Source organism: Saccopteryx bilineata, chromosome 3, assembly GCF_036850765.1.
Source record: "Saccopteryx bilineata isolate mSacBil1 chromosome 3, mSacBil1_pri_phased_curated, whole genome shotgun sequence".
Classification (NCBI taxonomy): Eukaryota; Metazoa; Chordata; class Mammalia; order Chiroptera; family Emballonuridae; genus Saccopteryx; species Saccopteryx bilineata.
In genome coordinates this window covers 167,309,201-167,453,379 of record NC_089492.1, presented here as the reverse complement: position 1 = coordinate 167,453,379, position 144,179 = coordinate 167,309,201, and the positions used below count along the sequence as shown (strand labels likewise).

The window sequence follows — 144,179 nt, the reverse complement described above, 5'->3', positions numbered from 1 at the left end:
TGCCCCTCTGTGGGATAACATAGGCTCCCACTCCTGAGGTGCAGGGAGGAGTCTCTTGCCCACTCTCCATGTGCGCAGACCAGGATGTCAAGCTGGAAGTCTCGCCCTCTGAGTGAAACCCCCCGCCCGCACTGAAAAGTTCCAGCGTTGGAATTAGTTCTCGCTCCCTTCCCGTGCATGGCTCCCTCAGCGCGCTGGGGTGGCCCGAGATTCCGCTTTTGGCCCACACAAAGGCCTCTGACTCTGCTCCTCTGTGGGATAATACGGGCAGGCACTGCCGAGGCACTCGGAGGAATCTCTCGCTCACTATCTGCACGTGCAGACCAGGGTATCAGACCAGCGGCCTCACCCTCTGAGTGAAACCCCCACCCATATGGAAAAGTTCCAGCGTTGGAATTAGTTCTCGCTCCCTCCCCGTTTGCGGCTCTCCCAGGATGCTGGGGCAGCTCGGAGGCTTTCGGCCCACACAAAGGCCTCTGACTCTGCCTCTCTGTGGGGTAACACGGGAGCACCCTCCCGGGGCTTTGGAAGGAATATCTCGCCCACTATCTGCACGCGCCGACCAGGAGATTGGGTAAAATGGCTGCCCCGCTTGTCTTTCTTTGTCTGGGTTTGGCGCGAGTGATAGCTGTATTGCCCGGGTTGTCAGAGGAACAGTTTTTCCTCGGCTTGGATCTCTGAGCCACAGCCTGGTTCGGCCGTTTGTGCCACGGCCTGGATCTATTCACCCCCTTTGCCCGCCTTAGTTTCTATATTCTCAGTTTCCAGTGAAAGCCGCCCTGTTTAGGTTAGTGAGGAAGGCGGAGCATTTCTTACTCCCTATTTCCTTCAGGGTTTGGTTATATATTTAGCCAATTTTTCACTCAATCATACCTTTGGGTGTATTGCAAAACATCTGGAGGCTCCAAGGATAGGTTTTTCTGTTTCTGGCTGAAGATCTTGTTGAGTTTTGGGGGAGATTTATCGGTATTGCTTCCTACCCCGCCATTACTCTGACGTCATCCAACATTTTTTAATTTTAATATTTCGTCTGGCCTGTGAAAAAAGTTTTCTTTTTAATCTGGCCCCAGGGAGAAAAACCTGTTGGCCATGCCTGGCCTAGCACATGAGAGAGTTTCCCACACATGTGGAACTTTTCATAGAGCACTGAGGTCATTATCACAACTTCTGGATGTTCCACACCAACAACATATAGAGTTTTAAAAACTTGGCCTGATAATAGCACCTTGAGTCGAAGTCCCTGAGACTAGCAATATTGGGAAGGTCATTAGGCTTTCTGAACTGTCCCCTGGTGGAATCCTTTCTCTCCTAATCATAGCATAGATCTGAATCTTTGCTCCATCATTTATAGTTAAGTGATCCTAGCCTTCCTGATCTATAAGATGAGGAGGTTAATATCACCTACTTGTAGGGTTGCTGTGAGAATTCAAGTTTAATGACCACAGCTGCCCCAATACATGGCTCATAGTAGAATCTCAATTGGTAACAACTATTACAATCATTATCCAATCCTCCCCTTTTGAGGCAGATAATTTCTCTGCACTTGGCCATGGAATTCAGCTAGAAATGGTGCTGCTAACTGACATAGTAGAAACAAATGTATCATTTATCACTCAAGAGGTCTGGGACTGAGAACATACATAATCTCTCTAAAACCCAATCTCCTCATCTATATTACCTCCTTCACAGACTTCCTGGGAGGTCTGCAACAGCAATCATGAAAATGTTTCCACTTCAGAGCCCCAGCTGGTAGCTCCTGATCATCATCCCGATACAGCAAGGTTGTGGGTTTGATTCCTGGTCAGGGCACATGCAAGAATCAACCAATGAATGCATAAATAAGTGGAACAACAAATCGATGTTTCCCTCTTTTTTTAAAAAAAATCAATAAATGAAAATGTTTTCCACTTTAAATGTGAAACTTCCAGTATGACTGACTCAAATTTCTGCTGATAGATATGTTCCTTTAGCAAAGCCGCAGGAGTCCGAGGTGCAATCCCTGGGTCAGGAAGGAATTAGTGTTTGCAATTCTTTCTTATATAAATAGGAAAATGGAGACTTAGAAAAGTTGTGACATGCCCAAGATTGTGACAAAGCCAAAAAGAAACTTGGTTCTCTGAACTGGCATTTTGTCAGACAACTTTAAAAGCAGAAGGTAGACGCACATGATTGACGGAGTGCTTCTTGCCCTCTCCACTCCCAGTTTTCACGACAGAGTCTTTCTCTCCTGCTCCTTGAGCACTCAGCCCACAGCCCTGCTCTGGAGAGGTTGTCAGATGACTCCCCTGTCTTGGAAAGCTAATGGAAAATGGAGTTGCGAAAAACCACAGGGTTTGATTGTCCTGTAAAGATGATACTTTTAAGGCTCTTCTAAAAATAAAATTCTTCTGAGGAGATGTTTGGCCTGTGGCTAATGTGTTTGGAAACATGCTTTCTGTAAAACTCAACCCTATTAATCTTCTTGCAAATCCAGAAAGACAGCTTTCATTGCACATATCAGGGCTTGTCCCAAACTTTCCCTCTTCACAGTAGGAGATGCAGAGGCATGAACCACAGGTCCAGAGTGCCTCTATCTTGTTTCCCCCAGATGGTTCAGGAATTGAGGATTTTGTCTAGTGCCCTGCCCACACTCAGCTCCGGAAGCTGGCGCTGGGGCAGCGGCACCTCTGGGAGCCATTTTCTTCCCGTCGTTTTAGCACTTCCCCTCCCTTGTGCCGTAGGGGGGACTGGGAAAGGGCTAAAAGCTGTCACCCTTTGACAAATCACAGAGCCCGTCTTCTCCAAGAAAGGCTTTAGCCTCCCTCTGGGTCCTACCTGAAGAATCAGCCTCTGACGTTTCAACTGTTCATTCATCACAGGTCTTTATCTCTGCGCCTCTCTTCTCCTTTCCTCACTGGCTCACTAAATGCTCATCTTCAGCAGGTTTTACAATTACTGAAGAAAGGGAAAAATACAAAGAACTCAATTCCAGCCAGCCCGGTGATTAACTGCCGTGTAATTGGGGGAGTTGCCATTTAACAAATGGAAAGGACTGTCCCGGAAAGAAATGGAGTAGTCATGTGAACTCAAAGACCAGGACCCACACGCCTACAGCTGGCCATGTCTTCTCCACTCCTGATGAGACTACTGACCCAGGCAGGGAGGGCACAGTTTTTGCGGCATTCACAGGGTGCAGATGGATGCTGTGGACTCCAGCAGAGTCCCCTGTATCCTTGATGAACCCAAGGTTGAGTCCCACACTGGACAGATACAACCAGCTCTCAGCAGCTTGCCCAAGACACTCTCCTTCAATATCATGACTTGAACTGATGTAACTCAAGGAGGATTAAAATCTTTCCATTGTGACGTACATATCACACATGCACATTGTTAAGAGGTTATCTTAGGAGCAGCCTTTTTAATTTATTTTTTTTAGTGTGAGAGCCAAAGTCAGAGAGAGGGACAGCTAGGGACAGACAGACAGGAATGGAGAGAGATGAGAAGCATCAATTCTTCATTGCGGCACTTTAGTTGTTCATTGATTGCTTTCTCTTATGTGCCTTGACTGGGGGCCTCCAGTAGAGCCAGTGACCCCTTGCTCAAACCAACAACCTTGGGCTCACACCAGCGACCTTGGACTTCAAGCCAGCAACTATGGGGTCATGTCTATGATCCCAAGCTTAAGCCAGCGACCCCATGCTCAAGCAAGATGAATCTGCGCTCAAGCCAGCAACCTAGGGTTTTGAACATGGGTCCTCCACATCCCAGTCTAACTCTCTACCCACTGCACCACTTACTGGTCAGGCAGGAGCAGCCTTTTTATGTTGGGTGATCTGAGCCTGGATTGAGCATTGGGGGAGCTTTATGAGGCATTGCCAATGTCTATGTTTTAATTTTGCTTTTATTTCAATGTGACAAGACATGTTGGACTGAGATGCTGTTGGGCTCTGGCCCTGGAATTTATGAAGAGGGAATGCTGCAGGGTTGTGACATGGGTGAGACTGGAGGATGTCACCTACATACAAGGGTTCAGCACAGTAACATATATTAGAAGACTAACATTGGTAAAGTAAACACACACACTCACACTCACACTCACACCCACACGACATACAGCAAAGCCAGTGTCGAATCCTGGACACCCCTTTTTCCCTTATGGTGGGGGTGGGGAGCTGTCTCCCTGCTGTTCCCTTTTCTCCTCTCGTGCATAAGGGAGAACAGGTGTCAGAGGCCAAGTGTTGGGCCCCTCTTTGCTGGGCCTTCATTTCCACTTATTATGGAGGTGATTCATTCCTGCTCTGTTCCCTCTCTTAATCTCTTTCTTGAGCATTCTCCTGAGCTGCCTGCAAGGTGGCAGGTGACAGACTGGCCAGGCTAGGAATAGACAGTTATCCTTGACTGCCACCTGTCTCCCTGTGGGTGCCTGCCCTGTCTTGTTGCACTCCCTCTATGTGTCTAATTTACACAGCAAGCCCTCTGGGTAGGGGCTCTTTTTCAATTCTCTACTCTTTTCTGTGGTTAGATGGCTTATGTCTGATGTTTAACTTCTCTACCTCTACTCCTTTTCATTCTTAAAAAAAATGCCAACAGAAAATGTTTAAAATGAACACATTTGATTGCTGTTAGATTTGCAGAAAGTAGGGTAAAACGACATATGGGAGGAGCTGTGGTCTGAGTGTCTGTGTCCCTCCAAGGTTCATAAGTTGAAATCCTGACCCCCACGGTGATGGCGTTAGGAGGTAGGGTCTTTGGAAAATGATTAGATAATTGAGGGCAGAGCCTTCATGAATGAGATTAGGGCCCTTATAAGAGAGGCCCGAGACAGCTCTCTCACACCTTCCGCCATGTGAGGACATGTGAAAACAGCCATCTGTGAACTAGGAAGAGGGCTCTCACCAGAAACCGAATCTGCCAAGACCTTGATCTTGTATTAATAGTTCCCAGCCTCCAAAACTGTGAGAGCTAAATTTCTGTTGTTTATAAGCCACCTGGTTTATGGTATTTTGTTGTTGTAGCCTGAATGAAGTAAGACAGCAGATTATTGGTGGGAGCCTGGGAGCAGCTGGTGTTTGCCAGGGAGAAGAGCTGAGTTAGTCAAAGAGGGGTCTCTGGCCTTCTCGTGATGCTGACCAGAACACAGACCAAGACCTCTGATTGCTTTGATCAGAACAAAAAAGACTTTATGATTTGGATCTGGAGGTTGGGCAGTTTTTTAGGTAGAAAAATGACTGATGTCATGGCCAGAGAAAGGAACTTTTCTTGAGTACATTAAAAAAAATTAATTTATTGATTGATTATTTGATTTAAGAAAGGGGGGAGAGAGATAGAGAGAAACATCAGTTTGTTATTACACTTATTTATGCATTCATTGGTTGATTCCTGTTTGTGCTCTGATCAGGAATCGAACCTGCAACTTTGGCATATCAGGATGATGCCCTAACCAACTGAGCTACCCAGCCAGAACTCTAAAGTACATGTTTGAATACTGCTTGATATATTATTATTTTTATTTTTATTTTGACTGAGACAGAGAGAGAGAGGGACAGACAGACAGGAGGGGAGAGAGATGAGAAGCATCAATTCTTTACTGCAGCACCTTAATTGTTCATTGATTGCTTTCTCATATGTGCCTTGACCAGGGTTGGGGGGTAGGGACTACAGCAGAGTGAGCGACTCCTTGCTTAAGCCAGTGACCTTGGGCTCAAGCCAGTGACCCTGTGCTCAAGCCAGTGACCTTGCGCTCAAGCTGGTGAGCCCAGACTCAAGCCAGATGAGCCCGCACTCAAGCTAGTGACCTTGGGGTTTTGAATCTGGATCTTCTGCATCCCAGTCTGACACTCTATCCACTACACCACCGACTGGTCAGGCTGTGCTTAATATTCTTGTACTAATATAGAAATTTAGGGTTAGTCAATGTCCAGGGCCTGGTGGAAGTCACTATATCTTTAATTTATTCATTTAGCCACCCACTCAACCACCCACACTGAATAACTACAGTGAAACAGAAGAAATTTTTAGAAGTTAAACATGGTATGCCCAAAAAACTTTATTCACTCGCACATAAGTCACTCTACTGGGGCTAGAAGACTAGATGGCTAAATATGAAAGGAGAAAGACAAAGCTCTGGGCTGGGAGAGGTCAACCTAGGAAGGTTTCTTAGAACTGTACTTGGGGTAGAAGGGAAGGGGTACAAAGGAAATAAAACATAACAGGCTGGAAGAAAGACCTATAAGAATGCTTGAGGGTAGGGATAAGGGGACCTGTGGATGTGGTCCAGGGCATGGGACGGGCACTCATGAGAGCAGTAATGACAGCTGGGGGAGAGCTAGAAGAATGGATAAGGACCATGGGACCTATCAGCATGCAGTTGAGGTTCCGATGAAGAAGTGATGCGTCGTCAGCCTAGAGGCTCATTTAGGGAGTTTCAACGAGCAGAGAAATGGTCTTCAGTACAAGCAAGGATGAGCATTCCATATGAGGCTGTCTGCCCTACAGCCAAGGGCCCACGCCTGTAGCTCTGAGCCTATGGGGGAGGCAATGGTCTGGTTGAGATAGTGACAATATACAATGTGTTCATGCCCAAAGGGCCAGGGGCTGCTCCTGTGGCACAATGATGGCATTAAGAGTTGACAGTCCCTGAGAGCAGATCTAATAACATGCCAAGGCCTGGGGAGCAAGAGTTGGGCACTTACCATGGAGGGATAGAGAGCTGTGGCCTCAGCCTTTGGAAACATCATCAAAAGAAGCTGCTCAGAGCAAAATGCATTCCATGTGTTGACTCTGCCCCTGTGTTTTTTGTCAATGAGGCTGATATTCCTGGGTTCGGATGGGTTTCTGTTTGAAATTTTATGAGCCTTGGCTGGGAAGCAGCATTTACCCTGAGTTGTGGGAATTAATGGGCTTTTCTTGTGGCACTACTCTGGGGGCCCAGGGGAATTGCCCAATGCTACGCAAGGAAAAACCTATAGCCCATATTTCAAATAAAATTGCACTTTATTTATAGGCAGCCTGAGACCAAAGACTCCTTAGGGTCCTTCAGCATCTCCTTAGAATCTGATGCGGTCGATGTGGGCTCACAGGGCCTTCCTTTGGTCTGTATTTAGAGTCCATGCCAGCACTTGGACAGGGAAGGTGTCCAGGTCAGGGGTCCTTTTATCACACCCCCCCCATGCCAAGTGGGGACATCAGTCTACACTTAGAGCAAGAAGCTGCATTTGTTTCTTAGTCTTTCGTTTGGCTATTTAAATAGAGAAGTCAACACTAGTGCTCACCACACTATTGCTTACTTAATTTACACTTCAGCAAACATTATGGGGCAGAGACTGGATCACTGTGTAGAGCACTATGGAAGACACAAAGGGACAAGAATGGCACAGACAATCTAGAAGATCTTGGCTCAAGCCCTGCCCTGTCATAATCTATCAAGTTCTGTCATTGCCTCTTTCTGGGCCTCTGTCTCCTCATTTGTAAAATGAGCTTGAACCAATTAGTACAAGTGCTGAAGAAATTTGAAGTACTGGAAAGATTCTTAAAGTTTAGGAGGGTAATTGAAAGAGACTCGTGGCTTTATGCAAACATTGGTGTTTTGTACGTATGTCACATAACTGCTTATTATCTATGGCAGATTATCTCCTGGGATGGCTTCAAAAAGACTCCTTCCTGCTGCTGAGCTTGGCTGTCTGGGACCCCTTGCTATCTTGTTCTTTATGCCAGCTTGACACCGCATATGCTAATTTTCCACAAGTGGGCAGCTGTTCACAACAGCAATCCCAGACTAGGTTCTCCACCTGCACCCACCTCAGTGTTCTGTCTGCCTGGACCTGACTTTTGGCTCCACCCACCTCTTGTTACTGTCTCTTGCCCTTTGGATTGAGGTTGTTCTTTGTTCTTCCTGGCTTGCTTGTTAGCTTCCCCTCAAGGTCTTGGCTGAGACCCGCCCATGGACTCATCTCTTTTCAAGCAACCTCATCTAGGAGTTGAGTACCCTATTTGATCTCTTATGAATCAACCCCTCTTTCTTGGCAAAAAAAGAATGCAAAGCAAGGGAATCAGAAACTCTTGGATATAACACTCCCAGCTGGGTTTAGCCACCAGAGTTTTAGCCGAAAGGAGTATGTAAAAAGGAAACGGATATATGATAAGCTGAGATGTGACTCACAGAGAATTCCAGCCATGGGTCCTAGTTTTATCTTTTGAGGTTACATGTGAACAAGTCTAATTACTTTCTCATATGACAGCTCGTCACAGAATTGCAATTATCTAGACCTCAACTTTCTGTGATGGTCTCACACCCCTTCCTGCCAAGTGAGCCCTTCTTCAGGCAAAATGTGTCATTTTATCCACATTCTTTAGATATTCAAATTTTGAATATTTTGCCAACCTGACTACTCTTCCTAATCCTATCCAACTGATCTCTACTGCTCTTCCTTAGAGGTGCCCAGAGCTGCATGCCACATTGTAGAGAGGCTCTGATTGGCTGGGGGAAAGTAGTTCTTTTACTTTAAGTCCTGCTTCCCAAAGTGAGCTCTGTTCACCCCAGGTCCTGTGATGTGCTCTGGGGTCAGGGTGGGCAGTCAATTAATTTTACAGCCAAACATGTTTGAGAAATCCTACAGCCTGTCATCTCTCTTAAAGATTTCAGGATGCACATTAACATATTAAAGGATCTAAGTGGCCCTGTTTACCGGTACCTAACCTTGTATTTCCCAAATGTATTTGACCATAGAACTGTTGGTTTAAGTGTCACATGTTCATCTCCCTATTGTGTCACAAGGTTTGGAAAGCACTGTTTAACTTCCATTTATGCCACCTGAAATAATTTATTTTTGCTCTTTCCTTCTTTCTTTCTTTCTCTGTTCCTCTTATTTCTTTCCTTTCAGGGAGAGTGATGAGTTTAATCACAGGGAAGGGGATTCTGCTGATAAATGCCCTTGTTACCTGTGAGTGGACAAAAACCCTGGGATTAAATGTTCGGAGTGTTCAAAGTTGGTCTAGGGACACTATGATTTTTTTGTTTGTTTTGTTTCAAACATTTCTGAATGTGAGGAGATTAGCTCATGTCATGTAGATAAGCTGGTCTCAGAGAACAAGCACATTTTTTGTGTTTGTTGAACACAAAGTGGTGTAGGAAGTAATTCTGGTGTATGTTGCCCTGGAGCCAAATGGCTCAACAGAATCTTTTCTTTGGGGGCTTTCCACTGTGTGACATTCCAAATGTTCAAACCCTATGGCTCTCGGTTTCCCTGGGTCTAAGGCACGTCCATATCAATCCCTACGACCTCCACACTGGCTCCCTTGGCTCTTCTGCTTTGATGCCTCTGGCATCCGTCTGTTGAAGGGCCATCTGGAATAATTGCAATCCATTGATTGATTGCTGCATTTATTATTGGTCATGTGGGAAGAAATTAGCTGTTACTTTCTCCTTGTCATTCCTTGCTCCCGTCTTCCCGACCCTCATATCATACCTTTTTGACTATTTTTCCACCAGTTTCCATTTTCTAGATGAGGATCGTGGAAGAAGCAGCCTGTATGCTGAGCAGCAAGACAGTGGTGGTCATCCCCCATCACCCTTCTTTCCAGGCTGCTTTGTGCTCATTGACTCTGCACCCTCAAATATGCTTCAGGGTCTTGAGGGATCATGAAGGTTGGATAGGTGGCTAAGGAACAACAAGGAGCCCGTGTGACTCCCTATGATCCTCATCTCTTCCAAAGAGTGACTATCTGGCCATATCCAAACCAGTGTTCTAGTCAGTAGCAGCCTCAAGGGGCCAGGGGACACTGTGAGAGTGGCAGATCCTCACCCATGGTCACAGTGATTATTACTTAGCCAGGAAGGTGCTGTGGAACCAACGCTCTCTCTTCAGAAAATTGGTGTCTGTACACCAGCCTCTTCCGGAACCTGAACCCTTCTCCTCTTAAGGTCCTTGCTGCAGTCCTGCTCCCCAGACAGAGAAGCACAGTGGAAGTCTTGGAGGGACTGGAGGGTCTCGAGGTACCCATTTCTTTTATACCGTAATACAGATCCTCTCCTATATGCCTACAGCACCTATTTTAAAGAAAGCAAGTTTTCATCTGGTGGGAAATTTGGAGTCTCAAGATTTATTTAAGAAAACTTCAAATGAAATAATCTGAACTTATCAAAGACAAGAGTGTAGGCTCTGCCACAGAACTCACCACAAGTTCCCCAAACAGTGTTATAATTTAATAATGGTTACTAAGCAAAAAGGTCTTTGTACTCTCTCATTTAATTCTTACAAAACCCCTATGTGATGAGTAATTAGCCCCATGTCACACATCAGAAAATCTTGAAGAGATAGGAGAAGGTCGGATATCTTTTTGGTGGTCACACAGCGAGTAAGTGAAGAGGTGGGGATTACCCACCTCAGAACTGAGCCACTTTGGGGTCATATTTTTAGTTTGCACACTATGGGACAGCCCCGTGTAAACCTAAAACAGTCACATCTGTCTTTCTGGGAGCAGAGTCTGGGGATGAATCCCTCCTTTCTCATACTTTTCTCCTAGGGTTACTCATCATATTAGAATGGCTAACACCTCAGAGTTCTATTTCCCTGCCCATGTCTGGGATGCTGGTGGAAAGTTCGCAGATAATGAACTGTTAACAGTAAGCTGTGTGAGTCTCCCCAGACTCCTGACCCTTTGCTCCTCTGAGTGAAGCTGGGGCCCCAGGTTTTGAATTAGTTCAGAGCATCATGGAGAAAACTAGACGCTGTAGTTGCCTATGTGTGAGGTCATCGGGGTGAGTGTGGCTTGGAAGGGATTGCTCTGGCGTGGGTGTTGTGGAGTCCTTGGGCTCCTCCTGTGGCTGAGCAGATGGGGGTTGGCATGAAGACGGGGCAAGGGAAAGGCCACAGGTGCCTCTCAGTCAAATGCCAGAGTATGCCTTTCTTAGCCCGGGAATGTTTAAGGATTTGGGGATTCCTTGGGCTTTAAGATATGAGTTGTTAATAACTGAATCTCCAAGGAAATAGATAGCAATTAACCTGACTTAATGTTACCCTGGGGACACTATTAAATTCAGCATTGTATATTGTTGGATGTTGTTGAATGTATGGCTTAGAGCAGAGGGATGTGGGCATCTGCCCCAGCTGCCCTCCCCATGGGCTATAATGTCAATGGCATTGCCTTCTCCTCTCACACCTTCTCCTAGGGAGCCAGCCCTGGCTTCACCCTCTCAAGTCCAGTAGACAGTGGGTGCTGGAAGGTAGGAGGTTTTTCTCCCCTCCCCCACTGAAAAAATACATATAGAACAAAATAGGCACACTTTATCTGCTCTCCCCAGACTTGCCTTCCCTCACACCTCCCTACAAAAAGTCTCTCCTAATCACTCCAAAGAAGGAAAAAAAAAATCAGTATTCTGATTGGTTCATCTGAAGATCCTGGACCCAAACTCTCTCAGGTCTTTCCCTACATTCGGTTCTGACCAGTTCATTGACCTATTAAACCCTTAATAAAATTTGATAATAGTTGTTATAACAATAATAGCAATACTTAGCAATTATTGTTTGGGGCAAGGTTTTATGTTAAGTGCCCACATGATCTCATTCAATGGGAGGATGTAAGGATCATCACTGTCCTCACGTTACAGAAGAAGGAACTGTATTTTCCAAGTTTCCTGAGCCAAAGTTTGGGAGTCCTTTTACTGTGACTATTGAAGTTTTTAATAAAGGCTAGAGAGTTAATTGAGAAAGTTGTCATCAAATTATTTCAGCACTGGATGAGTCAGTCAGAAGAGTTAGATTCTGAGCCTTAGTTTTCTCACCTGTAAAGGGTGGATAACACCGATATTTTCTGTTGTACAGCAGGTCCTTGACAAATGTAGTCTCATTCAATGTCATTTTGTGCTGATGAGATGCCGTAAGAACTTAACTCTTGTTTATATCAATTAGCCTAAGGTAAAAGTGGTTTAATTATATGTTGCATTTTTTAAAGTCACAGAACTTATGGACAATGTTGAGAACTTACTTACTATACATGGATATTGTGAATATCAAATGAAATGCATATATTGTAAATGGGTGTTAGAAGCTTCTGGAGTCCTAAAACCATTTAAAATAAAGTGAACCTATATCATTAGCTTCATATTTATGCAATGTATAAATATTCATTTCTGAAATGTATCTATCTTTGTTTTTTATTGTGATAAATTAAACTTTTATTCATTTTTCAGTATATAAATTTTGTTAAATGACTACTTTTTTAGAGCAGTTTTAGATTTACAACAAAATCGAGTGGAAGGTACAGAGATTTCTCATGTGTCTTCTACCTCTCCACCCCACCCCACCCCATATATACAGAGCATTCTTCATTATTATTAACATCACTTACCAGAGTGGTGCATTTTTTTTTTTTTTTACCAAGGATAAATCTACATCGATTTATCATAGTCACCCAGAGTCCGTGCTTTACCTTTGGGTTCACTGTTGGTGTTCTACATTCTATGGCTTTGGACAAATGAATAATGACAAGTATCCATCATTATAATGTCATAGAGAATATTCTCATTGTCATAAAAATCCTCCACTCTCTGCCCTGTTATCTCTCCTTACCCTCCTGCACCTCTGTCAATCACTGATCTTTCACCATCTCCATGACTTTGCCTTTTCCAGAAAATCATATAGTTTGAATCATACAGTGTGCAACCTTTTCAGATTGACTTCTTTCATTTAGTAATGCACTGACGGTTCCCCTATATCTTTTTGTGGCTTGATAGCTCATTTCTTTTCAACACTGAATAATATACCACTGTCTGGATATACCAAGGTTTAGTTATCCATTCATGTACTCGGTTGCTTTTAATTTTTGCAATTATGAATAAAGCTACTATAAACTGCCGTGTGCAGGTTCTTTGTGGACATAAGTTTTCAACTCCTTTGGGTGAGTACCAAAGAGCATGATTGGCTGGATCACATAATAAAAGAATACTTAGTTTTAGAAAAAAATTGCCAAATTATCCTCCACAGTGACTGCGGCATTTTACATTCTTGGCGGCAATTTCATTGTTTCACATTCTCACCAGCATTTGGTGTTGTCAGTGTTTTGAAGTTTGGCCATTCTAATAGGGGTATAGTGCTATCTCACTGTTGTTTTAATTTGCATTTCTCTGATGACACATGATGTAGAACATCTTTCCATGTACTTATTTGCCATCTGTTCATCTTCTTTAATGAGGTGTCTGTTAAGGTGTTTGGCCTATATTTAAATCAACTTCTTTGTTTTCTTGCTGAGTTAAAGAATTTTTTGTGTATTTGGATAAGTCTTCTATTGATGTGCCTTTTGCAAATATTTTCTCCCTATCTGCTGCTTGTTTTGTCCTTGTCTTGATGCTGTCTTTTGCAGAACAAAAGTTTTACATTTTAATGAAGTCTAGCCTATCAATTATTTCTTTCATGGATTGTGTCTTTGGTGTTGTAGCTAAAAAGTTATCACCATAGCCAAAGCATCTGTTATCATCCAGAAGTTTTAGAGTTTTGTGTTTTACATTTAGGTCTATGAACTGTTATGAGTTCATTTTTGTGACGGGTATAAGGCCAGTGTCTGGATTCATCTTTTTGCATGTGGATGTCCAATTGTTCCAGTGCCATTTGCTGAAGAGACTATCTTTGCTCTATTGTATTGTTTTTTCTCTTTTATCAAAGATCAGTTGACTATTTATGTGTTTTTATTTTGGGGCTCTCTGTTCCGTTTCATTGATCTATTCTTTTGCTAATATCATATTGTTTTGATTACTGTAACTTTATTGAAGTTAGGTGGTATCAGCTCTCCAACTTTGTTCTTCAATATTGTGTTGGCTATTCTGGGTCTTTTGTCTCTCCACATAAACTTTAGAATAAGTTAATTGTAATTGTATTCACAAAATAACATGCTGGGATTTTGATTAAGATTGCATTGAATCTATAGATCAAGTTGGAACAAACTGACATCTTGACCATATTGTCTTTTTTTATCCACAAACATTGACTGTGTCTTCATATCTTTAGATCTTCTTTGATTTCTTTACCCCTTTTCTGATATCTTATAGCAACTATGATTAGTATTCATTTAGGAATAAATTATGTATTGTTTCATGATATCTCAACTATCCTTTGAGCTTTTATTATCATTTAACATTTTATGTAATAATAATTCCATTTTTTTATTGTCAATGCCATCCTGATAGAAAATGACTTTTAAAAGTTTTAATATCCTGTCCAGTGTCATGTGTGACTCATGTAGGGTGGCAGCTTTATGAGCTTTACTCTCCCAGCACTTCAGTTTTCTCTGCAAAGGTCAGTGGGTCCCTTTAAGGTATTTCTTAACATTTCCCCAAAATTTTTTATGCTGACTTTCAATAAAAGCTATAAGAAGAGGAGTTGAAGCTATAAGAAGAGGAGTTGATAGAAGCTGAACCCATATTATAAAAGAACACAGAATTTATTTATTTATTTATTTTAGAAAATTAAATTTAACAGGGTAACATTGATCAATAAGTGTGTATAGGTTTCAGGTAAACATTTCTACGTCATTTGAATAGTCAATGTTGTATATCCATCACCCAAAGTCAAATCATCCTCTATCACCTTAATATTTGTCCCTGTTTATACTCTTTCCCCAGCCCTTTTTCCCACACCCTCCCTTATATCTCCCTCTGCACGGTAACCACTGCAGTCTTAACTATGTCCACAAGTCTTTGTTTTGTATCCCACCTCTCACTCAGAATTTATTAAGCAGTTAATTTAAAAACATGGTGAGTAATTTAAGAACATATTGCGTTTCCCCATGTATAAGACCTCTTTCCAAAAAATTTGGGGTCTAAAAACTGGGTACGTCTTATATAGTAGTTATAGATTTTTTGCTTGCATTTCCCACTTTTTCATACTTGCTTTTGCACTCATTGCTGAACACAGTGATTCTTCATCAGACACAGATGAGGACAAGCTAATGTATAGAAGTTTTGACAGTGATGAGGAGTTGTATGAATTTTATAATGAATAAAATTTCAGCTCAATAACTTTATGTAATACATTTTTTTTCAAATTTTTGGCCCCAAAATTAAGGTGCATCTTATACATGCGTTTGTCTTTCTTATACATAGGGAGATATGGTATATGCTAAATTTAAAGAACCAGGGTAGTACACTTCTGGTGCTGGTGTTTCCTGTAAGAAACCAGGTTCTTTAGAGCCAGGGGTAATTAAGGAGCATTTTTCTGGTGGATTCTAGTTTTGGGCCTTTACCTCTATTGTTCTTTTCTGGTTGTCAAATTGATTCAGGACAGTATTTTTACACTGTCACTTTCTTTGACCAATCCCATGGGTTTATGCTAATTTAGAGAATGCTCTCTTAGGATTCTCTGCATGTGATTGGTTTAAGGTACAGAATTGCTATCCTCCTTTTAAAGCAGTTTTAATTCTTCTCCTGTTGTCTATTGTATGCATTTGTGCAATGATGGACCTAAAGAGAAAAGAAATTTGCTTCATTGTCTTTTCTGTGAATTTTCTTTGATGCATATTACAGAATACCTGCTCTCTATGGCTTGTGGCAGTTGAAGAAGATTGATAAAGAAGATTTGTAAAAAGAGAACACTTCAGGGCTGAATGAGGCTGCCTTCACCTTTTCTCATCACTATGGTTACTTTCTGCGCTTTATCAAAGCCTCTCTCCTCACTGGCTATTTGCTGTGAAACAAGTTCCTAAAGGTCTTGCGCAGACAACTTCCTGCATTAATTTTGTTAACATGAGTACAATTTGGTTTAGCAACTTCTATTTTATTGTGTGTCCTACATAGAATCAACATGGGAAAAATTATAAAGGCAGTTACTTTGGTTTTTGTGTCCCCTGGCCTTTTCTTTTTTCTGTCCTTTATGTCCCTGGGGTGGCAGGGACAGAGGTCCAGACATCCAGTTATCTGGTTTCGGATAGCTTTTCTGGTAAAATTTGTTCTCAGCTAGCTGTCACAGAGAAAAGGTGGCCACCACTGCTGTGGGCTCTAAGAAAAAGCATGTGACTTTCAGGAGGAAAAGGCAAAAGGACCTGAGTAATGCACAAATATGTCCCAACTTATTAGAAAGAACGAACGACTTCTGTACTCCTAGATAAGGTGGAAGAAATAGAGTGAGACCGAAGTCAGAAAGAAATGTGTTTCGAGAAGGAAGATGGGAATCAAACTGAGAGCCGAAGAGCTCAGGAATGAGGGAAGGATTGTGCAATGGGCAGGGTGGGGGAGGGGCTTGGAGCTAATCACGTACAGTAGGTGTTGGGGGGCATTTCTCAGAAAATGGAGGAGGCAGTGAGGTAAACTATCATTCTAATTTTTTTTTTTTTGTATTTTTCTGAAGCTGGAAACGGGGAGAGACAGTCAGACAGACTCCCGCATGCGCCCGACCGGGATCCACCCGGCACGCCCACCAGGGGCGACGCTCTGCCCACCAGGGGGCGATGCTCTGCCCCTCCGGAGCGTCGCCCCGCCGCGACCAGAGCCACTCCAGTGCCTGGGGCAGAGGCCAAGGAGCCATCCCCAGCGCCCGGGCCATCCCTGCTCCAATGGAGCCTTGGCTGCGGGAGGGGAAGAGAGAGACAGAGAGGAAGGAGGGGGTGGGGGGTGGAGAAGCAAATGGGCGCCTCTCCCATGTGCCCTGGCCGGGAATCAAACCCGGGTCCCCAGCACGCCAAGCCGACGCTCCACCGCTGAGCCAACGGCCAGGGCCTCATTCTAATTTTTAAAAATGTATTATTGTACTTTGACAAATGTGTGAAAAAAGATACCCAGAGTAACCTAACAAAAAAACATGTCCTGACTCACCCCTGGAACCAACAAATATTCCTGCTTTGAGACATTCACCTGAGATGGTTATGGGAGAAGGAAACATTCCTAAGTCAGCGAAGTCCCCTCTGTCCCCTCCTCAGCGGTGCGCCTCCCTCTCTCCCGATACTGCCATTGTTTTGAATTTGGGAGAGTCCTTCTCTGAACTCAAAGGTGAAAAATAAGAAACAAATCATTTTAGAGATAAAGAAATGACAAAAAATTTGGGGGAATTAGTCTTACATACAAGTAGCCAAGAATGGAACCCCTAGTACCTTCCCTAGATTTAGGGACACAAATGTTGAAAATCAGATGTAACTCTAGGGCTCTGAAAAGTAGAAGTAGATTTAAAAGTTTGGGAGAGTCTAAGAATGATAATTTTGACTATTTAAGCAAAAGGAGCCAGATAAAGAAAACAAAAGAGAAAAAACTTTACAAATAAGTAGACCCCCTTTTTATTGAATTTATTGAGGTGGTACTGGTTAACAAAATTTTATAGGTTTTAGGTGCACAGTTCCACAACAGATCATCTGTGCATTATATAATGTGTTCATCACCTCAAATCAAGTCTCCTTTCATCACCATTTATCTGCCCCATACCTTCCTCTACCTCCCTCTGCCCCTGCCCTGGGCAATCACCACACTGTGCCCATGTCCACGAGTGAATAAGTAGTTTCTTTAGGAGCTCTCCTTGAATTCAGCTTTCCAAGGGCACATTCATGGGACATGGAAAGAAGTGACTCATCCAAAGTTAGCAGAGACCTGTAAGAGGAGTTTGAATTCTGAAATTGCTTAAGGAGATAAAGTTTTCAAATAGTGATGAAAATAAGAATGAAAATAGTCTTCTTTTAAAACAATAATCAGAACAAAAGAAAGATCAAAGGAGTGACAGACCTACGTTTTGGGACAGCTGATGAAATGTTAATGAGTAATAGAACCCAGAACTGCTCAGATGATCTTATTTTTGAATTAATTTTGTCCATTAAAAAGGGTATTTTCTACATAGAAAAATGTGGACTGATCATAGTTACACAGGGTCTGAAGTCCAAGAAAGGTAAAGAGTTGGTCAGAGAATACACAGCACCTCCCAATGGGGCTGGTGAATCACATCCCAGGGACAATGTGACTTTGAAATCTTAAGTCCTTCAAACATGGGCAGATATCTTAACATTCAAAATGGTAGGAAAAGGGCCCTGACTGGTGGCTCAGTATTTAGAGCATTGGTCCAACATATGCACATTCCAGGTTTAATTCTTGGTCGGAGCACACAGGAAAAGCAACCATCTGCTTCTCCTCCAGGTCTCCTTCTCTCTCTCTTCTCCTACCACAGTCAGTGGCATGATTGGTTCATGTGTGGCCCTGGGTGTGGAGGATAGCTCTAGTGGAGTGCATCACCTTCAGGCACTAAAAGTAGCTCAATACTCAAACATTGGCTCAGGATGGGGTTGCTGGATGGATCCTGGTCAGGGCACATGCAGGAGTCTGCCTCACTCTCTCCCCTCTTCTCACCTAAAAAGAAAATAGGATTGCCTGGCCAGGTGGTGGCACAGTGGATACAGCGTTGGACTGGGATGCAGAGGACCCAGGTTTGAGACCCCGAGGTTGCCAGCTTGAGTGCGGGATCATCTGGTTTGAGCAGAGCTCACCAGCTTGGACCCAAGGTCGCGGGCTCAAGCAAGGGGTTATTCAGTCTGCTGAAGGCCCACGGTCAAGGCACATATGAGAAAGCAATCAATGTACAGCTAAGGTGTCGCAACGAAAAACTGATGATTGATGCTTCTCATCTCTCTCCATTTCTGTCTGTCTGACTCTCTCTCTGTCTCTGTAAAAAAAATAAAAATAATAATAAATAAATAAATAAATAAATAAATAAATAAATAAATGGAAGAAAAAAGTATATTCTGGAATTTAGAGACCAGAAAACTTGCTAAAGTTTTTTCTTAAGCAAGCTGTGCAAGGTGTGGCATGGAGAGAAGTCACAGGGGATCTTTGCTGAAAGATTTCCTCCAATTGAGGCCCTCCAATTCCTGGTGGCAAAGGAACCAGCAGACATCCTTACCTCCAAAGGGAGAAGTTCAGGGTGGGACCATTGAAAGGCAGTGAGTTCACACAGTACTTTGCTGCCTGTCTCTTAGAGAACCCACCCATCTCTGAACCTCTTTCTGGAAGAGTCTCCAGAAATCCTTTACTAGCACCTTAATTTGACAGACATGGGAGCTTAGGTGTCAAGGTTGGCAAGGCCCACGGGGAGGAAACAAGCTGTCCAAGTTTACATAGCTATTATTGGCAGAGCTGGGATTGGAGCCAGGGGTGCTGACTCACCACTTGGGGTTCTTCCCCTTGATGCTGCACTTTTACTGCCTAGTGTGCTCTTCTCATTTGTGCTGCATATCTCTCATCTCCCCAATAAGACGGCCTCATCTCACACTTATTAAGCATTTATTGTGTGGCAGGTTCTGTGCTAGCTGCTTTGTAGATATGGAGATGATTAAAATCTGGTTCTTGGATTTAACAAGCTCCTAGTGGAGAGACGGACATAAGCAGTGACCCATTTACAGTGTGAGACTCAATGGCAAGGGAACATATAGATCGCTGAAGGATCTGGTGGAAGGTGCAACTATGCCCTGGAGGATTCAAGAAGGCTTGACCAGGAGCCAGGAGCTTTCTATAGACAGGGGGATATCTTACACCCTTGGGCTTTTCCACAGAGCCTTGCACAGTGTGAGAGAAGAGAGGAAACTGCACTGCCCCATCATTGGAGACCTCCCAGAGCTTATAGAATTTAGAGGACTAGTCCCACCTACTCTTGATTCTTGCTCTGAAAAGTACCAGAGACCAATATATCTCTTTCTTCTTCCCCTCTTTTTTTTTTCTCTTAAGCCACTCAATTCTTATTGACTCCTCTTCAAAGATTTGATGAAGATTAAAATTTATTTTTTGAACCAGGATGTGTCACTAGCTGGAAAGCAAGAGGCCAGTGAGTCACATCAGGATGGTGAGAGGTTCTGTCCTTTGGACTGGCGTGGATGCTGCACCGCACCCAGGTCTGCCTGCTAGAGGGAGAGCGGGCTATGGGACAGACAGCACCGCATCTGGGAGTCTGTTCTCAGGGCAGTATGGTTGGGAACTTCCCACAGCCTGGTTGGGAAGTTCAGAGAAAGAAATGGAATTGGCGACATGAATGTTGAGAGTACTGCATTCTTTCCCATAGGGACTTGCTCCTTGGAGTGCAGGTATACAGGGTGCTGTGGAGCACACACAGCTCCCTGAGTGTCTGAACTAGACTGATAAGGCCTGAGATTTGGCCTGGGCCCCATCAGGCTCCAGAGGCCAATGATGATCATGAGGGTACTGTGAGAGTGGTCTGCTGGAGTCTCCGCTGCCAGGGCCCAGCACCCATTCAGGGTGTCTGCAGTAGGGACCTGGTCCAAACCAGTGGGAAGGAGTTGAAGAAGGCAGAAACATTAGAAAAATTTGGTTTGAAAGTCAGCTTTATTCTTGTCTTATTAGGTTGACCTTTAGTCCTAGTGCACATACCCAGTTCTCCAAGGACTTTGTATTGCTGATGAGTAGTTAGAATAGAGAACCTCTACTGCTCTTTTCAGCTCAGGGATCTGGAATCCATAAAAAGACTTTGAGAAAGCCCATTTGTCTTCTTTTCTATGTGTGACCTTTGGCTCTTCTCTAAGTGTCAGTACCTTCATTCATAAAATAGGTATAATGCTTTCTACTACCTTGGGTTGTCACAAGGACTCAATGAAACAACATGTGAATATGCATGGCTATGATTCAGTGGATAACATTTCCTCCTTTCCCCTTCTTTTCTCCCTCTCTCCAATATCTTGTGAAGATACTGATACAAAGCTATTCTTTTACAATGAAGATGCCTCAGTGAATCAACATTAAGAAGACCCTTCTTGCCCTACCTGAGACAAAAATTTTATCTCCTGTAAACCCAGTGATAATGACTGCGATAAGGTCTGGTGTGATGCCATTATTAGTCATTGTTTTTGTCATTTGGTATCATGTTGTGCATATTAGTCATTAAATCTCTAGTGGGAAAATGATTTTAAAGTCATAGCTTCTTAAAGTTGGAGGTCACGATCCAACTCCTTCTCCTTCCCCTAATTTTATTATTATTTTTTGATAACTTTTTGACAGATGGTCATACAGACTCTTCCTGAATAATTCTAATGACAGAGAGCTCACTACTTTATGGGGGAGCCCATGCCATGTGGTGTAGCTAAGTTGGTTAGACATCTTTTTTTTTCTTTTCCAAGTGAGAAGAGGAGAGATAGAGAGACAGACTCCCACATGCACCCTGTTTGGGATCCACTCAATGCCCATCTGAGGCCAATGCTCTGCCCATCTGGAGCCGTGTTTGCAACCGAGCTATTTTTAGCACCTGAGGTGAGGCCCCACAGAGCCATCCTTAGTGCCTAGGCTGATGCACTTGAACCAATTGAGCCACTGGCTATAGAAGGGGAAGAGAGAGAGAAAAGGGGAAGTGGAAAGGGTGGAGAAGCAGATGGTTGCTTCTCTTTTGTGCCCTGACTAGGAATTGAACTCGGGACATCCACATGCCAGGCTGACACTCTGCCACTGAGCAAACCAGCCAGGGCCTAGACATCCTTTTATAAGTTGAAATAAGTTCACTTGCCCAAAACTTTGCTTCATTGGCCCCAGTTCTAAGAAATAGAGCAAACAGAGATCAATTTGCTTCCTCTTTCATCTGAAAACACTTTAAATGTTTTAAGATAGAGACCTCTTTTCCATCCTCTATAATCTGGTTTATCTTATTGTTTCTCATGTGACAATTTATAGATCCTTTATAATCCTGTCTGTACACATTCTACAATGATAAAAACCTGTGGAGGAAATCAAGGACTTAGACCAGTGGTTCTCAAAATTTTGAAGTCGGGCACATTTAAAATCCTACAAATAATTGTAGGCACATTATATACAAACTTATGAGAAGTATGTTATAATAATTAAGTCAAATATTAAAGAAAAAATATATAAAGTCCAAGCGTGCTTTTATGGTAATTAAATGAAATAAATACGATAAAATTAAATTTATTCTGACATTAAAAAACATTTTTATGTTACATTTTTTGAGTTATGCTTTTTAGAATTTGTAAAAAAGAGGGGTTAAAAAATAAAAAAATGACAAAAAAGTTATCTTTTTATATATATAGATACATTCTTAGTAAGATTTAGTAAATTTGGCAGGTCCTCGTGCAAATGTGTTAAGTCTTTCATTCTGCATTTATGAGAAACATGAGCCTGATATATGCTAGCAATTTCTTCAATGTTTGGGCATATATTTGAAAGGCAAACTCTCATTTCCTCATTAATGCATTGAAGAATTCCTCTCTTTTTACTCTTAATTGTGTTGAGTGCAGAAAACTGCCACCATACATGTCATCTTAACTTTACACCAAACAAAGGATAGAAGAAACTTGTCTCCGGTCTTTCTGGGGAACATGGGGGGTAGTGTAAACAATCCAGCACCACAGCTTAACCGCCTTTTACAACTTAATCAGGCAAGAGAGGTGGGTTGGGCAGACTGTCAGTTTGCAGCCAATTCCCCACACCTCTGTCCCCCAAAATCTAAACTCCAAAAACCCTGTTGGTTTTTTGGTCCCCATCAGATACATATTTCTCTGGAATATCATAGGGCGCACCAGTGTGCACTGGCACACACTTTGAGAACCACTTACTTAGACACTAGGGGAATGAGGAGGCATGGTCATTGGGAGGAAACCTAAGACAACAGAAGCTTTAAACACTGGGCTCTATGTTGTGAGAAGTGGCCCAGGGGTTGAAGTCAGAGAAAGGAAAGAGTTGTGCTGTAAAACCATTTTTCTGAGATCATAGACTTAGCTCAGACACTTAGATTGATCCTCCAACCCCACCCCCATCAACTGGTATGCATTGTTGTAGGAGACCAGTGCAAAGAGTCACCATTCTCAACTCTGAACACAATAATTGGAATCTCTGTACTATTTATGAGGGTCCCAGCTCCTTTGAAAACATTTATCAACTTATCAAAAATGTGGAAGACAAGAACTCTGGGTGAAAGTATCATATTTTTGCCTATTTTGTGCAGGCCAAGAAAGGGGACTCTGGATTCTCAAAATATCCCAATGATATACATACCCCTGAAGAAGCAGGAGAAAAAAGACAAATACAAACTAAACTAAACTAAACATCATGGACCACCTAATGCTAGAATTGAAGAAGTATAAGGAGATGGAATACATTGGGAAATAAATTCTATGTAGCTTTCTCTCTATGGCACACTCTGGTTTCACTTAAAACTTCACAAAACAGAACACTTGGAGGGGAAGGTCACTTCAAAACCCTTGATAGCTGCTTCATTGAGCAGAGGCTGGGGTTTTCACAAACAAGAAAGTAAGGAAATATTCTTTTAGGACATGGAGTAGAGTACCTTGAATTTCCTGTAAATTGTTCTCCTATCACTCAGTCATTTTCTCTGTTCATAGAAACACAGATGTAGTCTCATCAGTTATGAAAATGATATCAATGAGTGTATTGAGAAAAGTGAACAAACTCATGGCAAAAATGAATAGGAATAGGGGAAGAGAATGGAGGGGAGAGTAGGAGAAACTGGTGGCGGGGCATTGCATTTTAATAGCTGTTCTCATGAGTAAAGTAGATGCAGTTAGAAAAATAATGTTGCTAACAGTACATACTGGAAACATTTGATTTTTCTAGAACCATATGTGTTCAAAGCATGAAAGCTTCGAACAATGAATATAGGAGAAAAATGCCACTGAGGCTAACCTAGATGAAAGCCTGTTACAAATTAAAGCAACCTGAGCTGTGAGTATCATCGTACTTTTAGCTATAGAACTGAGCAGAGGAGTCATCCACTAGCCTAGGAGTTAGAGTGGACCCAAGGACAATTCATACACCCTGCTGTCTGAAAAGATTCGGAGCATATGATCATGCCTTTTATGAAGGTGAGTGAAGAGGAAATTTGTCCATGGATAAAATCTAAAAAGTACCATAGAGCAAAGAAAATTAAGCATGATTGTGAAAACTGAGAACTTCTGGTTCTCATGACATGGCAGAGATCAGAGAACTCTCCAAGTTTAGAACACTTAAAGATGCTGAATAATTTATTTACATGCCTTGCTGAAATGGTGGGAAAGTAAAAGAAATCTTCAAAACCTGTAAATAACAAGAACGTTCTAGCCAGCATTTGCCACGGGGCATATGTAGATCTTTCATTTTCTAGAGCTTAGACTTTAACTGGGCAGAAAACAGAGCCCATGTAAGGTGGGAGGGTGGTCAGACCTAAGAGTCTTCCATAAAGCCAACATCACTGAAGGCAACCACAAGCTTACCATGACACATATCTGGGACCAAAATTCACAACCATAAAGATCTGAAAACCAACCTCCAAGCTGAATACTTTTTTGTGTGTGTGTGTATTTTTCTGAAGCTGGAAACTGGGAGAGACAGTCAGACTCCCGCATGCGCCCGACCAGGATCCACCCCGCACGCCCACCAGGGGTGACGCTCTGCCCACCAGGGGGCGATGCTCTGCCCCTCGGGGGCGGGGGTCGCTCTGCCGCGACCAGAGCCACTCTAGCGCCCCAGCGCCTGGGCCATCTTTTCTCCAATGGAGCCTTGGCTGCGGGAGGGGAAGAGAGAGACAGAGAGGAAGGAGTGTGTGGGGGGGGGTTGAGAAGCAAATGGGCGCTTCTCCTATGTGCCCTGGCCGGGAATCGAACCCGGGTCCCCTGCACGCCAGGCCGACACTCTACCGCTGAGCCAACCGGCCAGGGCCATGAATACTTATTTTAAAAAGGTCTTAGGATGGGTTGTCCACCCAGGTCCCTGGAAGAATCAAATGGAAATCCTCTCTCTGAGAATATTTTAAACATTTCAGGACTCAGAAATTCCTATCACTACATTTTCAAAGTCTATGAAATTATAAACACACACACACACACACACACACACACACACGTGCTAGAATCAGAAGACACAAATTGCAGAAACACAAGGACAAAGCTTGAATGTACTGGAATTGTCAAAAGTAGAATGCAAATTATGTTTAATAAGCTTAATAAAAAAGAAGGGATTTAAAAAGAGATTGTAAAGAGTGACTAAAAAGAATTAAAAAGGAACCAAATAAAATTTCAACTTGATTAGAGATCGTCAGAGCAGTGCTGCCACCTGGCCTCTGTTACATCAGGGTCCTGTCCTCTCTGTCATTCTCAGCAAACTAAGCTCGACAGCGGCCTCCTTTACTCTTGGCCCTGACCTACAGAGAGCCCCCACTGAGCTTCATGGTTATGTTGGTGCTTATTTCACTAGCCTGTTTCTTATGAATTTTGTAAACAATATGTGAATTATGTTCCAGGAGAATGTAATGGTCTAGCAGGTCTTCTGGTTGTATCTTGCATATCCATCTTAGCATTCCTGATTCCTTGAGAATTGTAATCTCTTTAATTGCCATCTGTCTGTCATGGTGAGTCTGGCATTTCAACTGTGCTTCGTGTGAGCCACCACCACTGTTTTTTTCAGTGCTTCTAAAAGAACCTCCTAGTAGGGAGTTTGGACCATGTCCTGAGCGTCTTGCCAGTACATTGAATCCTATGTCTCTAAGAATGCTCCCATGTTAGTGAACCCTTCCCTATCCAATTTTACCTTCTGGATTCTTGATCAGTCTCTCTCAGAATCCAGACCCAAACAAGCTCCTGCTGGAATACACTGGTTGGGTCTTAGAGCTCCCTTGGTCCATCCGTGTTTCCTTTGCCAGGCCCATCACATACCCTGCTGGGTTTTGAGGCAGCTCGATGCTAGTTCTAAGCCTAATGAGTGGCTAGGAAAGAAAGTGGGAGATTTCTGAGAGATATACATGTTACTTTGCAAAATAAGGACTCTGTACTCTTTTCTAGCAAGGGGATGAGGAGAAGGTAGTGGAGGCCCTGCTGACTTTCAATAAGGAGTGGGCAGCATCTGCAAGCTCAGAGGCTTCAAAGAAGTCTTGAAAGTTAAGATCTTCAGAACCAATGACCCAGATGTCTCTGTCCCATGTTTCAAGGCCCAGATTTCCTCACACAGGGCCCTGATTTTTGTCATAACAGACTTACATGGTGTGCATTTAACTGTCTTTGATATTCATCCACTCTCCTCACTGCCAGATGAGCAGCAAGTGATTCAGCTCCAACATAGCACCCTACTGCTGTGTTCTCAGATTGTTGCTGAGACTGACTGTTGTAACATGGGCTTTCTAGGAGCAGACACAGAGGTAGAGCTTGGGGCATAAAATGTTTATTAGAAATCGACACCCATAAAGGAAATGGGGATAAAGCAGAATTGGGCATAGGAAGAAGTTTAACAAAGCCTTGTTCAGTTTGGTAGGAAGGTCTGGAGCAAGTGTTAAACATCAGAGTATCTGCCATTAGGCCAAAAGGCAAGGTCTTTCTTTTTTTCTTTTCTTTTCTTTTTTTTATGACAGACAGAGAGGGGAACAGAGAGAGAGACAGACAGACAGGAAAGGAGAGAGATGAAAAGCATCAATTCTTTGTTGCGGCACCTTAGTTGTTCACTGATTGCTTTCTCATATGTGCCTTGACCGTAGGGCTATAGCAGACCAAGTAACCCCTTGCTTGAGCCAGTGACCTCGGGCTTAAGCTAGCAACCTTGGGCTTCAAGCCACTGACCATGGGATCATGTCTATGATTCCACGCTTAAGCCTGGGATCCTGTGCTCAAGCCAGATGAGCCCCTGATCAAGCCGGCGACCTTGGGGTTTCAAACCTGGGTCCTTGGTGTCTCAGTCCAAAGCTCTATCCACTGTGCCACCGCCTGGTCAGGCCAAAGAGGCAAATTTTTTATAATCTACTTCACTTGTTTGCAAGGTAAAGCTTGTACTAGGAAGGGCAAAATCTCAGGAAGGCAGCTCTCTGCAGCTGAGATAGACTCGATGTAGCTTCTAATTGTAGGTTGTCTATAATCTAACACCCTGCAGCTGGGTAACAGGTCCCTTATTGAAGGTGGATCTGGCCAACTCTACAAACATGTAATGGCTACAGTCATTGACAATGTATATTTAAGATGACCATCACAAAATTGGGTTAGAATGAGGATAGCATACACAAATATATTTTTAAATTGTAATTGGTGGTGGTGGTGGTAGTAGTAATATTGTTATGCTGAGAGGAGGGATGTGTGAAATGTTATCAAGATAGAACAAATGAATAAAAATGGGATGTTGTAATTTTGTTATACTCTGTGTCCTTGAAGGGAACAACAATTTGTATAAAAGGAGCATTGTTAGAACCTAGAATGTGATTTTGAATCACCATATTTCTTCTAAAAGAAACCAGTGCTTCTTGGAGAAATGGGTGATTCAAAGTGTGGGGGGAAAAATGTATTAGATTAACCTGGAATGTTGTATCATACAAAACAGCAAGGAAAGTAACAAAGATACTAAGGTCATATCAAAAAGATTCAGGAACTAACTTGAAGAGACTTCAATTATCCCTTCACAGAAGGGATAATTTAAACATTAATAAGGATTAGATAGAAAATATACTCAAAATCTTGAATTTATAATGATATTTAAAGAACAGATTGGTAATCTTTGGGTAATGAAAGAGAATCAAGTCATTATCTTAAAAATTAGTAAATAAGGTAAAAAAAAAAGTAGGCACTTATTCTGCCTTCCTTAATGAGCTATGCCACTGGCTATAACCAAATAGTAAATAAAGGAAACATCTCTTTATATAATTGTTTTAGCTAACAAACTAGATCAAAATTATATGATTAAAATATCACTATATTGCCCTGGCTGGATAGTTCAGTTGGTTAGAGCATTTTCCCAAAGTACAGAGGTTGCTGGTTCCATCCCTAGTTAGGGCACATATAAAAGATTGATGTTTCTATCTATCTCTCTCTCTCTCTCTCTCTCTCTCTCTCTCTCTCTCCCTTTTTCTCTCATTAAAATCAATAAATAAATGTTGAAAAAAATCTTTAAAAAAATATCACTATATTGCAATTGCCAGTGAACTAATGGATTTAAGCAATAAGCATCAAAGTTCATATCACAAAAAGAGAGAGAACAAGACCTCAAATGCCTCCTGATGAAAAAAACCCAATACCATCTATATTCTTGCCAGAGATCAAACCTGAACCTCATTGAGCTTCTGGATCTAGCTACTAATTTTTAAGAAATACAGAGGACAAAGAAACATGTTGAAGCCCACCGTAAGTATGCTATCAGCAAACTCCAACCTGTAAGAAATTCTACAGATCAAAAGTCTTGGGTTCTTCAAAAGGTAAATTATAAGGAAAAGAAAGAGATGGGAAACTGTAGAGTAAGAGAAAATTAAAAGATATAGCTAACCAAGTTTTTTAAATGGGCAAGACTAAATATTATAAAGATGATTACTTGGGTGAAAAAAACATTAAAAACATAAGACTTATTACCATAAAAGTCATGATATATGTAATTACTTTTGAAGGAGAAGTGGCTGCAATTGAGTCAGGAAACATGGAGGACTCCTGGGTAGCTGCAAAGTTCTATTTTTGTTCTTGGTAATGGGTGCAAGAATGTTGACTTTAAGAATATTTTATTAAACTATTCATTTTGTTTATGAAATTTTCTATATCTGTTTTATTTTATAACAAAATGTCTAAAAATTTGAAAGAATTAACGCAATTAAAAATTAAGATAGAAAAGTAACAAAGCCTAAGCTGAATCCTTGGAAATAATTATAAAAAATTTAAATCTCTGGCAAGATGACCTACATAAATGATGACATAGAAGTTAAGAGAATATAATGAAAAACTTATGCTAATCAAATTTGAAAACTTATGTGAGTGGGAAAAAATCCTGAACTCAACATTGTAAAATCTTACCAAAATTTATCCAAGAAAAAATAAAAAATATAAATGTTCCTATAACCATTTAAGGAATTAAGTATTTAAGGATTTTCTTAAAAGAAAACTCCACATTCAGACTTGTTTTATAGGCAAGTCTTCTAATGATGCATTCTGTCATCACTTCTATTCAATATTTTTCCAGAGAGCCTAGCCAACAAATAAGACAAGAATTATAAATGAAACTTAAAACACTTGGAAAGAAAAATGTGAAACATTTTTCAGATGATATTTTTATCAATATATATAGAAAGTGAAAAACAATCTATGGGAAAATTATTAATATTAATAAAATATTTATGAAGTTTATCAAATATAAGATCAATATATGAAAGTCTATGGTGTGTCTATACAATATTTAGATCTAGTTAGAAAACACATCCATATTGGAGTTCAAGGGAGCCCAATTAATATCACCTTTCTTCTCAGTCTGAACCAGACAAAAGAAAAAGCAGAGAGAGGCTGAAACACTATTATCAGTAACGCTGATTTTGAAGAATGTGGCTTATATTTGTGCTTAAGAGAAATTCATAATCCTGAATTCCAGATTTAGTCTTATTCAATGAGTCCTTAGAGGCATAGGAGCTCTAAAGGCCTCTTCTCTAGGGGAAGGGTCCTTTCTGTTAAGCTCTCTGCATGGCTTAGGGTAATCAAGACCACATGTTCTCGAAGACAGAGCAGCTCTCCCAAGAGGAAGAGAAAAAGGGGTCTGAGCTAGAAAGCCAACTTCATCCTTCCAAACCATTAATCAGATTATGTTGCTTCATTTCCTTCAGGGCCAGCATGAGTGAGGGGTGGGGACAGGCCAGGATTGTTTCACAGGTGAAGTTCTCTCCATGTGGAAGGAAGTGCTCAGAGTGGGGAAGTTTCTTCCTCCTCCTTCCCACCCAAAAATTCAGCCCCTAGGAGAATATTGAGTAAAAGATATGCAAGATCTTTATGAAGGTATGTATAAAAATTTATTGAAAGATTGAAGAAGACCTAAATAAGTGGAAGTAGATATCATGGTTACAGAGAGACAGACTTGACATATATAGAGTTATTCATTTTACCCAAATTAACCCACAGGTTCAATGTAATATAATTCTGATGAGAGGATTTGAAGAATGTAATTAGCTATTTTTAAAATTAATATGAATGAACCAAAAGTCCATATATAGCTAGTACACTCCTGAAGAAAAAGGTCAAGGTAAGAGGACCTGCCCTAATATATTCAGTCTTATTTTAAGCTATAGCAATTAAGGCAGTGTGGTTTGGGTGGAGGAATAAGGAAACAGCCCAATGGAACAGAATAGAGAGACCAGAGACAAATTTTTATATATCTGATAAAAACCCACCATATGGAAAGCTGGCAGTAATGATCAACTAGGAAAAGGTGAATCATTCAACAAATGATATAGAATAACCCAGTTATCCACATGGAAAGAAAACCCTGGATTCTATCACACATATACAAATTCTAAATGAGTATAGAGAAAACTTTAAAATTTTTAGAAAACAGTGTCTTTTGACTTTGGGAGTTGAAAAGGATTTCTTAAGTTTCAAAGAAGGAAAAGTTGGTAAAGATTCAGTTGATAAATTTGACTTATTACATTTACAGATGCTTCAAAAGAAAATAAAAAGACAAGCCACAAATTGTTAGTAAATAGTTGCCACATACTAATAAAGAATTAATATTGAGTTTATATAACAAACTTCTGTGAATTAATAAAAAAAAAGACAGCCTTAGGGGGAAAGTAGGCAAAAGATTTGAACAAACATTTCACAGAGAAGAAACAGGGTTGGTTTATAAATATGAGAAAATGTTTAAACTTATAAGTAATATCACAATTAGGTAGCACTTTATATCACCCAGGTTTGCAAAATTAACAGATCTTACAATACTAAGTATTATCAAGAATGTGCAACAATGGAAACATTCAGACACTACTGTTGGAGTATAATCTGATGCAACCACATTGGAAAACCATTTGGCATTCCTTGGTACAGTTGAATATGTGACTGTCCTGTGACATAGGAGTTCCTAGAGAACATCTAAAGGAGCATCAGGAACCATGGACAAGATTATGATTGTAGCATTATTTGTAACAGCAAAATCTGGAACCAATGCAAAAATTCATCAATACTAGAATGGACAAATAAATTGTAGTTAATTTATGTACTGAAATGCTATACCAAAGTAAAAATGCACTACAACTATATGCACCAGTGTGGAGGAATCTCATGTTGAGTCAAAAACAACAAGTCATGAAAGAATACATGTAGTATGATTTACTTTACATCAAAATCAAAGGCAGGGAGACCTGAAGATGGCAGCAGAGTAGGCAGATGCACAGACTCCCAGCTCACACCACCAAACTGGATTAAAAATTAATTTAGGAACAATAAATGTGAAAAACCAACTCTGGACCAGCTCTCAAAAACCAAGGAGCAAACAAGAAGCCACATTGATCCTGGCAGGGAGTGCTGAGGAGCAGTGAATCTCCCCTGCTAACAGGAACAAATAAGGGTATGAGGCTGAGAGCCCAGAGGGCTCTCATTCCAAGGAAAAGAGTAGTAAATATCACTCACAGCCAATTGCCTGGAAACCTGGGAATGAGGTGTGTTGAAAGGGCTGGCTTATCTTCCAAAAGGAAAGGGGGGAGAGAGAGACAGACAGTGACAAGGCAGAGGAATGCATGGGAGGACCTGAGAAGCTGACTCATCCAGTGCTGGAGGTGGCCATAGCTGGGGGAGGGGTTGATCCTTCCACATAACACAAGACTAAAGTGCTTCCAGATCATACATCTCCAGACATCTCTCCAGCTCCAATCAGCGCAACAAGACACAGCTGAAAACAAGAGGTGGGGAGGAGGGGCAGTAACTCAGATCTCCATGGAGATCTGAGATATATCTCCCCTTACTACAGCAGAAAAAGCACCCCACCGCCAGAGAGAGTAACTGGAAGATAAGGCCATCAGAGTCTCAGGTTACACACACTGCATTCCTGGATACAGTTTCAAATAAGCCCCCTGCTGAGATCAGTAAACAAGACTACAAGTGAGAAGAAAACAAACAAATCAAGACTTCAAAGTAGCCCAAATCCAAAAGTGGATTACTAATAACAGCTAACGCCAACCCAAGAAGACCTAGAAATAACACAACTGAAAATTGGAGGCAGACAACACCAAACCTAGACTCAACCAGCCCTACAAACAACACACCCAAACACACAGACATAATGAGAAGACAGAGAAGTGCAATCCAAATGAAACCACAAGAGAAATCTCCAGAAAAGAAACTGAGTGATATGAAAATAACCAAACTGCCGGATGCAGAGTTTAGAATAATGATTGTTAGAATGCTTAGGAATCTTAGAACAACAGTGGATGGTCTTTACAAACACCTAAATAAAGAGATAGCAAGAATAAAAAAGAACATTGAAATATTAAAAAAAAAAACCATCAGAGGTGACAAATACAATATCAGAAATGAAGACCACAATGGAAGAAATTAAAAGCAGGATGGATGAAGCTGAGCATCTCATCAGTGAGTTGGAGGACAAGATGAACAAAGACATGAAAGCAGAGCAGAAAAAAGAAAAGAGACTCAAAAAGTCTGAGAAAACTTTGAGAGAACTCTGTGACAACATGAAGAGAAATAATATTCGCATCATAGAGGTTCCTGAAGAAGAAAAAAAAGAACAAGGGATAGAAACTTTATGCAATCAAGTCATAGCTGAAAAATTCCCTAAATTGATGCAAAGAAGGGTCTCACAAGTTCAAGAAGCACAGAGAACTACATTAAAGAGAAACCCAAAAAGACCTATACCAAGACACATCATATTTAAAATACCAAAGCTAAGTGATAAAGAGAAAATATTAAAAGCTGCTAAAGAAAAGAAGGCTATCACCTACAAAGGAGCCCCCATAAGGATGACATCTGACTTCTCAACAGAAACACTTAAGGCCAAAAGGGAATGGCAAGAAATATTCAAAGTAATGCAGAACAAGAACCTACAACCAAGACTACTTTATCCAGCAAGGCTATCACTTAAAATTGAAGGAGAAATAAAAAGCTTCACAGACAAACCCCCCCCCCCAAAAAAAACTCAAGGTATTAATTACAACCAAACCAATGCTGCAGGAAATGTTAAGGGACCTGTTGTAAACAGATCAAAGTGGGAAAAGAATATAGCAAAAGAAGAATAGAGCTTTAAAGAATAAAATGGCAATAAATAACTATATATCAATAATAATCTTAAATGTAAATGGATTAAATGATCCAATCAAAAGACATAGGGTAGCTGCTCAGATAAGAAAACAGGACCTGTACATATGCTGTATACAACAGACACACCTTAAAACAAAAGATATACATACACTGAAGGTAAAAGGATGGAAAAAAATATTTTATGCAAATAGAAATGAAAAAAAGCTGAGGTAGCAATACTTATATCAGACAAAATGAACTTTAAGACAAAGGCTAAAGTAAGAGATAAAGAAGGTCACTATATGAACAGACACTTCTCCCAGGAAGAAATACAAATGGACAACAGATATATGAAAAGATGCTCATCTTCTTTAGTTATTAGAGAAATGCAAATCAAAACTGCAATGAGATACCACCTCACACCTGTTAGATTAGCTATTATTAACAAGACAGGTAATAGTAAATGTTGGAGAGGCTGTGGAGAAAAAGGAACCCTCATACACTGTTGGTGGGAATGTAAAGTAGTACAACCATTATGGAAGAAAGTATGGTGGTTCCTCAAAAAACTAAAAATAGAACTATCTTATGACCCAGCAATCCCTCTACTGGGTATATACCCCAAAACCTCAGAAACATTGATACGTGAAGACACATGCAGCCCCATGTTCATTGCAGCATGGTTCACAGTGGCCAGAATATGGAAACAACCAAAAAGCCCGTCAATAGATGACGGGATAAAGAAGATGTGGCACATATACACTATGGAATACTACTCAGCCATAAGAAATGATGACATCGGATCATTTACAGCAAAATGGTGGGATCTTGATAACATTATACGAAGTGAAATAAGTAAATCAGAAAAAAACCAGGAACTGCATTATTCCATACGTAGGTGGGACATAAAAGTGAGACTAAGAGATATTGATAAGAGTGTGGTGGTTACGGGTGGAGGGGGAAGAGGGAGAGGGAAAGGGGGAGAGGGAGGGGTACAAAGAATACTAGATAGAAGGTGACAGAGGACAATCTGACTTTGGGTGATGGGTATGCAACATAATTGAACAACAAGATAACCTGGACATCTTATCTTTGAATATATATATCCTGATTTATTGATGTCGCCCCATTAAAAAAATAAAATTATTAATAAAAAATAAAAATAAGCTACAAAAAAGAGAAGAAGGTTACTACATAATGATAAAGGGAGCAATTCAACAGGAAGATATAACCATCATAAATATCTATGCACCTAATATAGGAGCACCTAAATATATAAAGCAGACTTTGATGGATATAAAAGGTGAGATCAACAGCAAAACTATAATAGTAGGAGATTTCAATACCCCACTAACATCACTAGATAAGTCCTCAAGAAAGAAAATTAACAAAGAAACAGCAGACTTAAAGGACACACTAGATCAACTGGATATCTTTAGAACCTTTCACCCTAAGGCAGTAGAATATACATTCAAGTGCTCATGGTGCATTCTCTAAGATAGACCACATGTTAGGACACAAAAGCAGTCTCAACAAATTTAAGAAGATTGAAATCATATCAAGCATTTTCTCTAAACACAATGAAATGAAACTAGAAATCACCCACAACAGAAAAACTGAGAAATACTCAAACACATGGGAACTAAATAGCATGTTATTAAATAACAAATGGGTTAACAATGATATCAAAGAAGAAATTTTAAAATTCCTAGAAACAAATGATAATGAGCATACAACAACTCAAAATTTATGGGACATAGCAAAAAGCAGTCCTGAGAGGGAAGTTCATAGCCCTACAGGCATACCTTAAGAAGCTTGAAAAAGCTCAAATAAACAACCTAACCCTTCATCTAAAAGAACTAGAAAAAGAACAGCAAGTAAGGCCAAGAGGTGGTAGAAGGAAGGAAATAATAAAGATCAGAGCAGAAATAAATGACATAGAAGCTAACGAAACATTACAGAGGATCAATGAAACCAAGAGTTGGTCCTTTAAAAGAGTAAACAAGATTGATGAACCTTTAACAAGACTCACCAAGAAAAGAAGAGAGAGGATTCAAATAAATAAAATTAGAAATGAGAGTGGAGAAGTAACAACCAACACAACAGAAATACAAAATATTGTAAGAAAGTACTATGAAGAACTGTATGCCAAAAAATTAAACAACCTAGGTGAAATGGACAAATTCCTTGAAACATATCATCTTCCAAAAATCAATCTGGAAGAATCAGAAAACCTAAACAGACAGATTACAACAAAAGAGATCAAAACAGTTATGAAAAAGCTCCCAGGCCTGACCAGGCGGTGGTGCAGTGGATAGAGCGTTGGACTGGGATGCGGAAGGACCCAGGTTCGAGACCCTGAGGTCGCCAGCTTGATCCGGGAACATTTGGTTTGAGCAAAGTTCGCCAGCTTGGACCCAAGGTCGCTGGCTCAAGCAAGGGGTTACTCGGTCTGCTAAAGGCCCGCGGTCAAGGCACATATGAGAAAGCAATCAATGAACAACCAAGGTGTCGTAACAAAAAACTGATGATTGTTGCTTCTCATCTCTCTCCATTCCTGTCTGTCTGTCCCTATCTATCCCTCTCTCTGACTCTCTCTCTGTCTCTGAAAAAAAAAAAAAAAAAAAAGCTCCCAAAAAACAAAACTCCTGGGCCTGATGGCTTCACTGGTGAATTCTACCAAACATTTAAAGAAGAACTAACTCCTATCCTTCTCAAGCCATTTCAAAAAATTTAGGAGGAAGGAACACTTCCAAGTTCCTTTTATGAGGTGAGCATAATTCTGATTCCAAAACCAGGCAAAGACAACACAAAAAAGAAAACTATAGAATTTAGATGCTAAAATCCTCAACAAAATATTAGCAAACCGGATCCAGCAATATATGAAAAAAATCATACACCATGATCAAGTGAGATTTATTCTGGGGAGGCAAGGATGGTACAACATTCATAAATCAATTAATGTGATTCACCACATAAACAAAAAGAAGGAGAAACATCACATGATAATTTCAATAGATGCAGAAAAAGCATTTGATAAAATCCAGCACCCCTTTATGATCAAAACCCTTAGCAAAGTGGGAATTCAGGGAACATACCTCAACATGAAAAAGGCCATCTATGACAAACCCACAGCCAACATTATAATTAATGGACAAAAATTAAAAGCAATTTTCCTAAAATCAGGAACAAGGCAGGAGTGCCCACTTTCACCACTCTTATTCAACATAGTACTGGAAATCCTAGCCGCAGCAATCAGACAAGAAGAAGAAATAAAAGGCATCCAAATTGGAAAAAAAGAAGTAAAACTATCATTATTTGCAGATGATATGATACTGTATATAGAAAACCCTAAAGTCTCAGTCAAAAAACGACTGGACCTAATAAACGAATTCAGAAAGGTTGCAGGATATAAAATTAATAGTCATAAATCAGAGGCATTTTTATACAGGAATAATGAACTGTCAGAAAGAGAAATTGAGGAAACAATCCTCTTCACTATTGCAACAAAAAAATATAAAATACCTAGAAGTAAATTTAACCAAGGAGATTAAAGACTTGTACTCAGAAAATTATAAAACATTGATAAAAGAACTAAAAGAAGACACAAACAAGTGGAGGCATATACTGTGCTCATGGTTAGGAAGAATAAACATAATTAAAATGTCTATATCACCCAAAGCAATTTATAAATTCAATGCAATATTAATTAAAATACCAATGACTTACTTCAAAGATATAGATCACATATTCCAAAATTTCATATGGTACCAAAAAAGAACACGAATAGCCTCAGCAACCTTGAAAAGGAAGAATAAAGCAAGAGGTATCACACTTCCTGATATCAAGTTATAATACAAGGCCATTGTACTCAAAACAGCTTGGTACTGGCATATGAACAGGCATATAGATCAATGGAACAGAACAGAGATCCCAGAAATAAACCCACATCTTTATGGACAACTGATATTTGACAAAGGAGGTAAGAGCATACAGTGGAGTAAAGACAGTCTCTTTAACAAATGATTTTGGGAAAACTGGACAGTGACCTGCAAAAAAATGAAACTAGACCACCAACTTACACCATGCACAAAAATAAACTCAAAATGGATAAAGGACTTGAATGTAAATCGTGAAACCTTAAGTATCCTAGAAGAAAACTTAGGCAGTAAGCTCACCAACATCTATCGCAGCAATATCTTTGCTGAATTATCTCCACAGGCAAATGAAATAAAAGACAGGGTAAACAAATGAGACTATATCATACTAAAAAGCTTTTGCACAGCTAAAGCCAATATGAACAGAATAAAATGACAAACCACACAATGGGAGAACATATTCAACAATACATCTGATAAAAGATTAATAACTAAAATTTATAAAGAACTTGTAAAACTCAACATCAGCAAGACAAACAGTTCAATAAAAAAATGGGCACAAGAAATAAGTAAACACTTCTCCAAAGAAGACATACAGATGGCCAATAGTCATATGAAAAAATGTTCAACATCATTAATCATTAGAGAAATGCAAATTAAAACCACAATGAGATACCACCTCACACCAGTCAGAATGGCGCTCATTGACAAAACAACACATGATAGGTGCTGGCGAGGATGTGGAGAAAGGGGAACCCTCCTGCACTGCTGGTGGGAATGCAGACTGGTGCAGCCACTGTGGAAAACAGTATGGAGATTCCTCAAAAAATTAGAAATGGAACTGCCCTTTGACCCAGCCATCCCACTTACAGGAATATATCCCAAGGACACCATATCAGCAACTGAAAAAAGAAATGCACCCCCATGTTTATGGCAGCACTGCTTACAATAGCGAAGATCTGTAAACAGCCCAAGTGTCCGTAAGTGAATGAGTGGATTAAAAAGCAGTGGTACATATACACAATGGAATAGTATGGGGCTATGAAAACAAAAGAAATATTACCTTTTGCAACAATATGGAGGAACCCGGAAACTATTATGTTGAGTGAAATAAACCAGGCAGAGAAAGAAAAATATCATATGACGTCACTCATTTGGGGAATCCAATGAACAATGAGAACTGAGGAATGGAATTGAGACAGAGGAGAGATCAAAGGGACCAGAGGAAAAGAGGACAGAGGGAAAGGGGATGATAGGATGGGATAAACCTGAAGGGAAGGGGGGAGGGCTCTGTAGGGAGGAAGGCAAGGGAGATGTTGAAGGGAATGGGGGGGGAGGCATTCGGGGTGACCCTAGAATCTATGTAAACACAATTAATTAAATTTAAAAAATGTTTAAAAAATGAGGAATGTGGATCAAAAAAAAAAAAAGATCAAAGGCAAAACTGAACAACTAATTGTTAGGGATACATTGATAAGTGGTAAAAACCTAAAGTAGAAGAAGGGGATAATTAATAGCAAACTCAGGACAGTGGTCACCTCAGGGTCAGGGATAGGAGAAAGGCACACATAGAATTTCAAAGGCACTGATAATGTTCTATATTTAAAACAAAGTAGCAGATGTTTGATATTTGTACTTATTTAATAAATATTTCTTGTATGGTTTCCATAAATTACACACACTTACAATAGAATGTATTTTTTTAAAAGAATGAAATCAGGCTCTGAAAAGAAACACTAAAGGATTCACAATAAAATATCAGCATATTGCTTGACATCTCCAATAAAATTCAGGAAGACATGGCTTCTATAGCAAAGGAGCAGAAAATTCTAAGGAGATAACAGGCTGAAAAGACAGAATGCTGAGGTACAATGACAAGGGTATAGGGTAAATTTTAAAATTATAGTCTATAATATGCAATAGCTTAGTTAAAATCCATATCAGAAGCAATAAGATGATTTTATAATTTAGAAAACAGAATCAATAATGTGAAGGACAAACTTAAGAAGATGGATACAGGCCTTGGCCAGTTGGCTCAGCAGTAGACCATCGACCTGGCATGTGGAAGTCCTAGGTTTGATTTCTGGTCAGGACACATAAGAGAGGCAATCATTTGCTTCTCCTACCACCTCCTTCCCCCTTCTCCTTTTCTCTCTTCTTCTCCCACAGCAATGGCTTGATTGATTGGAGCACATCAGCCCTGGGCACTGTGGATTGCTCCCTAGAACTTCAGCTGCAAGTGCTAAAATTAGCTCAGTTGTGAGCATGGCCCCAGATGGGTAGAGCACTGGGGCCCGAAATGGAGGTTGCCAAGTGGATCCCGGCCAGGGCATGTGCAGGAGTCTGTCTCCCCTCCTCTCTCTTAAAAAAAAAAAAAAAAAGATGAATACAAAAGGGGGATACAAGAGACAAAGGGATGAAACTGATGTGAGGAGATGATAGGTGAGGTTTCCTCTTCTGAGCTGTGTTTACTGCTATGTGTTATTATATTGCTGGAGGTACAGCAGTATCTCCTTGTAGAGACCCAGCCAGAAAACAATGCAAGTATATCAATTATATACTACATTTGAAGGTGTTGAGGTCTATTGAGAAAAGTAATGCAGGAAAGGAGTGAGGGGTGTAAAGAGTATTGGGAAAGGGTTGGAATTTAAACTAAGGTGATCAACAATGGTTTTATTTTCTGGAGAATGTGGCATTTGAGCAAGACTTCAGGTGATATAGGAGCAAGAAAAAAATGTTCAATTTACAAAGATGAGCACAGAGATGGTTCAGGGCAAATTGAGGACAATTTAGGTAGAAAAGTAATTCCTTTCATTTCAAATTTCTGAGCCCAGAGATAATGCATCCTAGAGACTTAAAAGAATGCATATAAAATCACTCCCATTAAAATGGAGACATGAATATTTATACTGTGTATTGATATATATTTTAAATAGGAAAAGATAGATTCTGGCACTGACTGGCTGGTTAGATTTCTCTTTGTCCTGGATAGAATTCTAGATTGCATAACAGTGATTTGTGAGAATTCAGTTTAGAAAACAGTTATTGGTGCCCAAATATGCCTTATTTTGTAATATACCCCCAAATCTCACATGATTGTGTGTGTGTATACAGCACAGATTTTATGGTCAGACAATTTGAAATTCTATGTGAAATAGTCCTCTAACCAGAGCTTCCTAATACACATTAGCATATCGAAAGCTCCACAATAAATGAGTTAGTTTTATTTTAAAATTTTAAAAATTATTTTATTTTTATTTTTTATTAAATGAGAGACAGGGAGGCAGAGAGACAGATTTCCAAATGTGCTCTGACCAGGATTTACCTGGCAAACTCCCTATAAGGCGATGCTCTGCCCATCTGTGGCTGCTGTTCTGTTGCTTGGCAACCAAGCTATTTCAGTGCCTGAGAGGAGGCCATGGAGTCATCCTAAGAGCCCAGGGCCAAATTGTTTGAATCATTTGAGCCATGGCTGCAAGAAGGGAGGAGAGAGAGTGAGAGAGAGAGAAGGGGGAAGAGGAGGAGTGGAGAAGCAGATGGGTGCTTCCCTGTGTGCCCTGACTGAGAATTGAACCTGGCACTTCCACACGCTGGGCCAATGCTCTACTGCTGAGCCAACCAGCCAGGGCCTATTTTATTTTTTAACACAAGAACCACTCCTTAATAAAAACAAAACAAAACCTGTTACTGGCAGAAGAGACACACTTGTGGGCACTCAATATGAGAAGAAAGGATAGAAGATGGAATTAGAATGTAAAAGAATCTGACTAGGTAGTGGACGGTTTGGCAGCAAGGCTGGACTGGACTAGACTAGACTAGAATAAGCAAGAATGGCCCTCTGAGACATGCACAAGCAGTGGGGGGAAGTGGTAGGGAGAGCCAGGCTGGCTTAAAGGGCCAGAGGGAGAGCAAGCCCTTAAGCCAGCATAGATCCTCTAAAAACAAGTCATTCCAAACTAAATCATTTTCTTTGATGGGTTTATTGAATTTCCAGATTAAGGAAATGCTATAAACAGCACAATTTGACTTCAGAAAGGCATTTGACAGAGTTCCTTATAAATCTTTCTAGGGAAGGGATGGATGGAAATAGGTTAAGTGATAATACAAATGTTGGACTGGTAGCTGGTGAGCCCAGTTATACCTCAAGAGCACTGATTGTTGGACTAATGATGTTGAAGTGGAGGAAAGTCTCCAAGACTTCCAGCAGGAGTACAGAGCAGGGGAGAAATCTCTGCAGCCAGAATGCTGAGCCTCAAATCCTGCTTCTGACATTGGCTAGCTGAGTGACCTTGGGAAGTTACTCAGCTGTCTCATCAGTAAAGTGGGGATATTAGTTATCCCTCTCTACATCACAATTGATACAACAAATGTGCTGACTCATGAGAAGTTTAAAACAGTGCCTGGTTCTTATTCCTAAGCACTCAATTGCTGTTAACTGTTGAATGTTCTGTCCTGGGCCTTATTGTATACATCAGGGGTCGGGAACCTTTTTGGCTGAGAGAGTCATGAATGCCACATATTTTAAAATGTAATTCCATGACAGCCATACAACGACCTGTGTACGTTACGCATTATCCAATAAAAATTTGATGCTGTCCTGGAGGACAGCTGTGATTGGCTCCAGCCACCCGCAACCATCAACATGAGTGGTAGGAAATGAATGGATTGCAATACATGAGAATGTTTTATATTTTTAACATTTTTTTATTAAAGATTTGACTGTGAGCCAGATGCAGCCATCAAAAGAGCCACATCTGGCTCACGAGCCATAGGTTCTCAACCCCTGGTATACATAGCTTTTTTTTTAATCTTGGGCTTGGATTAAGACATAGAAGTCACTTTCCTCCTAAAGCTAAGAGGGATAGATGATATGCTGATGACATTATTAAGATTCAAACACATTTCAGTAAACTAAACGAAGCCACTGAGCTGTGGAGATAAAAATTTCAGAGACAAAGGTGAAGATCAGGTCTATGCTTCAAAAAACTCATCACCGTCCAAGATGAGGTGAAGGCACAGGAAAAACCCCAGACAGACCATAGGATGCTACAATTGTGTCATTTTTTTCTTAAAGAACAAAGAATAAGAAAAGTAATAGTTCTCTTACTCTATAGCATCTTCTGTATTCAGCAGAGCACCTCCAGAGGATTTTATTTCTATCTAGGAGCCCTCTGTCTGCAAGACATCTTCAAGCAGGAGCATGTCCAGTGGGGCTCTCCGAAGGGGAGACAGCCTGGCAACCCCATGACATGCAAGTAGTTTCAGGAAACTGGAAAGATTTAGCCCAAAGAAGAGAAGACTACGAGGAGGCCCTATAACTTACTTTAGCATATTTGAATATCTGCTGTGAAAAGACGAATTTGATTTATCTTTTGAGGTTTCACAGAATAGAATGGATCTGATGGTTTGAGTCACAGGGAAACAATTTGGGGTAGAATATGGAGAGGAGCAAATAGGTAAAAGGTCTGAGCTATACCTTGAGGTGGCAAGCTCCTGTCATCGAAGACCCCTGAACAGGGTGATGATCAGGAGGGCTGGTGATAGGAAAAATCCCTGCATGGGTAGGAATGTCCTCCTAGATGACCTCTAAGGGCCCTGTCAACTCTAAGATTCACAAACAGGTTCTAGTAGGTTTAGAGAACTTTCTTTGGGAAAAAAATAAAATGATTTCATGAGTTCATGTCTGGAGGGAAATGCGTGGGAGCACTTGGGAGCTGGTCCGTGGCTTTCTGGGAAGACAGAGGGTGACATAGGCCACTGCCTACCTTCACCTGAGCACATCTCTTCATCCTGGAGGAGGCCTTGGAGACAAAGCCTTTTTTGGAAAAAATAATAAAAGAGAAGTGAAGCAAATGTTGCTGTAGAAAGGGAGCACTTGCTTGGAGAGTTTGTTTTATTCTTTTGTTATTTTCTAAGCAGCTTGGCAGCAGACCTATTGGAAATAGCGTCTATGCTCCGGAGCATGTTTCCAAGTGATATAGGCACAGATGTTTTGGAAATCTAAACAGGCTGTCTGAAGCTGCTTTTTAAAGTGAAGAACTGTTTTCAAGTAATGTGGCAATTCATTTCAACTGGATATCTTAAAATACTCTGTGCTTGCACAAAGAACAGTTTCAACTGCAGGATCTGATTCTAACTTCTTCATGGAAATGATCAGAACCTCTGTGCTATAAAAATTTGGGGCCACAGAGAACTGATTCTACAACAGAGGGGGAGTGCCCCTCAATAACCCCTTGTTCCCACCGTGGAGGACTTCTCTCATGTCAGGGTGGGTTTAATGAGGCTTCTGCATCCCTGGTCCTGAGTGATAATAAAGTTACACAGAAAAAACAGGGCCCTAGGTCTCAAACTAGGTCTTCGTTTTATCTGCATGAAGTGAGTTGAGGATCACTGTAAGGCAATTAACAGATAAGCAGATCTGGCCGCAGCAAGGACGGAGATGATCGATGCTCAGTATCACACACCAATGCAACATATATTTATTTTTGAATAATTCATATGATGGCATCTTCTTAGGAAGTACAGTTACAGAGAGGGGGAGATCCAAAGTCTGTTACATAAATCTCAAAGTGCATGGCGAATGAACTGCTCCACTTGGCTTCACCTCCCCAGGAGCCATCTCAGAGGAAGTATCAAGGAGGAACTTGGTGCAAACTTGCTGGCAGCAGACCACGTGTAGCTAGCTTTCACTTGGCTTTGAGCAGGAATAGAAGCAAGAATAGTTTAGACAACTACATTTGGTAACCCTGCTTGTCTGATCAGTTGTATATATTGTCATTCAACATGTATTTTTTAGTCTCCATCTTTTATGGGCTAACATCTGCTAAGAGTGTCATACCTGGCTGCAAGAAATATCTTATTCCTCTGGAGGAAACAGCTTTGGGAATAAAAATGCCAATATACTAGATATAAAGAATTAACCAAGACACCTTGTTTTCTAGCCATAGGACAAAAGGAATTCTCCAGGCTGTTTTGCTTGTCAGGTGGCTCCAAATACATAGAACCTTACATCTGTCTTTATTTTTTTAAACTTCTAGTATATCATGGTAAAAATAAATAAATAAATAAAATAAGAAAGAAAGAAAGAGAGAAAGGAAAAGAAAAAGGAACAAAAAGAAGGAAGGAAAGTATCGACAGGAAATGATAAATACTGTTTTATTTAGGGTTGAAGAATGAGGGATGACTCTTCTTTTTCTAGTAATAATTATCCATCTGATGAGATTATGTCATTATTTTTCCAGTCCTCATGAACCTCACTAATGACAATTTTTCTTTTTTTTACAAGGACAGACAGAGAGAGTCAGAGAGAGGGATAGATAGGGACAGACAGGAACGGAGAGGGATGAGAAGCATCAATCATCAGTTTCTCGATTGATTGCTTTCTCATATGTGCCTTGACCGCGGGCCTTCAGCAGACCAAGTGACCCCTTGCTTGAGCCAGCAACCTTGGGTCCAAGCTGGTGAGCTTTTTGCTCAAACCAGATGAGCCCGTGCTCAAGCTGGCGACCTCGGGGTCTCGAACCTGGGTCCATGGCATCCCAGTCCGACACTATCCACTGCGCCACTGCCTGGTCAGGCAACAATGTTTTTACAGAACGAAAATTACATAAAGAGAGGATTGGACTTAGGACCATCCCTTTTAACTCTGAAGGCTTCCTGCTGTACCCCTTCCTTGAAAGACAGAGGTTGTAAGAAAGAGATTTGGTTCGGTTCACCAATAATTTGCAACGATTACATTCTGTTAAATAGGGCAACATTTTGTAGCCATTGCCCCTTTTCTGTCAGGACTTTTCCTCTCTTGTGACTTATTTATTTGTTTGTTTGTTTATTTATTTATTTAAGTGAGAGGAGGGGAGGCAGAAACGGATCCTGCATGATCCCTGACTGAGATCCACCCAGCAAGCCCAAAAGGAGGCAATGCTCTGCCCATTTGGGGCCCCTGCTTTGTTGCAACCAGAACCATTTTTTAGCGCTTGAAGTGGAGACCATGGAGCCATCCTCAGCACCCAGGGCCACTAGCTATAATCAAGCCATGGCTGCAAGAGGGAGGGAAGGAGAAGAGAGAGAGAGAGAGAGAGAGAGAAACAAGGGGGGGTGGAGAAGCAGATGGGCGCTTCTCCTGTGTGCCCTGACCAGGAATTGAACCTGGGACTTCCACATGCTGGGCCAATACTCTCCCACTGAGCAAACTGGCCAGGGTCTCATGACTTTTATTTGTGGAGATTGTAGTCCCTGGTGTAATGTTGCACACATGCCCTTCTCTTAGAACCTGAGGGTCTGTCTTTATTCTAGAGGAGACTGTCCAGTTGAATGCTGAATATGCATTAGCATCTTGTGCAGGCAGAGTCTTCAACAGGGAGTTCAAATTATTTGGTTTCTTCCCCCAGAACTTTTTTCCTTTAAGTTAATGAACTATATTTGCAACCTCAATTTCTTTGCTCTCAGGTGTCTTCTGCACAATGAGAATTGATTATCAAAAGTAAAAAGAGGGACTAGGTCAGTGGCTCAGTGGATAGAGCATTGTCCTGATGCACTGAAGTTGTGGGTTTGATCCCCAGTCAGTGCACATATGAGAAACAACCAATGAATGCACAACTAAGTGGAACAATGAGTTGATGCTTCTCTCTCTCCCTTCTTCTCCTTCTTCCTCCTTCTCCTCCTCCTCCTCTTCTTTTTCTTCTTTCTCTCTTTCTCTGTCAAATCAATGGAAACATCTCTTAAAAAGTGTGAGGAGGGCTTTGGAATGGACAATCCTTATTTGAGACCCTTTGAGTCTTAGTGTCTCATTTGTAAAATGGAAGGAATCTAATGGATATTGAGATTCTTTAGAAGTGGTAAAGGTTATACAAATATAGGGTATTACTAGAATATTGCAATGGCAAGACGTTTCTTTTATTCTTTTGTTTTTCTTTTTTGTATTTTTCTGAAGCTGGAAACCGGGAGAGACAGTCAGATAGACTCCCGCATGTGCCCGACCAGGATCCACCCGGCACGCCCACCAGGGCCGATGCTCTGCCCACCAGGGGGCGATGCTCTGCCCCTCTGGGGTGTCGCTCTGCTGCGACCAGAGCCACTCTAGCGCCTGGGGCAGAGGCCAAGGAGCCATTCCCAGCACCCAGGCCATCTTTGCTCCAATGGAGCCTTGGCTGCGGGAGGGAAGAGAGAGACAGAGAGGAAGGGGGGGAGGGTTGGAGAAGCAAATGGGCGCTTCTCCTATGTGCCCTGGCCGGGAATCGAACCCGGGTCCCCCTCACGCCAGGCCGATGCTCTACCGCTGAGCCAACCAGCCAGGGCCGCAAGACGTTTCTTGTATGGAAAACTTGGAGTCTTCCTTTATTACCTACATCTAACTGCTCCTCCAGGTTCACCTCTGCAGCACCTGGTATTTTTCTTCCCACTCTTGCCAGCCTAGTTCAGGTTCTCATTCCTCCACAGTATCTCCCACCATCTTCCCCTCTCACCTTTTTACAGGCAAATGGGTGGCGGTCCTATCTTGCTACTCAGAGAATTATTGTGCTGCTTACTACTGATCCAATAGTCCTGTTTTTTCTTTCTGGCCTCCAGTGCCTGCCATCAACATTCTTAGACCCTCTTCTCATCATCTCAGTTCTTCTGATTCATTAACATGCATTCCTTACCCTAAAAATGTATATATAACATATATTATTTGCAGCTACAAGAATGTAACATCTACAGTCTGACTGTTATCTTCTTTTAAACCTTTCAATAAACATCGATTTTTTTTTCCTGTGCCAAGCAGTGTGCTCCATGCTGATGAACCAAAGCTCTGTAGGATAGTCTTCAGTCTCATGGTGTGCTGTGGAGTATGAAAAATCTGAGCTCCAATCTTGGCTCTGACATTGACCAGGTGTGTGATCTTGGATAAGATGCATAACCTTTGAAACTCAGTTTTCTCATCTGGAGTTATAAGGAATAAATGAGATAATAAACCTAACTGACCAACATTGTTGGTCTTCTATAAATGTTTGGTGTTATTCTTCTTATTACTATTATTAATGAGCAAGGGAGCTAACTCCAGGAATTCACTCACTGTAAACAGCTTCCGTAGGAAAGAAGGAACTGGTGGGGCCCTGGCCGTGGTAGATGAGGAGACTGTGTTTGAAAAAACAGGTAAATTATTTCCTGGTGTTGTCATGAAATAACTGAGAAGAATTTGGTGGGAAATACCAGTTTGTTCTTGCACTGTGGCTGGTGTGGCTTGGGGAGGCACAGTTACCCTCAAGAATATGGCCATTTTCATAGTCACCTGCCTGAGAACATCAGGGCCACCTGTGTCCCATTCTTCCTTTGCCACCTACACCTGCATTTACAGTGTGTTTCCCATCTTTGCACTTTGTCCTTCTGTTTCTGCTATAAAACACAGCATATTCTGCCTTTACTACAATGTAACTCTTACTTCCCAAGGTTTTGCAAGCTTCTAGAAGGTGGAATATTTTACTAATATTTGTTTCTTACAATGTTACAGTACTAGGTGCTCCAAAAATTATGAGATATATATATACTTAAACTGAACTTTAGTGATTCCTCATTGATGATCTTATCAGTTTCAGACTCAGCCCACAGCCCAAATCCTCCACCAAACTTATCTTCCTCTCTTCCCCAGAGCTGCTTTAGACAGCCCAATCCAATCTCCCGGGAAACATGATGCATGTAGCTTTTCTGTGGTGGAGTAGAACACCTTGTGGAGCCAAGGACACCTACGTTAGAGTCCAGCTCTGTATTTACTAGAGGCATATTTGTGGGAGAATATGCTTTATGGTTAGTCTGAGACTCTGTCTCATCTATACAATGAGGATCATAAAATGTAAAACTTTTGACAAATTTCTTGGGACATCATTGGTGGTAAGTACATTTTAGTTCCCTTCCATTTGCTTCTATGCTTGCCTCTTCCAGAGATGCTATTTCTTTCTCTGCACTTTATACCAACTCACCTCCTTGACTTTAACCGTGTGGTCATGTCCTGCCTCTGCCAAGAAACCTTCCCTTATTATTGGATGTTCTTGAGTTTCTTATTTATTCATTAGTTCAGGAAACATCATTCAGCACTTAAAATTTTTATTTATTTTTAGAGAGAGGAAGGGAGAGAGAGAGAGAGAGAGAGAAGGAGAGAAAGATTAGATTGCTGCTCCACCTATTCATGCCACCACTGGTTGATTCTTGCACATGCCCTGACTGGGGATTGAACCTGCAGCTTCAGCATGTCAGGATGATGCTCTAACCAACTGAACTACTAGGCCAGGGTCTAACACTTTCTTGATTTAGTTCTTGATTACATACTGTCTTATATTGTCGCTCAGTTGTTGTAGGTATCTGTAATAGGATAGGTATTGGTCCTGCTCATCAGTATATTTGTTCTCTTCCTTGTTGGCACAGTAAGATTGCACTTCCCTACCTCTTGAAGTTAGTTATGTCATGTGACTTGCTTTAGCCAATCAGATTAAGCAAAAAATGACAACAGGTGTTACATTCAGGCAGTAGCTGAAGAGTGAGTGCATGTTTCTCTCTCTTCTCTTACTGTTGCAGTGACCTTTGACATTCCTCAGAGATGAGCCCTAGATCCCTGAGGGTGACATGGAGCAGAGTCCTGCCCCCTTCATAACTTATAAAAAACATGCCACCTAGATGAGAATTTAAGCACTGATTGTTTTAAGTTTCTGAAATTAGCATAACTAGGTGATCTTAACTGAGAGAAGTGTCTTGTTTCCTGAGTAAGACTAAGCACAAGGACTGAGTTTTCACTTATTTCTGCATGTCTCATGGTACCTCAAGGAGTCTAGTGCATACACCGGGCTCTTAGTGTCTATTGAATGAACATGTGTTAATCCTAGGTGTCATAGCACCTTGGGGTTGAAAAGTCATAAAATGTCAACATTTATTTGTTTGAGTCTCTTGTATAACATTTCTGCCTGGTGTTTAGTTTGTTTAAACAATTCCAATATGAGAGACACACTCCATTCAAAACAAAATGTCCATTTTTAAAGACAATTATGCTAGAAAGTTCAGCCTTATAGTAATTCAAAATTGATCTCAGCATGGTTCTGACCAGTTAGCTCAAATAGTTAGCCAAGGTAGTGTATTCGATTCCTAGTCAGAGCACATACGGGAAGAGACCAATAAATGCACAACTAAGTGGAACAACAAATGAATACTTCTCTTTCTCTTCCCTTTCCTCTCTCTGTCACTTTAAAGTCAATCAATTAAAAAATATTTATCTCTGTGTAGCATTCTGCCCTTGGTCTGATCTACCTCTCAGCTATAAGAAAAACATTGCCTGTGAGCCCCTCTTCTCACTGTGTTGCGTGGCTTCTAATTGGGAAGGTATCAGTGAATTGCGTGACCCAGGATAAATTTTTCTCTCTGTTCAAAAGCAGCCTCAAAAGGCCCAGGTCTCTCATGAAACAGGCTTTAAACATATTACTCTGGCATAGTAATCATGTGCAGGAAGGTCTTTCCTTTGGCCACCCCCAAGTCGCATGATGCATTGGTGAGTGTTTGAGGAAAAGTAGGAGTCCTCTATGATTGCAAATTATGAGGACAAATAGTCACGATGTGGGATTTCCACGGATTTTTTTCTCAGATGTCATAAAGCAACTGTAACTGTTGGCCACAGAACCATGCAGAGATGTTCCCCACACCAGCCTAACTTCAGCTGTGCCGTGTCTGGCCACAGACCCTACGCTTCCGCAGGGAACGTTCCATGAATAACTGATAGTGGAATACAAACAAGCTTTTGCAAAAAGACATGGAGGATGCACTTTGCAAGGATGCTGTCAACATGGATCCGAATGGAAGCTGGGGGACAGTGGTTTGTTTCTCTGTGCTGCATCTCTGAGCTGTGCAACCAGGGTGGGCTCTGCAGGGGAGCTGCGAGGTGCATGCTCAGAGCCCTCCTAGCCTGGGGCTATTCCTGCTTTAGAGGGGTCAGAAAGTTGAAAGCTCAGCAGAGGAAATAATATCACCAATGAAATGGTTTTGAACAATCACAAAATGAATTTTCCTTGGAAACAGTTTTGTTTCTTTAAATCAAAAACAAAAGCCCTCAGACTGCAGAAAAACACAATGCAGAGACTGGGGCAATTTGGGGAGCTTGCTCCTGCCTGCCCTCCCCTTCCCCCCATCGCTGAGCCCAGGAGGGGTGAAGGAGGCTCTGCCAGAAAATATGAGAGAGGTGACTTCTTTCACACCAGACAGTACCCAGAAGAGCCTGCGACTTTCTCAGGCCAAGAGATTGAGTCTTCCAGAAGATAGAAAAAAGACAATAGAAAATATGATCAATTTAAAAACAATTATTAACCTTTTTTCTTTCCAGGCACTGGTGCTGTGGAGAAGAATAAGACTTAGTTTTCACTTTCAAGGTGGGAGAAATAGCCACCCAATAAATATGTAATTACATATATATGTAATGTTTTAAGGATCATTAACAATTGTGAAGTGCCGCTATGTCTCAAGAATTCAGTATTTCTCATTAAAATGCAATGAAGGTAGGGGTGCCATTTCTATTCTCTCTGTAGATGGAGAAATTGAGGCATGAAGTGTCTAAGTAACATGCTCAGGGTTGTACAGCAAGGAAGAGGTGACAGACACCATGGCTAGAGCTAGATCCATCTGCTTTTATCACCAATGGATTCAACCAGAAAGTTGTATACACACACACTATTTTATTTAACACTCCCAACAGACCTGGTAGGTGGGATAATATCCTTGTTTTACTCACCGAAGTAATGGAGAAAGATAGATAAAATAACTTGCCCAAAGTGTCACAAGTAGTGAGTGGTAGAGCCAGCGCTTGACCCCAAGTTTGTTCCCAACAGTAAGCTCTGGAGGATTGTCTTGAGCAGCTGGTCAGGACAGACCCATTCTATCAGATGTAGGACGAACTTTCCATATCAACCAGCACCCAATATAGTGCCTGGCACTACCACACTCTTTGTAGGTGTTTGTTGAATAAAATTTAACTTAAACTCTACTGCAACTTCCTCGTAAATGAAATAAACAGACCCAGAGAATTAAGTGACTTTTTTGAGTTTGCATAGCTAGTAAATGCAATTAACTAAAACTGGAGCATAAAAAGGCTTTTTGCAAGAAGGAGACAAGAGCCTGGTGACTATAACTGAGATGAGACTATATATCTGTACTCATGAAGACAGGCTAAATTATATGGCATTTGTGTGTGTTTCGGTAGTATAACCAAATCTCGCTGGCTGAAAGGTGTGTAAAACAAAGGCTTATTTCTTGCTAATGCTTCCAGACCCTGTAGATTGATGGAGGGTTATCTCAACCTGGCCACTCAGGACCTAAGCTGACAAGGGCTTCCCAATTTTATGATTTCACCATCTCAACACCAAGCTCAGGGGTTCACAACCGGGGAAGAGAGCATAGAGACATGCACACTGATGCTTAAATGTTTCCACCAAAATGCAACCCAGAACACTTCCACTCACTTTGCAATTGACCAAAGCAAGTAAGGCAATCACTCCTAACTTGACTGTGGCTGGGCAGTGCAATCCACCCTTGTGTCTGGAGGGAGCAGAGAACTGGAGATACTGATGCTCCCCTCCCCCTGCCCTCATTCTGTTTCCTCAACAAAATTTTTTATTATGCTGAAACATATGCCACATACAATTCATTATTCAAACCATCTTAAATAGACAGTTCTGTGGCATTAAGTACATTCACACTATCGTACAACAAAATCAACTTACTTTAAACTTGAGTGCCGAGAACCCCAGTTTCTGTCTTTTTAATGTTCCTGCTTACAAAAATCTGCATCTAGCAGCTCCCTCCTCCTTCTGGGGAATGCAGGCCACAGGAAGGTCATCCCCTGCCCTGTATAAGGGGATACTATTGCATTGCCTCTGGAGCCTCTGGCATTTTGCCTGTTAATTCCAGTCCTTCTCTCCTTGGCACTCAGTGTGGGGATCAATCCCAACCATGTGGATCCAAGCACCATACAAGATGTGAGACCTCCCCCCTTCCCCTTTACTGGAGAGCACAGTCATGCCAAAACCATTTCCTAAGGCCTCTTGTTGGGAAGCCATCTGATGGGCTTGTGTTTCCTACTCACTCGGGTCCATAAGAGTTCAGCCTAAAGTGGGAATAAAGTAGAAAAAGGAAGAGGAGAGGTTAACACGTGTCACCTTTGGTGTTTCTCTATAGTGGCTTTGCTAACTGTGTCATTTCTCTATTGGGATTAGAAGTTGACATCTCAATGAACACAAGATCTTCATGTCTTTCCATTGGGATGTAATAAAAAAGGATCCCTCTACAGAGACATCCTGTTTCCAAATAGAAATTCCTTTGGATTCTAGAGGTCAAGAAAAATTCGGCCCTGGCTGGTTGCCTCAGCGGTAGATTGTCGCCTTGGTGTGTGAAAGTGTCGGGTTCGATTCCTGTGTGTCAGGGCACACAGGAGAAGGGCCCATCTGCTTCTCCACCCTTCCCCCTCTCCTTCCTCTCTCTCTCTCTGTACCCCTCCCACAGTCAAGGCTCCATTGGAGCAAAGTTGGCCCAGGCACTGAGGATGTCTCCATGGCCTTCGCCTCAGGCACTAGAATGGCTCCAGCCACAAAGGAGTAATGCCCCAGATGGGCAGAACATTGTACCCTAGTGGGCATGCCAGGTGGATCCCAGTCGGATGCATGTGGGAGTCTTTCTGACTACTTCCCTGCTTCTAACTTCGGAAAAATACAAAAAAAAAAAAGTTGGTAATGTGGAGATAAGCTTAATTTAGAATATCAACCATTCAGAAAAACCTTAACTAAGTACCTACTGTTGTGCTGCGTTCTGTGTGGGGAGGCTGGAGTAACCAAGATGAGTCGAATGATTTCTTCCCAGTAAGTGATTGTCTGGGGGGAGGATTTGATCTGTCTGTGTGTGAATGACCCTGCCACCCAAATGCTGTGACCTAATGCAGAGTGACCCCACCCCCTGGCACCACACAGCCACATCTCATGAGTAGCTGCTCTGAGATGACCATCTCTGTTCATGGAGAAAGGCCTAGACCTTTCTGTTTCATTCACATTTTGATCCATATTCATACTCTGTCTCTGCATTTACCTGGAACCTGACCTACTGTGTTTCCTCTTTAGGCCAAGAAGCCACGGTCTGATGTCAGACTCAGTCTCTTTTTATTTTAGTAAGAGGAAGGGAGATAGAGACAGACTCCTGCATGAAGCTCAACAGTATTCACCTGGTAACCCCCATCTGGGGCCAATGCTCAAATCAATTGAGCTATATTCATTGCCTGGTATCAATACTTGAACCACTCAAGCCACAGGCTGGGAGAGGGGAAGAGTGAGAGAAGGGGGAGAGGGAAAGAAAGAGAAGCAGATTGTTTCTTCCTATCTGTGCCCTGACCAAGAATTGAACCCAGGACACCCATATGCCAGGCCAATGCTCTATCCACTGAGCCAACCAGCAAGGGCACCCCTTTATTTTGATTCTCAAGCATCTATCTATGCCCATTGTTTCACACTCCTGTCCTGCAGCTTCCTGCTCTTCTCTGCTCGTGGTCACTCCTATCTCTGACTTACCTTGGCCTCTTGAATCTCCTCCTCATCTTGATCCTCCCGACTAGTCCCACCCACCCAGCCTGGCAACCCCTCCAAGGGAGGTTAGATAGCTGCATAGCCAATTTTGAATTATTATTAACTGATTTCTCTGCTGCCCAGCTGACGTTGAAACTGTTTCTTTCTACTATTAGTAGGTGTGTGCTCCAAAGCACCAATATCAACCCATTTTACTACTAGTCCACTGAAAACAATCGCAGGAAGAGAAGCAAGTGGCTCTCTGTAGCTGCCCGTTGTAGGTCTTCGCTAGTGCTTTTTGAAGAGACATGGAGCTCTCTCCTTGCTTTCCCCTTTGGTTTACCTGTAAGACCACTGTGCTCCCTGAGGATAATAACCCTAAGTATGTGAAACTAGACTTGGCAGATAGTTTCCCTATAACACCTATTAATACCCCATAGAACATGCTCTGGGGAAAACCAAGCCAATGCTGGCTGTCTCTGCACAGATTCTGTGATTGCCATGGGTTTAGATTCTCTGTCAAACAAATCAAAGTAACACCATATATAAAATGCCAAATGTATACGGGCCAACCTGTCACTGATGTCAGATGAGTTAAAATTCTCTTTGATTCTTCATGCTTACAAATTATCCTTCAGATGGCTGCCTGGGTGATCTTTCTAAAATACAAATTGGAGGTTCACAGGCTCGCCATTGCCTATGGAATGAAATCTAACTGCTAGAGAACAGTGTTCAAAGCTCATTGTGAGTGACTCCTACCTGCTTTCCAGCATCTTCTGTTTCTTGATACTTAAGGACATCTTGGACTCTGTCCAAACCACCTTTCTTCAGTTACCCACTACTCCACGCTTTCCTTCACCTCTATGCCTTTGAAAGTGCTGCTTTCTTTGCCTGGGACTTTCCTTCGCCCTTATAGTGTGGTTCTACTTATCCTCCAAGCCTCAGCTCGAATGTGCTTCTTGTAAAGGGCCTTCCCGGCCTTCATAGACTGAGTTTAGAACTTTCTCTCAACTCATGTTACCACGTATCACTTTCACATCCTTCCTATTATTCACTCACTGAATTGTATCTGGTTTCTCCACTGGAATGTGAACCCTCAGAGGGCAAATACTCTGTCTTATTCATATTATTGTCCCTAGTGTCTTGCACATAGTAAGAACTTCGTATGTGTTTGTTAGAAAAACAGATGATGAAGTGAAAGTAAAGGATATTCCTACTTGGTTACAGATATGTAGCTGCTGTTCAATAATCCTGGAATGGAGGAACATGGGCTTAATGGGTCACCAACTGATATTTTTTTACCAACAAGGAGAAATGTTGAAGAAATAAAAAGCACTGAATGATGTGATCCTTGAGGAATAGTGGAAGTGTTCAGAGAAATATGTCAGGGAGGCAACTAGTGTTTCCTTATGAAGGATCTTTTTTTTTAATGATTATTTTTATTGATTTGAGAGAGAGAGAGAGAGAGAGAGAGAGAGAGAGAGGAACAATCTGTTCCCATATGTGCCCTGACAGGGGATTGAACTGACAACCTCTATGCCTCGGAATGATGCTCTAACCAACAAAGCTATTTGGCCAGGGCATGAAGGGCCTTGTTTTTAACCTATACCAAACTTTCTCCAGCACCTATAGATTCTCCCTCTTTGGCTCCTTCCTTATGTTTTTAAGTATGTTCAAACATTCCATGTTAATCAAGAAAACCAAACAAAAAAACTCTACTCATGCTTGAAGTTTTATCTTTAAGATCCCTAGTAAAACCACTCAAGGTCATGATACACAGATAATGTATTTTGATTTCCTAAAAGCATTTGACAACGTAGCTCCTGAAATCCTTGCAAGTAAGATGGAAGGAGTGGATTGAGATTTATTTGAGTTGGTAATTACAAAATAGACACAGGGATGTAAAGTACAGCATAAGAAACTGGAAATCTCAGGGGGACACTTTGTAAAATATATGACTGTCTAACTAGTATGCGGTACATCTGAAATCAATATAAAAAATTGTTCTATGGAAGAAAATATTCTGTAATGGAGAAAAAAAGGGAAATCTTCTCTAGTAAGGCATCTTAACCTGAAGCTGATTATTAATATATAACCTATCCATGGTTGGGTCAAAGTTGCTGCACTGTTATAAATTATATTAAAAATTGTTGGATATGTTAAAAAAAAGTTATTTAACAATCACCTTTAAAGAACACTGGTTGTGGATCGGATAAGTTGGAGGCAGGCCTTGGAGATGAGCCAAGCAGCTTTCTTTTATGGTCTCATCTTCCTTCAGTTTCCTCTTCTGGGTTTTGTTGTAGCCTTGTTGGCTTCTTTTTGGTTTCCAGTGCTTTCTGGGCTCTCTTCTCCAGCAGACCTTTTGCAGAAGACCAGTGTCTCTGTCTGGAAACATCCTTGCTTTCCCCCTTTCCAGTTGGTCCCACTCATCCCTCACATCACCAATGCCTTTCTTCTCCCAGGTAGGTCACATGCTTCCACGGTGGAGCTCATGCCCCACTGCAGTCTATTTGTAGCATTCATCATGGTTGCAATTTCATTCATTTGTGGGTTATCTTTCTCTTTCACTAGACTGTGATCCCATGTCAGATTTTTCTTACCAGTGTATTCCCAGCTCCTATACAGCCCTTGGCTTCCATGAACAAATGATGGATGAGAAAGATCAACTCCAAGTTCAGCAAATGCAAGACATGGAAGTCTGTGGGAGGCAGCCTGGGGTTTAAAACTGACAGGAGCAAGCAAACCAACATGGCAAAGGAGTTTGTGCTCAGAACAAATGAGTTTGTAGTGATTTCCTTGGGCCAAGGGCACATGCATTGGTGATTCTTTCCAGAGGTCCCAGTTGGCCTGATTCTTCCTCAAGTCACCCTTCTCTGATAGTCGAGAGAATCAAAAAGTATATTGGATGACAAGATAAAGATTCAAATAGAAGACAAAGTCAATAGTCATTCAAGTTATTGAGCATCTCTTATTAGTCCCATTCTCTACCTCTAGGGGAAGCTCAAGGCTTCCCCCTCCTTTCAAAAGGTGACCAAAAAAGAAGGGATGGGGCTCTTAGTCTGAGAAACAATGCAGTTATAAATGAAGCTGAACTGGTCAAACACTCTTTTATTTATCCCATTTCACACAGTTTGCTTTTCTTTTTCTTCCCTGCTGTGTTTGCCATGAGATAGGTTGTTTGAATGAGTTCACAAAAGTCCTATAAAGTTTAGAGGCACTCTAGTCCAGGTTGTCAGGAAAGGGGACATCATAGGGATTTGGGGACAATGGTGTAATTGGGAGTAAAGATCTAGCTTTTTTCCTGGTGCTTTTATGGAACCTTTATTCCTTAAGATCCCATCATGGTTCGAAGCAACTGGCAGAAGGTCTGACTAACATGTCAGTGAGCCAGACACTGTGCTAGGCTCTGGGAAACCATGAAGGCTTCGACTTAGTTCCTGCCCACAGAGATTGTAAGTCTCCCCATTTAGTCAGCCACACGCCTATGTTTAGCCTAAATAACATGAGAGAGTCTGGACTTAATAATAGTAAGGAAATAAAACAAAATAAGACAAAACAAAAAAGACATTATAATTTACCATTGATTCAAAATAAAAATTTAGAGTGTTGTGGCAACTGAACAGCTTTTGTAATTTTAGGCTCCATTAATAGCAATATACTATGTGGATCAAAGGAGTTAATATTCCCAGTGTAATTAGTTCTGGTCAGTCCACATCTGGAGCATTGTGTTTCCTTCTGGACACCACATTTGAAGAAGAACATAGACAAATTAGAGTGCATCCAGAGAGGGCTGACCAATACAGCAAGTGACTGGAAACTCTATTACACAGCAATGATTGAAGGACCTGGAATGTTTAGTCTGGGAAATAAAAGACTTAGGACATAATAGCATATTTCTGAAGATTTGCCATGTTGAAAAGGGCATGGGCCAGCACACCTCATGTTGTAGCAGAGAACAAACTTCCTAGGGACAGTATTTGTGTGAATAGGTAGAAATGTTTGGGAAAGATTTTTTGTTCAACGTGAAGAGAAACTTTCTAGCATCCAGGCCATCCAACATGGACTGGGCATTCTCTTTCTTAGCACTTCACTTTCTGTCTCTTTCTGCCTCTCCCCCTCTGGATAAGAACTGGTTCACAAGGTCCCTTTTCCTCCCTTATAATCTCAAGTCTCTGGTCCTTCTTGGTAACCCTAATGGAATGAAACCCTAGATTTACTTCTCTGTGAGTAAAAGATAATACTGACAACTGACAGTCTGCTAAGCACTTGCAGAGGTGATAGTGAATGCCTAATGCAAAGGATGGGAGGATACAATTATCATCCCATTTTACAGATGCAAGCTTAGATAACTTCCTCAAAATCACATACTTAGTTTTATAGACTGAACAATATGCGTCTAAAATTCATGTGTTGAAGCCCTGTATTTGGAATATGGGGCCTCCAAGAAAGCAATTAAAGTTAAATGAGATCAGCCTGACCGGTGGTGGTGCAGTGGATAGAGTGTTGACATGCGATACTGAGGTCCCAGGTTTGAAACCCTGAGGTCATAAGCTTAAGTGCAGACTCATCTAGCTTGAGCACAGGCTTACCAGCTTGAACGTGGGCTGCTGACTTGAGTATGGGATCATAGACATAACCCCATTGTCACTGACTTGAGCCCAAGGTTGCTGGCTTGAGCAAGGGGTCACTGGCTTGACTGTAACCCCTGGTCAAGGGACATATGAGAAACAATCAATGAACAACTAAAAAGTGCTTCAACTACAAGTTGATGCTTCTCATTTCTCTCCCTTCCTGTCTGTCTCTCTGTCTTCATCAAATACCAAATTGGCTAGAATCTTGATCTTGGGATTCCCAGATTTTAAAACTGTGAGAAAATAAGTTTATGTGGTTTAATCCACCCAGTCTATGTTATTTTGTTATGACTGTTGGAGCTGACTAACACCGGTTGGAAATGAGGGAGCCAGATTGAACCCAGGAATTCTACTTCCATATCATACTCTATCTTAGCCACCTGCTAAAGTATAAATTCACAAATAAAACAAAACAAACCAGGCAGAATAAAAGTTTGGATGAAAGTAGACTAATGGAGTAGGGTTCCCCCTAACCCAGTGAATAAGGGATAGAAGTATAAGGCTTGTGTGAGTGTGTTGAAGGCAGTGGGGCTCAATGTGTTCTTTGGACTTGTTACTCCTTGCCACCTGAACTGTGCAGTGTCTTTATTAAAAGATCCACCCCTTGATCCAGATGGTCTGCATGTGTCACCAGGCTGAGTCTCTTTGTTCAGTGGCACAGTCAAGATTCTAATTTATTTATTTTTTTTAAGATTCTGATTTAAATAGTGCTTTCTTTTCTGACACTCTCCCATTATTCCACTAGGATCTGGTTATCCCATTTTAATTGTGTCTTTATTGCTTTAGGTAGGACAAAGACTTTTATAATGAATACAAAAATTGAAAAGCTTTTCCTTCTAAAAACCTCTATGACTCACTAAATGCACACAAACCACAACCCAATAACACCACGATTAAAGTCTATGTAGAATAAATCAATGAGTAGAGTGCTATATTCTCTTACCACAAAGCATCAAAACCCTTTGATGTATGTTGAGCCCTCTTGCTCATAGACCTCAGTCCTATCATCACTTTCCCCAGCCATGAATCTTCTGCCACTGTGACTTCTCAGTAGAGATGAAGTCCTGTCTAAGGAGACCAGAGGGAATGCTTCCTGGAACATGGAGGGAAAAAGCAGGAAAATGACCAGGTGAAAAGTAAGTCCAGAAGAAGAACAGCAGTGAGCAGACCAGCTAGAATTCTCGTCTATGCTGAATCCAGAGGCTGCGGCATAAGAGGGCAAGGCTGATTTAGAGGGAATTTTGCCCACATTGTGGTCTTTTGGCTCTCATTCTATGTAGAATCATGTAAAAAAAAAGTCTCTGAAACAAAATATTTTCCAGAAATAAATTTATATTTACCACCTGAGGCTGCAAGTCTGTGGCACCAAATACTTAAATGTAAACCAAAAAGCTTCTGAATAGGTGATGTTTGATATAAACACATACAACATTTTCTTTGACTTTATTGCTTCTAGCAACTATTAATTCAGAGATAACTAACTAGCCATCTATTCTGATAAACTTCAGGGGCTTGAATTCTTCATAATATTTTTTCCAGCAAAGCTTCTTTTAAGGCATTTGACAGCATTCACTTCTTTTTTCTTTTTCTTTCTTTTTTTTTTTTTTTTGATGTGTCTATGATATTTTACTCAAAATAGTAATTTTTTTTTACTTAAGGGATAAAAGACATTATAATTACAGCAGCAACCATTCTAGATCCAGAAAGAAGCCAACTAATGGGAAAAGGAATACAACCAGTTGCTATTTTTATTTATTTATTTATTTTATTAAATTTAATGCAGTGGCATTGATAAATCAGGGTACATATTTTGAGAGAAAACATCTCCAGATTATTTTGACATTTGATTGTGCTTACCCCTCCTCCAAAGTCAAATTGTCTTCTGTCACCTTCTATCTGGTTTTCTTTGTGCCCCTCCCCTCCCCCACCCCCTCTCTTCTTCCTCGCCCCCTCCCCCCTCCCCCCACCATTGCCATCCCACTCTTGTTCATGTCTCTGAGTCTCATTTTTATGTCCCATCTATGTATGGATTCATATAGTTCTTAGTTTTTTCTGATTTACTTATTTCACTCTGTATAATGTTATCAAGGTCCATCCATGTTATTGTAAATAATCCAATGTCATCATTTCTTATGGCTGAGTAGTATTCCATAGTATATATGTACCAAAGCTTTTTAATTCACTCTTCCTCTGACGGACACTTGGGCTGTTTCCAGATCTTCGCTATTGTGAACAATGCTGACACAAACATGGGGGTGCATTTCTCCTTTTGGAACCGTTCTATGGTGTTCTTGGGGTATATTCCTCAAAGTGGGATAGCTGGGTCAAAAGGCAGTTTGATTTTCAGTTTTTTGAGGAATCTCCATACTGTTTTCCACAGTGGCTGCACAAATCTGCATTCCCACCAGCAGTGCAGGAGGGTTCCCTTTTCTCCACATCCTCACCAGCACTTATTCTGTGTTGTTTTGTTGATGAGCGCCATTCTGGCTGGTGTGAGGAACCAGTTGCTATTTTTAAATGACATTCTTCCAATATGACAAACTGTAAATAAGCTGTATGTTGCTCTTTAAGGGTGAGAGCCAGAGGTAGAGGCTCCACTTATGGCCATCAAGGGATCTGTTTGGGGTTTTCAAATGCTCCACTGATGCCTGGCATGGTTAGGCTATGGAATTCATCTATTCAATACTTAGAGCTGAGGGAAGACAAACTCTCAGACTGATGGGTGCTACTCGTTTTACACAGTTAACTGTGACATTTTTTTTAATTTTACAGCCATTGCTAATAGTTATATCAAGTGTTATGTAAACTGCCCCAGGTGCCATGAAAACAGCCCCTCTGAGAAAGTTGAGGGCAGCCCAGAATGTCTGACGCTGATGAGAATGAATTTTCATCCCTCTATTATCAAGATGAACAAACGAGGGTGAACAGAGAAAAAGAACTTGCTCAGAAATATTTTGAAAGGAAAGATGGCATCAGACCTCTGTTGTGATGCTCTGCTTGTCACTGACCCTTCTTTTACCAAAAGTACAAAGCCTGGTGCCAAGTGGCAGATGCCTTTCTCTGTTACTGTTTTGCTGCCAAATACATCTTCGAGGCTAACTCTCATGATCTTGCCTCCACCTCTGGCTTCCCTTTGGGATGAACTTCTACATCCTCAGGACTTGGATGTAGCCCTTGTCACATTCTGCCCAATATTTATATAGGTCAGGACTGTCCCTTCTTTTTTTTTTTTTTTTTTTTTTTACAGAGGCAGAGATAGACAGGGACAGACAGACAGGAATGGAGAGAGATGAGAAGCATCAATCATCAGTTTCTCGTTGCGCGTTGCGACTTCTTAGTTATTCATTCATTGATTGCTTTCTCACATGTGCCTTGACCGTGGGCCTTCAGCAGACCGAGTAACCCCCTGCTGGAGCCAGGGACCTTGGGTCCAAGCTGGTGAGCTCTTCGCTCAAGCCAGATGAGGCCGGGCTCAAGCTGGCGAGCTCGGGGTCTCAAACCTGGGTCCTTCCGCATCCCAGTCCGACACTCTATCCACTGCGCCACCACCTGGTCAGGCAGGACTGTCCCTTCTTAATGCCTTCCCAACCAGGGAGGACAACAGCATTGACCATGTGGAATACTGGCCCAGGAACCTAAGGCAGAGGTTGAATTCCCAGTGGCTTGACCTAGAGCCAGGACTGTTGTACTCAAGACCAATTTGGACTTTGAGAACCAGAGAGATCAATCCAGTTAAAGTTCCAAAAAGAGAACTGGGGTCTAGATTTGGGAATGGCCTTGCTGCTCAAGAGTGTGTTCTCAAGGACAGCACTGTGGGCCTCACCAGGGTGCTTGTTAGGAATGCAGGATCTCTGCTTCCCATTGCCCTCCCCCCAATCCCCCACCCCCTTGCACTGAATCAGATCCTCAGATGATTCAAGAGGACATAAAGTTTGAGAAGCACTTCCCTGGAGAACTCAGGGCAGAATCACAGTCAGGGGCATGGCCAAGAGTTTGTGACTTAGTAGGACCAAAATGAGCATGAAAGACAATTAGGAACAAGCAGGTGGAGGCCATGGGGAGGGGATAGCGTGGTTATTGCCAATTCCAGGGGCTGTTAGAGCCTGCCTCTGTGTACTGGGGTGGGGGGCGGTTGTAGATATAACCAGACCAAAAGCTGAAAAAATGAAATCCTCTGATCAGCCTCCAACTCGAATTTTGGAAGACAGGAGGCCCATCTTGGCCTCTGTCTACTCAGGGCCTTGGTGGTGTTGAACATTAGAGATATATAGTTGGTCTCTGCTAAATTAAATAGATCCTTTCAGTCCTGCCCGTCTGTCACACAGTTTGGGGTGATTGTAGTGGAAAGTTACCATTGATTCTGCATTTCTTTCAAGAGTCTCCTGGTGAGATAAAGACATTCTAGTATCTTCTTTACCAGAAGCCACCCTGGTGGATTAGAGAAGCTCAGCCCTCTATTCATTAAAAGTCCAGGCCATGCCCCAGAAGGCCCAGGCTCCCACCTGGTGTTGACCCATCAACGTGCCATTTCAGCCAAAAGAAAAACAGAACCTGCTGATTCTTGCTATTATTGCTGAGAAGTTGGTGCCTAGATGTCAAGTTCAGAGCCTTGCTTTGCTCTTGGGAAACTGTTATGCCACCTCTGCAGAGAGTGGGTGTGAGCATGGCTTGCAGCAGCTCTCCCCCGGCAAGAGTTAACGTAGGTACAGCTGTAGGAATGTGCAGGCCGGAGAGCCAGTTCAGGGCATTGCTATTGCAATCAGAAGACAACCCAAGTCAGAGTTCCAAAGTCCTTTGAAGGAATGCCAGCTCAGACACATTTTTCTAATTATCATATGCAATTTCAAGACAGTGTGCAAGTTGTACTTTCTTATGTCAGAGTGAGAGGAATGGGGGGGCAAGGTAAAGGGGGGAGTCTGCCGGGCTGAGGACTGCACTTAGTGGAGGCACGAAATGTCAACGTGGTGTCTAGCTGGCCTCCAGCTCAGGTCCAGCCCTGGAACCGGGGCCCAGGGTGCCCACCCTTAGAGCCTCTTTTTTTCCTATTTTTTTAGGGGGGAGTCAAGGAAGCCCAGCTGATGAGACTGGATGGAGGAAACCCCATCTTCTGGGAGCTGTTTGACCAGCTCTTTGGCATTTGGTCTGAATACAAAGATTTTGTGGGTAGCATTCAGGACCTGTGTCCATCTTCAGGACTTCACAGGGCTATTCTATGAGTTTTCTCAAGGTCTGTGTTTGCAGGAGAAGCTGGTTCTTTTGCCAGTTTGTGGTTCACAATGAGGCGAGAGGATGCAGGGTGCTCTCTTTTTCCCATTCAGAGCTGGGCCACCTCTTGGTTGCATTTTACCTTGTGTATAAATCTGGAAGAAGTCCCAGCACAAACAATTATTTCACTTGTCCTCTTTTTCCAAACACAGTTCAGAAGCTGTTGCCTTTTGGAAGTGTTCCAGGTCTTACTCTTCCTACCTGATAGCTTCTTATCACTGTAGCCATCGTTCACACTATCTGTACTAATTTGCATATTGCTCTGTGTCTTTAAGTCAGTGTGTGGATACATGTGAGTGCAGAGGTACACTTCCTGGCTGCTTCTTAGCGCTCAGTGGCTCTGTGTGTGTATCTGCAAACTGTGTGTGGGGGCGTTTACATGAGCTTTATATACAATACTTTACTATCTGCCACTCACTGGACTAAGTGCTTTACAACTCACCAGTGTCGGTTCTATTATATAACATCATCCCATTTTCCATCTCAGAGAACTGAAATACAGGGAGATAAGGTAGTTTGTCTGATACCACCTAGACAAACCAGTGGTAAGGATAGCATTTGACCGTGGTAGTTTGATCACACTCTTCTCCACGACACCAGCCTGTGAAAAGTCCTGGGATGACTTCCATTTAGTGACCTCAGGAAGGACCTTATCTTCAACTCAGATCATTGACCCATTTATTGATGACACAGGGTAGATACAGACAGGGTGAGGATGACAGCTGGGGACAAGAAGGCCCAAAGTAAATAGTCTTACCTGCCCTAAGATACTGGTTGAGTGTCTGTCACATGCAAGATGGGGTCCAAGTGCTGAAGAGACACAGATGGAATCCGTCGTTAATTTTGAGGAGCAGCCCTGGGTTGAAGGGCTTCTCCTCCGGCTGCTGTTGTGAGAGCGGCTGTGCAAATGAGTCTTGGCACATGACCCTGACCCATGGCCACTGACCCAGGTGAACTTGAAGAAGGTCAGAGCTTTTCTGTTGCAGACCCAGATTAATTGGAGCAAAACAGAGCCCACGTGCTCGACACGTGGAACCTCTCAGAGCCAATGGTTTATAAACATGCCAAGGGCTGGGGGAGTAGGCATATCCCAGAGAATGAGGAGAGGTTCTCTGGCAGTGATGCATGGAAAGACAGCACAGCCTTCTGGCATGCTCCTTAAGGTGGTCCTGGTATTAGAGCTCAGAGGCTCGCTTGGGCTAATACACCTTAACTGATCACACTGAGCTGCTCACACACAGAGCAAGCCCTTCTAAGTGCTGACAATCATTAGTATTGATTGTCACAGAACAAACCTATAGACGTTTATAAAACTCTCTGTTCATGAACCTCCTTGCCGTGTTGAAAGGTGTTCCACCCTGTTCCAACTTTCAGGGTTTCTCAGCCAACTCTACTTTTCAAAGCTAAAATGGGTTACTTCTTAAATTCCAGGCACTTAATGTTTGTTTATATAATTTATATCATTTAATTATTTTTCAGTCCTTTGAGCAAAGAGCTGTTAATATCTTTGTTATACAGAGGAAGAAATGAAAACTCAGAGAAGAGAAGCAACTTGCCTAAGGTCACACAGCCTAAGAAGAAAAGAAGTTTCTTGTTTGTCGGACTCCAAGGCCCATGCTGTTCACCACTGCTCTAGAACCTCTAGAATCGGGGTGGCCTTCCTGAGCCCAGGTTCAAGCAGGATCGGAAGCAGAGCAGCTGCCCTCTGAGTCTGCCTATGCCACATCGGTATTCCTTAATGTCCACGGCCCAGAGAGCCTCACCCAATCTGTACATCGCCTCTTACAACAAGCAGCAGAAGGATTAACTGTAGAACAAATCACCTTGCCTTCCACTAGCATGGGACCTGACTGTTTACTTTTGGATGCACAGGTTTGCTTCGTGCTCTCAACTGGGTGATAGAAATGATTATTTTTATTTTGCAAGTGCAGGATTTGAGGTTAAAGAGGAGTGGGGTTTGCTGAGCTTGCACAGATAGGAATGGGGGAGCTGGGCTAGATCCTGGTTCTGCTGACACCAGTCTTTGTACTTCCACACCAGGCTGCTTCCTCAGCACCAAGGGCCCGGGCCACCCACGGTCCCACCCAGACTGTGGCAGAAAGGCTGTGGCCACTGCTGAGTTGCGGCCATGTTCTGGAGAGCCCACGCTCCCATAGTGGAGTTCCCCTTGCCTAGAAACCCCTCTCTCTGAGAAACAGAGAGCATGTGGCCCAGGAGGTGCAACCCCCGCTCTGCTCCTCTGCACTCAGGTGTGAGCCAGACCCTCCCCGCAGCAGGCAGACGAGGCCGAGGAGAACCTGGAGGAACATTCCTGGGTTCAGGGGAATGGAAACAGCCTTTTGGGTGTTGCTGAAGTGCTGTGTCCCCATCATAGGATCTCTGTGGCGGGGGGGGGGGGCTCAGGCAGTGGGGAGGCTGGTGCCCTGTGTGGGAGGTGGTCAGAGGAACAGACTCCAAACGGCAACTTGAGGCAGGCACCCATATTGCTCTGGGCCCAGTAGCTGTGCCTGCGCTTCACCAGGAGAGTGGGGCTGTGTCAGGCTGAGGCAGACCGGGTCTGCCCTGGTTCCTTGGTGCTGGAGAAGGAGCTGTTGAGGGAAGGGAACCTGCTCCGCCCTCTGGGCTTTCTGTGAACTGGGCAGGAAACTCCAGCAGGCCAGTGGAGGGAGCTTTCCATGAGGTAACACTGAGCACAACACAATTGGCACTTTTGAGCCCTTTTTCTAATGTGTTCAAGTGTCTGGGGGCCTAGTGGCCCAGGCTAGCCTCTTGGGGGGAGGCAGCCCGGGTGGGTCTGGAAGCCAGAGCTCCCCGCTGTGTGTTTTGGGGGGAGCAGAGTCCAAGTTGCAGAAACCACCAGGTTCAGGGTTATTTCTGGACTCCTTGAACTCGGTTCGGGCAAACTGATAATCCCACTAGGTATGTGAAAACACGGGCTCTCAGGCTCAGCCTAGAGCAAACACTGCCTTGGGGAGGCTGTGGTCAGTGGGGTAGGGGTCCCCTTTACCCGCTCCTCGACCTCCATCTTTCTTCAGAGACTGTCTTCCCTCCAGGCCGGCCAGGCGAGTCTAAGACTAGGTTTGGGAGTCCTCATGTCGTGCAGGGTGGAGGGGCTCTCCAGACTATCCACTCTGGTATGGACAAGGCCTCCTGAATGCTTCCCTCCCCAGCCCTCTCTCATCACATCTGGGGACTGCCCAGCCCTAGCAGACTGGGTCTCAGGAACTCCTTGTGAAGAGGGGCCAGGCAGGCTGAGGCCCCTGGCACTGGTGCCCAGCAAAAAATTACAGACGCAGGTCAGTGGGAGGGCTCCTTCTCTGCAGCCTTTATCTGACCAAGTATCTGAGCACAGAATGTTCTGGTTGGTGTTTCTTTAACATAAATCTTTATTTCAATTGCAGTAGTTTTGATAGGAAAAACAGGCTACATTTCTCTCACCCTAATCAAATTCTTCTCTTGCCAAAGCTTGCTTTGTGTCCAATTTGCCCTATTTGGATTGGGTTGGGGGTGGAGTGGACCAGTAAGACTACAGAGGAAGAAGCATTATTATTTGCTTTTTATATCAGAGGGACAGTTTGGGCCCACTCTCATAAAAACTAGGGTAGGCATTTCACCCTGGGGGTAAGGGGATGGGTAGGAAAGCAGAATTTCCATTTCACTGTGTGTGTGTGTGTGTGTGTGTGTGTGTGTATGATGGGGAGGTTGTGACTTCAGGGAAAATACACAACAAACAAACAAAAAGTTACAGGGAAGGTGGCAGCTTGGGGCTGGTTGGAGCCCTGCTCCAAGTTGTACCCTGGCGTCTCCATCACCTCCACCTCTCTAGGAAAAAATGCCCTTGATGTGGTCAGTGTTGGTGAGCACCCCCCACCTCCACCACCAAAGAAGACTGCCTAGGGAGGGCACTGAGTTCTTGTAGGAGGAGGGCGCTGGTAAAGGTGAGATGATACCTTCCTCCTTTCTCTTCTCTGTTCCCCTTCTCACATCCTTTCTGCTCTCCCCTCTCCTCCTGCCTGGGTCCCGTCAGGGAGCAGAAGGGCATTGTCCCCTTCCAGCCTGGGCCACCCTGACTGATCTATTTGTGTTGGTGTTCAGTCCATTAATCTTTGTCTTTCCTCCCCCCACCATCTCTCTGAGGGTTGTCCACCTTTGGTCACTTGTGGAAATCACCCAGTTAGAATGAAAACATTGCCAAGTTTTTATTAGGTCCGGTCTCTGGCTCCCCAGAGTCTAGGCTGACACTGGAAGTTGCAGGATGGTCATTAGTGGTAGCAGGAGAGCTGGAGACTTCAGTATTTCCTTGGGTAATGAAGTCTTGCCATAGGAAGCCACCTGAGAGTAAACTGGAGGACCTGCCATTAGTACTAAGGCAATCTTCCTAGTCCACAAGGACTCTTTATTTCTTTGATCTTTGAATGTTTGTTTCTCCTGAGAACCAAAATCTGCAATTGCATGGAAGTCCACTAGGCCCTGGTATACTGGACCTCATTGAAAGGGAGGGTGATCTTTAGCATCACCCATAATCCTCCTCAATCTGACCAGTCCAACAGGACCTAGTCTGTATCTTTTTCTTAAAAAAATTTATTGCTAGAGAGAAAGAGAAAGAGAGAGATTGATTGGTTTCTATATGTGCCCTAACTAGGGACAGAACCAACAACTTTTGCATATCAGGATGACACTCTAACCAATTAAACTATCTGGCCAAGGCCATACTAAGGCAATCTTAACGTGAAATCAGATCAACCCTGACAGGTCCTCTGTGATTATTTTGTTACAACTCTGTCAGATAGTTTTTCAGCAAAAAGCAGATCCTCCCCTAGAAGCAAGCTAGCTCGCAAGTCCTTGGTGCAAGTCTCCTCCTGTCTACAAAGTGAGTGGGTCCCTCCAGCACGGAGCCTTCTGATGGGGCCCCACAGCCTTCCCAAGTTGAGCAATCAAGGCTCATGGGTCCAGGCTGGGGGGCAGGTAATCCCAGGATTGGGTAGTTTGGGATGGAATGCAGAACAGGGTTGCAATCCAGCAGACTTCCCTTCTTAATCACACCCAGTTTAGGCTAATATCTGAAACCAGTTAGCCTTCCCTGGGATCGCAGTGCTGGCTGGAGTGGGCTGAGGGTTAGAGGCAGGCCTTGAGGGAGACAAGGGGCTGTGTGGACAGTTCACAGATGGCCACCCTGGGGACAATGACTGGAGTGCTAGCACACTGGATGCTTCCAAAAATTTAATAAATAATGATTTTTTTAAAACTGTATAAACTATAAATTATCATGCAGTCCTTATAATTTAAAATAATTTACAGGCTGAGGTAGGGAGGGGCCCAGGAGAGTGAGGTGGGGAGAGGGGAGGGTGGGGCTGTGTGAGGTCAGGCTCTCCTCCCAGTCTTCCTGCTGAGCACACACACACAGGCCGTGTCTATCCGGATAAACCGCCAGGCAGCCTGCTTGTCGTCCATCGTCAGCGCCTTGACAAAGGTGTGCGTCGTGGTGCAATATGAGTTCCAGTGCTTGGCGTCGATGCCCCGGCACCCGCTGTCGACAGGATTGGGGTCCCGGCACTTGGTCTCAAAAAAGTACTGTTTGAACACACTGTTGTTAATGTTCACCTCTCCCAACACCATCACCTCCTTGCCCTTGATGTCCGTGGCCGTGGTCTTGTCCCCCACCCACACGCTGATGCTGTCGCACACGGAGAACTCGCCCCTGTGGAAGATGGGGTGGGATGCAGACCGCTTGCTCCTATGAGTCCTGTTGAAAGAGGAGGCACCATCGGCCTCCAAGTCCGGAGGCTGGGTGTCTGCAGTGACAGGCGGGGGCTGGGTGCTAAACAGCACGCGGGTTGAACGCAGTCGCCGCTTTTTAAAAAGTTTGGGGTCCACAGTGATGTTGCAGGTCTGCCCGGACACCCTGGCAGCTATCGCCCGGGCTGGGGCTCTGTGGGCTCTGCGAAGGGCTGTGTCGAGGGAATGCTGGAGGTTAGTCCAGTGGGCTTGGGGGATGCCGTGCCCTGCTGGGACATTGCTCTCTGCGTGTGGTTCTGCCTGGATGCCGATCAGAAGAGCCGTGATCAGAGTGTAGAACAACATGGACATTACGCTATGCACCTGAAACGAGGCAGAAAAAAGATTATTCGTGGAGCATGCTGTTGTACAGAGGCAGGGTCTGAGTCAGCCAGAATCAGCCTCCCAGGAGGCTGACAAGGGGGTTTCACCTAGGAATCTAGGGACAAGGTGATCTCGGAATTTACCCTTCAGATTGGGACACTTCTGAGTGTGAAAAGGGGTGCTAGCAACAATGACACAGCACAAACAGGACTGGCCTCGCCAACTTGGATATATGGTTACCCTTTAAGGGACAGACACCCTGAAATTCTGCCCTGTGGCCTGGTGTGAACTTAGGAGCGTGGCTCCCAGACTTCCTGGAGTTCTCTGCTGGCCAGCTGTAGGCAGCTGGGGAGGAAGGGCTGAGCTGGCCTCCTCTCCTCATCAGCCTGCCCAACAGCCTGACTTCCCGGAAAGAAGGTGGAAGGGTTGCCAGGAACTTGGCAGGAAGCCTCAGCACAAACACACCTCTTCAGGTCAGCAGTGCTGAGTCAGCTCTGAGATCTGTGACTCTGAACCCTTACTGTGAACCCTTCATGTTTAACTGAAACTCGTGTGGCTCTGAGACCACCCGCGCCAGCCATCCAGCCATCCCACAGCCTTCACGCAGGACATGACACTAATAACACTTCCTCTTTGTGGGTTGTTGTGAACTCTTCAAATATGTTCACTTCTAGTTTCTCATTGGTCTGTGATTTAGGCTAGGATTTATCCTCTTTCTTTCATACATAGGGAAAGTGACCCACAGAAAATCAACAGACAGGCTCAAAGTCACTAATAAACACTGACACAGAAATAGGGTCCAAACCTGCTCCTTCACTGAGCAAGTCCACCCTTCCATTCTTCTTTCCTCCCTCCCTCCCTTTCTCTTTCGTTCTTTAACATGTTCTTTCTTTATATTATTTGTTCTTATTTGAGTATGGGCTAAAGGACATAATCTGTCCTTAAGAGGCAGTGCAGGCCCCTTCTGAGCATATGCCAGACAGGCTCTGGGCTGCATATGGCAGCCCACCAGGGACTACCCCCTCAACACACACACACCCAGGTCAAGTGACTGTGGCACTACCCCTGTCTTTGAACTGACTTATGGTGAACTCCTGTTCATGCCCATAGATTCATTTCAAATATTACATCCTCTGTGAAGCTTCCTGAAATCTTAGTAGAGTTAGAGAATCCTTTGTAGAGGGTGTTAAAACTTCTAATTCTTTCCCTTTCCCCAACTCTCTTCCCCACACCCATGGGTCATTTTGCTTCCTGCCCACTTGTCCATTCTGGCACAGTTATCACCTTCATCTAAAGGCCTTATTAGATCACCCCAAACCAAAGCGATCTCTTTCCATTCTCAAAGTGGGTGTGTGTGTGTGTGTGTGTGTGTGTGCGCGCGCGCGCGCGCTTTCCTATTAAATCAATGTAGTGAGAAGAACTCTATATTGGAGCTGGGGTTAGAAAACCTTGTTTGGATTCCCAGCTCAGCTACTTGCTAGCAAAGGGAACTCACTAACCTTTCAGAGCCTTAGTCTTCTTACTGGTAAAAGTGGGCAATAAACACCATTTCACAGGGTTGTTGGCAGAATTAAATAGGCGCTCACTAAATCTGAATTAACTCCAAGTCAGTCTCATTTCCTGTAGTCAAAGACTTCATCTTCTACAGTTATATTGCTGCTTATTCACTCCCCGAGCTCACTGTCTTGTCATGGCACCTGGTTTTTACCTCTTTCACGCTTAGTTCCAAGGGTAAGGACTTGATCCTATCTCCCTATTGGCTGTGCCTGGGCAGAGCTGTGTCACAGCAACTGGTCACTCCTTCCTTGGGTGTACACCTGCCTTGCCTTCTGCGCATAACCCTGTCATCCTCCTATGGCTTCAGATATCATTTGTATGCCTCTCTCTCTGAGAGCACTTTAGAAGCTGTGCCATTTACATCTAAGCAATTCTTTGGCCATGTGCAGTGCCTGGCACATAGTAGGTCCTCAACAACTCTAAGGAGAATGAATGAGGGTGAACAGCAATGGCCAGGGAAGCTCCCCATCTGTCTACTCTCCACCATGGGCACATAGTTGTTTTATGGATTTTGTGCACATGGCCAAGCACAGCAATCCTAATGTTTTAAAGTGACGCAGTCTTCTCCTCAGTAGTGTGCTTTGCTGCAGCTAGAAATAGACAGCCCTTCAGTGGGCCACCAAGAACAAAACCTCCCCATTCTTTTTCTTTGTTACTTTGAAAATGCTTGTGCTTGCTCCATTTCTCCAGCAGGCCAAGCAGTGGGCGGGGGCACATCTGGGCTTCTGACCACCCCTGGTTCTGCTTGCCGATGGCCCTGCTGATCAGTGTCCAGCCCTAACTGTTAGAGACCTCACCATTCAGGTGAAAGAAGTCATGCCCTTTATTTTTGCTCTTTGTGTTTGTCTGCCTCTCAGTACACAATCTCTCTCATCAGGCAAATGAAGGAAGAAGAAATGAAACAGTCATCCCTTTCTGTCCAAATCAGTAACACTTCGAACTGTGATACTAAACCTTTTTCATCTCATGGCACACATAAACTAATTACTAAAATTATGTACCACACTAAAAAATATAATTTTTCCCTATCTGACAAAAATATAAATATAATTTTGATTCATTCACATGGACAGCTATTGTTGTGTTAGCTGTTGTCATTTTTTTATTTGACAATCTAAAAGAAAATGGTCAGTTCTCCTGACTAAATGGTCAGGTATTATGGTTTAAAAATTCTTGTGGAACATCAGTTGAAAATCACTGACTTAGAACTTGGATAGGGAAATGAAAAAGGTGACAGAAATGTAGGGTTTTAATGGTAAGAAGGGCCATATTGCTCCACTACACTTTCCCAGGGTTCTCCTGTCACTCCAGCCTCTCCTCTGGTGTGCTCACCCTCTTCTAAGGAGTCAGCTGAAATTTCTGGACAGTCAATGCCTGGACTAGGCTCTGCCTTACGAAAGCCAGTTCTGGACCTGGCTGGTGGCTCAGTGGATAGAGCGTCAGCCTGTTGTGCGGATGTTCGGGCTTCAATTCCCAGTCAGGACACACATGAGAAGTGATCATTTGCTTCTCTTCCCCGCCCTCTCCCCCTTCTCTCTCTCTTCCCTTCTTGTAGCCAGTGGCTTGACTGGTTTGAGTGTTGGCTCTGGGCATTGAAGATAGCTCGGTTGATTCAAGCATCGGCCCCAGATGGGGGTTACTGGCTGGATCCTGGCTGGGATGCATGTGGAAGTCTGTCTCACTATCTTCTCCCCTCCTCTCACTTGAAAAACAAAAGCCAGTTCTGAACCTCCAGCTTCCTGATGGGCAACCCACCATGGATACTGATATATTAAAAGCAGGGCATCCAAAACAGTCCTCTTTAGGGTCATTTTCTCTTCCTGTTCTTTACTCAAAAACTGCAGCCCCATTTGGGGCCCCTTGCTGATTTATGGAGCTGTCTGTCTCCTATGGACACCTCTCCTCAGCCTTTCAAACATGTGTCTCAGTGTTTTCCTTTGTCTGTGGCTAGGACCACTATCCCTTCACTCACCAGATCCAGACCTTGCCTCATCCCTGGACTCTGCTCTTTTCTCTGAGCCTTCCATCCAGCCCTTTTGGTTCTGGTTCAGTAGCATCACCTGAAACTAATTTCTCACCTCTGCCCTCCTAGTTTAGGTCATGGCAGAGTTTCCTAATTGATGTCCTAGACATCCGTCTCTCTTCTTCCAGTGTCTACTATCCCTAACCACCCCATAATGCAGCCCACTCAAAGGATCCAGTGGTGCACCAATTGTCTAGCAAGCAAGGGGGACTGCTCAGCCTGACAGTCAGGCCCCAACCGCCTTCTCTCCCCTCACTTATTTTGTGTTCCAGGTACACGGAACTCCTCCTAGGAACGCCTGCCCTGCGCTTCCCCACCCCTGGCTCTGCTCAGACTCCTTGTACCAGGCATATTCCCCATCATGCCCCCACCCCAGGGCCTTTTCTGTTCTGCTCTTTACCTCAACTGGTTGGACTCCTTCCTGTTGTCTTTTTTTTTTTTTTTGTATTTTTCTGAAGCTGGAAACGGGGAGAGACAGTCAGACAGACAGACTCCCACATGCGCCTGACCGGGATCCACCCGGCATGCCACCAGGGGGCGATGCTCTGCCCCTCTGGGGCGTCACTCTGTTGCGACCAGAGCCACTCTAGCGCCTGGGGCAGAGGCCAAGGAGCCATCCCCAGCACCCGGGCCATCTTCGCTCCAATGGAGCCTCGCTGTGGGAGGGGAAGAGAGAGACAGAGAAGAAGGAGAGGGGGAGGGGTGGAGAAGCAGATGGGCGCTTCTCCTGTGTGCCCTGGCTGGGAATTGAACCTGGGACTTCTGCACGCCAGGCCGACGCTCTACCACTGAGCCAACTGGCCAGGGCCCTGTTGTCTTTTAACACCGAACTAAAATGCCACCTGCCCGGACCAAGAATCCAACCTGGGATATTCACACGCCGGGCCAACAATTTACCACTGAGCCAACCGGCCAAGACAATATTTTCAAATCTTAGTGAAACAATCTGTCCATGATGCAAATCTCCACTGTTTCCAAAGAGATAAACCCTCTCTCTTCTCCTTTCTAAAAGCATTTCCTTCAGGCTCTCTTATTATAGTTGTGTTCTTCTCTAACCCTCCCTTCTAGAGGGAAAACTCCCCAGGGGGCAGAAAAATATCCTCTTCATCTTTGTTGTGTCCAGGTGACCTGGACCCATAGGGAGCTCCACCTCTAAGAATCAGTAAACGTGTGGACAAGTCTCCTTCTTTTTGTGCACCTTAGTTTCTTTCTCTGAGTAGTAATGTTTAACTCTGACCCTTTTTGAGTTTAAGCAATTACAGGCATATCTTGAAGATACTGTGGATTTAACCCCAGACCACCACAACAAAGCAAATGTCACAATAAAGCAAGTCACACAAATTTTTTGGTATCCCAATGAATATAAAAGTTATGTTTACTCTATACCATACTCCGTAAAGTGTGCCATAGCATTATGTCTAAAAACACAATGTACACATCTTAATTAAAAAATACTTCATTGCTATAAAATGCTAACCATTATCTGAGCCTTCAGCAAGTAGTAATATTTTGTTGGTGGAGGGTATTGCCTAGATGTTGATGAAAGTGCAATATCTGCAAAGTGCAATAAAGCGAAGCATCGTAAAGTGAGGTGTGCCTGTATAAAGCTTTCTACTCTGCTGAGTTGCATTTACAAAGCTCTTAGTAGAATGCTACTTCTCAGCTCACTGTCAGGATACAGCATGTGCTACCTGGTGGTATTTAATCACAGCGGAGATTTGCATCATGGACAGATTGTTTCATTAAGATTTGAAAATATTGCCTTGGCCAGTTGGCTCAGTGGTAAATTGTTGGCCCGGCATGTAAATATCCCAGGTTGGATTCTTGGTCTGGGCACACAGGTGAAGCGAACAGCTGCTTCTCTATTACTCCCTCTTCTCTCACTCTCTTTCTTTCTTTTCCTCTCCTGCAGCAATGGCTCGATTAATTTGAGCAAAGTTGGCCTCGTGCACTGAGGATGGCTCTGTGGTCTGTTTCAGGCACTAAAAAAATGGCTCTGTTCCTGAGCAATGAAGCAACAGCCACAGATGGGCAGAGCATCGCTCCCTAGTGGGTTTGCAGGGTGGACCCCAGTTGAGGCGCATGTGGGAGTCTGCCTCTGTCTCCCCTCCTCTCACTTAAAAAAAAAAAGATTTGAAAATATTGCAACTATAGCTCTTATTTGGGTTTCAGATGAAAAGGTATTCTTTTTTTAAAAAAAATATTTGTTTGACTTATAATAGTGTGCCCCTATAATTTTCAATTAAAAATCTTTCTTTTAAAAAATCATCAGTAGATAAAAGAAAAAACGAGTGTGTTTCCTATGCTAGTAATGTAATGCACAATGCAGTTTACAAAGAAACATTTTTCCTCAGTTGAAGTGCAACCAGGAGCGATGAAAGTTCACCAGGGCTTCACCAAGCAGAGCCCTGAGAGCTAAATGATCAGCTGGAGAGAGGCAGTTAGGGGCTCACAGGAAGGAACATGTTTTGGATAACTGTGAATGTTCTGTAATTGTCCTGCTCCTCCCAGAATGGAAGATAAATGACTGAGATTGGGGGACCCTCTGGTGCCTTTTATCCAGCTTTTAACAGCTGACCAACTCTCTTGCCCTCTCCTCGGCCAGGAATACATTCTGGAGCTGGTTGCCCGTCGCTCACACACTCCAATAAGAAGAGACATTTCCTGCACCAGGTGAATGATCTTCACACAGGTTTTGGTCTCACCTGAATAGGTGTTAAATCTGCTGGAAAGAGCTAAGCCGCTGGCCCAAACAGGAGGGCTGATGGCACTGGGAGGCTTGGCAGCCTGCCTTTGGAGGTTGCCGAGGGGAGTAAGCTCATTCCTATACCCAGGGAGTGGTGCCAAGAGCTTAGTGATTCTTGGGGATAGAGATTGGATCAGGGAACCAGGTCACTGAGTGTCAAGAAAAGAGGAAATTCTTGTGGCTGAGAAAATCCAGCCTCCCCCTTCTCCTCCTCCATCTCCCTCGCCACATTATGACAGTGGGCCGAGGGTCAGATCTTGTTTTACACTTGGCCTCCACTGTCAATGTAAACTGGCTGCTGTCTTCAGTCGAGTCGTAGAATCAGACATGCTCTGTTGTCGGGGCCTCTGTGGAGTGTGAGAGGGACTCTGTGGCTCCCCAGCTCCCCGGGGAGGTGGCCCCGAGGTTGCAGCAGAGAAGATGGACAGGATAGAGTCCAGTGCCTCTGCTAGCCCTTCCCAACAGGCAGCATGGCCGGGAGGGACATCAGAGATTCCCAAGCCCAGAGTATGGGAAACACCTGGAGAGCTTGTTAAACCACAGGTTGCTGCCCCCCCACCCCCCACACCACCGTCTCTGAGTCAGGGCTGGGACCAAGAATCTGCATTTCTCATAAGCTCCCAGGTGATACTGATACTGCCAGTCTGGGAACCACACTTAGAGAACCACTAACGTAGTTCAATCGCTGAACTTCACAGAGTAGAGTGGCGGGCCTTGAGAGCCTAAGTGACCGGAATGAGGCAGCTTGTGAGTGGCGGGCTCCACATGTGGGCATTTAACATTGCTCAGCACCTCTGGGAGCCAGAGGCTTGCAGCCCCTCACATGTTGTAATTGATGGGTCCTGGGTTGTGTTTACTTGGCCCCAAACATCAAAGTGAAAATTCCTTTCAACAGACTGTAAGTCTTTCCATCCTTAGGCTGCAAATCCAGATACCAGGGGACATTTGGATATTTAATTATTTTAAAATCAAATTGATCAGGTCCCTGGACCTTCTGTCAACTTGATCCAAAAGCACTTACAAAGCCCATGATGGAAATATGCAGCCAGAAAGCACTAGTAGGTGCAGGCACCTACGGATTTATTGGTCAACTGCAGAACAGGAAATGGAAACAATCTACTGATCCTCATTCTGAGAGACACATCTTAAAATGAATGAGGTGAGATCCTATTACCATTTATCACCTACCTGTCTCATTACCATCACAACAAGCCTCGGAGGTAGGCCTTATTATTCCCATTTTATAGGGGAGGAAACAGACACAGCAAGAGTAACTCAACTGTGGGCACACAGCTAGAGGAAATGGAGCTCTCCCCACACTTCATTCCATGGTCAAGGAAATGGGAGTGATCAAGGGCTTTCCACCCCACAAGGCTGCCTGCTCAGACAGACTGGGCGTTACAAGGAGGGTCTGACTGTTGCTGTCTGTCTATTCAAGGCCCTATGTTCTGTTCCTTTTGAGGTGGGCGGCTCAGATCCTAGCATGTCCCTGGAAGCGGAGGCCAGCCTGAGAGCATGAGGGACTTCCTCTCTCAGATGGGCTAAGAGAGTCATGTGTGTGGCAGCCCCAGGATTATCAGCTGGACCTGATACCCCTTCCGCAGCCTAGGGCTCCCTGTCAGCTGTCCTGGCAGCTCCAGAGCCAGGAACCATGGCAAGAGGGATGCCCCTGGGTGCTCACCTCAGTGTGGCCAGGACGGAAAGCTGCTTCCTTGAAAAAGCTGTTATTGGGCCCGGACGCTGAGCCGAGCTTGGGTCCAGCATGCCATCCAGCCACCTGGACTGCACGACCACGGCCAGGACTCTGTGAGACAGAAGAGCTGGCATTAGATAGGTGCTTTGCCATGTTCTCTAGCAAGCAAAGAGCTAGCCCCAGGCATGGGCCTGAGTTCCAAACTTTTACCAGCATCAGGCTCAGGTGGAGCCAGAGCTCAGCTACCCAGAGTGCCAGGGGCCTGACTATGCATGACCTATGGTAGTATCTGCCTTCTATGCTTTTGCCGACACTCCGGCTTCTGCCTGGACATGGTCTATGGCTGATCTTACACCCAGTGGAGGTACTTCCAGTCCCACACCAGAGTCCTGCCCCTACGGACCCTCATCCAGCATCAAAATGGGTAGTATTCTGTACATTACAAACATGCAGATGTAGAAGACCCAACTCTGGATCAGTCTAAGAGAACTGATACTGAGGAAAAGTCTTGAAAATTGAGAATAAATTGGTGCTTTGATGACCACTTGACGGATAACAGAGAGCTCTTACAGGACGCAGACGGGAATCTTGAAGACAATGCCAAAAGTCAATTATAGGAGTCAGAAACTTTGGAGATCATACAATGAGAAAAAAAATAAAACAAAACTCTACTCAGTTGTAAGTTGTAGTTTCTAGAAGCAATGGAAGGTTTCTATTTTCTCACTTGTATAAACCTCATAAATCAATAAGTGGCATTTCATTCATTTATTCAACCATATTTCCTAAGTACTTACTATATGCCAAGCATTATTTTAAGTGCTGGGGACATAGAAGTGAATAAAACAATGTCTCTGCTCTGTGGAGTTTATAGTCTTGTATAAATAAGCAAGATAATCTTCAGATTCTTCATATGCCATGAAGGAAATAAGTGGGGTACAGTGAGGGGTTACTGTAGACAGGACACTCAGTGAAGGGTTCTCTGAGGAAGTGGCCTTCAAGTTAAGATCTGAAAGAGAGAAAGAATAAGGGAGAGAGCATTTCTGAAAAAAGGAATAGCAAGTGCAAAGGCCCTGAGGTAGAAATAAGTCAAAGTTGCTGAATGTATAGGGAAGAGTCATAGGAAATGAGTTAGACAGGCAGAAGGAACCAGATCTCCAGGGATATAGCTGGTAACTATGGTTTTATCCTAAGGGAAATGGAAAGGGAGTGGAAGGACTTAAACAGGAAAGTTACATGATATTTTTTTTTTATGAATGAATAAGTGAATAAACAATTGTGTCTATTGCAGAACTTGTAGGACGGAGTAACTCCCCAAAGGAGAAAATTCTAGTATGACACTGTTATCCTTCCTGTCTATATTCCCTTTCCAACCCCAAACCTTTTTCTCCATCATGTTTTCTTTTCTAATGTGGACCACACCAGTTACCTTCCTTTGACCCCCTCTCATTTTGTGTTGCAGAAGCAAATATTAGTGAAAGCACTGTGGCCCCAAGTCCCTCACATAGAGGAGCCAGAAGACAGGGAGGTAGAAAGGGCTCCTGGCATGGTTCTCCTGCTGCTAGACATCATGAAATTAAGAACCAGGGTATTTCCATTTCTCTTCCTTACCCATTTTGCTCAAAATATCCTTTTTGTTTCTGAAGTACCAGGAAAACCTTTTTGCTCAATTGGGGTTGAGGCCTGGAGATGAACACTTGCCCAGACACTCTAGCAGTAGGTCACTCTCTGTATTGGGTAAGAGGCAGGCATCATGGGTCTGGTTTCATCACTTATGGGAAAGAGGAACTGAGCTACACCACAAACTCTTCATCTCTGTGTTGGACCAAACCTGACTAATCCCAGCCAGGAACCCAAAGTGCTTCATCCTGGTCCGGTTCACTCTCATTCTTGTGTAGGTCACTCAGTATCTTTAAGTATTTCTGAGCTTCCTCCTTCATAGCACAAAGTTCTGCCACAGCTGATAGTGAAGGTCCCCTCCAGCTCTGACCGTCTGTGACTCTATGCGCGTTAATGTTTTCCAGTCCACATCCCCACTGGGTACTTTCAAGAATGCTTTCTCCCATTCAAACACTGAAATTCATTTATTTTGTTAATTAAACACTAACCTTGCAAGCACTATACCAGCTACTGTAGGTCCTAGGGATGTGAAGAATAAGACACTTAGCTTCCAAGAGCAAATAGTCTAGAGGTGAGGAAAGACAAGCACAGGGACAAGCACAGCACGATGTGATAAACATGCTGTGGATTGGGCATGATATGGAAGGAGGGCTTAGGTTCATAAAACAGGGTTCTTAAGGAGGAATAGGAGTTCATCAGGGAAGAAGGGAAGAAAGCCATCACAGAGCCTCAGAGTTCAAGAACTGTCAAGAGGTCCAACATGACTCAGTAGAGGGCTTGGAGGGGGTGATGAAAGGAGTATATGATGGGCCTTACAGCAGTAGGTGCCCATGAGCTTATAGGCTCGCTGCTGTGGCATGCCCACTGACTCTAACTTCCTCTGTGAAACAAAAAGCCTCCACTTTTAATCTACTGAACACTAGGAGAATAAGAGTGACTCTCTCTAGAAATATTCTGGGAACTGCACTATAAGCCAAAATGGCCTTCAATCTAGTTGATTAGAAGAAGAGAGAAGTACAATCTAAATTAAAAAATGCCTCTGCAGCCTCTAAGCAAAACTGCCTTCTCGGAGACCAGCTGTACAACAACCACAAAAAGCTCCCTGCCCCTCTGTCTACATCCTCTGGGCTAGGATCCTCTGCTAACACATCTAGATGCCCGACTGCTATATCTGAGACCCTGTCTGGCATCTCCCATGCCTTTGGCCTTCTCCTGTTCAGTGTAGGCAGAGGTGGAGAGAACAACCCACAGTCCAGAATACTAAAACACTAAGTGATTTTCACAGATATTACTGTCACTGTTTTCAGTCTCCTGTTAGTAAAGGTTGGGGCTCTAAATTGAAATCTAATTTAAATATTACCATTTTCTAATGCAAAAATATTAGGAACAAACAACCAAGATGCATATCTATTTTTAAAGCCCTGTTTGTTCTCATGAAGTAATCACTTGATCAGATGGCTTTCACACTGTTATGCATGCATGAAAATAAACCCTAGTTCATCTTGGGAACACGTGCTATTCCTTCCTGTGGAGCATGAAGGAATACTACTGAAGTCTGGTGTGCCTCCTGTGGACCCAGTAACCCTGTCCTGTCCTGGGTCTCATGCTTTATTTAATGCAGTGATTCTCAAAGTGTGGTATATAGGAGTATGACTGAGATCTCGGAACTTGTTAGAGATGCAAATTCTTGGGCTCCCCATAGACCTAGCAGTCTGTGTTCTATCCCTGCAGGTAATTCTGTTGCACATCTAAGCTTGAGAACCACTACTTGGAGGCCCCCACTCTGGCCCTCCTCCTACTGAGGGATCTAGGGTCAAGAGACAGTGCCAACCTAAAGTCAGTCTATAGCAGAGCACTGCCTGCTAGACCGTGACCTTCCACATGATGTCTTGACCATGCTCCCAGAACCCACAACCCCAGACCCCTGACCAACCAGCCTTGAGTCAGCCCGAGCCAGAGGTTGCTTGGCAGACCCTGGCCCCGGAGGGCAAGCCTGCTGGTTTGGCCCTCTCTGTTGCAGTCCCTTTACTTTCTTAAGGCTTCAGTGATGTTTTGGTCAATTTCAGCCAAGAAGCTTAGATTAATGGCAAATTGTTCAAAATCCAATTAACATATAGTTTAAGGTAGTTTATCAGGAGGGAAGGGCATCAGCTGCAGCTACGGCAGCCTACTAACTTCAATCAGCATCCTCCAAAGTCCTCCATGCTCAAACTCCGTGGAAGCATCTACCTCCTGGGTCCCACTCTCTGCTGCCCTCCTCCACCCCCAAACCCTCCATAGCAGTGGCTCTCAACCTCGGCCACACACTGATATCACCTGGGGAGCTTTGTGAGCTCCTTACACCTTCCCACTGCCAGAGATTCTCATTTAACTGGTCTGGAGAGCTATCTGGGTCTCAGTATTTTGTAAAGCTCCCAAGTGGACCCCAAGGTAAAGCCAAGGCTGTACAGGATGAACAGGATGTTCACATTGGCCCTAATGAGCTCCTAGTTATCAAGAAATTAACATAACTTAGCAAATGTAAAGTGCGAATGTGGTCACTACACAGCAATAAGATGTAAGAACATAGCTTGCAGACTCTCTGGGGAATACTATTTCTGTCTCCCCTGGCCACATGCCCCCCCCCCACACACACACATTGTCTAGATGTAATGACTTTTGTGAATTGGAAGGTTTTCTTTTCACTCCCTGCAAATGTTCACTGGGCTGGAGCTATAATCAGTTTATTATTAAGCCCAAGGATTATTGGCTGACATTTTTCTTTCAGCTAACTACTATCTGTAAGCCTCCTCTAGTCTCTGGGGCTCCAGGCTGGGGCTCTGGTTCTAGGGTTGGGGGTCCACAATTCTCAGGAACTCCACCCCCACCCACCCACCCCACCCCCACCGCAAGAGACCCTCTGGGCAGCCTCTCGCTCGTGAGAGGGGGGCAGCCCTTTCCACGCATCTCCACCTTTCCTACCAACTCAGTGTGGTTCCTTTGGTGATGCTTGGTTATAGATTCCTCTTAGTTTAGTCCAAATTTGGTTTTTCAAGATGATTGTTCTTAAGTTAAGTTATAACCCACTTTGGTTCTGGGAGTGGGGGTTGTAACGTCTGCCTACTCTGTCGCCATTTTCCCTCTCATTGGCTGACATTTTTAATACCAAAGATTTGGGATGCATGACCTGAAGTCGTCTCTTGGATGACTCTTCACGTGAGCTTAGAAGCAATGGCTGGTCCCGAGAGCAGCTTACACCACATCAAAGATGTTAGAGCAGTAGTGAAGGGTGGCCTCCTTGCTCCCAGCTTCTACCTGCTAGATTTTTGTGAGTTGGGAAAACTCACTAGCAATGTTGAGCTTGAGAACACGTTGTTGAAGGCATCACAATAATTGTTGGTTCTGTTGCTATGATGTTCATTACTCTAACTATTCCAGTTAATTCTCTGCTCTCTCCATTAGTTCCTAGTCTAAGCCTAGATACACAAGGAAAAATGTTTGGAGACTTTTGCTTTATGAGTCTGTTTTCCTAATTTTTTAGACTAATCATAAGTTTTTCTATTATGGATTATAACTGTGAGATTTGCTGAGTAGGAGCTCTCTTTCAGGGAAAAAATTCAATTTTGGCTGTTTTGAGATGATTTGATGTGTTTTAACTATTTCGTGGTTTTGGCACATCCAGTTGGAAAACCGTACGTCTGGCACCTAGGGCTCAGGAAGACATTAAGGTTTAGCAGAGCTACTATTCTTTGTCACTGGAAGTTTTAATGCTGACCATTCTAAAGGGCCTTCCCCAACCTCCTGAAAAAAAAATGGTCCTATGGCTTTCTCAGAGAGTTGAGGATAAATTACAAAACCCTTTCCAGCATCCCCCAGAGAGGCAGGCAGCTCACGGAAGAGAGCATTGTTCTTGGTTACCTTGAGCTTCAGAATCAAAAAGCATTCGCTCGGAACATGGCATTCTGGTGTGTGTGGTGGCCCACAGTCTGCGTGGCATTTACCAGGCAGGACTCCTGAGCTGTGCAATGCCAGCGCCACAGCAAGGTTTCACAGTGTGGGCGATCACAATATTAATGTGCTAAGGTAAGACAACAAACACACAGCGACCCCTCCACTGTGGAGTTGAGAGCAAAGTACTTTTGCAAGACTATCCTGCTAAATACCAGTTGTGGAGCCCATCAGCTTAGGAAATTCTAGTAATATATTTCCAGCCTACATGTGAGTGTCAAAAACAATCCAGTAGTTTTTCAAACTTTTCTGCAACCCTAAGAAAATATCTTGGTTCCAACTGGCTGGTCCTTCAACCACAAGAGAAAGATCCATTTCAGCTCTGTGTCTGGCCTCTCCTTGCCTGCTATTCCCACATTTGGGGCTAAGAGCAGAAAGACAGTAGGATTGGGGGAATGCAAGAGGGGACTCTCAGGTTGGCCAGAGTCTAAGTTTATTTCCAATAATACTGGCACCTATGGTGGCCTCCAGCCCACTGCAGAACTTGGGTGACCACCTGGGATGGGATATGTTCATGAATGAAAACAAAACATTGCCAATGAATGTGAACTCAGATCCAAGCCCCTTATTCTATTTGTTTTATAGGATTAAATGTCCTCGGCTCTTCTCAAACTAACCTTTTCGTCTCAGTGTGTGGTATGTTTTCCAAGCAATAGGTCAAGTAATATTACAACATATAAATCTATAATGCAATTCAGATGTAATTGAAGAAAGTCAGACCAGCTAAAGATTCACAGCCCTGAAAAAGGCCAGGAGAAATTCTGGTGTAACAGACACACAATGTTCTGAGGTTTTAAAAAAGGCAAACAGTCCATCCTTCAATTAAAGAGGATTGAGGGACAAGCTATGGGACTTGAATATAAGTGTCTCAGTCAAGTGCCACCCTTTCTTGTTCAATTGTCCATGAGGTGAGGCCATTTCTGCTTGAGCAGCTGGATGTCAGTGTCACTGCAAAAACGGGTGTACTGCAACCAGCCTGCATCTGAGGAAACAATCACAGGCTGCCAGCACCCAACACCCGGGGGGATACCGAGTCATCTGACTCCACCCCGCTCTACAGTAACAGCTGCCATCGTGTCTCTTGCTCCCTTGTTCTTCTCTGCTGATATTTCCTGTCTTGTCTGCTGACTTCACACCCAGAAAATCTGACTCAAGGCATCAAAGAGATAACTAAGCCCAGCTGTGCCCAAGCATGCAGTGCAGGCGAATCCTGGGGAACCCGAAGCTAAGATAAGAGCTGAAAATGAAGAATTGACTCTGTGTCTCTCAGGTACTTTGTGCTGTTTCAGCGACTTTTTGTGTATGGACCTAAAACTATCCCAGTCCCCAGTGGGCTCCTGCCACACAGCAACATCCATGCCTGATGGGGAGTGCCAGAAAGCCACCAGGGTGGTTACCTGTCACGAAGGCTGTTTGATGGGCATCTTTAAGCTTCTTTTGAGGAGCTTCATCCAGTTATTTTTTTTTTTTTTTTATCTCAGGAGGAAAGATCGGGAGGTGAAAATCTGCTGTCCCTTCTAAAGTCACTTGAGTCTCATATAATTATATTTCAGAACATTCCCAATCTTCTAGTGTTTGTCCTTTCGTTTTTACTTGACCATGACTTGAGCAAAAGACAAACTCTGCACTGGGGGGAGTTCACTCCAGAACTAACAGGAGGCCCACAGAGTGCATCTGTCTCCGGTGGGTAATTAGATATTCAAAGATGATCAACACACACACACACACACACACACACAGAGAGAGAGAGAGAGAGAGAGAGAGAGAGAGAGAAACCAGCCATTTATGTAAATGTATGTTTAGATGTTCAAGATTCAGAGAAACAGAAACAAATTAACTTTAGAATCTCAGTTGTTACTTTACATAATTATATGCTAGAGCTGTAAAGAAAAGACCACTGATGACTCGGCAGTTTAGCTGTCTCTCTTGACAGATGGGGGACTGAGGCCCTGAGGCCTAGGGCTGTTTGTATCCCAGCTCTTCTAGTTTTTAGCTGGGTGACATTTAACAAGTGACTTAACCTCTCTGTGCCTCAATGTCTCTACTCAAACATTAGAATGATTATACCTTCCACACTGGATTAAACAGAATAAGCATTTAGCCCAGAGCCTGGCACCTTGTTGGTGCTACATAAAGATTAGCTATTCTTATTAATATCATTAAAGACAGTCAGCTATAATCAGGCAGAGAGTTACTGGCAGGTTGGGTGCTGAACAGAAAGTGAAGTCTGTGTCCATCCCGTGTTTCCGTCTGGCTGTCTCTGGCAGGAAGAAATTCTGCTTTGTGTCCCAATCATGTTTGCAATGACTGGCCCTGCACATGCTCAGTGGCCCCATCTGAACAAGTGCAGAAGGCTCAGTCTGCAGCTGCAGGGCAATTATCTGCAATCAGTTGCCAACCAAGATGCTGAGTAAGGAACTGAAACACTTGCTTTTGAAATAATCCATTTTCTTAGCCATGTCACAGTCAGACAGAAGTTCTCTCACTCTTAACTCTAGTTCGAGGAGCGCAGTGTTTTTTGGGTAATACATAAACTTTACAGAATTAACAGCATCTTGGCATAGGGTCATTGCTGCCTTCCAAGGGGAATATAACAGGAAAGTGGCCCTGGCCAGTTGGCTCAGTGGTAGAGCGTCGGCCTGGCGTGCAGAAGTCCCAGGTTCGATTCCCAGCCAGGGCACACAGGAGAAGCGCCCATCTGCTTCTCCACCCCTCCCCCTCTCCTTCTTCTCTGTCTCTCTCTTCCCCTCCCGCAGTGAGGCTCCATTGGAGCGAAGATGGCCCGGGCGCTGGGGATGGCTCCTTGGCCTCTGCCCCAGGCACTAGAGTGGCTCTGGTCACAACAGAGCAACGCCCCAGAGGGGCAGAGCATCGCCCCCTGGTGGGCATGCCAGGTGGATCCCGGTCGGGCGCATGCGGGAGTCTGTCTGACTGTCTCTCTCCGTTTCCAGCTTCAGAAAAATACTACAAAAAAAAACACAACAACAACAACAAAAAAAAAACAAACAGGAAGGTGTCCTCATGGTCAAATTTATGCTCAAAGACCCTGGGATCTGGGACACGTTGAGACACCTGCAGGATGGCTGACTTCTTGAAGTTTTAGGGGTTTTTCTATCCGTGGGGCTGTCCTGGATAAGGCACTTAGTGAATGTTTACTGAACAAAACTGAAAACTCTTCACACAGCTGCACAGTTGATTCAAAGGAATCCTTGTTTCCTATTAGATCGGGAAATAACGAGTGGCCCTACTTTATATTCCTGGATAATCGGCTGAGCCTCCCTGTCATGTTGGCAATGTTGCGTTTCACTGGACGAGGGTGCCCATAGGTGTGCTGACAGGTGCACTGCTGAGGAAGCCTGTCTCCTAACGCTCAGTAGACCCTTACCCCACCTTCATCCAGTGCTGAAAAGCACACACAGGTGTTATGCCAAACCAACTCCTCCTCGTTTCCAGCTTGCTTATTTTTCTTGTCTAGAATTTCTTTGGAGGAAGCTCTGCTCCAACTCAGCCGCTGGTGATGTTGTGCAATCCACTGGGATGGCAATCACCTCATTGTTTAGTTATAACCCAGGAAAAGATGAAAAAAGGCAAGAAAAAAAGCAGAGTACACACATTCAGACGAGGGCGGAGGCTAGGTGATGATAATGAAAACCATTTGTTGGCATCTCAGTCCTTCCTTTGTGAATCAGCCACCAGGCCTGGTGAACTGCTGGCACCAGGCTATGAAGGGAGCTGCACCTCCAAGGCCGTCCAGGGACTCATCCCATTGTGTGGTCTAGAGTGTCACCCTTTGCCCCAGGGAGGAGGGGGCTTGACTGACCACTCCAGCTCCCTCCGGGCCACAAGCCACCAGGCTGTCTCCTGCTCTCATGTCTGTCTCAGCCAGGGCACCCGCCCACCCCGTGTAATCATGCATTGACCTTGGTTCTTTTCAGGCTCTGCTTATTCCAGACTGGTTCACTGTGGGCAGGGCTCCCAGCTTCCTCTGCATCCTGCCCACCTATCTGTCTCCGGGCCATGCAGCCCCAGCTTTTTTTGAACTGTTTCTTCTTTTCTTTTTATTCCACAGACTTGGTTTCCAAATTCCTAAGATATAGATTCAAACCTCCCCCGTTTTTAGGATAAAAAACAACAATAAATAAAAATTTAAAAACAAATCAAAGAAGTTTCAACAGACAAAACCTCCTCCAAATCACAACCAGTAGAACAATGTATATTTAACTAAGGATGTCAATTTGACTTGCAATGTCCTCAAGAAAGGGATTATCTCGGAAGGCGCATGTTGTCCTCCCAAACGCTCTGTACATTATGCTAAGTAAGTCCTTGTATCTAAGTGTTTCACCTCTCTCTGCCCACTTCTCAGTTCTATCATAGCATTTATACAAGTCAAGGCTGATTGTATGACCTCCACCCCATCGCTGCCTCCACCCCCACCCCCACCACCTCCTCCCCACCACCTTCCTACCACCACCCCGGACCACCATCAGCATCACCACTGGCACCTTTTTACCATCACCCTTACCACTCACACCTTCAGTAACCTCTACCACCACCATCGCTACCACCACCAAAGGATTCAAGAACTTTCTGGAGTCAGAGAAGTCTGATCATTGTTCCCCAAGGCCTCCTCTCGGGCTGTCAATAGAATCAGCAGAGCCATCAGCAGAGCCAAGCCTGGGGGTCACTGAGTCCCTTCCAGAGGACTTAGAGAAATTGTCCCGCTTGTCAGAGGGGTGTTCCCTGGGAGTTAAAGGCCAGGCCCGCCCCGGGCCCATCTGTCACAGCAGGGGAAGGGCCTTGCAGCTAGCTATCCCTGGAGGCATGCTTCCTTCTCCGCCACTTGTTCAGACTGAGTGGCGAGCTTCATCTTTCTGGGCCATAAAAGTGAGTATGGCAACACTGGACGTCTGAGCTTGGGAAGAGAAAGGGCAGGGGTGGGACAGGAATCCTCCAGAGATCCCCCTTACACTCCTCCTTTAGTCTGAGAGGTGGTGATTAGAAAAGAATTACCTATATTTCAGGTGTCAAGTTAAATGTTAAGTAATATAATGTATTAAAATATGTTAAGTACTTCCTTAGCATAAACTGGGTTAGAAGCGAATACAATTATTATACTACCACTAATAATCCATAACATTTATTACCAGACACTATACTGAGGGCTTTCTATATAATCTCTTTTAAAATGCTTCCTAAAAATTTTCTGAGGTCTGTTATTATCCCCATTTTACAGGTGAAGACTTCACTTGGCATGCAGAGGGGAAGTGCAAGATCATCCTGCTTGGGGGCTGGGAGGATGGAAAAGAGCCCAGTTTCTCATTCTGAGGTCCACTCCTCTTCACCCCCCTCTAGACTGCTCAAAATCTGAATGGGCAGAGAAACAACAGCTGTGTCCTCTGGGTTTTTTTTGAGGGCTCATTTCTGCTTGTGATATGGATAATGTATAGGTAAGATTCTGCATATTTTCTATTCTTTTTTTCTTTATTATTAAATTTAATGCAGTGACATTGATAAATCAGGGTACATATGTTGAGAGAAAACATCTCCAAATTATTTTGACATTTGATTATGCTGTATACCTCTCACCCAAAGTCAAATTGTCTCTGTCACCTTCTATCTGGTTTTCTTTGTGCCCCTCCCCTCCCCCACCCCTTCTCTCCTTCCTCGCCCCCTCCCCCCTTTCCCCACCCCTCCACCCCCGTTACCATCACATTCTTGTTCATGTCTCTGAGTTTCATTTTTATGTCCCATTTATGTATGGATTCATGTAGTTCTTAGTTTTTTCTGATTTACTTATTTCACTCTGTATAATGTTATCAAGGTCCATCCATGTTGTTGTAAATGATCCGGTGTCATCATTTCTTATGGCTGAGTAGTACTCCATAGTATATATGTACCAAAGCTTTTTAATCCACTCATCCTCTGAGGACACTTGGGCTGTTTCCAGATCTTTGCTATTGTGAACAATGCTGCCACAAACATGGGGGTGCATTTCTCCTTTTGGAGCCATTCTATGGTGTTCTTGGGGTATATTCCTAAAAGTGGGATAGCTGAGTCAAAAGGCAGCTCGATTTTCAATTTTTTGAGGAATCTCCATACTGTTTTCCACAATGTCTGCACCAGACTGAATTCCCACCAGCAGTGCAGGAGGATTCCCTTTTCTCCACATCCTCCCCGGTACTTATTCTGTGTTGTTTTGTTGATGAGCGCCATTCTGGCTGGAGTGAGGTGATATCTCATTGTGGTTTTAATTTGCATTTCTCTAATGATTAGTGATGTTGAGCATTTTTTCATATGCCTATTGGCCATCTGTATGTCCTCTTTGGAGGAGTGTCTATTCATTTCTTTTTCTCATTTTTTGATTGGATTGTTTGTATTCCTGGTGTTGAGATTTACAAGTTCTTTATAAATTTTGGTTATTAACTCCTTATCAGACGTATTGTCAAATATGTTCTCCCATTGTGTAGTTTGTCTTTTTATTCTGTTCTTATTGTCTTTAGCTGTGCAAAAGCTTTTTAGTTTGGTATAGTCCCATTAGTTTATTATGTCTTTTATTTCACTTCCCCGTGGAGATAAATCAGCAAATATATTGCTCCAAAAGATGTCTGAGAGCTTACTGCCTATGTTTTCTTCTAAGATGCTTATGGTTTCACGGTTTACATTTAAGTCTTTTATCCATTTTGAGTTTACTTTTGTGAGTGGTTTAAGCTGGTGATCTAGTTTCATTTTTTTGCAGGTAGCTGTCCAATTTTCCCAACACCATTTGTTAAAGAGGCAGTCTTTACTCCATTGTATTTCCTTACCTCCTTTGTCAAATATCAGTTCTCCATAGAGCTGTGGGTTTATTTCTGGGTTCTCTGTTCTGTTCCATTGATCTATATGCCTGTTCTTATGCCATTACCAGGCTGTTTTGAGTACAATGGCCTTGTAGTATAACTTGATATCAGGAAGTGTGACACCTCCCACTTTCTTCTTCTTTTTTAAGATTCCTGAGGCTATTCGTGTTCTTTTTGGTTCCATATAAATTTTTGGAATATGTGATCTATATCTTTGAAGTATGTCATTGGTACTTTAATTGGTATTGCATTGAATTTATAGACTGCTTTGGGTAATATAGACATTTTAATGATGTTTATTCTTCCTAACCATGAGCACAGTATATGCTTCCACTTGTTTGTATCTTCCTTGATTTCTTGATTGTAATAGTGAAGGGGATTGTTTCCATAATTTCTCTTTCTGACTGTTCATTGTTGGTGTATAAAAATGCCTCTGATTTCTGAGTATTGATTTTATATCCTGCCACTTTGCTGAATTCATTTATCAGGTCCAGTAGTTTTTTGACTGCAACTTTAGGATTTTCTATATACAATATCATATCATCTGCAAATATACTATGGAATACTACTCAGCCAACTTGGATGCCTTTTATTTCTTCTTCTTCTCTGATTGCTGTGGCTAGAACTTCCAGGACCATGTTAAATAAGAGTGGTGAAAGGGGGCACCCCTGCCTTGTTCCTGATCTTAAAAGGATTGCTTTTAATTTTTGCCAATTGATTATGATGTTGGCTGTGGGTTTCTCATAGATGGCTTTTATCATGTTGAGGTATGTTCCCTGTATTCCCACTTTGCTGAGAGTTTTGATCATGAATGGATGCTGGATTTTATCAAGTGCTTTTTCTGCATCTATTGAAATTATCATGTGGTTTTTCTCCTTCTTTTTGTTTATGTGATGAATCACATTGATTGATTTACGAATATTGTACCAGTCTTGCCTTCCCAGAATAAATTCCACTTGATCATGGTGTATGATTTTTTCCATATATTGTTGGATCCAGTTTGCTAATATTTTGTTGAGGATTTTAGCATCTATATTCATCAGAGATATTAGCCTATAATTTTATTTCTTTGTGTTGTCTTTGCCTGGTTTTGGAATCAGAATTATGCTCGCCTCATAAAAGGAGCTTGGAAGTCTTCCTTCCTCTTGAATTTTTTGAAATAGTTTGAGAATGATAGGAGTTAGTTCTTCTTTGAATATTTGGTAGAATTCAGTTGTGAAGCCGTCAGGCCCCGGACTTTTCTTTGTTGGGAGTTTTTTGATAACTATTTCGATCTCATTTGGTGTAATCGGTCTGTTTTAGTTTTCTGATTCTTCCAGATTGATTTTTGGAAGATTGCATGTTTCAAGGAATTTGTCCATTTCATCTAGGTTGTCTAGTTTTTTGGCATACAGTTCTTCATAGTATTTTCTCACAATATTTTGTATTCCTGTTGTGTCAGTTGTTATTTCTCCACTCTCATTTCTAATTTTATTTATTTGAATCCTCTCTCTTTTTCTTGGTGAGTCTAGTTAAAGGTTCATTGATCTTGTTTACCTTTTCAAAGAACAAGCTCCTAGTTTCATTCATCCTCTGTATTGTTTCTTTAGCATCTATGTCATTTACTTCTGCTCTGATCTTTATTATTTCCTTCCTTCTACTACATTTGGGCTTTACTTGCTGTTCTTTTTCTAGTTCCTTTAAATGCAGGGTTAAGTTGTTTATTTGAGCTTTTTCTAGCTTCTGTAAGTGTGCCTGTATTGCTATGAACTTTCCTCTCAGTACTGCTTTTGCTGTGTCCCATAAATTTTGAGTTGTTGTATGCTCATTGTCATTCGTTTCTAGAAATTTTTTTATTTCTTCTTTGACCTCATTTTTAATCCATTCATTATTTAACTATGTGCTATTTAGTTTCCATGTGTTTGAGAATTTTTGAGCTTTTCTGTTGTGGTTCATTTCTTTATAGTTTCATGCCGTTTTGATTGGAGAAAGTGCTTGATATGATTTCAATCTTTTTAAATTTGTTGAGACCACTTTTGTGCCCTTACATGTGGTCTATCCTAGGGAATGTACCATGAGCACTTGAAAAGAATGTATAGTCTGCTGCTTTAGGGTGAAAGGTTCTGAAGATATCTATTAAATCGAGTTGATCTTGTGTGTCCAATAAGTCTGCTGTTTCTTTGTTAATTTTCTTTCTTGAGGATCTATCTAGTGATGTTAGTGGGGTATTGAAATCCCCTACTATTATAGTATTGCTGTTGATCTCGCCCTTTTTGTCCATCAAAGTCTGCTTTATATATTTAGGTGCTCCTATATTAGGTGCATAGATATTTATAATAGTTCTATCTTCCTGTTGGATTACTCCCTTTATCATTATGTAGTGGCCTTCTTTATCTCTTACTATATCCTTTGTTTTAAAGTCCATTTTGTGTGATATAAGTATTGCTACTCCAGCTTTTTTTTCATTTCCATTTGCATGAAATGTTTTTCTCCATCCTTTTACCTTCAATCTGTGTGCATCTTTTGTTCTAAGGTCTTGTAGACAGCATATGTACGGGTCCTGTTTTCTTATCCACACAGCTACCCTATGTCTTTTAATTGGATCATTTAATCCATTTACATTTAAGGTTATTATTGATATGTAGTTGTTTATTGCCATTTTCTTCTTTAAAGGTGTATTCCTTTTTTGCTATATTCTTTTCCCACTTTGATCTGTTTACAACAGGCACCTTAAAATTTCCTGCAGCATTGGTTTGGTTGTAATGAATTCCTTGAGTTGTTTTTTGTCTGGGAAGCTTTTTATTTCTCCTTCGATTTTAAATGATAGCCTTGCTGGATAAAGTAGTCTTGGTTGTAGGTTCTTGTTCTGCATTACTTTGAATATTTCTTGTCATTCCCTTCTGGCCTCAAGTGTTTCTGTTGAGAAGTCGGATGTCATCTTTATGGGGGTTCCTTTGCATGTTATGGCTTTTTTTTTTCTCTAGCAGCTTTTAGTATTTTCTCTTTATTGCTTAGCTTTGGTATTTTAATTATGATGTGTCTTGGTGTAGGTCTTTTTGGGTTTCTCTTTAATGTAGTTCTCTGTGCTTCTTGAACTTTTAAAACCATTCCTTGCATCAATTTAGGGAAGTTTTCAGCTATGATATGATTGAACAAAGTCTCCATCCCTTATTCTTTTTCTTCTTTTTCAGGAACCCCTATGATGCGGATGTTATTTCTCTTCATGTTGTCACAGAGCTCTCTAAGAGTTTCCTCAGACTCTTTGAGTCTCTTTTCTTTTTTCTTCTCTGTTTTCTTGCCTTCATTCAAGTTGTCCTCCAACTCGCTGATTCGATCCTCAGCTCTATCCATCCTGTTTTTAATTCCTTCCATTGTGGTGTTTATTTCTGATATTGTATTTGTCATCTCTGATTGATTCTTTTTTATACTAGCTATTTCTTTATTTAGGTGTTCATCCTGACCATCCAATGTTGTTCTCAGATCCCTAAGCATCCTTACAATCATTATTTTGAACTCTGCATCTGGAAGTTTGATTATTTCCATATCACTCAGTTCATCTCCTGAAGATTTCTCTTGTGGTTTCATTTGTATTGCACTACTTTGTCTTCTCATTGTCTGTGTTTGGGTGTTTTGTTTGTAGAGTTGGTTGAGTCTAGGCTTGGTGTTGTCTGCCTCCAGTTTTCAATTGTGTTATTTCTAGGTCTTCTTGGGTTGGTATCAGCTATTATTTTTAATCCATTTTCGGACTTGGGCAGCTTTGAAGTGTTGATTTGTATGTTTTCTTAGTAGCTGATAGTCTTGTTTACTGATCTCAGCAGGGGGCTTCCTTGAAACTGTATCCAGGAATGCAATGGGTGTAACCTGAGACTCTGAAGGCCTCTTCCACCAACTACTCTCTCTGGGGACAGGGTGTTTTCTCAGCTTCAGTAGGGGGAGGTGTGTCTCAGATCTTCATGGAGACCTGAGTTACTGCCCCTCCTCCCCACTTCTTGTTTTCAGCTGTGTCTTGTTGCACTGATTGGAGCTGGAGAGATGTCTGGAGATATCTGATCTGGAAGCAGTTCAGTACTGTTTTGTGGAAGGATCAGTCCCTCCCCCAGCTATGGCCGCCTCCAGCATGGATGAGTCAGCTTTTTTAGGTCATCTCCTGCATTCCTTAGCCCCTCACAGTCTGTCCCTCTCTCTCTGCTTTTCACTTGGGAGATAAGCTGGTCTTTTCAACACACCCCGCTCCCTGGTCACCAAGCAAGTGGCTGTGAGCAGTATTTTCTGCTCTTTTCCCTGGAGTGAGATCCCCTCTGGGGTCTCAGCCTCACCCCCCTCTCCGTTCCTGTAAGCAGGGGAGATTCAGCCACTCCCTACCAGGTTTGTTGTGGCTTCTTCACTCCTTGGTTTTTGATAGCTGTTCTTGTAGTCCGGAGTTGGTTTTTCACGCTGATTTTTCATAAATTGATTTGTATTCCAGTTTAGTGGTGAGAGCTGGGTGTCAGTGCATCCACCTACTCCACTGCCATCTTCAGGTCTCCATATTTTCTATTTTTGTATTTACTAATTTCTTTTTAGAATCTAGTAGTGATTTCCTAATTATATTATACCTTGACTTCTCCACTTGTCTGTCACAGACCCTTCTTGTTGACAGTCTTGAGGGAGGACACAGACCACTTCCCCTCCTTACTGAAATAGTGTAACCACGAAGAAACATTCTTGAAAGACCCACTATTCTGACAGAAAAGTAAGCACAGAAGATAATTGCCTAGAATGTAGCTATTCCATTTAGCTCACATATTTTCTAGATAAGATTTACTCTTAATTGTGAGACCATGAAAAAAAAAAAACCCCACAGGCAAGACAAGATCCACTCACTCTGAACTGGGGTGAATTCTATGTTGGTTGGCTATTTTTTTTTTAAATCTTGGGGTGGAAGGAGGGTTTAAAGCCTTCTTGAAATAGTTCAGATTTTTTTCTTTATTATTTTAGAGAGAGGGGAAAAGAGAGAGAGGGAAACATTGATTTGTTGTTCCACTTATTCATGCACTCACTGATTGTCCTTGTCTGTGCCCTGACTGGGGATGGAAACACACCTGGGCTATTGGGATGATGCTCCAACCAACTGAGCTACCTGGCTAGGGTCTCAGTTGGCCTTTTGGGTGTGAAGATCATGCCTGACACAGATGGAGCCAAGTGGGATCTGTTATTATTTCCATTCATGGACATACACTCAAAAACCAACTCATACATTTACAGGAAAACATCTAATATAATATCTTTGTTGAGCTTAATCAGAACCAGACTAAAATTCCAGTTGCCAAGAATAGGAACTTACCCTAACGATTTTATTTTTAGTCCAAAATATACAGTGTTTTCTCTGCCTGCTCTGTTTGTCACTTTCTAAAACAAGAAATTACCCAGCGATGACTTTGGTTTGAGGCATGGGAGGAGAGTAATAAGTAATAAACACTGAGAAGAAATGCAGACAGATTAGATGTCAGGGGTCCTCGGTGGATGTGCATTCAAACACAAGTTCAGTTTGTGAGTTGTTGACTTTATGTCCCAGGACTCTGTGAATTAGTCAGGGTTCCATTGTCCAGCCTTCACACTCTCAGCAGAGAGCACTTCATACAACATAAGTGAGTCAAAGGCAAAGAAGAGGAGGCTGAGTTACCATCAGTGTATTTTTCAGGCAGCCATAGTTGTTTTCATTGTTGGCAGGTAAAACGGTCTTTTTTTTAGAAGAATTAGAGTCTCAGGCAATGAAAAATATGACATCTAGACATTCTGGTTTGCCATATTGAATCGAATGAATAATTTAATATTGGGAGTCATGCTGTCATGTGCACAGCAGGTTGGTGGTTTTCACTTTAAGATCTGGGGTGATAATCAGGCAGTCTCATTAGCCCACCCAGCTACTGCCAGCAGTAAGTCTTTAAAAGAGACAGGGTCACTGCCTCTTCTAACTTACTGGAACAGTGTGAGCAGGAAGGGGAAATCATCAGAAGGCTCTTCACTAAGAACACACTGGCTATCACCTACAGCAGTGGTCCCCAACACCCGGGCCGCGGAACAGTACCGGTCCGTGGGCCATTTGGTACCAGTCCGCAGAGAAAAAATAAATAACTTACTTTATTTCTGTTTTATTTATATTTAAGTCTGAACAATATTTTATTTTTAAAAAATAACCAGATTCCCTCTGTTGCATCGTCTAAGACTCTCTCTTGATGCTTGTCTCTGTCACGTGATACATTATCTGCCCCACCCTAAAGGCCAGTCTGTGAACATATTTTCTGACATTAAACCGGTCCTTGGCCCAAAAATGGTTGGGGACCACTGACCTACAGGACAACAGTGACACTTTGGCAGATACATCAGAATGGAACACACTGGCCATGAATTATGTGGCTTGGCCCATCCCCACCAGGCACCATGGAGGATCTGAGTAATGCTGGCACTGAGGACGGCCCTGACTCTGGGGCTGGATCTGCTGCTTCCAATTAGGGCTAAGCCTGAGGCTGAGCCCAGGTCAGAGACAGAGGGGGAAACACCTATCTCATTTCCCATCAGCTTGGAGCTTGATGAGAGTTTGTGGCATGAATGGATGAGTCTTGAACAGATGGAATCAGACCAGCCCAACATCTGTAGGCACTGGGACAAGCTAGGCAAGCCGCGGTTCACCCTTAGGAAATCTAATAATACATCATTGAGGGAAACTAAAGACATGCAGTGAGAAGGATGGACTTAGGGTACAAAGCAATTGAGAGAGGAGGGAGTGGGAGAAAGAGCAAGAACAGTAAATGAGAGGCAAGAGAGGGCAAGAAAATGACAAAAGTGGGTGGGCAAAAAAGGGAGGGAGAAAAGGAAGACTCAAAGACAAGAAGAGAGGGAGCAGCCTAAGAGAGGAGCCAGAGAGAGCCAGAAATGGAAGAAAAAGAGATTAGAAAAAGACAGGAAGTTGGTGTGGACCTCAGCTTTAGTGAAGTGGGAGAAATCCTTGAACAGATCACAAACTCACTTGTCTGCCTGTGCTGGTGAGATGTGATTCCTGGATTTCTCTAGAGGGAAAATTCCAGCTATAAGTAAACAGCCACCCAAAGAACCCAGATTTCATTGAACTGGCTTCTGGTAACCTTACCAGATAATCCCACTGATGTTTCAATTAACAGTCTATTCAAATATGACTTTTGCTGGCGAAAGTCCATTTGAGCCCAAACCCAGTGATAACATTGCCTTGGCAGAGTGACTCAGCTGATTTCATTCTATAGGTTAGGATCAGGCCACATCCCAGGGTACACAACACATTCAACACAAATGTCCTCCATCACAGAGCCGCCATGCTGGATGTGCCAGACTGGCGCTTAAGATAAATGAGATCGAATGACCTCACCATTACCAGACTTAGAGAAAATGCCTTGAAAAGAAGTGAAAAGGACAATAAAACAACAGTGGGGGAACTGGGGCTTCCCATTCATGCTTCGATCCAGCTGGAGTTTGTTATAATGTAAACTTTGTTTAATCAAATCCTTGGTCATGAATAAAAAAACCCAAGCCAAATCCAAACACAGATAAATGATGTACTTGGATTTCACATTGGGCTTGCATCATTGCCTCACCAGGTGCCATCCATAAATCTGGGGTGCAGGCTGCTGGAGCCACAGAGAGACCTGTGCTTCTGTCATTCCGTCTATGCCACTGCCACCTCCCTGCCACCTCCCTGCTCGGTCAGTAATGCCTTCTCTTCCCAGTGCATATTAAAAGCGAACAAGAAAGGCGAAGCCCCTGGAAACCACCCAATAACAAAGGGATGGTGCAGATGCTGGAGAGCTTTTGCAGGGAGAAAGGCAAGAGCTGCTCTCCATCTTTCCAGGAGGCACAATTGGGACGAATGGGCGGAAATGGGAGAGATGCAGGTTTTCTATCAACATGAGGCTATCAGGCAGAAGGGTGGGGCTACCTACTGGGATGGAATGCCATCATGAGCCGTGTTCAACTTGGGATGAACAACTACCATGGTCTTTCATAAAAGAGTATTAAACTTGTGTCTATCCAATTATAGGGATAACAGTGTAAACAGTGAGGATGATTCTTCATGTGAGGTGGAGACCTGCATATACCATGCCTCCATCAGTGCCAGTACCCATGGAGCTCTCATTTTGTGAGCTTGCATGGGAGTTTAGTGTTAAAGATGATGTGTACGTTTTAAACAAATGGCACCTTTGTAAGCCAACAACCTCATCTGGTGCTCAACTGAAGAAAGAGCTGTCTGTTCCCACACTGGAGGAAAACCTGGTTAAACTTACTGAGAGGTGTTATGTTAGTCTCCAAGGTGAGGCCTTCCTAAGGAATTTTTGAGGGTCAGTTTGGCTGCACTTCCCAGATCTCTTAGACGTTGACTTTAGCATAGAGTCCCTGCATAAGATCAGCCAGGATCCCTCTGATAGGAATGTAGCGAAGAGTCCTCTTAGCAGGAAGGGTAGGTAGATGGCCTCTAACAGGTAGGTGATAAGGAGGCAGTGGGTGTACTGAACCAATCATCCTTGGCATACTAACAAGACCGTTGCAGTTGGCCAACTCAAATCACTCATCTGACTGTCTTCATTACAGCAGTACCATATCTAACTGCTCATTTAGGAAGCCTAGTCTTGATAATATAATAAAACTAATTTTAAATAGATGCGTATGTTAAAGACAGGCATAAAGGGGCGGAAGACTGGAAGGAAATTCACTAAATGTTAGCACTAGTGGAGTTAGGATTATGGATAATTTTTGTTTATTCTTTATACTTTTTCATACTTTCTAAATTATTGCAATGAGCCATGAATAGCTTTTATAATCAGAATAATGTATTTTAAAATAATCTAAAAATATTATATTTAAAGCTATATTGAAATGTCCTTAGATTTTACCTATTAATCCCACTTTGAGACTTTATCCTAATAAAATAATCCTAAAAGGGAAAAAGGTACACTCATGACTTTCTTTTTATGCTAAACAATTTATAACTGCAATATCAGCAGCCAAGTGTTTTTCAATGATGGGATAGTTAATTAGTTACTTTGTGGAAATTCTTTTCAAGAGCTTATCGCTAGTCATTAAATACTAAACCCGTGAAGACAATAAGAACAAGGAGAAATGCCTGTAATCTGGTGTGAAATGGGGAAACAGGTTAGAGAGGACTACATATGAAATTATTGTAACCAAGGGGAATTCACATATGCTGGGACCAGGCCTGGCAGTAAATACATAAAAGGAAAACAGTTGTATGGCGTGTTAGAGCTTTGGGAGGTCTCCTCCTCTCCTTCATTTTCCAAGTGGTTTTTAATGTTATTATAATGTCTTTATAATCAAAGTAAAGTCCATAAACCTTTCCATATTTTCTTTCTGTAAACCCTTCATGTTTCGGGCAATACCAGATCCATTGCCGTGTTAGTGTCCACCCTGTGCTGCCTAGCCTGGGCTGCTTCATTCTGTGGTGGCTCAGCCGGTATTGCTGACTAAGCCACCAGGTTTACTGTATGACTTTCGGTGAGTGTGGGTGGCTGACCCGCTCAACCTGCGAGTGGCCTCTTTGTTTTCTCAAGTTACAGTTTTATCATAATGAATAGAGAATAAAAAACTACTGAATGGCTTGGATGTCTGTGGATACACTCCCTATATTCGGCAGTTTGGGGCCATGAATGCAAAGGGTTGAGGACTCAGATTCTCCTTTATCCATTGTTAACTTTGGTGGCTACATCCCCCAAAGCTCATATAAGGTTTGGATATAATGTCAGCTTCTGAATATCTGTCATATGGAAAGGAAAAATATTGGAAACAAACCACCAAGCTATCTGTAGTGCAGATTATATGGTTGTGCTCACCCCTGGTTTGGGGGTAAGAGAAGTAGGAGGAGCGATGAGAAGAGGAGGAGGAGGGGATCACTAGTAGTTAATACGTGCCCGCCACTTGCCAGGCAGAATACTAGGGGCACTTCAGTGTGTTGCTCACTTACACTGTTCAGACAGACCAGGGATCTGAGATGCTGAGATGCTAGGTAACTTGTTGCACACCACACAGGTTAAAAAAGGAATTCTCTAGTTTCAATGCACAATAAGCACATACTAACAGATAATCTACCAAATGAAACAAATCACTTACCATTAGTCTAGAAGTGACTTCAATCACAAGGAATTCTTTTATCATCAGTGGTTCTCAACCAGGAGTGATTTTGACTCAGTGCTACCCAGGGAACATTTGGCAATGTCTGCAGACATTTTTGGTGTTATAACGGGGTGGGAGGTTGCTACTAGTATCTGGTAGGTAGAGGCCACAGAGGCTGCTTAATGTCCTATTGTGCACAGGACCACCTACCACAAGGAACAGTCATCTGAGCCAAACTCTTAATAGAGCTGAGGTTGAGAATGCTTGCCATATCACAATAGAACTCAGTGTAGCTTACCCCACTCGGTTCACTTATGAAATTAAGTTTTCATGGTTCTGAACAATTCTCAGAGATATAAAGCATCTGAGATGCTGTTTACTGGACATATAATTAGGAACCACTCAGTATATGTAAATCAAATGAATGTGCATAAAATCTGGATGAAAATGCCAAGTTGAAATCTGAAATTTATAAAAGGAGTTTATAGTGAAATTGCCAGCAAGAAATTAACAGCTCCCCAAGTGTTACCAATTGTGGCTAACCCTAATCTGTATTAAATTCTACAATGAAGAGCTAAACATTCACTTGAGTCTCAGGACTCCCATATGCAAAATCAGATGCTTGGCTGTTCTCCCATGATAAGATCAAATCACTAAGTTTTAACACTTCGGTTGTGTCTGTAAGCAGAGTGTAAATTGCTTTAGCTTACTGTGGCTTGCCTATTTGGAGGGGAGCTCACATTAATTTTATTTCTTCTTTGCATTAAGACAGCTCCAAAAAACAAGAGTGGATGAAATTGTCAATATTTTTGTGGTTCACCATAATTTTGAGGTATAGGATTGAATTAGTATTTGAGAGAGACCCTTAGAAACTGCAAAACTGAAAAGGACTCAGCAAGCACCTAATTTAGTCTTCATCAGTCAAACAATATTTGTTGGATGACCTATGGTATGTCCAATTCCATGCTCAGTACCACAGAGAATTCTTGACAAGTATAAAGCATGAGCTGTGCCTTTAAGTAATAAACAATATAGGGAGGAGATCAGACAAGTGTACAGGGAATATTTAGTGAATAAGGGGTTCTAAATTGTGTTGTACAGCTTATCAGCAATGATGTGATTCAGAGAAGGTATAGCACATAAAATTGTTGATATTTGTTCACATGTTTACTTGACCCATTACACTGACAGCTAGGAGAGTACAGGGACCTAGGCACTTTCTACTTTGTATTTGTCTTGGTATCTAGGCCTGTGGAAGCCAACTAAATAAATGTCCATTTCATAAGTGAATGGATGATCTCAATGGGAAGTGGACCTTGATCTTGGCCTTGAAGCCTCAGGAATGTCTCAACCAGCATTTCCCACTACTGGGATGTCAAAAGAGGTTTGGAAAAACAAGGGTTCCATGGCCAAACGCATTTGGAAATCACTGGGTTAGAAACAGCTTTCTTTAATCAGAGCTTTCTTTCCATATTCTAATCTGCATTGGGAATCTCTAAAAAGACTCACTGACTTGAAGTCAAATTTATTTGATCATGGAAACCTATTTTACCAAAGGTTTTGTAACATAAATTGACTTAAGATACCAAGAAAGACACATTGAAAATAATTGGTCTAACTACCCACAGAAAATAGAAATAGCTTCTTGAGTTGACTAATGCTTTGAAAACCAATATGCTAGAGCTCAAACAATTATGATTTGGGGACTTTTTCTAGAGAGAGTTCAAAGTAAGCCTTATCCTTCTAAGCCAGGCCTGTGTGAAGAAAAGAGCAGAACACTTTCTATACAGTCCGTAAGTAGCTTTTATAAATGGCCTCTTTGTAGCTCTGGGTTAGAGAGCCCTGCTTTGGCCTGTTGTCATGGCTTGAGTCTTGGAGGCACATTTTTTAAAAATTTGGATGTTTCTTTTCTCAATATTCCCACTGGGCTTGTACTTTTATTTTTATTTTTTAATGACTTTTGCCCTGAACTGCTCAACTGGGCTTGATAACTTCTCAGCAGACTGCTGGCCGCAGAGCCCTGGATGACCTAGGACAGTGGCTGTTTGTTTTCCTGTAACTCTGGCCTTGCTTTGACTTTGGTGTGTTTCCCTCCATAGTTTCCCATTATGAAGATCACTTATGGCCCCCAAGCCACTAAAAAGGTAAAAGCAAAAAAACTTATCCTATTAAGCTTCATTATTAAAAACTCTTTCCAGGGATGACGTCAGAGTAATGGCGGAGTAGGAAGCGATACCGATAAATCTCCCCCAAAACTCAACAAGATCTTCAACCAGAAACAGAAAAACCTATACTTGGAGCTTCCAGATTCTTCGCAATACACCCAAAGGTATGATTGAATGAAAAATTGGCTAAATATATAACCAAACCCCGAAGGAAATAGGGAGTAAGAAATGCTCCGCCTTCCTCACTAACCTAAACAGGGCGGCTTTCTCTGGTAACTGTGAATATAGAAACTGAGGCGGGCAAAGGGGGTGAATAGATCCAGGCCGCCGCAGCAAAAACGGCCGAACCAGGCTGTGTCTCAGAGATCCAAGCCGAGGAAAATCTGATCCTGTGGCAACCCGGGCAATACAAGCTAACACTCGCGCCAAACCCAAACAAAGAAAGACAAGCGGAGCGGCCATTTTACCCGGTCTCCTGGTCGGTGCGCAGTTAGTGGAAGAGAGATTTCTTCCTAAGCCGGGGAAGTGGGTGCCCGTGTTGCCCCATGGAGAGGCAGGGTCAGAGGCCTTTCTGTGGGCTGAGGGCAGAGTCTCTGGGCAGCCCCAGCGCCCTGGGAAAGCCACGCACGGGAGGGAGTGAGAACTAATCCCAACGGTGGAGATTTTCCGTGCTGGAGGCTGTTTCACTCAGAGGGAACCGCGGCCGGCCTCATATCCTGGTTTGCGCGCGCAGATAAGGAGTGAGCGATTCCTCCGAGTGCCTCGGCAGTGCGCGCCCATGTTATCGCACAGAGGGGCAGAGTCAGGGGCCTTTGTGTGGGCCAAAGTGGAATCTCGGGCCGCCCCAGCGCCTTGCAAAAGCCGCACACGGGGACGGAGCGAGACTCAATTCCAACGCTGCAACTTTTCCCTGCGGTTGGGGGTTTCACTCAGAGCGTGAGACTGCTGGCCGGATATCCTGGTTGCAGACAGTGAGTGAGAGTTTCCTCCAAGCGCCCCCCAGAAGTGGGCGCCCGCTTGTGTTACCGGATAGAGTGGCAGAGCCAGAGGTCTTCGAGTGGGCGGAAAGCCCGCCTGATTATGCTAGCAGCTCTGACTGACTGAGCCTTACCCAGAGCCCTGTGCTGAGTGGAAATAGAGTGGGGAGTTGCCAGCAATTTGAGCCTCTTACTATCCAGGCAGAGGCAGCAGCAACCCCATACCTGGACTATCAGGCTACTAATTGAGGAAGGAAAGACTAAGAGAAAGGCTCCAGGAACACGGACTCTCTCACTGTCGGAGCCTATAAATGCTAATGAGCCTCGACTCCCAACGAGAATAAAGCACAATACATGACATTGCCATAGAGACTTATCAACTGCAAACCTCTACCTGAGCGTGCCAAAGGGGCAGAACCCGGGGTACAGAGTCACCGACCAGGAAGAGGGAGAGAAAAGAAAAAGCAAGAAGATAACCTCTCAAAATCAAGAATAATCTGCAGACTTTATAACCTATCCCATTTTATTATATTTGTTCGTTTGTTTCTCTTATCTTCATTCTTGAGACTTTTTTTTCCTCCTCCAATTTGGCCGATTAACTCTCTACCGGTCTTACTCTCTCCTCTCCTTGAACTACACTACCCATAAGTGTTACATCTCCCATTATCATTTCTCTTCTCTTCCTTTCTCTCTATGAGGGTTGCACTCCAAAACCCTTAACTCTCTCTCTCTCTCTCCTTTCTTTTTTCTTCTTTTAGTGGTTCCCTCTTTTTTTCTCTCTCTCTCTTTCTTTTCTCCCTCTATATTAGTTTCTTCCTTTCTCCTTTACATCTCCTCTCATTCAAACCTCAATAACAAACAAATTATCTTATCTGGGACTCAAACCTATGTTTGTGGCATTTTGGGGGGTTTTTACTTCACCTTTTTAACTCACTAGCAGTGCTCCCATCCCTGGCTCTCCATATTATCTAGTTCTTGTTCCACTAAATACAATAGTAAGTTTTTAATTTGTCCCCCCATTTTTCCATTTTCCTCTTATTCCTCTCATCATAACTCTTAGAAAACCAACACCTAAAAGCAAATCATTTTATTCTTGACCCAAATTTTTTCCTTATTTGCTTTTTGTGGGTCCATACGCTCTTTTTTTTTTCTTTTTTTTTTTTTTTCTTTCTCTCTTTTTTGCCCCTTTATTACTTTTCCCCAATTCAGGCCCTCCATCACAGGCATTGTTTGTTATAACTCACAGTCCACCACAAGATTTTCTCAAGAAAGAGGGGAGAGGAGAGGAGAGGAAAAAAAGAGGGGGGGAATAATTTTCTTTTTTAAAAAATTTTTATTTTATTTTATTTTTCTTTATTTCATTATTAATTTTTTAAAAAAAAACAACTCTTTTCGATTTGTTATTTTTTTATTTTTTTTAACTTTTTATTCTTTATTAAATCTCATTAATACTATCAACAAAACCACCCTCAGATGCCATTAAGAAAGAGAAAATCGAATATCATGGATACAAAAGAAAGAGAGGTAACACAGCTAGATGAGGAAAAATCTATGGAGAAAAAATTTAATATATTGGAAACCTTGGAGCTAAATGACAGAGAATTCAAGATAGAAATACTAAAAATCCTCCGAGATATACAAGAAAACACAGAAAGGCAATATAGGGAGATCAGAAAACAACTCCATGAACACAAAGAATATATGTCCAAGGAAATTGAAACTATAAAAACAAATCAAACAGAGATGAAAAACTCAATTCACGAGCTGAAAAACGAAGTAACAAGCTTAGCTAATAGAACAGGTCAGATAGAAGAGAGGATTAGTGAAATAGAAGACAAGCAACTTGAGGCACAACAGAGAGAAGAAGAAAGAGACTCAAAAATTAAAAAAAATGAGATAGCCCTACAAGAATTATCTGACTCCATCAAAAAGAATAACATAAGAATAATAGGTATATCAGAGGGAGAAGAGAGAGAAAATGGAATGGAGAACATACTTAAACAAATAATTGATGAGAACTTCCCAAGCCTGTGGAAAGAACTAAAGCCTCAAGTTCAAGAAGCAAACAGAACTCCAAGTTTTCTTAACCCCAACAAACCTACTCCAAGGCATATCATAATGAAATTGACACAAACCAACAGCAAAGAAAAAATTCTCAAGGCAGCCAGGGAAAAGAAGAATACAACATATAAAGGAAGGCCCATTAGATTATCATCAGATTTCTCAGCAGAAACTCTACAAGCTAGAAGAGAGTGGACCCCAATATTTAAAGTCCTGAAAGAGAGGAACTTTCAGCCACGAATACTATACCCATCAAAGCTATCCTTCAAATACGAAGGAGAAATAAAAACATTCACAGATACAGAAAAGATGAGGGAATTTATCATCAGAAAACCCCCACTCCAGGAATTACTAAAGGGGGTTCTCCAATCAGATACAAAGAACAAAAAAAAAACAGAGCCACAAGTAAAAGCTCCAAGAAGAACACAATAAAACCAAATTAAAACTGTGACAACAACAAAAAGAAAGAGGGGGAGAAGACGGAGATTAACAGTAGCAAAGGACGATGGAGTGCAAAAGTACTCACAAAATAGTTCGCTACAATGAACAGGGTAGGGACCCTTTTCATTACTCAAAGGTAACCACCATTGAAAAAACCACCACAGAAGCACATGAGATAAAAAAGATAGCAACAGAGGAAAGATGTATGGAATACAACCAAATAAAAACAAAAGATAGAAAAACGAAAGAGAAGGATCAAACAAGACACAAAACTAACAGAAAGCAAGATATAAAATGGCAATAGGGAACTCACAAGTGTCAATAATTACACTAAATGTAAATGGATTAAACTCACCAATAAAAAGGCACAGAGTAGCAGAATGGATTAAAAAAGAAAATCCAACTGTATGCTGCCTACAGGAAACTCATCTAAGTAACAAGGATAAAAACAAATTCAAAGTGAAAGGCTGGAAAACAATACTCCAAGCAAATAACATCCAAAAAAAAGCAGGTGTAGCAATACTCATATCGGATAATGCTGACTACAAGACAGGAAAAGTACTCAGAGACAAAAATGGCCATTTCATAATGGCTAAGGGGACACTGAATCAAGAAGACATAACAATTCTTAATATATATGCACCAAACCAAGGAGCACCAAAATATATAAGACAGCTACTTATTGATCTTAAAACAAAAACTGACAAAAATACAATCATACTTGGAGACCTCAATACACCGCTGACGGCTCTAGATCGGTCATCCAAACAGAGAATCAACAAAGACATAGTGGCCTTAAACAAAACACTAGAGCACCTGGATATGATAGACATCTACAGGACATTTCATCCCAAAGTGACTGAGTATACATTTTTCTCCAGTGTACATGGATCATTCTCAAGAATTGACCATATGTTGGGTCACAAAAACAATATCAGCAAATTCAGAAAAATTGAAGTTGTACCAAGCATATTTTCTGATCATAAAGCCTTGAAACTAGAACTCAACTGCAAAGAAGAGGAAAAAAATCCCACAAAAATGTGGAAACTAAACAACATACTTTTAAAAAATGAATGGGTCAAAGAAGAAATAAGTGCAGAGATCAAAAGATATATACAGACTAATGAAAATGACAATACGACATATCAGAATCTATGGGATGCAGCAAAAGCAGTGATAAGAGGGAAGTTCATATCGCTTCAGGCATATATGAACAAACAAGAGAGAGCCCAAGTGAACCACTTAACTTCCCACCTTAAGGAACTAGAAAAAGAAGAACAAAGACAACCCAAAACCAGCCGAAGAAAGGAGATAATAAAAATCAGAGCAGAAATAAATGAATTAGAGAACAGAAAAACTATAGAAAAAATTAATAGAACAAGGAGCTGGTTCTTTGAAAAGATCAACAAAATTGACAAACCCTTGGCAAGACTTACCAAGGAAAAAAGAGAAAGAACTCATATAAACAAAATACAAAATGAAAGAGGAGAAATCACCACGGACACCGTAGATATACAAAGAATTATTGTAGAATACTATGAAAAACTTTATGCCACTAAATTCAACAACCTAGAAGAAATGGATAAATTCCTAGAACAATACAACCTTCCTAGACTGAGTCAAGAAGAAGCAGAAAGCCTAAACAGACCTATCAGTAGAGAAGAAATAGAAAAAACCATTAAAAACCTCCCCAAAAATAAAAGTCCAGGCCCTGACGGCTATACCAGCGAATTTTATCAAACATTCAAAGAAGACTTGGTTCCTATTCTACTCAAAGTCTTCCAAAAAATTGAAGAAGAAGCAATACTTCCAAACACATTTTATGAGGCCAACATAACCCTCATACCAAAACCAGGCAAGGATGGCACAAAAAAAGAAAACTACAGACCAATATCTCTAATGAATACAGATGCTAAAATACTAAACAAAATACTAGCAAATCGAATACAACAACATATTAAAAAAATAATACATCATGATCAAGTGGGATTCATCCCAGAATCTCAAGGATGGTTCAACATACGTAAAACGGTTAATGTAATACACCATATCAACAAAACAAAGAACAAAAACCACATGATCTTATCAATAGACGCAGAAAAGGTTTTCGATAAAATACAACACAATTTTATGTTTAAGACTCTCAACAAAATGGGTATAGAAGGAAAATATCTCAACATGATAAAGGCCATATATGATAAACCATCAGCTAACATCATATTAAATGGCACTAAACTGAAGGCTTTCCCCCTTAAATCAGGAACAAGACAGGGTTGTCCACTCTCTCCACTCTTATTTAATGTGGTACTAGAGGTTCTAGCCAGAGCAATCAGACAAGACAAAGAAATAAAAGGCATCCATATCGGAAAAGAAGAAGTAAAGGTATCACTTTTTGCAGATGATATGATCCTATACATCGAAAACCCCAAAGAATCCACAAAAAGACTACTAGAAACAATAAGCCAATACAGTAAGGTCGCAGGATACAAAATTAACATACAGAAGTCAATAGCCTTTCTATATGCCAACAATGAAACAACTGAGAAAAAACTCAAAAGAATAATCCCCTTCACGATTGCAACAAAAAAAATAAAATACTTAGGAATAAACATAACAAAGAATGTAAAGGACTTATATAATGAAAACTATAAACCATTGTTAAGGGAAATCGAAAAAGATATAATGAGATGGAAGAATATACCTTGTTCTTGGCTAGGAAGAATAAATATAATCAAGATGGCTATATTACCCAAAGCAATATACAAATTTAATGCAATTCCCATCAAAATTCCAATGACATTTTTTAAAGAAATAGAGCAAAAAATCATCAGATTTATATGGAAATATAAAAAACCCCGAATAGCCAAAGCAATCCTAAAGAAAAAGAATGAAGCTGGGGGCATAACAATACCTGACTTCAAACTCTATTATAGGGCCACGACAATCAAAACAGCATGGTATTGGCAGAAAAATAGACACTCAGACCAATGGAACAGAATAGAAAGTCCAGAAATAAAACCACATATATATAGTCAAATAATTTTTGATAAAGGGGCCAACAACACACAATGGAGAAAAGAAAGCCTCTTCAATAAATGGTGCTGGGAAAACTGGAAAGCCACATGCAAAAGAATGAAACTGGACTACAGTCTCTCTCCCTGTACAAAAATTAACTCAAAATGGATCAAAGATCTAAACATAAGACCTGAAACAATAAAGTACATAGAAGAAGACATAGGTACTCAACTCATGGACCTGGGTTTTAAAGAGCATTTTATGAATTTGACTCCAATGGCAAGAGAAGTGAAGGCAAAAATTAATGAATGGGACTACATCAGACTAAGAAGTTTTTGCTCAGCAAGAGAAACTGATAACAAAATAAACAGAAAGCCAACTAAATGGGAAATGATATTTTCAAACAACAGCTCAGATAAGGGCCTAATATCCAAAATATACAAAGAACTCATAAAACTCAACAACAAACAAACAAACAATCCAATAAAAAAATGGGAAGAGGATATGAATAGACACTTCTCCAAGGAAGAAAAACAAATGGCCAACAGATATATGAAAAGATGCTCATCTTCTTTAGCTATTAGAGAAATGCAAATCAAAACGGCAATGAGATACCACCTCACACCTGTTCGATTAGCTGTTATTAGCAAGTCAGGTAATAGCAAATGTTGGCGAGGTTGTGGAGAAAAAGGAACCCTCATACACTGTTGGTGGGAATGTAAAGTAGTACAACCATTATGGAAGAAAGTATGGTGGTTCCTCAAAAAACTGAAAATAGAACTACCTTATGACCCAGCAATCCCTCTACTGGGTATATATCCCCAAAACTCAGAAACATTGATACGTAAAGACACATGCAGCCCCATGTTTATTGCAGCATTGTTCACAGTGGCCAGGACATGGAAACAACCAAAAAGCCCATCAATAGATGACTGGATAAAGAAGATGTGGCACATATACACTATGGAATACTACTCAGCCATAAGAAATGATGACATCGGAACATTTACAGCAAAATGGTGGGATCTTGATAACATGATACGAAGCGAAATAAGTAAATCAGAAAAAAACAGGAACTGTATTATTCCATACGTAGGTGGGACATAATAGTGAAACTAAGAGACATTGATAAGAGTGTGGTGGTTACGGGGGGGAGGGGGGAATGGGAGAGGGATAGGGGGTGGGAGGGGCACAAAGAAAACAAGATAGAAGGTGACAGAGGACAATCTGACTTTGGGAGGTGGGTATGCAACATAATTGAAAGACAAGATAACCTGGACTTGTTATCTTTGAATATATGTATCCTGATTTATTGATGTCACCCCATTAAAAAAATAAAATTATAAAATAAAAAATAAAAAAAAATAAAAATTAAAAAAAAAAAAAAAAACTCTTTCCTTTTCTTACTTTAATATATTTTTCAAATGTACAATTATTTTTTCTTTTCTGATCGTACTTTGAAAGAAGCCTTCTGGACCCCAGCAGATTTTTATTAAAACACAAAACAGTTTAAAAATAATTGATGGTGAATTGGGGAATTGAGTGACATTGTATTACCATTAGGAATAAATACAAGCAGACGGTGACATATTTTGTGAATTATTTCTATTTAAATCTTTGAGTTTGAGGAAGAGCTAAATCTATTTTTGCAAGTAGCTTTGATTTTAAGATAAATTTGCAGAATGATTCCTAGTACATCGTATAATGTTTTATCCCAACTTATAACCATGAATTTTGTACCTAGACCCCTTGCATAGAGCTGGCTAGAGCACAGCCTCACCTGTACCAGGACCCAGGGGCACAGATCCCAAGGATGGCATTGAGAAAGACCTCACCTAGTCCATTACTGCAAATCAATGGATGTGATTCCAAAGACAAGGAACAAAGTTGTCAGGTTCCGTAGAAGTGTGGCAAGAATGAGACAGAAGCACACATCTGGGTGTGTCTGACTCACCAAGGTTTGTCTACATGGTGCTGTGGGACATATGCTAACCCTCCCCTTCCAAGACAGACCCTGTGACCCTAGCGGCTCAGGTCTAATCAGCCCTTTGGTCACATTTACTGTTGCTGTCCCCAGAGCTTGGTTCTGACTGCTCAAGCCTGACAAAGATCCTGTGCACTGCTCCACTTTGATGCACCTTCCTGTTTGGTCCACCACATCAGCTCCACGTATGCTCCTTCTGCCCAGAGTTCTCATGAAATGCTGGGACCATCTCTCAGGAAAACTAACAAATCTTTGGGCATACGGCTCTTATAGATGATACCATGGGGCTTAAGTCACATAATTGATGGCTAATGCTTAGCAATCGTTCAACTTAATTCAACAAACATGTAATGAGGACTTGAGCCGTGCAGGTGCACCATACTAGGGAGTATAGGCATTGAGGGGGAGGGGGAAATAGAATGGTCTGGGTGGAGCAATAAGAGAAGTATATAAACAACTAACCTGAAACACAGAATGTGGACACACTGGCTTAGCATATATATATAGAGAGAGAGCTCCTACTGTATGCTAAAAGCGCTGTTCTAGATATGGGGATACAGTAATGAACAGAGGGGCAACGTTCTCTATTCCCAGGGACTTGAATTCTAAAGGAGGTGGACAGAACACAAAGAACAAAGAAGCAACAAAAAGTTCGTTGATAGTAAATATTGGGAAAAACCAAACATGATGAAGGTTTGGGAATTACGAATTGGGAAGGCCTAGTTTGGTCAGAGAAGGTCTTTCTGATGAGGTGATGTTTACAGAGACCTGAATGAAGTGTAGTAGAGAGAGAGCTATGCAGAAGGGCGAGAAGATGGCCAGTATAAAGGCAAGAGCATGCTTGGCAGGAAACATCAGCCATGCCCCTGTGGCCAGGGCAGGTAATTGCTGGGGACAGTAGCAGAAGATAAGATCTGAGACACAACCAGAACCAGCTCTTATAGAACTTTACGGATCCTGGCGAGGGCTTCAGACTTTATTCAAAAGGAGAAAAGAAACCATGAGAAGGTGTTGAGCTTGAAAGTGACATGACTCGACATGTTTTTAAAGAGCATTCTGGCTGAGCCTACACAACGGGGAGCAAGAGTGAAAGATTGGTTAGATAGTTCGTGGAACAATCTGGGTGAGAATAGTGATGATCTAGGCTAGGATGGCAATGCAGGGGAGGCGAGGCGACATTGTAAGGGGAGCATGTGGAAGAAATAGGGCAAGTAGGATTCCCTAATTGATGTACAGGAGTGAGGAAGGGGATAATCAAGGATGACTCCAAGGTTTTAGCATCCAGCTGGATGGAGGTATGATTTACTGAGATAGAGCACATTGGGGAAGAAGCAGGTTTTAAGGACAGAATCAAGTTCACGTTTGGACATTCTAAATTTGAGCTCCTTGCACATGCACATGGAAAGTTTGAGTGGACAGTTAATATAGAAATTTGAAGTAAGAGGAGAGGTCAAGGGCTGTACATAAAAATTTTGGAAATATCTGGCTTTGGAACTTTTCTGAATAAGGAACCTGGAGAACTAAGTTAGTGAGGTTTATTATGTAATTCAATTTCGGAACTTCATTCTTTTTTTAATATAAATAGTTTCTATATTTATGTTAAAGGTATCAAAAGAAAGACATCAAAATATTCTCAGTAGTTTCTTCTGTGGAGAGCTAGTTGGGAAAAATGAGGTGTAGGGGAGGTGGGGAATTTTGCTAATAATTATAGACACTTCTGATAGTATAATTTAATTTTGTTTCACAAATTTGGTTAAATGAAACCAAACATAATGCTTTACATTAAATAAAATTCCTGGACCTTATAAATTTGATTTAAAACAAATAACTGAGAAACTCAGTGACAAATGCAAAGTCCAGGGAAAGAATCTTTTAATTCCTGTGGCCTAAGAATAGTCTCATATTTCATGGGGAACATTTGTGTATTTGAGAGCAAATTACTTCATATTCAGTTTCACAAATGGACAATTTTTCCCCATTCTAAAACCGAATATTTGTTTACTCCTTTCCAAGCAGCTAACCAAAAATTTTTTGAAACCAAAATATCTTGTATTTTAAAAGTTATAAAACCATCTAAATATTCTTGTCTTAAACACTGGTGTGGCAAGGTAAAAATGTACACTCAGAGATCGTCTTCAGGTACACTGGTACCAACTTGGATCCTGCGTCTCCAATTCTATATTAAGACAATAGTTTGCGCCTTATTTCTTTTTTTCTTTTTAAATTTTATTTAGACAATTAATTTTAATGGGGTGATATTGATCAATTAGAGTACATAGATTCAGAGAAAGCATCTCCAGATGATTTTGACATTTGATTATGTTGCATACCCATCACCCAAAGTCAAATTGTCCTCCATCACCTCTTATTTGGTTTCCTTAATGCCCCTTCCCTCCCCCTGACCTTCATTCTTTTGTGATGAAATTAAACATGTGTCCCCTTTCTGAGACCTCCCTAACCCTTCACTGTGCCTTCCCTGTTAAGTCTCTGGAAGCTTCCTAAAAGCAGAGACTGACTTATTTAGCTTCTGGTCCCTTACACTGCTAAGAGTGCACCTGTCCCATCAGAGGCCACAAACCACTGTTGAGTAGAATGCCACTGACCATACACCCAGTGCCGTGCTACGTGCTGTGTGATGTTGAAAGCTGTATAAGGCACCAGTGGGGAGTCAGTATCATCCATCAACCAGTAGAAAAACCGAGAGACCATCTGTCAGAATGAAAGAGACCTGCAAGCAGTCAGGGCCCCAGGGTCTCGTCTGGTCTCCATTGCTCTGTGATGCTGCATATGTCTCCAAACCTCTGGGTTCAGTCTCCTCATCTCTCCAGTCTAGACTGATTATCTCTATGATTCCTTCCAAATTTCTGCCTCGCCAAATGAAGCATCCCTCGTGGGATGGCTGGGGAGAGATCTAAGACCTGGTGGAGGTGGGGGGACCTCAGTAAGGCCCTGATACCTGTTTCAGACTCACATCGACCTCAAGGAAATTCAGAAAAGAAGACAATTGATATCTGCTCATTTGCTCACTTTTTTTTGGCAGATCTTTAAGAGAAAATGAAAATAAAATAAATATATATTTATTTCATTCAAATAAATATGTATATTTTATTTTCATATGGCTGATGATAGCTAAGATTTATCAGATATCTCATATGTGCTGGCTATTGTGGTAAATATGTTAAATGGATTATCTCACTTAATGCTCATAACAGCTCTCTGAATACAGTTGTTTTCTTGCACAGAGGAGAAAGCTGAAGCCATATATATATATATATATATATATATATATATATATATATATGCGCCTAGGTAAATTTTAAAAACTAATCAACCAACCAACATATTCACGGCAACAATGTTTTACCCAGATTACACCATACTAACCTAGAAAATCTCAAAGAATGTCAATACAACTGAGGTTAAACTCAGAGCAACTGAAATAGTTTAGCTAGCATTTTAAGGTAAATTTTTCTTGAAGGATATTGCATATATATATATATATATATATACATATATATATATATATGATTTCCCCATAATCTCAGAATTTATTTATGACAAGTAGAATATTCTTTGGGATTGAGTATAACTTTCTCAAACAAATATGCAAAATTCCAGATATGCCATCCTGTTGTTTTTTCCCCCCAAAGAGAAAGAGATAGGAAGGAAGAGAGAGGGAGGGAGAAAAGAGATGAGAAGCATCAACTCGTTGTTGCTTCACTTTAGTTGTTTATTGATTGCTTCTCATATGTGCCTTGACTGGAGTGGGGGGAGCTCAAGTTGAGCCAGTGATCCCTTGCTCAAGCCAGTGACCTTGGGTTTCAGGCCAGCGACCCTGGCCTCAAACCAGTGACCTTGGGCTTCTAGCCAGTGACCTCTGGGCTCTAGCCAGCGATCCTGGGATCATGCTGATGACCCCACACTCAAGCTGACTATCTGTGGCTCTAAGCAGCAACCTCGGGTTTTGAATCTGGGTTGACGTTCTGTCCACTGTGCCACCACCAGCCAGGCTGCTCTCCTGTGTTTTATTCCAATCCCACTTACTCAGAGATAGTAAATGTTAACATTTAGGGCACATCCTTCTAGAATTGTCTGTGGTATTCACACTTTTATCCTACTTTATTTTGACACAGACCTGGCCCCTCACAAGGTGTGATGGAGAAGGGAAGGCCTTTCTCTTGCCCAGTAGGTAAAGAGGGAGTTTCGCCTGCAGTGGGAGGCCGAGTCATGGCTCTTGTACTTTTCCAATGGGATGGCGCTAGCCTGGAGCCTTCATCTATCTGCAGGGCAGCTCTGGGCGCCGGGCATCTGATTTCAATAAGCCCAGAGCAGCGCCATCCTATAGCACATTAGAGTCAGGCGCAGCTGCTCTGTCTGCACACCCCAGAAGCCAGTGGAAGTTGGTCTCAGGGAGCCGTGGTCCAGCTTGACAACAGGAGGCTGTGGTTGCTGTTGGATCCTGTCCAGTCTCCTGCAGAGGTCAGGTTAGACCCAGAGCTTTCTGGAGCTTAGAGAGGCCAGGCTGCTATTGTTTCCTTTTTTTTTTTTTTTTTTTTTTGTATTTTTCTGAAGTGAGAACCAGGAGGCAGAGAAACAGACTCCCACATGCACCAGACTGGGATCCACCCGGCATGCCCACTAGGGGGCGATGCTCTGCCCATCTGGGGCGTTGCTCCTCTGCAATCGGAGCCATTCTAGCACCTGAGGTGGGGGCCAACTTTGTTCCAATGGAGCGTTGGCTGCGGGGAGGGTAAGATAAAGATAGAGAGGAAGAAGAGGGGGAAGGGTGGAGAAGCAGATGGGCGTTTCTCCTGTGTGTCATGGCCAGGAATCGAACCCAAGACTTCCACACACAATGCTCTACCACTGAGCTGGTATTCTTCTTTATGTTGTGTTGTCTCAGTTAGGAAAAAAAAAAGAAATTTATGAAGTCTGGATGGAGAATGCTCAAGTCTGGAATTCCGCCTACATATGGAAAACAAGATTGACTTGAGTAAACAATGCCACTGTGTTTGTCACGAACATCCTTGGGGGTCTGAGCATAGAGAATAATCTGTGCATTCTTCAAACACTTTTCACCTGGGACCGATAACGAGCTATGCCCGGCCGATGCAGTCAGGAGGCCCTGGTCAAGTGACTGTGGTCACCGTGGTGGCGCAGCAGTGCCCCCTATCTGCCCGGGAACACGCTGTGGTCACCGTGGCGGCGCAGCAGTGCCCCCTATCTGACCGGGAACACACCCGCCGCTGGCAGCAGTCCGGCTTCACTGAGGTGCTTGGGTACTTATCAGCAATAAGATGTTTTATTTAACAATATTTAGATAATGAATATAAGAACATAAACAACTTAATTACTTCAATGTTAATAAGGCAAACAACCCTTCCTCTCTGGGCCACATGTATTTATTATAGTGAAGTAAATGGATAATAGCCCTGTGCTGGCTCTCCAGGATCTTGTTAAGTGGGCAGCACTGGACTTCACCTGGCCTTCCTCCAGAGGCTGCCCTCCCCACCCACACGGTGCACACCTTCCCCTTTCTCGGGGCTTCCCAGGTGGGGCTGAAGCAGGGCCGCCCAGAGCCCTCGTGTGAATTAGCAGAAGGTGCCCTTTCCTCAGGCAGATTCAGCTCCATGCCAGGGGATGGTTTGGTGAGCAGAGCCCTAACTCATTCCCTCAGCTAGATGCCCTCTACACCAGTGGTCCCCAACCCCCCGGCCGCGGACTGGTACCGGGCTGTAAAGAAAGAATAAATAACTTACATTATTTCCGTTTTATTTATATTTAAGTCTGAACAATGTTTTATTTTTAAAAAATGACCAGATTCCCTCTGTTACATCCGTCTAAGACTCACTCTTGACGCTTGTCTAGGTCACGTCATACATTTATCCATCTCACCCTAAAGGCCGGTTCGTGAAAATATTTTCTGACATTAAACCAGTCCATGGCCCAAAAAAGGTTGGGGACCACTGCTCTACACTACACGACCTGCCCCACTGCCAGGAGACTGCCACAGTCCCCACCGATGACTAGACAGTGCTGGCCTGCGGACTTCCTCACCAACTCACAGTGCCCGGCCCGGCCCCCCAATTACTGCTCAGGGCCAGAAGGGTCAGCAGAGAAATGGCTCCAAGGCAGTGGAAGGAAGGGGACAGCAAGGGGATGTGGCTTCTCTGCAGGGCAGTTGGGGACCTGTCCTCACGTCCTCCTTCCTTCTGTCTGCATTCCTGTGAGTGGCTCGCCCTGAGCTAGCCTCTTTCCCCACATCTCCTGTGATCTCCAGCTGCCCCCTCCTTTGTCTTTCTGCGCTCTGAATACACAGCACCTGCCAACAGCAAACACTTTGGCACCACTGCCTCCCAGCACCCTGGCAGCCCACCTGCTGGCCCCTGCCTATCTGAACCTTCGCCCTGAGCCCTTAGCTCATCCCCAACGCTCTGAGTGTGCGCCCTGATAATTTGAGAATGGAATTCAAGTCCAGGTGTGAGAAGCTGGCATTCTCACCCTGATCACTCTTGGGCTTACTTTAAAGGGAAGCCTCCTGGAGACTCAGTGTCGCCCACGTGGTGGTACCTGGAGTGATGTGGTGGGCAGAGAATGTCGGGGAGCTTCATAGGACTCCCTAAATCAGTCCTACATGTTCATGCCTGGTTCTCACTGAGAACCCTAGCAGGGAAACTTACTGGTGTCACCCAGCTATCAAATCTGATTAGAGATCAAAGTTGTAAGTGGCTGAGCTTCCCTAGCCATGACTGCTAGTCTTGATCAGTGATAGTCCCTGGCTCCCATGTAGTAGTAGAGAGACAATCAGAGGGAAGGGAATAACCCTGTTGATATAGAGAACTCAGCTTTTCCCAGCCAGACCCCATGGCTGGTCTGTTCCCTCAAGATTCTCCATCTCACCTGCTCTGCCTGGCTGCTCTCCATGGGTACCCTGCACCACCATCTACAGTTACTGTTTGTTCCTCCACAATCTGTGGGCTCAGGCACTACACACACACACACACACACATACACACACACACACACGTGCACGCACGCCCTGGAAACAAAGGTGCTTCCATTGCAAAACCCTGCCCCCTCCCCCTGGAATGTCCCCCATCCCCACTTCCTGCCAGTCTTTACAAGAAATCAAAACTTACTTTCTTGTTTGGCAAATCTCTTCAGAGAACTGGTGTTCAGTGGGAGTGCAAGGTTAGTAGAATCCATTGTGTTTAAACTTGACTAACTCGTATAAACTGTGAGCTCGGACCTCCACTCACCTGGTGTTTCCTGGGCCTAGGAACAGACTGGAGAAAACAGTGGTGGTCTCATCTCCTAATCTCGTGCCCTCCGCTGGGCTTTCTGCCCTGGTTCTTGTGCCCCGAACAGCCTGAGTTATATTAAGGAAGAACAATGTCACCCTGGCAGCCTCAGCCAGGCCCAAATTCCTGAGGGGTCAAAGCCTGACTTGAGGTCTGCCTGGCCCAGTGTCTACTACAGAGCTGGACAGGAATGGGCGGTTGATAAATATCATTAGATGGCAAGGGGTGAGGAAGATGACAAGAAAGGGCTTTTTCTTAGTTGCTTGCTACTAACTTACTGGGATGTCCTGGGATCCTGGGAGAAACCAGATGGCCCAGGGTCTGAAATAAACAGCCCGAAGGCCTAAGTCCCAGGTTCTTGATTGAGTTTCTGCAGGAAAGTGAGCAATTGGCTCACAGGGCAGGGTCTGTGCTGCTCACAGCTGGGAAGCAGGTGAAATGTATGCTTTCTGGGGTAACTGATTCTCTGAGGGGGGATAGGCCTGATTTGTAGCATCTACTGCTTTCTGAAGTGTAAGTACTTCCACCTTGGCTAATTTCAAGCTACCAGCATGACCTCATTGAGTGTGGATTTGGGAAGAGAAGTTCACAATGGAGCAAGTGTGAGCCCCTATGAACTGCTCTAGTACATCCCTGCTGGAAACATTTTCCAGGATGAGAAAGGAGGACTTCTCTTTGTCTTTGGAGCATCTCTCCCTCTCCTCCTATCTACCTTTCAGATCTCAAATGAACCATGACTTCCTCCAAGAAGCCTTCCCTGACTGCCTAACATACCCTCTTGAACAACATACAACGTGTGGATGTCTCACTCACGGCACTGATCAGAATGGAGACTTCCCCTTCCTTTGTCTTCCTGACTAGTCTGTAAGCCCCACGAGGGAGAGAACGGTGTACAGTTCTTGTCCACTGTGTTACCGGTGCCCATCACCGCTCCTGGAACAAAGTGCTTGAGAAATAGCTGATGAGAGAATGAATGAAAGAAACAGATGTGAGCTGGGCTTTGCCGCTAACTGATTTTAAGTGGCTAAGGCACTCTACGTAGCACTACTTTTTTGGCTCTCTTTATTTCTCGTTTTGCCATCACATATTTGAAAAAGGACTGTGTGATATCTTGTGATTCTTTCGCTGCTCGGGTTCTATAGATCTTTTATTCAGAATGGTTGTGCAGGTCTTGACTATTTGCAGAATATCTCTACTTTTCACCATGGGGTGTGTGTGTGGTGGACATGGTGGAGGGTAGACGGGGCAGAGAGAAGCATGCAGAAGAGAAGAAAATTGTATAATGAAAGGTTTTTATTTCCTCTTCATATCCAAGGCTACCAGGTCATAAAAGAATTCATTTGACCCTGTGGTATTATTAGGTTCAGCCCAGTGGTTCTTTTCCCAAAAGACTAAAGGTTTCCTTGGAATTAAAATGGAAGTAAAAAGCACCAATCAGCTTGTAGACCCCTTATGGGCAGGTCTAAGTCTTAACTGTTTTTAAAGCAGCTAATGCCAGGATAGTGTAATGCAGTAAGAACCCAATAAAAACTACTGCATAGTTAGCTTTCAAAGAGACCTCAACCTGGCAGTAAGAATTGGTGCTAATTAACAATTTTGATGGGACCAACAGTTTCTAGTTTGTTACATGTTTGCTTAGGGACATATGGGCAGAAACTGTCTCAGAACATTTTATAAGTTTTGGTAGCTTTGATCTTAAGTAAGACAACCCTACAATTTACGTCTCCCCGAGTCTAAGCAAGCTAGAGGGCTCTTGTCTGTGGGATTTCTTTTCTTTCTCTGTCCAGCACTTTCTGGCCAGACTGATGGCAAAAGCTGAGCTCCGGGCTCCTTTCCCTTTTGCTGGCTGCAGAGTAAATTCATTTCAGAGACCATGGCTTTCTTGCTTTTGTGACCATGCCAAGAATGCGAGGGGAGAGCCAAGCAGGGCCGCCTCCAGGCCCCTGGTAAGAAAGGAAAGGATCAGCTGTGTATCATTCCCTGTCTGTGCAAAGCATGACATTGCCTTTACATGTGACAAAGCCATGGGGAGGCAGCAAGGAGAGGATCCGAGACATAGCTGCATGCAAATGCCCTGTGATGGGAAAGACCCTTGGGGTGAGGAAGAGCTGTCCCAGCCTCCATTCTGGAACAGTGCTCTGGAGTCCAGGTTGGACCTGTCTGTGTAAAAGCTTGACCTGAGTAAAGAGTTGGTAGAGGAACTGTTAGGAATATACCCCAAGAACACCATAGCACTGTTTGAAAAGAAGAAATGCACCCCCATGTTTATGGCAGCATTGTTCACAATAGCAAAGATCTGGAAACAGCCCAAGTGTCCATCAGAGGACGAGTGGATTAAAAAGCTTTGGTATATATATACTATGGAATACTATTCAGCCATAAGAAATGATGACATAGGATCTTTTACAACAACATGGATGGGCCTTGATAACATTATACTGAGTGAAAGAAGTAAATCAGAAAAAACTAAGAACTAAATGATTCCATACATAGGTGGGACATAAAGATGAGACTCAGAGACATGAACAACAGTGTTTGGGTTACAGGGTGGGGGGAGGAGAAGGAGGGGGTTAGGGGAGGGGAGGGGCACAAAGATCATGGCTTTTCAGCATTTGCCATATTCCCCCCTTAATCTGTGGACAGACAGCAAATATTTACGTATGGTGTTCCCAACTGCTGTCTTAGGGACAAATGCTGATAAACTGTTTCAGCAGTTCCTCCTTCTTCGGGGACTTGTATGTCAACATAGAGCTCCATGCTTCGTGGGACATACTCGAGCTCACTCCATGCTCCCTGGAGCTTTAGCACAAGGGAATGCCCCCCCCCCTTTTTTGTAGTATTTTTTCTTTTATTTATTTATTTTTTGTATTTTTCTGAGGATGGAGATGGGGAGGCAGTCAGACAGACTCCTGCATGCGTCTGACTGGGATCCACTTGGCATGCCTACCAGGGTGGAACGCTCTGCCCATCTGGGGTGTTGCTCTGTTACAACCGGAGCCATTCTGGTGACTGGGGCGGAGGCTATGGGGCCATCCTTAGTGCCCGGGGTGGCTTTGCTCCCGTGGAGCCTTGGCTGCAGGCGGGAGGAGAGAGACGAAGAGGAAGGAGAGGGGGAGGGGTGGAGAGGTAGATGGGCGCTTCTCCTGTATGCTCTGGCCAGGAATCGAACCTGGGAATCCTGCACACCAGGCCAATGACTCCGACGGGTCTACCATATCATACTTTTTACTTAAAAAAAAAAAATTTTTACATTTCTTCTGAATGCTGATGAACAGGAGACACCAAATCTTTTTCGCCTGCAAACTACTACCTTCTTTATTGGATCTAGCTAATAACACTGTTTTGTCCTTTTCCAAATGGCCCCAGATATATGGAAAAAGTTTATATGGGTGGATGGGGATCCTCAAACCCCTCAGCGAGATCTTTTGAGAATGGCTTTTAAGATACCTAGAGGCAGAAAAAGCCCAATAGAGATCAGGGGAACTACCAGCTTTTAGGATACACCCTTAAAGGCTCCAACGCCCCAAAGAGGTCTCATAGGATGCCATCTGGGTCCTGCTTCAATAGTGGAAAGGAAGGTCATTGAGCTAAAGCCTGCCAGGCTTACATGCCTCTGCTGTGAGGAAACAGGGACACTGGAAAGTGGGCTTCCCCCTCGCTCCTCTAAGGGAGCGTTCAGTCTCTTCCAGCCCTGCTCCAGCCACCTATGACCTAACCTTGCCCAGAAAGCTGGGGTTTGCCACTGAAGGCTGAAGGTGCCCAGGGCCGTCGGCCCCATCTATGACACTGTGGACGAGCCTAGGGTGTTTCTTCTGAGAAGCAGGTAAACTGATCTCATTTGCACAAGGGCCACTTAACTATGTTTTGCCTGAATAGTCAGGTTTTTTATTCTTCCCTCAAAGATCTCTGTTGTGGGTGTTGATAGTCCTATTTTCTGCTGCTTTGCTTAATATATGGTGTTTCCTTTATCCCTCCTACCTCAATGCCCCACTCATATTTCAGGCTAGGACCTACTCCTAATTTAGAGCTCTCTTTCCTCCTTTTGCCAACTTGTATTATGAATTTACCTTTGCCCCCCAGCTTAGTGTAGCCCAAGGTTCTCTTTACCATGCCACAGTCACAGAGCTCCAGGGATAAGCAACCTGGTCTCAACTCTCCAGGCAGAGGAGAATGGAAGCTCCATATCCACGCATGCTGCAGATGGCTTTTTCCAGTCTACCTGAATCATTGCCAGCTAGAAGCAGCGGTCATTGGGACTTGGACATAAGCTGCAAAGTATAGAATGGTGACAACAATTCCAGTGCCATGCGGACTTTTCCTGTGGGGAATTTTCCTGGACTCCTGCTCCCTGTGACAGCTCCTAACAGACTGAACTGTGGTTGGGTTGCATTTTTCAGGGATTGGGCATGGTGATGGGGCCAACTTGGACTTGGTGAACATGTTAAGGACACTACTCTTTTATGGATTCTTGCTGTATTGGCCAAGAGTTTGCTTAAAGGCTTTTAATCACTGTAAAAAAAAATAGAGGACTGGATGAAGAAGATGGGGCACATATACACCATGGTATACTATTCAGCTAGGAGAAATGATGACATTGGATCACTTACAGCGGAATGGTGGAGTCTTGGTAGCATTGTGCGGGGTGAAATAAGTGAATCAGAAAAAAACAGGAACTGCAGGATTCCATACACTGGTGGGACATAAAAGCGAGACTAAGAGGCATGAACAGGAGTGTGGTGGTTATGGGGGGAAGGAAGGAGGGAGAGGGGGAGGGGGAGGGATACAGAGAGAACTGGATGGAGGGTGGCGGAGGACGATCTCTCTTCGGGTGATGGGTATGCAACAGAACTAAATGACAAGATAACCTGGAAATGTTTTCTTTGAATGTATGTACCCTGATTTATTGATGTCACCCCATTAAAATAAAAATTTATTTATAAAAAAAAAAAAAGAGTTGGTAGAGGAGCCTGACCTGGGGTGGCGCAATGGGTAGGTGTTGACCTGGGCTGAGGTCCTTTTCAAAACTTTGGGCTTAAACGGCACGTATGAAAAGCAATCAATGAACAACTAACGTGAAGCAACTAGAAGTGGATGCTTCTTGCTCTGCCCCCATAAAATCAATAAATAAAATCTAAAAAAAAAAAAAAAGAATTGGTAGAGGAACTAGCGTGTTGAAGACAGGTTGTGGCAATGACAACAGTAACAAGAACATGAAACATTTTGAGGCTTTTGTGCCTGGTGCTATGTTAACCATTTTATCAGCATTATTATATTTAATCATCACAGAAACCTTATTATTACCCCCAATTTATAGATGGCTTAACTGAGGCTTAGCCCACAAATAAGCAGGCAAGCTTTGTGATACCGTGACACTGAACTTGTGTATCCCTCGTCTAGGGCTTTCCTTCCCTTCCGCTCTCACTTTACAAAGACGTCAAGCTCCAAAATACTCCCATGAGTCACTGACCGATGTTTGAAAGTTTACTCCGAGATTTTATTAATATAATGAGAATAGCTGCCATTTGTTGAACAACTTTTATGCACCAGCACTGTGCTGTTACATATATTCATTCTCTCATACTGCTTTATAAGGCTGTAGTATTGCCATTTCAATTTTACATTTCAGAAAACTGAGGATCAGAGGGATTTTATATACTGTCTTTAAAGTCACACACTCAGTGGGAAGGAAGGGGCCAGGCCAGCCTTTTGCTTGCTCTGTTGTCTGTGAGTGGTCCACTGCCTCTGACCAAATTGGATATCTACTGAAAGCATCTGCCCCTGGGATAAGCAGCAGCCTGAGTCTTTATCAGCTATGTATCTTTTATGAATGAAGGGTCAGAGGCCACTGCTTGATGGAGTGGGAGAATGAGAGTATCAAACCCCTGTATGGCCAAGATGAGGGCCTCATGATCAAGCGGCCTTGGTGACAAATTGGCAGACAGGTTTTATGGACAAAAAGTTGAAGTGACATGTTAGCAGCTCCCTGAGGAAGCAGAGAAGGGAGAGTCCCTAGGGAGTGGTATTTTATGACTTCCAAAGCCGTGTGACAGACAACCTCATCCTCTTAGCTCTGCGACTAAGGGACTAGGCAGCTATGAGCAGATGTCTGTGGGAACTTGTGTTTCTAGGGTCTGAGTCAGGCTCAATTACACGTTAGGACAGTGGTTTCAAAGTATGCACCAGGGCCCTAGAAGATTTCCAGGTGCGCCCTATGGTATTCCAGAGAAATATGTGCCTGTTGGGAACCAAAAAACCAACAGGGTTTTTGGAGTTTATTTTTGGGAAACAGAGGTGTGGGAATGGCTGTAAGCTGACAGTCTGCCCAACCCCTCACCTCACTTGCCTGATTAGGTTGCAAAAGGCTGTTAAGCTGTGGTGCTGGATTGTTTACACTACCCCCCATGTTCCCTGGAAAGACTGGAGGCAAGTTTCTTCTATCCTTTGTTTGGTGTAAAGTTAAGATGATATGTATGATGGGGGTTTTGAATTGATAATTAAACATAAGGAATTGTCTCTTGAAGCCTTTTGGATTTCTATAAAAGAAGAATATGTGGCAATATTTTAAAAGCTTTGAACATTTTACTATAATTTTCAACATCTTATTTATGTGAATTAGGATTTTCTACCCTCAACACAACTAAGAGTAAAAAGAGAGGAATTCTTCAATGTATTGATGAGGAAATGAGAGTTTGCCTTTCAAATATATGCCCAAACATTGAAGAAATCTCTAGGACACATCAGGCTCATGTTTTTCATGAACACAAGAATGAAAAAACTTAACACATTCGTGCTGGGTCCTGCTGAATTTACTAAATCTTACTAAGAATGTATCTATATATATAAAAAGATGACTTTTTTTGTCGTTTTCTTATTTTTTTAACCCTTCTTCTTTATGAATTCTAAAAAGCATAACTCAAAAAATGTAACATAAGATTGTTTTTTAATGTTAGAATAAATTTAATTTTGTCATATTTATTTCATTTAATTACCATAAAAACACGCTTGGACTTTATATATTTTTCCTTTAATATTTGACTTAATTATTATAACATATTTCTCAGAAATTTGTATATAGTGCGCCTACAATTATTTTTAGGATTTTAAATGCACCTTGACTTCAAAAAGTTTGAGAACCACTGCGTTAGGATGATCCACTACATTTGAATTTCATCACCATTATATCATTCTTCAGACCATGTAAATGTTCATTATATTATTTTTGGTGAGTTGGAGTGAGCTGTCTACATTACTTTAAACCTACATTTACAGACTAATAAAATGAGGCATTGGGCAGCTCACCTCCTGTAGTCAACATCGAAGTATCCAGCAGCAAAATGAACCGAGGTTATGAGTAAGTGTCCTGAGGTGGCCCTGAGGGCATAGACCCTACTGTGTCATTTGCAGGCAATGTGGGGATGACCAGACCTCCATGGTCTGCACACCCTGGAAGTTTGAGACCTTGGTAATATGCTCCATGATCCCACCCCTCTCCCTCAAGAGCTGGGCATCACTGTCCTTACTGGGAGGTGGCACTGAGGCTGACCTGGGATGGCATGCGTACCCACTCATCACCCAGCAAGTGCTAAACATGGACTATACATTGTCACATGTGGCATTACAAGAATTACTTTTTCATTAACTAAAGCAAAGGACCGATATTTGATAATGGAGCAGAGTATTTGGAATCAAGACTGCTGGAACCACAATTTTCCTAATGATCTCACATGGGACCAACTCTACACAAGCCAGTTTGTCTATTCAGGACAGTCTCTGCCTGGCTGCATGAGAGATTTGGTATGACCCCTCACTGGCCCCTGATCCCATTCCCAGCCCCTCACTCACTCCTGGAAAACTGATGGTGGATGACACCCACCTCCCCAGCTCTACTGCCAAGAACCACTGTGAGCCTGTCAGGATGAGCTGACTTGGATTGTCCCCTGAAGAAGTCTGCTCTTCCCTCCCAGGCTGCTCCTTTCATCTGCACTGGGCTCCGCTCCTGCCCTGAACCAACAGCAGCTTCCATTTCCCCGTCCTGCTCCCACTTTTCCCATTCACCTCTCTTTCCTGACTCCTCTGTTGACTCACACATCTTGGACTTCTGAGTCCTCCAGCTCCACTCTCTGTCGTACTGAATATTAAAATCCACAGCTGACTAATCTGCAAGCCTGCCTCCCAGGTACACTTGTGCTTGAGAGGAAGCCATGCCCCCCAGAGCCCTGCTCCACTTTGGGGCCAGCTTAGCTATAGGGGCAGGAACTCCAGAAACCTGCTGTGCAACATATGGCATGCCTTCCCCAAAATGCTGCATCCCACTAATCTCCTTTCCTAACTAACCTTCAGTAGTCTCCATGTCTGTACCATACATATTCATTCATTCAAAACTCATTGCCCTCATTCTTACCACAAGAAAACAAATGACAGAATGAAGTACTATGCAATAAATAAAGTTGGGTGAGGGAACAGAGTCTATTGGTGGCCATGGCAACAAATATTTTAAAATAGGGTACACCTGAGCAGACCTAAATAAATGGTGAACCAAAGCTAACCAGCTGAAGAAGATCTGTGAGTAGGAGTGTTCCAAACAGAGGAAACAGCATGTGCAAAGGCCCCGAGATAATCATGTGATTAGTGCACTGAAGACATTGCAAGAAAGTCAGTGGGGCACCACAGGGCAGGTAAGCATGAGAGAGAGAGAGTCAGGCCAGAGCATATACAGGCAGGGTTTCTCTCTCTACCTCTACCCTGCTGACATTTTGAGCCAGATAATTATTTGTTGCCAGGGGTGGGGGAATGTCTTGTGCATTACAGAATGTTTAGCTACTTTACTGGAGGCCACTCACTAGATGCCAGTATCCACCCTCTCCCCTCAAACACATACACAACATACACTCATATACTTGTGACAACTAAAAATGTCTCCAGCTATTTGCCAAATGCCCTGGGGGGGAATTCACTCCCAGTTAAGAACCACTGAAATAAGGCCATGACAAGAATGTGGATTTTATTCTTGAATAATAGTTTGGGGGTCAAAAATTCTACATTTGACGTGGATTGCAGGAGAGGAAGGGGATGGGGACAGATGGTGATGGAGGGAGACTTGGCTTGGGGTAGTGAACACACATATAATATACAGATAATGTGTTATAGAATTGTCACCTGAAACCTGTATGATTTTATTAACTAATGTCACCCTAATAAATTCAATTAAAATTTAAGAAATATTCTACATTTGAAATGTTCATTAAATATCCAAGTGGCCGTGGATATATAGAAGCTGTAGATGGCAGTTAATACCTGGGGAGGCCACCGAGGGCGAGTGACACAGCGACACAGAAGAGGAAGCGGCCTGGATGAGGCTCTCCAGGGCCCTCTGGTACTTCCAGAGCAGGAGGAGGAGAAGCTACCAAATGAGGAAGAGTAGGGGGCCCGTGAGAAAGAAAGGATGTTAGGAGAGCTCTGTGTCCTCACAGTACCACGTAATCAAGGAGCTTCTCAGCCATCATTTGTGTTCAACATCAATGCCTGCTCCAGAACCAGGTTTCACAACTGGAAGACTTTACAGATGTCACCTTGTTTAATTGAACCCTAAGAAGTGCTGTGAGTCCCATTTCATAGCTGAGCAAACTGACAACCACAGAGATTAGTACCTCACTCTCCTTCATGTGTTTTCAGCCCCAGTCCTGGGCCTGGCGCCCTGGAGAGTCTGAGTCCACACTCATACTGTTTCCATGGTGCCCTTGGCCTCTACCTGGCACAGGCCTGCTGCCTGGGATGGCAGGCAAGAGCGTGGATCACTCATGTAGGGTGAGTGACTGTCAAGGTCCCTAAGCCACCAAAGGCGAAGCCGGCACTGGCACCCGGCATCTGACACTGCTTGTCTACGGCCCTCACGCGTCACCTCTCCCATACAGATGAGCGGTTTCCCCAGCTGGCAACTGTATTCAATACAACAACCCATCCACTACGCAGGGACGATATTATTATTCTCATTTTAAGATTAAGAAACAGAGGCCCAGAGAGGTTCTGTGATTTTTCCATTTTGCACCGCTTGGAGAAGGCTGAGCTGGGAATAAATCCCCAGTTTCCTCATTGCAGTGTTACTGAGTTGCAATAAATAACCCCTACCTGATCAGCCATTATTCTTTCTCACTTTCCCAATCCATAAAAGAAATAAGCTTCAGACAACTTTGTGGAATTCTCCTAAGCACATGTATTGCCAGTCCAAATCTGTCCATAATCATTTAGGAAGTTGAAATGACTAAAGGTGAACATTTACAATTTAAAAATCAACACTTCATTTTGCTTCATCATAAAGGTGCTTCCAAAAGAACCTTTGAAACATACTTGCGGCTTTATTAAGCCCTCCACTTTCTAACAGGTCCTGTTCTTTTTTAGAAAAATTCAAAATGACAATGCTTAAAAGGTACTTCCTCTCAAATATTTTCTTCCATGTCTAAGATACAGAGATGTTGGCAAGTGGCCATGAAATCTGGAATCAGGTTTTGGTGTCTGACCTCCTCAAAAAGGAAAATGAAAACATTTCTAAGTGTTCACACTTTCTCCAACAAAGGACAGAAACAACAGTCTTGAACCCAGACGAAAGGAAAGGTAATTCATTTCATGCCTATGAAACATTCTTGGTGGTGTGTCATGTCCAGGGACAATTGATTCCATTTGTCATTGTGAGTTTCAGAAAGGGTGGAAATAGGCTTTTTTTCCCCCTTTGGGCACAAAAAATGTAAGTCAGCACTCGTTACTCCCTTAAAAACAAAACAAATAACCCCCAGCCAAAAACCAAGGTGCAACAGTGATGAATTTAAACAGCCTCTTGGCTGCTTTGCTTGTGGTCCACCCAAGTTCAATATAGTCCACCTGCTTGGAGGGAAAGAGACTAAGTATGATGTGACTAACATGTCTCTTCTGCTATAAATGTTATTGAAAAGGCGCAACTGGCCTTGTGACATTAACTTTACAGGGAATAGTGGCATGAGTGGGGGAGAGGACAAAAGGATACTCAAAGAGATGAAAATTATATAGAACCACAGCCATTTCCTCCCCCTCTACCCCACTGCCTGGCAACCTCAAATAGAGATGTCTTCACTGCCTAGAAAGGAGCATTAGAGCTCTGGTCTGGGCTGGAATTCAGCATTTGAGGAGACGTCACTAATAATCATCTCTGAGTCTCAGTGCTGAAAATAGGGCCTGGTGGGAGGGTGATATAGAAGCAGAATTGCACAGAGCCCCAGGGGAGCATGGGAAATACAGAAGAAGGAGAAAGGTGAAGCTCCCTCACTAAAAAGGAGGCAGGCAGTTTGTCATTGCTAATCTATCTCCAGGGGCTGCATTAGCCAGTCTCTCAAGAAAACTGTGACATGTCACCTTTGTGGTGCCCTCGTTATGTGGGTCACCCTTTCACATAACCTCCCTGGGATGAGGAGGGGAGGCCTTGGCAGTGACAGGCCAGGGGTGGGCTGAGGGCTGGAGCTGGGATTAGGGTCTGGTTTCCCTGAAGATGCAGCTCCAGTGAGCACACTGGGAACTTTTCAGCTGTTCATAACGAGGGGAGAAAATTTGACTCTCCGCACAGGGGTAGCCAGGAGCCTCGGTCATGAGAAAATGTTAGGCTTTCTGTTCTGGGAAGGGACTTCTTAAGAATTTGACAATGTCAACATTTTAATGGTATCTTAGCCCTATTGTCCTTATAAAAATATACTGAGGGGAAAGGATATGATTTGTGGGAACAGAAGCTCCATCCAGAGTGACTGCACGCACCCAAGGACCAAAGCAATGATCCCAGTCACAGTGCCGGGAAAGGCAGAGACCCCCCTGTTGTTCCCCATGACGAGAGAAGGGTATCTTGAGTCCCATGGACTGTTGCTGTCAGGGTCGTGTCTAGGCACTGGAATCACACAAGCATGGCTTTGCAAGCATGATGTGGGAGAAAGGGGAAACAGAGGTGAAGACAAAGACAAGGTGTGATTATTGTTTCTGCACTGGGTTTGCCGGAGGAATAGCAGACAGACAGCAGGGAGAAAGCATTTAGGGATGTCATAGTTGATGAGGTTAAGTAGTCTTAAAAAAGAAGCTACAGAAAGAGGAGAAGAAGAGGGGAATGAGGAGCTGAGGAAGAAGAGGAGGGAGGACAGACAATGGCAGCAGCTCTCACTGACTGGGGGCCTCTTTAGAGGCAGGTACAGTACCAGGCACTTTGTACAACTTGGCCAGGTAATCTACATATCAGCCCTGTGAGGAAGTAATCTGTCTGACCTCACAGATGGGGACACTGATGCTTAGAGAACTTATATTACCTAAGATCATACAACTAGGAACCATGGAGCTTGCTTTAACCCCAAGTTTGTCTGGCTTCAGAACTATGCCTCTCTCTCTCTCTCTCTCTCTCTCTCTCTCTCTCTCTCCTCCCTCCCTCCCTCCCTCCCTCCCTCCCTTCCTTCCTTCCTTCCTTCCTTCCTTCCTTCCTTCCTTCCTTCCTTCCTTCCTTCCTTCCTTCCTTCCTTTTTCATTCACTGAGAGGAGGGGAGGCAGAGAAAGACTCCCGCATGTGTCCCAACTGGGATCCACTGGACAAGCCCACTAGTGGGCGATGCTCTGCTCATCTGAGGCATTGCTCCTTTGTTCAGCAACCCAGCTCTTAGCACCTAAGGCAGAGGCCATGGAAAGATCTTAAGGGCCCAGGGCCAGCTCACTCCAATCAAGCCATGGATGCAGGAGGGGAGGAGAAGAGAGAGAGAGAGAGAAGAGATGGAGAGGTGGAGAAGCAGATGGGTGCTTCTTCTGTGTGCCCTGACTGGGAATTGAACCTGGGTCATCCACATTCTGAGCTGATGCTCTACCACTGAGCAAACAGGCCAGGGCCAAAGCTATGCCTTTTTCTAAACCAAGCCGTCATCTATACCAGTAGCTGGTAAGCTTTTTAAACCATGACTCACCATGAAGAAAAAAAAATGCATTTTCCATCATGATCCAGTTTGCACATGTATACGTGTAACATATCTACAGCTAAAACAGCAGTTTTACCTGACCAGGCAGCGGAGCAGTGGATAGAGTGTCGGACTGAGATGCGGAGGACCCAGGTTTGAGACCTCGAGGTCACCAGCTTGAGCACAGGCTCATCTGGTTTAAACAAGGCTCACCAGCTTGAGCCCAAGGTCACTGGCTCAAGCAAGGGGTCACTTGGTCTGCTGTAGTCCCCCAGGCAAGGCACATATGAGAAAGCAATCAATGAACAACTAAGGTGTTGCAATGAAGAATTGATGTTTCTCATCTCTCTCCCTTCCTGTCTTTCTATCTCTATCTGTCCCTCTTTCTGACTCTCTCCATCTCTGTCACAAAAAAACCCAAAAAACCCCAACAGTTTCACAATTACTTTTCCTTGCTACATGCAACATACATTAAGTTGTTAAAATTTTACTCTACCCTGTTTCATTTAGAGAGACCAGTAAATTGATTTCACATCTCCATAGTGGGTCTCGATGAGTACTTTGAGAAAGATTTTCCTTTCCTGTAGTCTATGGCAGTTGATTTAAGTGTTTTTAACTCCTGGTTTGATCTTGTGGGATGTTGGGCAGCAGCTTTGCTTCTGAGGCAAGCTGCTAATTGTGCACCCTGAACCATCCCTCTGGTAAGGGGCCATCATTAATAAACATTTCAGAAATTACAGAAATCTGACAAAGCTGTTCACTTGGAAAAGGGTCCAGCTAGGAAACCATCCAGAAAACATAATCTCTGATCTCTGGCACCGACTAGTAATATTTTAAGCAGTTGATGCATGCTTCGCAAAAGCAACTCTTTTCTCTGTTTTCAGAACCCAAAGCTCTCATCTGTTCTGATGGGCAATGCACAGTCGTGATCTAACAATAAATGCTCAAGGAAGGGACAACAGGAGGGGCTGTGGGCAATCTAGCAATCTACCACCAAGACTATGGCTGTCTTTCTCAATCTTCAGTGAACATATCCAGGACCTGAAATCTGATTGCTTTTCAGGAGCATGCGTGTGTCTCCACCTTGGTTAGGGATTTGGGGTGACTTTGTTTTGACAGTGAGGGGCAGTGACAGGGTTGGCTGAATCAGATTTAGGTCATGGAAAGTGAAGTCCAGATCAGGTGGCTCAGCGCGAGTCAGCCCTGATGAGCCACGGGCTCAGTGACTTCACTCTAAGCAATGTGCACGCTAATTGAGAAAACATGTTCCTATGATGGCCTTGTGCAAAACTCCAGATTTACAATTTTTTTTTTCCTAAGAATTCCTTGAATATTTGCTTTGTGTGTCTATACAGCCTCCCAGAGTACTTTCCTTTCTCACCAAGGGGACTTGTGTTTGTCTGCCGTGGCCCAGGTCGGGTTTTCGAAAGAATGGGATTCTGACAGGTGGGCACAGGGACACAGGCTTTGGGGAAGAGCAGGAAGAGGGAAGGAGAGAAGAAAAATAATCTACATCTTCTATCCTGTTCCTAAGGCAGAAATAGGTGACTGAGCTCAGGCTTACCGGGCACTTGCTATATTCCAGGCTCTGAGCTAAGTAAGGGCCTTCTAGCATTCATTCCGCTCACCCCTATAACTGCCATCCCAGAGGACCTTATGATTCCCTTTTATAGATGAGGAAACTGAGGCTTAGAGAGATAAGGAATGTGGTCCTAGAACCAATAAAATCCATGTGATTTTGTACCAAGCTTCTTCTATTAAATCTACCCGCCAGTAAGACATCTCCTCCTCCAGGAAGTCTTCCCAGAGGGCAACTCATCACTCAGATCTCTCCTTCTCTGAGCTCTTACAGCCACTTCTCTTTATCTTGCTCCCCTCAGATACTGCTCTCAACTGCTCCAAGTCTAGTTGAGAAGGTAACAAAGCTTGCTGACAGATTTTGTTTGCTCTGCACAGATGTTTGGAAAATGAAGAAGTTACACATTCAAACTCAAAGTTTTGACTCTTTTTGAAGAGTTGGAAGATCTGGCCACATTGAACCTATAACCCTGCAAAGCAAAAGAGACATAAGGCCTGTCACCTTTTGGTGGGGAATACCCTTCGTGATTTACCACAGGCCCTATGGTCTTACTTCATTCACGTGATCTGATGAGACCTTAATGTTATTTTAATTTTGGTTCCTGAGCAAGCTCCTGGGGAAGGGTCACGATTTATATTTGTCACGATTCCCCCACACGTAGTGCTCAGTCCCCTGGCTGACATTTTAATAAAGATGCTAATTGGGAGAAGGAAAATCAATCCAGTGGCCTGATAAGCTGGTGGACCTCCCTCCCCAGGGGTGTGGGGACTGTCCCCCCTTTAACCACAGGTTATATGTAATTCAGCAACAAGTGCTCAGCCCCTGCCCCTAGTTATGGGAGTGCACACACACCCTGCTACCACAGAAAAATTCACAGCTTCCTTCTTCCTTCTCTTATAAATTCAATAAGATACAAAAATAAAATAAAATAAAAAAAATCCTAATGATACTAGTTGTTGAAGGAGAAGTTATATGGGGTAAGGAAACAAAACACTCTGAAAGCTGCCAGTACAAATGGCCATCCTCAAGAAATGCCTTATTTAGAGAGCATTGCATAACATTTCTGAAATAAAAGTCTGAGAAGTTCGCCTCTGGAAGGAAATTACAGAAGCATATCCACGGGTCTCCTTCTACTCGGATATTATGAGGCAAAGAAAATTAAGAAGATGAAGAATTTGGTTAAGGTGCTATCAGAATGAGAATGTTAATCACAGAAGGTCAAAATATAGACATAAAAATGAAGAATAATATTGTGTGACCTGAAGTGAAAAGGCATTAAGAAAGCACCCCTTTCAGATCAGTCCTACCAAGGGAGAACACGAGGGGAAGGGGTTGGTGTCTGTAGAGCATCCACTGTGTATGAGACCCGTGCTGATGTCCCACCAGCATCATTCCACCTGCCATGCACAGCAGTCTAGCAGAGGAGGTACTACTGTAATCTCTGTTTTCTGGAAGAGGAACTGGGTACGAGAGATGCTTTCCTACATCTGCTCCCCTGGTGCTCCTCTCCTTCCTCTCTGCTTACCTAGTTCAGCATCCTTCCTGCAGGTAAAGCCCAGTATGACTGCTCCTCCCTTCAAAATCACAGTCCAAAGGGACCTGACTCACTTGGCATCTCCCACACCCGTGGGGATTCAACATAAGGTTGTGGTAGCCCATTGTCTTCACCTCTAAGCCAGGTCTGCTCAGGTTCCAACATGGAATGGCATTTCACCAGACTGGGCAAGTGAGGCATACGAGTCACTGTGACCACACCTCAGATCCACATGATGAGGGGCTGAGACAGGACCTCCCTGCACCCCCAACCTGGGCTGAGCACTCACGGCTTGTACCAGGTGGTCCTCTCTGGGCTCACTCGGGAACAGCATGCAGCAAGCAGACAGACGATACATAACCACTGACTCTAGCCACTGATAGAAGAGCCAAAGGAAAATGGAAAATCAGCCCATCTGTACCAAATAGCAAATACTCTGGCTCCTGGGAAGGTGTCTCAGTCATAGTGGGTTGTAACTGCCCTCCACATGGCAGGGCTTCTGTGTGAAGCTTGGGCTGTTCCTTCCCACTGACTTCAGAGCCAGATCCTCTCCACCTGTAGAAGCCACCATGGACGGCACCAAAACATGTCCATCTGCTTAGCCTGGTGGTGAATTTTCAAGGGAACGCTAACTATCTGACTCTGGCTAATACTACTGCTAATAAAAAGATTTTCTGCAAGTGAAAGGCGTTGGCTAGGCCCTGGCCGGTTGGCTCAGTGAGCGTCGGCCTGGCGTGCAAGGGGTCCCGGGTTCGATTCCAGGCCAGGGCACACAGGAGAAGCGCCCATCTGCTTCTCCACCCCTCCCTCTCTCCTTCCTCTCTGTCTCTCTCTTCCCCTCCCGCAGTGAGGCTCCATTGGAGCAAAGATGGCCCGGGCTTTGGGGATGGCTCCTCGGCCTCTGCCCCAGGCGCTGGAGTGGCTCTGGTCACAACAGAGCGACACCCCGGAGAGGCAGAGCATCGCCCCCTGGTGGGCAGAGCGTCGCCCCCTGGTGGGCGTGCTGGGTGGATCCCGGTCGGGCGCTGAGGGAGTCTGTCTGACTGTCTCTCCCCGTTTCCAGCTTCGGAAAAAAAAAAAAGAAGAAAGGCGTTGGCTAAACTCTGGGGCAATTCAAAAGTATTGATATTTGCTAGTCCCACCTGACAGATTGCAGTATCAGATGAGTATCAACCTCCCAGGGGATCTCCTTAGGTCTCCCAGTCTTTTTTTTTTTTTTTTTTTTTTTTTGGCTTCATTAGAAATCAACTCCAAACTTTTTATGAGCCCTAGTTTTCTCTCTTCTACTACTTCGGGGTGTGAATAGCAGGTAGGTGTTCCTATAATATCCTCCAAAGAGACTCATTTTAGCCCTTTGCACTGTGAATAACCAAACTATTCTCCAGTGAGAGCTTGGGCCAAGGTAAGGCCAAGGTGAGCTGTTCTCTTTGAGAATAAACCCAGGACTGCAAACACCATCCCTCCAGGGCAGCACTGTGGGCCAACTTTTTTCAATCACACATCACATTATTGATTCCCATTTATTCTCACAGCTTGGGCACAGTGGTGTTAATTTGATAGCAATACGTACCCAGGTGGTATTAAGTGCTCTCCATTCTGGGGAAGCTTCTGCTTCCTTGTTCTTTCAGGGATCTCCTGGTGCCACAGTATGATCCCTTTAGTGGAAGAGGGAAGGTCTTCTCCCAGTGCTGTGGACACCCAGGGCCAGCAGTCTGCCTGTGTTTTAATGGCATATGGCACATATGGAGGCTGCTGTGCTCTAATACCACCTGTCCCTTCCCCCTCACTCTTCTGGTTTTGTTTTCATGTAGGTCATTCAAAGGCACACTCCATTGACAAAAGGCAAAGGATGATGCCTAGTGGGACTGGTGTTCCTGTCAATGGCTTCCTGGAGCCTGAAATGCTGGTCCTTGGAGGCTCAAGCCCAGGGCTGAAGTCCCAACTCAATGATGAAATTGATGCCCAACATTAGGGCCTGGAAGAAAGAACCTCATGGGTAATTTCCAAGGGAGTTCTCCACTGGGAACAATATTATCCAATAAATAAGCATTTACTCATATGTGGCATGGCAGGGGGCAGGGAGCGTAGTCTTTGGTGGTCACCATGACTTCCAGTATTTAGTAGATAAGACAGGGATACTAAACTTCCTGCATTATGTAAATAGGTCATATTTACCCAAGAATTGTACCCAATTGCCAACAACTCCATTGAAAAACACTGATAACTCAATGCACTTGTCCTACAGATTGTGAAATTGAAGCCTGAGAAGTTTAGTAACATGTTCAAGGTCACAAAGCTACTTTCCCTCCTGTCTCAGAACTCAGGAAACTACCTCCAGAAGTTAACCAAAATGCAGGAGAAAAATATCAAGAGGTCATCTCAATGTTTCAGTCTGAATCCTACTGTGTCATAGTCTGAGGCCAAGAGTCTATAGAGACTCCTCAAAAACATGTGGAGTAGCCCATAGGAGAGTAATGAAAACATCATGAAGCATGAGAAACTCTCCTTTATTGTATGCTTTTATTATTCTAGTCTCGGCCACACTTTGTGGCTGAAGGACTATCCTCCTCAGCTCAAACAGTGACAATCTTTGTGCGTGTCCAACCAAAAGGCTTGTGACCCCCCAAAGCCTCAGTTTCTCTAGCTGCATTTCTGCCTTGGGGCCACCTAGGTTTCACTGCTATTTGAAGTTAGGGTGTTAACTGTTCCTCTACTGTCAGTAAGCAGGGTCTCTGGGAGTAGGTTAGGGAAGGGTTTCCCATCTCCATTAATTTACCTGATGCCACTATCACATGCTGTTCTATAAAACTGCTCCCTCTGCCTGACCAGGCGGTGGTGCAGTGGATAGAGCGTCAGACTGGGATGCGGAGGACCCAGGTTCGAGACCCCAAGGTCGCCAGCTTGAACATGGATTCATCTGGTTTCTGCAAAGCTCACCAGCTTGGACCCAAGGTCGCTGGCTTGAGCAAGGGGTTACTCGGTCTGCTGAAGGCCCGCAGTCAAGGCACATATTTCGAGAAAGCAATCAATGAACAACTAAGATGTCGTAACAAAAAACGAAAAACTGATGATTGATGCTTCTCATCTCTCTCCATTCCTGTCTGTCTGTCTGTCCCTATCTGTCCCTCTCTCAGACTCTGTCTCTGTAAATAAATAAATTAATTAATTAATTAATTTTAAAAAAACCCTGCTCCCTCACAGAGCTGACTTCTCATACCAGCTAAGCCTGTAGGCTGACGGTTTAGCTGACAGTTTAGCTGATGGTCTGTAAGCTCAATCAAAGAAAGAGAAACTCTCTAGGAGCATGGGTTGTTTGCTCAGAATGTCCAGAAATTTTAAGTGAATCCTCAGCAAGCCTTCCACTGTCTCCTGAAAGCAGAGAGAGTTTGCTTCCAGCAAAGGTCTTAAAGATCCACCTGCTCTGGTCCCTGAAGTCCCTACTTGGGTCTTCCTGGGAGAAGATAAATGGTCAGGCCTCTGGTCCTGGTGTGGTGCTGTGTTTGGGTGACTGCTCCGTGCCTGGTCAGGAAAAGCAGTGATGTGTCTCCTTTGTGGCTTTTCCACAGCTCCAATGCAGCTGTTTCGCAAGGGGGCACTCCATGAATGTGCAGCAGCACTGCTGCTGCACATTTAAAAGTGAAGTGAGTTTTTCTCATCAGCTTAATCTCATTAATGATGAGAAACTTCCCTCCGGCTGCAGCCCTGCCCTGCCCTGCCCTGCCCTCTCTGCTGATGTCGGTATCTGGGGCCCCCCTCCTGGCCAAGGTGTAGATTTCTCCATGCAAGAGAGAAGGGAGAGAAGCGGAGTGTGAGGCTTTATCCCCTCCTCCCACTGGTCCCCTGGATGGGAGATATGGGTGGGCAATGAGAGGTGGTGAGAACCTCAGTCTTGAGAATTGCTAAGTGAACAGAAAGTGTCACCAATACTAGGATGACTGCCCTGAGTGCGCCCAATTTTTCAATTCTTTAGTGGAGTTGGGCTGCATTTGGGGTAAGATGACTGCCTGGGGAAGGTGCGGCACCAGCAGCTGGTTATAAAAAAAAAAAGAACTAGAGTTAGCTCCAGAGACCTTGGTGGTGCCTCCTGACATGTTTTCTTTCAAAGTTGCCTTTTTTGTCACCTGCATGAAAATATTGGAAACAGCACGGGTGAGGGGTTTGGTAGCATGGGATGTTAGTCACACCCCCCCAAGGACCCAAGTGTGAGGAACACTCACTTCCTCCATTTGTCCATGCCAGCAGGGCCAATCTTAGCCCTCAGCCTACTCTCACTGCCCCCCACCTCCAGTCTCCTCTGAACCTCTGGGAACACTGCCCATCCTGGATTGACACTGGGATTGCCCCGGCTGACATATGACTTATTCCACAGAAAAGACCCATCAGATCTAAAGTAGACTTTCTAGATTTCCTTCTGTGGCTCTGCAGAGGGAGAAAGTTTCAGACATTCATAGGAAACTATAAACACTGAGCAAGAAATATTCCCCTCCAGCAGACTTAACTGACAGCTTCAAGAGTTTGAAGACCCTGTAGATAAGTTACTGGTGGGCCCTCCAGCGCGACTCTCAATTTGTAGAATGCAGCTGGCTGTGCGAGTGGGGGAGGAGGGGCTGGCACTAGCAGTGGTACGCCCAGAGGATGGAGCCAGGACAATTAATCAAGTGCCTTTTCTCCAAGATGACAGACAGGGCAGAGAAACCCAGGAGAGCACTATTTTGGTTTCCGGCTAGGAATGTGCACTAAGTTTTCCATAATACCCACAGCACCCAAAAGGCTCTGCTGTAATATACTTTAATGCATGAAACACTCATAAATTATCCTTTATACTGTTACGACTTCCAACCTGGAACAACTTGGAAAAACCAGCCTAGCAAGCAAGCTCCTTTTTAATCTCTCAGTTCACAAAAGAAGAGAAAGTTCAGCGGAAAACACCTTCCATGAGAATTTCGTAGATTTTTGTTATTGTTGTTGAAAGAGTAAGGAAAGTTGTAATCAAACAGAGCTATGCTTCTTGTGTTGGTTTAAAGAAGCCGCTCTCTGACCCTTAAGTTTTCTCTCCCCTCAATCTTTGCTGCCTGGACCCAAGGCGCTGCCCGCCCCACCCCTTCATGCTAGCGTCTCCCACATCTGGCAGAAGACAGCTGGAGGTGAGGCATGTGACCCAAGAAGCCCAGCCGAGCATCGGCGAACTCGGTCCAGCGCGGCTCCGTGGTCTCTGGGCGCGCAGGCTTCTTTCATCAAGCTCCGGAGACCCTCACTCGGGACTCCCAGCCCTCCAGCGACGCGCAGAAGAGCCCGAAAAACCCTTGCTCCATTCCCAGCACCAGGTCCAGCGCGCCCAGCCGCTCCAGTTCCCTTACCTGGAGGCAGCGCAGCACTTTCCAGACCCGGAGCACAACCCAGCCCACGCTCACGGTGCACTCTCTTTTCGCGGTGCAGACCAGCACTCCTGCGGTCCAGGCGCGCTCCTCGCCCGCGCATCCCTCTCGGCACGCTCCTTCGCTCTCCCTCACTTGCGCGCAGTCCCCTTCTAGCCCTCGAGCTAATCGTCCCTGACACTGCCGCACGACTACTGCAGGCGCCAGGGTGGTCCCCCGGACTTCGGACCATCGGGAGACCCGGGAACTCCGCGACGAGAAAGACCGCTTCTCTCCACCACTTGCCCGCGTGCCGAGGCTCCTGCGCTCCTGCACCCACTTGGGACGCTTCTCTCGCCGCTGCACTTCAGCCCAAGGGAGCCTCGGGGGTGCAAGGAGCTCTTGTTAAACCGAAATCCATGCACTTCTCCCGGTGAGCCCAGTCCCACCAGCCCCCGCCCCGCCCGCGCTGCGCGCCTCTCGGATTCGGCTCCCGGCCGCGGGACTCACCCTGTGCTGCGCTCCCTCCGGTTCCCGACGCTCTCTGCCGTACCGTACAGGAGCTCCAGAGGCTTTTACACGGCTTCTGGAATTCTTAGCCCCTCCTCCCAGACTCCTCCTCACTCCATCCGCCCCGCACTCCAGCCCTCCCGAGCCCGAGCCCCGCACCTGTCTGGGCTGGGCTGAGGTGCTGGGCTGTAGCGGGTCTTGGGGACAAGGGATCAATCGCTCCCAGTTGGACTGGCTCAATTCAGCCATGGAAAGGTTCAAACCCCAGAGGTCAAATGGAAACGCTCGGGGGTCGAAGGGGCCGCGAACCGGCGGGGATTTTCTAGGACACCGGGCAGGGGTGCTGGCCCGGGGTGGCCAATGGGCTACCGGGCTGCAGGTGGGCGGAGTTCCCTCAGGCCCTCTCGCTTCCTGCGGTCAGCTCCTAGTGGTTCTCCCGGCGTTTCCCCTCCGTTTCTTAGGCTTGGCTGGGCCTCACAGTCTGGAGAGAAAAGCCAAAGGAGTTTTGCGCCTGGGACACCTCCCATCCCCCCGGGGGAAGCGAGCACCCAAAGAAGTCCCGTAAGATGCAGGTGCTACCGCTCCTGAGAGCCAAAACCGCTGGAAGGCTGCTAGGCAGGGCGAGTCCCGCGAGGGGACCAGGGACAGAGGACTTTGGCGTCAGAACCTAGACGCGGGCCTTAAGTTCTGGAAGTTCCCGGGGTCCCTGGCCCCTCTGAAATTGTAGGAAGATTTGTACATTTGTGTGCAGTGTGTACATTTTTTTCTACGTAGAAGGTCTACAGTTTTTATCAGCTTTGCAAGGGGTCTGCGACTCTAAACTGACCCAGACAGCAAGCCTTCTGCGCTGCCCCAGCCCCAACCCAAATTCCTCTTTATCCCAAGCACGGACTTGAAGTGTGGTAGGATCTCCTGCCTGGCCCGCCAACATTTCTTGGGTTCCATGGATTCGGAGCCTAGCAGGGGAGCTCGCTGGACAAACCGCTGGCCCTTTCTTGCTCCAGCCCCCCCCACTAGCAAGTCAGAAATATCCCTTAAATCAGATTGTTCACCAAATGTGCGTTGTTAATTGTAATGTTGTTCTGGGGGATTTATATGTCTTTCAAAATTACCACTCAGCTTTCTCTGGTGTGGAATTCAGTCAGATATCTTCACATCTCCGGGGCAGTTTGCTGAACCCCTCCCCTTTGCCCAACGCAAGGGGGGGAAAGGGATGTGGAGAAAGAGACAGAGAAGGGACAGGCACTGAGTCCCTTCTTTGGTGAAGCCATGCCAGCACAACTCAGGTGAAGATCACCCTCAGGTGCATGGATTTAGTGAGGTAGAGGGGCCACCCTTGCTCTAAGTCCAAGCGTGGCCCTTTATTCCTACTAGAGGGCTTGCAAGCAAGGTGAGGCTCTTCTTAGGCACTTCTCACTGCCTTGACACAGATTGGTCTGAGGTCTCCACATCTTTCTAGTTTCACCTTTGCCTCATGCCTAAGTCCACCCCATCTGTGCCTGTTTTGTGAAGGATGAGGCAGGAAGAAAGCCCTGGAACTGGAAGTCAGCTTTAGCTTTGATATGGCCTCATTTTTTGCCAGCAAAGGTTTGTCCACTTCTGAGTGGTACAGACTGGTGGATGCACACACCTTGGAGGTGAGTTCTAGTGACTCGGTTCACCACAAATGGCCCTTTCTGCAGAAGTAGCATCAGAGCCAGGGTGATCTGTTAAGATATTTATTATTGTCAATTAAACAAAGACATTTCCAGACAATAGGACAAATTCATTCATCAATCATGGCATGTATAAACTTGTTTAAAAGCACCAGTCCTAAGCCCACATAATAGCTATCTGGGGAATTTAGGGAAGAAGTTGACATTTTTAGAATAACAGAGAATTTAGTTGTTGAATGCAGAGTTTTGGTCTATGTCCTGTGGCATCACCCAGAAGGACAAAGGGATTTGGGGCACTTGTGGTTTTGCTTTTGTTGTATATAAAAGGGAAATGGAAACATAACGTAAATGGACTAGAAGCCTAGACCCCCCCCCCAATTCTTGATTATATTCTGATGGCACATGGTTGGTTTAATAAACACTCCTTTCCATTCATGACTAGCTCTGTTTCTGTCCCTGAATTTTAAGGACCTTGAATAAGAACATGTGAATACAAATATGTAAGCAACAAATAAATACTCCAAAGATGAATTATGAGAACCTACTATGTGCCAGGCACTGTGAGATGGCTGGGGTACCTGTTCTCAGAGAGCTCATGTCCTGGTGGGGGCTGATTATTAAGTGTTTGCATGTTTACTAGAATCTCCCTAGGTCTTAGCACAGGGCCTGGCTAGGTGCTCAGTGAATATTTACCGAATCCAATGAAGGTCAGAGCCATTTGCGGCTGTCAGACAACCCATCCACACTGGACTGGTTTCCAGCTGGTTCCAGATCAGACCAGCTTTGCTACAGAGACCACAGCCATGTGTCTCTTCTCTTGCCTCTTCCACTTTCAAGAAGGGTCCAAGCAGAAATGTCCTTCTCCAAGGTCACTGGGAGAAGGACCTTAAGGCTTGGACCATCTATATTTATAGGAACAAGAAACAGCTGGCAGGGTGGCAGGCAGAAGTGGTGCAGACAAGCAGAGGATAAGAATTTTCTCTATATGTACTAGATTTTTCTCAAAAGAGCTTTTTTCCAGGGTATCAAAATAACCAGCAGCTGATATATTTGCTGCCTTGGAGGACAGTGTAGTGTGCACTGTAATTGTTGTTTTTTCTGAGGATTCAGAAGCCTGCAGCCATGGAGTGCCTCGTCAACAGCAACACTCAGCAAAGCTCCTGCCTATCTCTTGCTTGGCTCCAGAGGCCAAGACAAAGTGCACATGCTATTTAAATACCAGGAGGCTCAGCCTCTGATCTGCCAGCATGTATGGTGTTGCCCGATCTGCTGGCAATGGCAATGCATCTGAAGCAGAAACATTGTCCCAATTGCTGGAAGAAGTGATAGCTTCAGCTTAAAGCCCCCCCCCCTTCCTTCCAATCAGAGTGGAGAAAAATTTCATAAGAAGAAATATTTTATAATGCTTAGTGTGATGATATAGTTACAGAATCACCGAAAGGATCACTCCGGCCACAAAGAGGACACTAGGGCTCAGGAAGGATTGGAGCTCAGCCAAGTACAAATGTCAAGGTCAGACCAGAACTTGGACCTCTTCACTTCTAGGCAAGTCTGCTTTCTGCCACTGTCTTTGGGAGAGGCCGCAGGAAAGACTTTCAAATCCAGGCCTAAGAGGGACACTGGTAAAAGGAGCAAAAGCAGGTCAGATACAGAGAATACTGGGGTGCCCCTTCTCCTCTGGGGGACCGTCTCTGCCCACTCCCGGGGCCTGGTCCTGGCTCTCACTGTTCTCTGATGGCTTGGGTTTCTCATCTCTACAGCTTCCCTCTCTTTTGCCTGTGTGAATTCACTTGTCTTTTCTCTCGTAAAGACACTGCTAGCCTTCCTGCTGCCCAAGCTCGGGATTTCTCAACTTCTTGCACTACTGAATTCCTCCGCAAACCGACCTACACACACTGTTTCTTTGGCTCCCCTTAACTTCCTGCAATCTGATTCTTGTCTTCTTTGCCTTTCTTTCCCTTCCCCTTACTAAACTGATATTTTCTTCTTAATGGTCAGCACTTGCAATAACACCACCACCACCAACATAATAGTCACAGCATGTATGGAGTGCTTCCCTTGTTTGGGGTTCTGGGAAAGCTTTCTAGGGACCCTGAAAGGAGGTAGCATCCATTTATATGTAAGTAAAGGAAACTGAAGCTCTTATAGGCAAGTATCCTGCGCAGCATAAGTCATTCGTAGCCGGTGAAACAGCCGGTGGAGATTTAACCGTGCCTGTGTTGCTCTTGCTGTTCAATACCATGCCGTCCTCTTTCAGCCCAGTTCAGTGGACTTTGCCAGTCTTCTGCTTCCTCCCTGAGGACCTCCTGCATGGATCACTTTCCTTTCAAGTTTCTGTGGCAAAGCCTGCTTTCTTCTCCACTCTCAGTCTTCCAGGCAATTTCTTCAGAGCTTATGTATGATTCTACCCCTAGCTTCAACTCTGACCTCTCACATGTGCCCCCTCAGTCACTAACATGCAGAGTGTCCATACATGCAGAGGGCTCCAAGATTCTGGTTTTAGGTCTCTATCCCACCTCCCACCCTCAGCTCGCCATCCTAAGCCCTTGGTCTTACATCAGGCTGCAGCCAGGCTCAGCTCAGGTCAGATCAGGTGTCTCCTGGGGCCCAGGGCAGTTCAGCTCTTCTCCAGTGGGGGCACTGCAGCCCAGGGAAGCTACCAGCTTGGAAACCGGAAGACTTAGCTCACCTACCTGATCTGTCCTCTCTGTTGGTGCAACCTTGGGAAAAAGCTCTTTCCTCTCAGAGCCACAAAAAGTATAATTCATTGTATTAAATAAATAATCT

The 144,179-nt window shown here is 43.4% G+C and overlaps 1 protein-coding gene across 2 annotated transcripts; it reads right to left on the bottom strand.

Moving 5' to 3' along the window:
- Nucleotides 1-68,514: 68,514 nt before the first annotated feature.
- NGF (nerve growth factor) lies at nucleotides 68,515-139,927 on the bottom strand. Of its 2 annotated transcripts, XM_066268217.1 has the most exons (3): nucleotides 139,738-139,927; nucleotides 77,317-77,439; nucleotides 68,515-69,309 (listed from the first exon to the last, which is right to left on the bottom strand). In XM_066268217.1, exon 3 carries the CDS (start codon nucleotides 69,295-69,297, stop codon nucleotides 68,572-68,574), a length of 726 nt encoding a protein of 241 aa, XP_066124314.1. In that variant the 5' UTR covers nucleotides 69,298-69,309; nucleotides 77,317-77,439; nucleotides 139,738-139,927; the 3' UTR covers nucleotides 68,515-68,571. The 2 variants fall into 2 exon arrangements, with proteins under 2 accessions (XP_066124314.1, XP_066124313.1); XM_066268216.1 differs by lacking the exon at nucleotides 77,317-77,439 and having other exon boundaries at nucleotides 139,738-139,800.
- Nucleotides 139,928-144,179: the final 4,252 nt, after the last annotated feature.

What these genes read in the sequence shown, in the direction of transcription:
- NGF (XM_066268217.1), bottom strand. Translation starts at nt 69,297, where the DNA reads ATGTCCATGTTGTTCTACACTCTGATCACGGCTCTTCTGATCGGCATC.